This window comes from Neodiprion virginianus, chromosome 5 (genome assembly GCF_021901495.1).
Source record: "Neodiprion virginianus isolate iyNeoVirg1 chromosome 5, iyNeoVirg1.1, whole genome shotgun sequence".
NCBI classification, from domain to species: Eukaryota; Metazoa; Arthropoda; class Insecta; order Hymenoptera; family Diprionidae; genus Neodiprion; species Neodiprion virginianus.
In genome coordinates, this window is record NC_060881.1 from 17,500,317 (window position 1) to 17,623,685 (window position 123,369).

Here is a 123,369-nt window from a genome sequence, read left to right on the forward strand (position 1 = left end):
GACTTGCGACAGTTTCATGTTTTACTGTTTCTTGCCTTCTCACGCCGTTTCATGGAATGTTTAAGGTGTGAATATATAAAGTGTTCTTCCTCTTCGAGCACAACTGTAAGAATGTCTGTAAGTGTGTTTACATTTTGGAATCTTACGCTTCTGATGCGAAGCTCGTAAGACAGTCAATGACCGTCTAATATTGAAATGCGGATATGCATTATCAATATTAATATTAATCACGAGGCATTTTTCATTGTTGAAACATATAATTTTGAAAAACTGGTAAATTCGAAAAATTAACGACGGAGCCAGGAATCGAACCTGGTATCTAGCGATGCTTTACCGGAGCCTTACTCCACTAGACCACCTAGCCGCCCTCGTTTAAGGTGGTTCTCCACCCAAGTATCGTATCGGATGGGTGCCAAGCTAGGGCCCTTACGTCATATTGCGGATAATTGAAAGATCCTTGCGAAAACTAAGTGTACATGAATTCGTAGGATTGACATGAATAATATTGCCAGAAAAACTCTGAATTAAACGAAATCTGAAAATAATGTTAAAATGTCTTGTATTTGAGGAGTCGTTACGTTACCGTGGAAATTTTAGTCGAGTGAATTTAATGGAATTATTGAAAAAATATCCAATACGATGAGACAAAATGTGAGATATTCTCACGGAAGGATGAAAGGAAAGTTAACGAAACAAAAAGTGAAAGAAAAACAACACAAAATACTTGCAGCTTCAACCAAAGTCACCTAAGAAAAAAAGTTAATTTTTCACTTTTGCAAATAAACACAGAGTATTCATTCATATGACGTGCTCTCAATATTACGTTAGCATGAAATATACGGTTAATAAAAAACAATTAAATAATTTTTTCATCGATTGCAAAATAAAATAATATATATTTCAGAACTTAATATATTACCGTTTTTGTAAGTCTTCCCTATATTTAAACTGATATTAATTATAATGGTGTAGTTGTATCCGTCAAATTTCGTTGCCAAGTATATACGTACCGACGAGTAAATCCATTCTTCGAACTTTTTAGTTATTTCATCGTTAAATATTTCGTTGAAACTTCCGACAAGCAAGGTATTTTTCGATACCTATAGAATCCTGATATTGTTAACCATGCAAAAACCCGTTTTTGGTTGCGAGTCATAAGTGGTTTGATGTGAAAATTACTCGATTGTAATTTTCACAATGTCTAGTCTACCATAACCTTCGCGATAAAAAGTGTATTTTCATCGATTTTCTGGATCGTTTGATTCTCTTATTTGCCCGATAAAGGACCTTGAAACTCCGTATACATAAATCACGGTACTTTTTAAGTATATTAGTAAAGATCCAAAAACTTTTCTCCAGTTCGTTACGCTCGAAATTTCGATCCGGCTGTAATATTTGAACATGTTATTGTGTAGACTGCAGGATGAGCCCAATTTTCGCTGACGCTAAAATAAGCCGACAGGGTTTTATCTACCTTAAAAAAATACGGCCTACAAAAAACGTTTTCTTCGCTTTCAATATTGTTTTTCTAAGAAAGCCGAGAGGCGTATAATTTCAGATCGACGTGTTTATTAAGTATTGAAAAACCACAGTGTTCGGGCAAGATAGCGCAAACTATACCGAACATGTTACGAAAACACACAAATTCTTTGTAGTATGGTTTGACTCATACACTGAAATATTGATAAATAGTTAATAAGATAACCGTATGGGTGTTCTCACTAATTCCATGTTTGATGACGTTGAATAAAATGAAATGATTAATGGATTACAAACATGTAATGAATCAAACCCAATTTTAGACGGATTCAATAGGGATTTTATAGGAAAAACGTACAAAAAAATCGTCTTTTGTTTTCAAAAAATGATTTTCTTTTACCGGGCTTTTGCCAATCTTGGTACACTGAGGTATGAGAATCCTTTAATTTTCAGACCTTCGTTACCGTTCACTAGAAACACGTTGATCACGTTTGCCAGGATTTCGAATTAAATTTTCGACTTTGAATATTCAGTACTTCTTGTCATCGAGAAACAAATATGATCTAATGTATTTTGTGTGCAGAAAAGTTTGAACTTTCCGAATATGAAATTTATTCTTCGGTAACTCCTCAGAAACTATGCGAGAAAACTAAACTTTTTTCACGTTTTCAACCCTGTATATGCAAAGGACCAGAAAATTGATTTTTTTCTTTTGATATAAGACAAAAATGGGACCATTATCAAATCGGTATAAATGTTCCAGTAATCTTGAATTTGCTGAATATTTGTTGAAAAACAATTGTTATTATGTATTTGCCTGAAAACCTAGAAATTTTGTAGTGTGTTTCAAAATTATTGGATTTGAATAAAAATGAGAAACATCTATTTTTGTCACAAAAAATGTTTGATTGACAGATCGCAAGAATTTTCTCAATAATGGATTTCATTTTCGGTAAGATTGCATCTTTTTACCATAAAAACACGTCAGGTCATATCTTTTTCGACGACAAGAGGGCCAAAAATTCGAAACCAAAGGTTGCGGTTGAAAACGCGATAAAAACGATCAACGTATAGGTAAACTTTCGTAAACGGTAAGGCTTACGATCAAGGGCCTGAAAATTGGGGGAATTTTCGAGTTGGAATTCCATCGTGAGTAAAGTAAGCGCCCCGATTCTGATGTGGATTCCGATTGGAAGAAAGCACTGTGTACATACATTTAGACTCAGATAAATATTCAGTATAAAGTAGCAGATTATGTAATAAGGGAATAAAGTAATCACCCGAGGGAATAATCGACTTTTATTCCTGTTTTACATACAAGACTTTATTTCCGACTCAACTCTGGCCGCAATATATATTTGAAAATTGGGACGTTTAAATTGAGCTCATGTTTCCCGCAAATGCGTTTTAGGGAAAAATATGCCACTTTGTCCCGCTTTTGAGGTGAAAAAATTAAACTTTACGACTGAGTCGGGAATAAAATACTTTTCTCACAGCTGCGTGAAATTATTCATAATTGTAAATATTAGATTGGATTAGGGAACGAAAGATTTTTTCTTCACAAAGGACTGAAATCCGAGCACTAGGAACTAATCAGAAAAAGTCGGATCATTTGACCAATAATCATGAAAACAACGATTTTTGACGTCGTTTGGATTAATATTCGTAACAGAAACATACCGAATCCAGTCAATCCAGACAGGTAAAAATAAATTTGTTCCGTGAAATGGAGTATCGACGGTTAAAATTTCGTCTGAATCGTATACAAGCTAGGTACTAACGCCTACGGCTGACAAATACCTTTGCAATGATAATGACGTGAGAAACGAATCAATTTCGTGCTATGATATAGATTTCTTGCGAACATACCCAAGTGCTTATACGGCGTACCTATAGTTAGGGTTATACAGTTGAACGGTTACAAAAGCTGCACGTTACAACGTAACGTGGTAATAATTATTGCAAAATGGTAGAAATTCTGATACCAAATGTCAGACCGTCCTCGTCACGTGGGAGCAGAATCCAAGCTGGCGTCCCGCGTGTACGTAAAGGTTGCCAGAGTGATTTATGGAATTATGAAACCATCCGCAGGCACATTCACATATGTGCCCTAAGATCTCATTGTTTAGCGCGGTCGAGTGCCAATACAATATGTTGGTACTACCCAGTCCTGCAATCTACCTTCACTCATGCGTGTGTGCATGAGCGATATGAATATCCGCACATCGACGTGTGGATACTCCTAAGTGCCCACATGCCAGGACACCGATGACTGCGCTCACGTTCCCACACGTCGGATGAAAATTGCTGCAGATTCGCTCACTCGGCTGTTACATTAGTGTCGGGATCAGACCGACGCTCGGATCTCCATTGCGAGACGTTTGGTGAATGAAGAGAAAGAATGATGTGGCAAAACTCTCGCATCCCATAAGTAGAAAGTTTAAATACCTACAAACTTTCACCTATACTTTATGGAAGGAAGTGAGGTCTTTCCGACTGCAACTTTTTTGGTACAGTGTACAGATGTTCGCCTTGTTCACCTTATTCGAGTATCCATTTGAACCGCAAGTATCGATACATCCTCATGAAACGGGTGGAAGAGACAAGATCTCTCATAACTCGGTCGCTCCCTTCACATTTTGCCTACACTTTTTTGACAAACCTTTATTATTCCTGCGTCATTTGATGATGTGGCGAGTCACAGAGTAGGCATTTGTTGCTACACCTAGACTACACCAGTCAAGAGTCTTATGAAGTACTGCGAGTTAAATGCACCTCCAAGTTCAAACACGGACGGTCTGTGAAAGTAACAGTGGAAATTATAATTGAGAATTAGTTTCGCAGAATTGAAACAAAAAATGGTACCCTAATGATACAATTGATGGGGAAAACTGAAAATATACCAATTCCAATCTTCAAATTAAACGTATAAAATAATCATGCCACACACACGCTGGTGAATATCCCATTTGATATCCATTATACTCTAATTTTCAGAAACGAATGAAACCAAATGCGACGATCCTGTTCCTGTTCGGTAAATTCACTTTTCAAGAAAATACTTGCAGTGAAAAAAGAGCACTGGACTTGTTCAATTCATCCGTGGCTTGAGTATTCAGGGTACAAGGCATTTAAAAAAAATGGTAACATGTACATCACTGCGTTGACATACTGCGTCAGCGTAATCTAACCGAAATCATTTCTTTCCGCATAAACATATTTAACTTATGTTGATTTCCTCGCGTTGCCACAGTCCATAAATATGTTCCCCCATGTACGAGGTATAAAGTACAGCACCAGGCGCGTTAATGCGCAATGGGGTTAATAAATTTCAACTGCCCGTGCGGTGATTTACAATGAACTGCATTACCAAGTCAAAGCAACGGATCTACGATCCACCTACCGCTGCGAATACCGTCAATTCAAAGATTATTACTCATTCTCGTCAACTTTTCACTTCACCCTTTCCACTTTGTAATTCTCATCGCACAGCTTGAAAATCTGCCCGAGTTCATATATTATTTAATCGCGGATGAAACTTGAGCCGCTTCTTGAGTTATAATCCAAGTTGCACACGAGTGCAGATCGCATCGAATCACTCTCGAGTTTCCAACACACGTACAATCTCTATGTATATATACGAGTACTCGAGCCGATATCCGATCAATGCGATCGGAATGAAGAACGAGGCGCATGCGATCTCAGCTGATCTTAGTTGCGCAGAATTGCGGAGGGGCAACTCTTTGCGGCAATTGAATCGATATGTACGGTCGAGGAGGGATTCCCAGGATAGAATTGAATCCCGAAGGACCGCCGTCAGTCACCCCTTGACAAATAGCCGGCTCGCGGTTTCCCATGAAGCCGCCATTTCTCCCTGCTCCCTGCACATCTATACCTACGCATAAAATGCGCGCCTACTGCGCACCAATTTCCTATGCGCATAATTGCACAAGTCGCCAGGATATCTCCCACAGTGCGTGTATAGGTATGTGTACTACAAGACGACTTGTAACGACCGCCTACCGGCGCACATCCGCTGATACGTCCGTCACGCTATTCGTCGTCCTTTACCGCTGCTTCTGTACACTGCCTCGCATTAATGTCGTCCAAAAAATCGCCCCCCACCATTGGCCAGGTGCTCCGCCTAGTCCCCCCCCCCCCCCCCCCTCATGCTTCTTTCCGTTCCTCGGAAGCCTTCCGACACCTTGATACATACTTCATTACCGGCGGCCATTACGGCACAGACCTGTCGACATAGCTAACGATTCTACAAGATTCATTGAAGATACCTTAATAAGGGATTCTGAAGGTCCTTATTGAACTGAAAATTGTGAGGGAGTAGGTGAATTTTTGCATTATTCTACTGAATTCGATACAGAGTTAGTGTCAGGTGGTCCGTTATCGACCAGTCCTGAAAGGATTAAGTGGAAGTCAAACAAGAAAAAGATTGCTTTTATTTTATTACAAACGAAACGAATAATACCGCCATTTTACGATACTTTCAAAGTTTTCAAAGAGTTGTGATTCATTTTGTCTCAACTACAAGGTAGAAACCGAGCATTCAGAAATCGCGGATCCGATGTTTTGGATCGGAAAGTGGACTGAAATTTAAAACTCAATACATCTTGATGAAACTATTACCTACTTACCACAGGTTTTTTTGATCAATTGATTCAGAATTTGGCTTCGAAATAGTCCGTCTTGACGATACAAATGATTCGTAGGCTCGGAATAAGAAACGTTCGGGTTGAATGAGTCGAGCATTTGACGACGTAAGAAATATCTCTTCAACCGGAAAGAATGCAGGGCGGTGTACATGCACGTGAGTATACAAACATTGCGCATACGTGTTCTCACGTTTTGTACTACTTACGCCGGTAGAAGAAAAGCATCCGGAATGAGACGGTTTTTGTTTGATTAACAAGTTTTTAACAGCGCTGCCAAACTGGAAGTTATCAGAAAACCTTCGAATCAAATCTATTACAATTCCACGTGAAAGCAGTCAATGCCACTACGGTAAATTATACTTTAAATACATTTGTGATTATTCCTGGCCGTAAGGCAAGCGAACGGAAAAATGACGGTAAGAATTTCGGCACCGTATTACACTGATGAAGAGAGTAGGAAAAAAAGTTCACCAAATTCAACTACCCGCGAGATATCGCCTCGGATCATCATGCGTCATATACTTGTTGAACGACAAGATAAACCAGCAATAAAAAAAAATTTCCGACAGCCGCTCATGTGACATACCATGTAGGGTAACAAGTAGCTTCGTACGAGTTATGAAACTGTTTGAATCGATGGACAGAAGCTCCTCGCATCGCCGGCATGACATTCCGCTTATACTATCAGATACGATGGTGACTATGGAATACGAAGATAGCGACGATCAATTACTGCAAACGGAAAAGAGTTATGAGGCTTATTTAGGGGGACTGAATAACGATAACCGTTCGGCAATGCCAACTTCCGTTGAATGTTGTAACTTGAGTTACAACACATTCAGTCCCCAAGGGAGTTGATGTATTGAATTCGAATTTCCCCAGTGACTTTACTGATAGCTGGTTCAAGGAACGTAATTTGAAAATTCACTCACACAAATTCCGGCCAGAGTATCTGATGACTTTTTTTGAAAATGCAGTGGCCTGTACTGCAGAAGTTGGTTATCCATTTCTACAGCCGATTTGACGGAGCGTTTAAGGCGAAGGTTTCTGGGCCGGCAGGACTAGTCCAGTGAACCATGAAGAGAATGGAATAAAAAAATCGCACCTTGTTAAAACGTCTGACCGCAGTCACATCGTGTGCATACCTACAACCTACTTGAGGTGCACTCGTAAATCGCCGGTCTAAATCTAAATTGCGTACAGTTCTATAGTAATCGATCACCAGTGTCCCCGACGCCCACTCGTGTTCTCATGCAGGCGAAGGTGTGCGTGTGCCGACATATTAAGTGGCTGAAAACTCTGAGGTTATACTTCAAGCCCATTAACTATTGGAGAGAAACTGCATGAGAAGAAACGAGATCACGGATAAGTGAATGAAAGAAATCGGTAAGTATCGGTACACCGGAATCTTTATACAATGGCCCAAATACCCCGCGTTCCGAATGAACGGCATTCCGTTCCGTCACCAGCGGCCCTCACGGTATCAGTGGGACGAGATTTTTTCACATCTTATGAAAATCGAACAGGTATTATTAGTATTAGTCCACGTTCGATAACGTATCTGATATCTAATATCTGATGTAGTTTATGCTCCAGCTGCGCTAGAACGAATTCCGCACATATATCTTCAACTGGAGCAAGTCCAACTTGTCTTGAGCACGCGTCTAACGCCACTCACACGTAAGATCATTGTTCTTGATATTGCTGATATACATCGTGCGAGCAACGCGTGTACACATTGGTCTAACCTGTGTTCACTTATTGCGTCGAATAGCCGTCCACTCTTACTGTACAGGATGTTTCTTAGAAAACGCCCAACTTTTAATAACCAAGTCGTTGACTTGTGTTAACATCCGTGCAGTATACTTGATTCAAGTGCAGCTTACCAAGATTGTGGCAAGGACAACGCATAAACTAAATACGCTTAAATTCCTCTGGAGTATAGTTTTATGGACTGATTTGGAATGTTCCCGATTTTGCATTCCTCAAAATAAATAGGTAGTAGGTAAAGATGTTGTTCTTTCTTCTCACTAAACAAACGTGGAAGGTAATGAAAACGTAGAAAGTACGGTAAGCGTTGAAATAATGTCATCTACCCACTGCAGGAAATTGCACCAATGTGAATACGATGCAATTAAGTAACATTTCATGCGATTACGTGTATTACGCTGTATCCAGTTCACTGCTTGATCGTTGATCATTATCTAACACGAGCCATGATTTCAACACAGTACGCTTCTCGCAAATGCATTCGTAATTGTGCAAAGCAGTTTCACTTACTTAACCGTATCAAGCCGTTACTCGATAAGCATTTTCCAGTTGAAATGAGCGTACGATTGCTGATAAGTATTTGTTTTATTCTATGTTCAATCGAGCCGGTAGATTAATTTCCTGTTTTTTAAACACTTACATAATTTTTAAAATAACGGATTGCATCGGTACCGTGCAACGGATCTTACAAAACCAAGAATTCTGAGTCTTCGGTTCGACACTTTGACTCAACTTACAGGACCTAAGGACTGATTTTAATACACCCGAGTTCACTTATGGAAACACAATGCAGGTAAAATAGTAAAACTGAATGCAAACAAACCATACATCAAGTTGTCTATCCTACCACTTATTTGTTCTTATTTGCTGGTATTTTGATAGAGTTGTTACTTCGTCAAGAGTAGAAGCATCAAAGCACTAGAAAATGTAAATTTAATTTGAGGGAGCGTCTTGAAACTGTAACAATACAACCATACACTCCCCAATTACGCTGTGCAATAACCTGTTTTCGGTTCACAGCATCCAGACAGTCTTCCTTAAGAGATCAACCAAGTCCAGACAACGTTGAGAGGTTATATGAAAAGTTAGATCGAAACTTTTCACGTGACAATTGCTTTACATCCGTAAGGAGCGGCTAAAAGCATCATCGGAAACACTCGAATCGTATGATACAGACAGAATTCAAACCGTCCCACACGGAAGAAAATCTGAATACCAGAGTGCAACGTTATGATAGTAAAAATTTCTACCACAGTTTTTGTTAATTTCACTCGAGATAAGATAATGTAATCGACATCGATTCTTCATTTTACCAGCCTACGTTGTTGCGGCAGCATGAACACCGTTGTAAACCTTTAGTGAAATAATTTAAGCGATACATTTAGCGTTTACATATCTAGTGACCCAGTTTTACTGATTTGACCATGCAATCTAGTGAGATGTAAAATTTACAAGTTTCGGCCATTGAGAAGATTTTCGAATACTTGTTAATTTGACACATCACTTTGGGTCCACTTGACAAACTTGGTCGTTACAACCGGTTCGGACACAGGATTCATTGAATATGTACTTTGATTGCACGCGAGAAAATTAATGGATTCGGAAAGTCCGGATTGAACTCGAATTTGGGTACAGGTCAAAAGGGGTATAGTGTATTTTCGAAGGTCCTATTGCGGATCCAATCCATTCACCTACTGTTCCAGATGTTCCATCAGCATCGAATCCTGATAAGAATACGACTTGACAAACTTGATTTACCAATTCGAACTAGTCGAACAAACAAGGAACTCCAATAGTCCTCTTTATCCTGCCGGAGACTTCGATAAGATTCACAAGGATTGTCGTAACCGGCATAGTAATTTTTGCCTTGTCGCAGGTCTGATCAACGACTTGAAGCAGTCCACGGTGGTCTCACCCTCTGCGCTACCAACCGGTACCAAGATTGGCTGGGCACAATAACGAACAGCCAGCTGCTGTGCTGCGAGGTTCATTGGGGAACGCCCTGTACGCTTCATTGACGGTTGACATAGTGGTGAAATTGAATTGGCGGTATGCGGATTAGCATGGATCACGCGTGAATGGTCAGGCACATATCGGCCAGATTACCTTGCAAGGCTGTGTAGTTGTGGAAGCTTGGCAGCTTACTCGAGCCGCGGAATTAAGTCCGAACGCACTGTAAGCTGCTCGGCTCGTACCCGCAAAGCTGCGCCAGGTATTTCCATAAGTATTCAACGCCTCGTCGGATTGCTCCGTGTGTATTGCATCACCCGGAGCACTTTCTACCGCTGGCAAATCGTAAGAAGTTCCATTCCGCAACCGCCAATCATCGCCGAGTGACAAAGCGTATCCATTTAACGCTGGATCACGACTTGAGAGTATCAACTTGCGACGTGGAAAAGGATTCCGGAATCCAGTATCATCGATAGTTTATGGGTGCTGAGGATCTGCTACCGGACCTTTTCGTTTTCTAATTTACACCTTCACCCCCAATGACGACTCAATCAGTTACGTATCGCAATCTACAATTGAGAATGAATGGATGTCGTTGATTGAATTGGAGGTTGGGAAAAGAGGAAAATCCGTTTCAAACGGCTCCAGCATCGCTGTTTGCGCTAATTATAGTGAACACGAAAGAAACGTCATTTCTACTTTATGCAATAAAAATTAATCTGAGCAAATTCGAATGACACAAGCTTAAGATATGACAATTTCGAGAAAAATCTCTTTAATTGGAACGTTACAAATATTGCTCAAATTCATTTCTATCGCATAGAAGGGATGTTGTTTCATTCTTTTTTAACATCATCGTCACTAATGAAACTGTTCGGCGTTTTTCCTTTTTTCAATCTTTCGAATCGAATTTCAAACAATTGGTTGCATTTTTTTTATTTAGTACGCCTCCGATACAATAAGAAATCAAAAGGTAGATGTTTTCCTAGATTAATGGAGATTCATCGTTTTATTTCAGATAAAAAATGAAAAATAATACATTGAAGAAAATTTTTAGAAGTGTTTGAACGTGCGTGTTTTGAAATTGGAACCTATATTTATATCTCACACCTTACGTCAGATATTTTCTACGATACCGTATACGAAAAAAATAAATTCTGTATTTCACATCAGTATAGACACTATTGTATCAGCTATTAACTATTCTTCCTGAAGATGATTTCTACAGAATTATTACAATTTTTCCCTATAGCTGCACAAAATATCAATGTACCCTTAAAATGTCTCGTATATCCCGTTCTGTGTTCAAAAATTAGCAACCTTATTGTCCACAAAAATGACTCGGACAGGGCCGTACTCAAATGATTGTAACATCCTTGTTGGCTAATACGATGAATAAATTTGTTCAAAAATGCAATCAATTTACCTAGGGTCACCAAAGAAAAAAAAATGGTAAAACAAATTGTCCGAAATCTACAATTTAAAATGAACAAGACGAAAATGAAGATAAAACGCATAAAAATTTTCGTCATTAGATCTATTCGATTATTTCAGAAACAAAATTCCAATCAACAATATTGTTGTAAGTAAGAGTGAAACAATAATATTTTAATTAAAAAAAAATCTGATCGAAGAACAGTTGATAACACATTCCCAATGTTTAAGCGTTGGTATTATCGAGGATTCAGCATCGATTTCAACGCGATCGATCTTCACCTTACGCCTGCATCATGAGCTCGTGAAATAAGGAGCCGTTGATGGCGCGTTCGTTTGATTTACGAGGTTCAAATCACACCGATTTGCCGAGATTGCTAGCTGGCTCGTCGAATCACCTTTGATTGAACTCGTATCTCCCGATTTACGAGCTTCACGTGCGTCACGTACACGTACAAGAGAGCCTGCAGATAAGCGCACTTCGTTGTTTTATTATTCGCGCTGATTTTCAAGCAGCGATTTATTTATTTACAGGAAAGACGGATGTACAAACAAGAAACTTGACCCTGCAGAACCTTAAGGGTTGACTTCCATGCAACTTTCGTTAAATATGAAAGAACAAAAAAAGTCAGCTAGTTGAGGTAACGAATGAAACAACTTGGAAAAATCCTATTATGAAATCTTTGTAATAATTTTCAATCCATGCCTTACTCGCATGTGTCGAAAAACAATTCAATCTGCTACGATCAAAGCTTAATGTGCATGAAACCTTTCGAAGTAAATTAAAAACACTATTTGTAACTTTAAACTGCTCGATTATATTAATCTCTAATATTAAGCTCGTATTTGGATGAAATTCTAATTTTGGGGTTCTCGATAAATGGTAAAAATTTCAGATATATTCGTTTAAAGATGTGAAAGTTTTGAATTTCTCCTTACGTATAATGGACACTTTTATTCTCCTGATAATTTCTTTTTATGCCCGTATACTCAACAATTCGTAACTCAAAAACTTATACTACTTTTATTTTGTTATTATTATATACGACCAAAAGTTCTTCAAATAGGTATGTGAATGAATCAATTTTATAAAAAACAGTATTTCGTGAGTATTGCAGGAAAAATGCTTAGATACTCAATACTTGGAAAAAAATGTCGCTGTTCCTGCGGATGAATGCTGCTCGGAATGTGGAATTGATTTAAAAGAAATAATTATACAAATATTCATCAGCTCAATTTGAACGTTAACTTTTGGCGACAACTTTATTGATACTCGAGTAGTTGCAATTATCGCATAAAAATATGTTGTGTAAATTTTACATCTGTGATAAATATATGGACAGCACTTTTTTCGACTCAAATCTACATGAATTGATCATATTTTAACTCTTACTTTTGGTTTTGTAACTCTTATCATCGGATTTATCAATCTTGCCACAATTGCTGTAGATCTAACTCCTAAAAATTCTAAAATCTACAATGTTTTTCTTTTCGTGCGTTTGCTTACAAAAATTAACAACTCGATGCAGTGCATTTGTTCAAAAGGCAAATAATAAATTTTCTTCTCGTGAACATTCACTGCTACAAATGATATCGTCATTCCTAAGTAATGGAGAAAAGTAATCCCGTTAATATGACACGCATAAAATCATTTTAATTTCAGTGAATTCATTTCAATTAGTGCATTAGTTCGAATTGTTTCATTTTAAATTGAGCAGCTAAGGTCTGCGACAGATATAATTACTGATAATTTGTAGATACAAGGAAATTCAGAGTGAAAAACTTGTGAATAAAGTTTATAACTACATTATCTATAGTCGTAAAATAATATCCAAATGACATGACTGAACGCTCAAATAAGTTTACAAATAACGCCCAAGAACATCTAATTGACACGAAAATTTAGCCTCCGTTGTGCACTCTGATTTCTTTTTGAGATCAGAATTTCTTGACACTTCGCTGTTTTTCATTTATTATAAAATTTCACGATCCAATGTAGTATTTTTGTCGAAATAATAAAACATTCATCAGAATTCGAGACAAACGATTTGAGAAAAGCACCAGACATCGAGTTTCGCTTCAATTCGGACGCGATCGATTAATTTCACTTTGCCTCATGTTCGCCATATTGAACCGCCATTATGAAAATCAAGTTTCGGACTCGCAAGTTCAAATCTGAGGACGAAAATAAGCCCCGGAGATCAAATTTCGTAAGAAACCTTGATAGAATTCCAGAAAAATCTCTTGCGCAACAAATTTACGCCTAATTTTTCGTGAAAGCGATGTTTGTTTTTTGGAACCGCTAAAACACGAAGGAACAGATCAAACATTTATTTTCAAATTTTCGGCATTTCCCGTCATCGAAAAAATGGCGCAATATATTTTTCGTGTGAAAAAGTCTTATATTTCCTAAAATGAAATAGACTTTGAGGTAGATCCTCAGAAACTTTGAAAAAAAAAAAATTTCTCGACATTACGAGTTCTGTGCCTGCAAGAGACGGAAAAATGAATTATTTCAATTCTTTCGTGTGGAATTTTTAAAGCGGCATGAAAATAGGATCAGAACTAAATCGGTATAAATATTCCAGGGTTATAGAATATAGAGAAAAAAATCGAGATCCTGGAAATACTTATAGCGATTTAATGATAATCTCAGTTTCATCCGACTCCGAAATTTCAGGATATTCTTTGAGATATCTGATTATAGACATGAGAAAATGAAGAACAATATATTTCTTGATCCTTTAGATGCACGGGACTTGATAGGTAGAAAAAATGTTACATTTGTCAGATCCTGAGAATCTATCTTAAAATGAGTTTCACATTCGCAAGGATTGACTGTTTCCACAAAAAATACATTGGGTTGTATGTTTTCAACAAAGGCGTAGGTTCAGTTCGAAAACATGATAAATAATTGATCAAAGTGTTTCTCGTGAACGGTGAGGCTTAGTGGCCTGAAAATTAGAGAATTTCCACCGTGGTACCCTCGGAAAAGTTTGTTTGGGTTTATAGAAAGATTCTCTCAAAAAACTTGCATTGTACGTGACGGCTAAGATGGCGCACGTTGGATTTTTTCACTTTTTTCACATTTTTTCAATTTAGGGTTCCGTCTCAATATGTACTGGAACATGCGCGGATTTATGTTCCACGTAGCGAACAGCGGTAAGAGAAATAAGATCATATTTATAGGTAATATCGCGCGCGTTCCAGAACATATTGAAACGGGACCCCGGCATAAATTGAAAAATATATGAAAAAAAAATGAAAAATCGAATGAGCGCCATCTTAGACGTTGCGTAGAAAGCTCATTTTATAAGACAACCTTTCGTCAAGGGGACCCGTAAGTGAAATTCTATCCCTACGATACAAATATGCAACAAAGTCGCTGATATTTTTTTTTTTTTTTTTTATTTTGGACATGGTTTTGGATAGGAAATGACGTCCCTGGTCGAAAAATAATTCCGGCGAGATCTTCGCTCTTTTCAAAATTAATGCATTTGATCGAAGGAGAAAGTTGCAAAATCAATGCGTGAAGTTGTTCGAAATAATCAACAGGACATGGTGTGAAAAATCGACGAATCTTGCTCCGCAATTTCATTTTTTATGACTTCTACCGTCATGAAATATAGATCTAAAAGTAGCGGAAGCAGCGGGAGTGATACGGGAAAGTAAAAAAAAACAAAAAAACAAAAAATTCATAGCGACGGAGCTTGTATATATTCATATAAACTTCATTCTTCTTCGTTCAAAAATATCCATTTCGAAAATGGCAAAAATTTTACCGGAATTATTTTTCGACATGGGACGTCATTTCTTGTCCAAAGGCATAAACAAAAAAGCAAAAAAAAAAAAAAAATCAGCACCGTTTTAGCATATTACGTGCATGTATCGTAGGGCTAGAATTTCACTTCCGAATCCCCTTAAATCCAAAACAAACTTTCGAGAGGGACCCGACGGTGGAAATTGGCAAATTATTTTTTTCCAATTCCCGAGTGCAGTGTACGCACAACGCATCGAGGCATAATCCGTACAACCGAGAATGCCAAAGGGTGAAAATGATCGAGGCGCGGCAAGCGATCCCGGTTCACGACACGCTTGCAGTCCTTTGCGCCGATCACCGAGCTTTCACCGCGTGCATAGAGACACGTTTCCTTGGCCACTGTCAGTCAGTTTGTTAGCCGCATACTGTTAGCCGAGAGGTTATGCAGGCAGGCAGGCAAACGCAGTCACTCGCTTAGAATGCATACCGCAACGGTGGAAGTGATGCGTTTTTACGCCGTGCTGCCAGCTTCAGTTGCGAACTGTCCCGCGTTGCGTTGCGGCCAGGGAGTATAAGCGGATAGGCAGACAGGCACTCGACACGCCGCGGATAGTATTTGCACTCTTGCATGCTCCTGCAGTGCGGATAACTCCACGAGTCTACTTTAAGCCTCCGGTTGTAGCGTTCCGTCGCCGCGGCGGCAGCTCGCCTTATTCGGAATATATATGAGAATTCCGCGAATTCTACAGAACCAGAGATCCCGCTCCGTCATTTTTGCCGGGCGAAAGAGCGGACGACGCCAAATATCGAGCGTTGACATCTGGTGGCAGGAAAATGCACCACACTGACCGAAGCGGATTCGTCTGTTGGAAAATGTCCCCGTTACGTCAGAGTCTGGTTGTCCGTGCCATTTTGTTACCGCATATCAAAACCAAAGTTTTTTATTTTAACGGAGGCAAATCATAATTCTTGGGGTTTCAAATTACTCGTGTCGCGTAGATTCACGAAACGCAATCAATGATGAACCTGTTCTACCATCCACAAGCGAAAAAACCACGGTCAACGGTCAGCTGTCAGCCTTGTGTTGCATTGGTTTGATTTTTTTCCACCATATGACACATTGCAAAGTGAGAATCCCGATAAAGGTCATTTCTCAACGTATATTTCACTCGGGAATATTCAATCAACGTACGTAAACAGCAATTGAATTACGTGCAAAAAGTTTTCCATCTCTTTTTTATCGCATATTTTGGGTCAAACGATCAGCTGTTGACGCATCGTGACGCCATATTGTACAGTAACGCCTCCATTTTGAATCCCAGTGTCGCCACGTCCACGATTCGAAATCTACACAGAAATATTAGCTACGCGTTATTACAAATTGTTACGGAATCAATGCAATGTATAGGCGGAAATGTTTCTGGTTGTGGGATACTCCTCGCAGTACTTGAGAGGATGCGCTATAGTCGTGTGAGCCGAGCGAGTGAAATTTCACTTATTTTTACTATTACCCTTCACATTTACGCATTACCAACCTAAAAATGAGCTGGAGATAATCCCATTATCTATACAACGCCGAAAAAAATACCCATTTAGTTTCTTGTTTCATACGAGAACATAAACGACAGGAAATGTGTGAGTGCAATAAGTGCAAGTGAAAACTAAATAAAACTAAATAAGTAGAGTAAACCGAACAAACGGATTTTGCGTTGCAATTACTAAAAAAGGATCGACAATAACGCGAAACGGTTACGTGTACATCGTTTTTCGTAATTCCAACAATATTCGAACAGTTTCTATCAACGATACCTGTTTTACTGAATTTTTCTAGTTACTGTAACAAATGAAATTTTTCTCAGTGTGGAGGAAAGACGGTAATTAATTCAGTAAAACAGGTATCGTTAAAAAAACTGTTTGAATATCGTTGGAATTACGAGAAAGGAGGTACTCGTAACCATTTTGCGCTATCGTCGATCCATTTTTGGTACCTGATTGCAACGCAAAATCAGTTTGTTCGGTTTGCTCTACTTTTTTAGTTAAATGAGGCTTCAACATCAATTTATTGTTGCACAAGCGTTAAATTTTCGCAACAGTTGCAAGAAAATATAGCAACAGTGATCGTAATAAGAAAGAATAACAACGGATACTAGAATCTCCAGTAAAAGCTAGAAAACTAATTTTCATTTTGTACCTAGAACTATATTTTTCGATTGTGGTAAAAATTAAAATAGTTATCGACTGAGCGGTAACCAAAAATAAAAATTTCTCTCAGTGTATAATACGCGTTGCAGATCCTGCAGTTAGCAAGCCGTCGGTACAAGTGTTCAAGGTATAAAGAACAAAAAATCAGAGAAAAAAATCATTCTCTCATTCATTGAATTGGCCTTGCAGGACACGAGATTCTTGTACGCCACTGTGGAAGACAAGAATCGGTAAATCGAGGGCAGGTGATCGCCTTCTCCGTAGTACATAAATATATTGTCAAGACGATCACTGATCAGGAGATATCGATACCAAACATTTCACAATAGATTGGCGAATCGGATCGTTAAAGCGTAGAAAAACTTCTAATTTTCGCTCCCATGCAGCACCACTGGATCGGAAAATTCTAATCATTGAAATCATCGAGGAAACAGCGATATTCATAACGAACTGTGACAGTTTGTGAATTTTCGGCGAGAAAGAATCATTTTAAAGTTTCGATTTTCAGTGCAAATAAAGCGACTGTACAAAAATGAGCAAATCGATGATTATATACCGAAATCGGGTTCATTATCAGCGTATGATGCTTCATGTTATGCAGTATTATATAAACTATACAAGATTACTGTCTCCAAATTTGGGGTAAAAGTACGTCGAGCCGTTTTTAAATCACGCAACAAAATCACGCTTGAAATCTTGATGTTAAATCTCAATTTTTTACGTAATGTGTCTACATATTTTACATGCCTGCAAGTAATAATAAAACTAGTCGCAATTCGTTCACTCTATTCGTTTTTTACCGCTGTAAAACTGTCGTGTTCAAACTTAAGAATTCTAATCAAACATATAATAGACAGTTTGCAACACTTCATTTTCAATAGCTTATGTACAATCATTTGTCTTGTAATAAGAAAAATGTGGATCAGTACGAACGATGTGTACCTATGTCAAGGATCAGGTAAAAATGTGTGAAAATTAAAGAGGACATAATATCTTTGTTCAACGTTGCATGATTTTTTCACTTTTTTACGGAAGTTATGTTATGTTTCGCAAAAAGAGAAACAAGGATACAAATTAATCGTCGCCGTTTCCATTCCTTGAGTTCACTCTTGTTCCATAATCTGATCTCAATAGAATTTACTTTGCACAACGGTTTCGCTGACACGATTTCAAAATTTCACAGCATTAGGACTTCAGGAGAAAATTCAAAGGAGAAAAGTTTCGACACGTTGAAAAAAAATGCATCGTTCTTTATTTTCACTTGGATCATGCTGTCAGGTATTAATCTCTCACTTACGAAGTATTATACTTTACAAGAGACTTTCCTCATCAAATGATCCATACGATGTTACAAACACAGATCACCCTGTACTATACATATAATATATATGGTATACATACTTGTGGTATCTTTTAAGAGGTTACTTGCTAGTCTGGATCAAATAAAATCCCAGAAGAGTTCATATTACAACGAATGATTGTATTTAATATTAATTGACGAATAACAGTATTTTACATTTCTCCACATTACGCGTATCATTACGCGAAATGAAGCCGTTTGGCGTGGGCCATAGAAAGTTGGTTATTTAGAGAGGACGTCTCAGACACAGATGTGTCTAACTTGTCCATCGGACCTTGGCCTAACTATATTGCATTTAGGTTACAACATACTACAAACGAATATCGTATAACTGTGTGAATTTGGCATTTAATTTAAAAGCATGAAGGTGTGATGGAATAGCTGACATCGCATGTAACGATTATACAAGCCAGCTGAGACGAGGGCCTGGGACTCACCTTATGCATCCGTTGTCCTTGTGCTTCCCGATTAAGAAAGTGGAGACTCCGTCTTGCATCTGCGTTGCCCAGGGCGGCTTCACCCAGATCAGGTGCTTCAGGTGACCCGCATACGCCGCCGGAAGCATCCAATTCTCTATACTGATTTCACTGCGACGTAAGCAAAAACAAAATCTTTCAGTTCATTTACGCAGACGTCAATGACGATCGAAACATACGTCGGGGATTTTGAAATCTGGCTGGGAATTTGGATCCCCATGAATTTTACTCGATGTGTACAAGGAAAAAGGGTCAGAAATCAGGGGTTTGTTAATTTTTCGACTTTTTCAAATCCCACATTGTAGATACTTTGAACAGTTTCGTGTGGTAAAAAAGCCAAAAATTTTTAATCATCAGTACGCCTCGGGAAGGCTTTTTAAGAGCTTCGATTCTTTCAATGTTTCCTTCAATTTTCCGAACCTATAATTAACCGCACACGATCGGCTAGTAAAAAGAATTTCCACGATGTGCTGCGAAAATACAGACAAAAAGAAAAAAAATAATCAAAAGTCGTTGTCTTTTGTAGCTTTTCCCTGTATATAAGACGATGAAATATTACGAAAAATTTAAATCACCTACAATTAACTTTAGACGGAATAAAAAATCTACTACCTGAGAAAATTTGAATAAAATTCCAGGAATAATTGTAAAAGAGTACGAATATCAAAGAGAGATTATGATGATAGAAAACTTGCTACAACAAAATACAAATGACAGAATTCACTGACCGTAAAAATGAGAATGAAATTTCGTGAACTCTTTTAGAATTATACTAATTCGTGCGAAAATCTACTATAAAATAGAAATAATTTTAGTCCCACGTGAATAATTGTAAAGAAACTGACAAGTTCTGTAAACGAACGTTCGACAAATCCACAACTCGAAGACGATATAATTGTTTTTCATAGAATTTTGCAGAAAAATATCAATTCCTAAGATTTTGGCGAATTTAGAGATTCCGTCGCATATTATTAAACTCGTTTTGCGTCACTAGTTGAGTAGTGTAAGAAGTAACGACCGTTGGTAGTTTTATTTCTAACTAAGGAAATCTATGATATTTTACAAGAAACGACATCCGTTTCAACGATTGATGTATGAAAAACTATTAATTGTAAAGTGCAAGCCATTCTACAAGTGTTCTCAAAAACCGCGAGAAATTAAATTCAAAATTCTGTTCAAAAACCACGATAGTATCTTAAATTCGTTTTTTATTAATTCTAGGAATTTTTTTATAAAACCATGTATGATTTTTTCCCACCGGAGAAATTCAATTTCAATCATTACAATCATTTCTCGGGAGGAGGATAAAAAAGTGTCACATTATACGATTATTGAATCGCTAGAGAAATCACATTTTTTGAACTTATTGCAATTTTTCGTTATTTCTGACTGTGGCCATCGTCTAACGATGTTCTGCGACATTTGTGGAACAGAAAAGCAATTCAAGTAAGTCGAATGAATGTATCGACCAAGTATTTTGGATATCCTTGTCCAGAATATACGTATTTGCATTCTAAGTCTGAGTCATCGCATGATATAGAAAATATTAAAATGACTTTAACGGTACAGTAAAAGTCTTTAATCGGCGCAATATATGGTCTTATGGTATAACTGTAACTGGTTTTCGGCACAAGTCTGAAAGTTAATAGCCGGAATAAAAAGCCAACGAAGACCATCAAATACGTCCGTAAAGATAAACATAACGATCTAAAAATCAATAAGAGATTGAATTTTGAAACTGTATATGATCCTATTAATTTCAGATTTACTTTTTATATTAACCGGACCACAGCATAAATTTATAACCTAAATTCCTGGTCTAAATTCCAAGCCAGATTTCACCATACCGGAAATATTAAGGAATATAATTTTTACTGGATAAAAAACTTTCACTTGATTTTTCGTAAGATTTTTTATTTTTCAAGACGTTGTTTCTAGGTACCGAAATCATAATTCTACGAAATTAAAGCGTGAATTTGAAAGAACCTCGAGTTCAGACACAATCTATGATCCATCACCACAAATATCCAGATTTTCTAGATTTTATGGACCCGCCTTCTTCGCAAGTTTGATCAGAATGTAAGGCCTACAACTCTTTATTTCTGCAATTCGACACGGCTATAAATCATACGCACGTTGTTCGGCAATCCAAGAACTCAGGTGAATGACTTCAAACTAAATGTGGGTTGTATTTGAATGAAGAGAAATTCAGTTTACGATCAGAATGAATCACGAGGAATTCTACAATCTGAAGTTGTTTTTTTGTTCATAGCCTAAACTCCACACCGTGGTGATTCATTCCGAGATTTTTTTATACATATTGCTTTCGTCAAATCGCGAATGCCTGAATGCGAAATCAACTTCAGTCACCTCTGACTTCTTGCGGCATCTATGACACATTCACGATGCCATATATTTATGATTTTTATAAGCAGATCTATAAACTTATGAATTTATTATAGAAATTGCATTTCTCTGAAAAATCAGTTACGCCGGTATGAAATTTTTTCCTCCTCCGAAGAGGAAGCAATGAAATCACTCAGCAGTGAGAATAAATCATGATTCCAACGTGTTGGAATAATGATCTGACCGATCCGCAATGAAATATAGTACATAAACTTTAACTTATTCCTCACTCACGACTCACAGACAGAAGATTCTTCTAGCGATGGTTCGCAAAAGTTTCTAGACCTTGCAAGCAAATGGTGCACCTAATGTATGTACACCTTATACGTCAGACTTTATACGTTTTATAGCACAATATAATCGAGCGCGAAACGATTTGTGCACGCGAACGGCTTAGAAGAAACAAATGTACCATTATTATGAGAAAAGAAAAATCATTGAAGATTAACAACGCCACCATTATACATAAATATATAAGTTACGTGTATAAATGCACATATATTTATATACATATACATGCACATATATTTCTTAGCAACTTATTTTCTGAACTTTCACAATTGCGCCAATTACCCTAATCGTTATAATGTCGGTATACCTGCGTGATGAGAACGTTTTTGCGTAATTGGCATTTGGCACGAATGTTATACCTGCGTACTTCGCTCGTCGGTATAAGATAAAGTATGCAGTGCACATAAATCAGCTTGGTTCTTACAATTAGTAGAATCGGCGAAACCAATACCGTGCACGAGGTGAGTAAATGTACAACGGAAAAACATTTCGTCCAAAGACTATCACTAGTCGCAAAAATTTAAGAAAAAAAACGCATTGTAAATATCGAATGAAAACAATCATCGTGCAGATCAGACAAACTCGCGGAATCGTAGAACGTATAGGTATTATAAATTCGTTTTTGTACTTTTATCCTTTTTCAATCAAGGGATAATGTTAAGCTCGTATTACCTGCGACCACAAAAATCAATCACTCTACTTATCGGCTGCGTGTTTTAGCTCGTGGAGCAAAGGAAATGCCCGACTGATGCATAGATGATATAGGTAATTGGATACTCACTCGAAAAGTTCGTTCTTATCCCAGACAACGTCCGCCTGCATATCTTTCGGTATTAGCATGTCGGGGTGAGAATCGAGGTGGATAAAGGTGTTTCCTTCGAACGGAAGATGCTTAGAACCTAAGCAACGATAAACGAACGGCAAAATCTGGAGGAAAAATGAACAAGAACGAAAAAAAAACACCATGTTTTCCACGAAGAATTTAACACTTTCGGAAATACGTGTGAGAATCCGGATAAACGCGACGGTTTTTTATCATTCCGGCTTTTTTGTAACTTCGTTGATACAAATGTGGCCGAGCTGCTATACCGGCAATTGGTAACCACGCACGTAAATGTAAGTCGACATAGTAATTATCTACGGCGTCCGAGTCGTCAGTACATGAGGTTTCAGTGAATCAGATAAATCAGAAACGAAAAAATACAAAATCAATTCTCATTTTCATATCTGGTCATGATTGACGCGCGAAAAAATTTGCAGCACATGCGTTCGTTCATTGCCTACTAATATTATTTACCACTGATAAGATATCGACGGACAGAAGTCTAAATTCACAAGTCTACATATAAGACCGAAAATATGAATGTTACTCTTTGCTATGATCAAATTGATGCGAAAATAACAATGTACTTTGAAGTAATCTATAATTTATTGACGTTTAACTAGTGTAAACAATTCTTCTTCCATGATTCTAGCCAATACACCCCCATACCCATCTTAAACCATGGTATTTCTAAAAAAAATCGTCAAATACGAGAACGAAAATCTATTTAACGCTTTAGCTCCAACGTATTCTAAAAAATGAAATCATAATTTCCATTACTGACGATTCGAAAATCCCGCCGCACCGTCCAAATGAGATCGACAGCTTTAAACATCTCGCAACTATTTCTCGAATTATAAGTGAGAAAATGATGCGGCATTGGGTCATGGAGCACAACTTTTCATAAAAGGCCTACAAAATTTTGAATGCCGAAAAATTAGCTCCGTCGCATCACATTAAAATTTTATCAGTGACGTCATAAGTCATTTGAAACTTTGTTAAATTTTAATGGAATCTGGCTCTCTTTGGTGTTTCACTTCAGAAGGAATTTAGAAATTTCGATCCTTACTGTACCGCAAAACATTGAAAATTATTGACAATACATGGACGGTATGCAAGTACTTCGATACCGACTAAAGCGCATTTCCGGAGCGCTCAAAGTGGGGAGGGGGGCTCGGTCGATAAAGAAGGGCGGCAACGTAGGTACATTGCCGACTGACTCTAGTGGACCGCGAATCCGTTGTGACGCTAGGTTAATTAATAACGCGACAAATTATCGAAGCAACAATCATGCGCGTGAAGCAGGTCTCATCTAATCTTATCCCGGTGAATTCCGCGTGGAAATAGGACGATGCCTCGATATTTATCCGGGAAAAAATGGAACACTGTTGCGAGATATTGTTGCCGCATGAGTTGATGCTTGGCGGGTGGGTAGGAGCCTGTGAAAAAACGGTCGCTGGTGTACGCGTGATGTGAGGCAAATGTAAACAGTCGGTGTGTCAGACGCGACACGGTCGTTCGTCCGGCCGAAATGGTAACTCACCTCGTCGTGATTTTCGACGATGTAAACGGGAGTTTCGGCGAAGTATTTACGCGACATGGCGAATTTTTCCGTGATTTCTAGGGTATATACGCGGTTGTAAACCGGAAGCGATTGACGCCGATAAATGACGGGACAAAACGAACGAGGGGACACTGTGTTGCGTATAAAATGCGATGCACACGCGACTGCCGCGGAAATACGCGAAACTCACTTGCGACGCGCATACACGTGGTATAACCCTCGGTAATCGACTGATGAAGGTAAGCCTGCTACGCGGGTTCCTCAAATCGCGATTATTCGCACGGACAAAGACGAAACCCCGGCGCTATTATGCGCGGATCCCGAGGGACTGGTTACTGCCCGCACTGTTCGGCAGTACTTCGGTTTTGTGCTTTCTTCTTATTTTCATTCAAATCTTATTCGCCGGAGGACCGTTGAAATTTAAACCACGGTCAAAGCTGATCCGAACGGCCCCTCGCATCTCCTGCTGCGCACCGGCTTATTGCATTATTATTTTCTCGCATTCGGGTCGCCGAGTTACTGATATCGTCAATTTCAGTATAACCAAATTTGTAATTTCTATTTGTAAATTATTCATACACGGATCACACGGAAATTATAGTTCTGTGTGCATGTATAAAATATTCGGATCCCTTATTCTGCAATTCTTCACTTGTGTCGTGGTGAATCGGTCATGACGTAAGTGATAGAGTTCAATATTGTCAGGATTAGTTAGTATTTTTTCGGCTGAGTCAACACAACTTTGACCACGGTCTTACGTACAGGTTGGCAACTACACACGTTCGTAGTTCACTAGTCGCCACTAGGTTCGTCGCGATCTTCATACCTTTGACCGCGCATGTGAGACCGTGGTTCAGACAAGGAGAGCACTAGTTGCCAAACGAGGTTATGTATATCATGGCATTACTGGTATTAGAATTGCAGCAATATCAGTGAATTGCAGCGACAGCTAGTGGTTTCGCTAGAACCGAAACTTGCCCTTGCTAAATGACGCACATAATCGTGTGTTCCCAGCATAGGAGTTTCCAGACCTGTATAATGTAAATCCGTGACCTCGACATTAATTTTCAGCTGTTTCGAAGCCAAAACGTCGATGACCGTTACTTTTGGTATATCAAGATAATCTCGTAAACGCGAATGATCTGGTTTGGTCATCTCTTGAAAATATTGCATAATCGAGTGACCGTAATTTCTACGCCGAACTAATGCAGTTTGTTGAAAATTTTAGGAACTATTCGAAAATCGTAGAAAATCGTTGAAGAGCGTACAACATTGTGGAAAGTCGTCGAAAATTATCGTATTTTACGTAGAAAATTATAAATTTCTACGAAAAATTATTAAAAAAACTATAATCTTTTGTAAAAAATAATTACAATTTCCGATACAGGCAAAATAGCCTTTTTTTCGTAGCAATCGTAGTATTTCGTAAAAAAAACGATCAGTTCCACCATAAATCAAGATATTCTACAATTGTTTGTAAAGATAATTACAATTTCGGACCCAGACAATATAAATTTTTTTTTCTCGAAGTATTCTAAGAATCTCGATGAAAAGTATAACTTATTATTAACTCCGTGAATTTCCATAGAACACAACTTTCTACATAAAATTATGATGATACGCAATTTTAGAATTCGATTTAGATCGATAAGATTGCGAATATGCACGAGAAGATACGAAACACTATTTTTGAACCACCGCTAGATGGTTCTCTCATTTCTTACATGGAAAACTTATTGCAAACAAATTAAGTACTTACTAGAATTTGGATGTACATTCGAAGACTGATCGTCTCATGTTTTGAGTCTGACCTACACGGATTTGAAGTAACTGTAGTATATTTGTGAATTTCCCTTGTTTCAATAGGTGAGTCTTATAAAAAAACTAACATTTGTTGTTTCTCTAAACCAAGAATTCTACGATATTCTACAATAAATTGTATCCATTACAAATTTGATACAAGAAAAACGATCGCGTAAACCTGAGCCATTCTACAATCACTTATCTGTAAAAAATTACAATATTTCACGAAAGAGTATAATAATACATAATCTACAAAAACTTTTACGTCAAAACTACGAAAATGTTCAGATTTCTCTACTTTGTCGTAAGATCAAACTCTTAGGCATAGAAATTATTTCCACCCGGGTAGTTATACCACCAGGAATTTTTTCTCCGTATGAATGTTTGATTGCGACAAATTTCGGCAATCAACTTTATTCTAAGAACGATTTTTTCTATCATTCCATGGAATACAGAGATAAATGCGTTCATAATTCTTTTCATTACACACACATCTGGCTTTTGATGATGGCGATAATCAATCCTGGTTGTTTCACGCGTAGTATGAACGTAGAAATATTATCTCACCCAGAAGCATTGAGTTCTATCATTTTTAAGACCGTTTCGCTTAAAACAAGCGTTAAAATTTCAAAATAAGGGTGGATTGGATCCGGTGCAAAGTTTGGGCTGGGACGTCTGAATACGTCTGAATACGTCTGAATACCAAGTTCACAAAAGAAAAAAAGAAAAACGGTAATATTATTTGCGAAAATTATGCAGTGAACATGATTGGATTAACATCTCTACTGTATAACAGAAATCAATCTGAGCAATTTTAAATAATACAAGATAAAATACGAACAATTTGAAACAAGTTTCATGATTAGTACGTTCAATATGATCAAACTTTGATGTTTATGATTCATTTGCTAAATTTTTGAGTTCATTCTTCTCAATTTTTTACGAATATCTGCTTTATCGTGCTTACATAGATCTATTTTCATCCACCCTGGAGATAAGCGTTTGGTGGAAATCTTCGTGATGAGTGAAATAAGCTCAAAAACACCAGAATTTAATCATTTTGAACTATCTAGTTATGTGAAACCTTTACGTGAATTGTTGATACGTTAACTTATAATTCAAATGTGTTTATATTTATTTCTGTTGCATAGGTCATAGGAGACATGTTAGATTCACGTTCAGCATCATTGACGAAAATAACACTGATAGAGATTTTTGAAACGAATTTTCCTAACTTATGTTTCAGATAGTCTGGTAGATTCATCCTGCTAGTTCAAGTGCGTGATTAAATGTTGCAAAGCTTGGAGTTATCAGAATGAAAGCTGCCATTTATTTTAGATTGTAGAATAGCTTAAGTTTTCTAATTTTCTCGAGCCGAAATTGCAGATTTTGCGACACTCTTCCTACCGTCTCAGATTAAAATTCTGAATGAAATGATATTGACTCAATTGCTACGAATTATATTTAATGTATTAATTTGTTAGTCATTACACTTCACTGATGGTTACATTTTTAATTTGAAACTGAATCACGCATTAAACGGATGGATACGGCCAAAATCTGGCCAGCCCTGTAACATTTGAAACAGTGTAACAGTTTGGGTTTAAAATTTCAGTTTTTTTTCTGTAAAATTTGACTAAATTTCCCGAATTTTCCATGATGTTTCGGGTAAAAGGAAAATTTCAGAATATTTCAGGTTTTGCAAAGGTTTTAGATTTGAAAGTGGCAAACCTGTCGAATGGAAATTATATTTAAAAAAAAAAATTCGTCTTTTTTTGTCCCTCTTGGCGTTGTTTTCGGTTTTCGGCGAAACTATGAATGTTAGAAGGATGAACACTCTTGAAATTTTTTTGACGTTTCATGATTTTTTTTATTTTATTTGACGTATTACCATCAGAAACTAAAATTCAGTCGCTTGTAGCTTGCGCAATTATCGTTGGTAGCTGAAAAGCCGAAAAACGAACTAATTACGTGCAAACGCTCTACTTGATGCATATGTACATTGCAGACATTTTTTTTTTGCGTCAAACTTCCCCACAGAATGGATTCAGGTGCGCAGAATTTCGATCTGCTACAGATTCGTCAATTTTTGCGGTCTGGTGACATTTTTCAGACTGAACCAGAAGCTTTTGATTTTCTACATTTCACAAAAACATAAGAAAATATAAAATTGCTATTTTTCGTAGGAAATTGTTATCTTTGGAAAGCTTTTTTTGATGAAACGACGAAATAGTACGGAAAACTGCGACATCCGCAATTGCCTACACGATGAAAAATCAATTTACCCATAAAATTGAATCAAGACTTCATAATTTTTCGTAAAAAATTACGAACTGGTGCAAAAAACGAGGGTCGTCGATAATTTTTTATATCAAAAATTTAAAAACACTTCACTGGCTGTAAAGATCGAAATATAATTCCGCGAAATCTTGTAGAATTCTAGGAATTTCTAGAAATGATTGTCCATAAGATTGTAAATATCTAGTAAAAATTATGAAGTACCATCCTTGATTCACCGCTAGATGTCACATCTCTCTTGCAATGAAACTTTACCGAAAACAAGTCAAGTATCTAGTAGATAGTTGGTCAACATCAAAAGACTGTTCTAATCTTTTTGGTATGATCCTAGTGGATTTGAAGAATCTGTTGCATATTTAGAAAAAATTATTTTTACGAAACTAATCATGAGTTTTCGAATCGAAATTGAAAAAGAAATTAATCAATATTATAATTTCGACCAATTTTATATTGGAAGAAATTGAAAATTGCTCAAGTAATACAGAGCCGGTGATCCACATAATTCTCACCATAATCAGGAGCTGAAGGAAAAATTGTAACCGCATAATACAACGAGTACGTATAATAAATATTCACATTTATTTCTTACTGAAAAACACTTACAAGCAAAATGGAATCATGTATTTTCGTACAATATATCACACACAGACACGCGTAGATCCGAACCTTGAAACTAAGAATATTTTACATTATTTAAACACTCTAGAGACCGATATTCGTTAACTGATCAATCGGCAACGACAGTGATTCAATGGTCGACGTAATACTTCATCATTCCTTTGAGGTATTCTTCCATCTGTAATCGATTCGTTTGATGCCTGAGTTCCTCGAACCACTTGTCAAGCTCTTCCATTTCATTTGTTGGTTCACATTCGTCCCGGTCAGACAAAAAACTACTCTCGTCGATATAACTGGACGAATATTTTGCATGTTCACGATCATTTTGCGAGTTATTTTCATTGACAATCGAACATTGCTGTTTGAAACTTAGCGGTTGATCGTTGTACACGAAGTTGTTTGTTTGAATGGGTACGAATTTCGATTTCTGGCGCACTGAAAGATTCGGAGATGATTTTTTTTCCAAATTGAAGCTATCGTTGTTTACTCTCGCTTCTGGCCAGTCATTCAACTCCACTGACTCCGACGTATCGGATGACGAATCTGTAACGTCACCGTCTGATTCTTGACAATCATTTTCCTCGAGCTTTACGAAGGATTCTGTCGCTTTTTCAGCTTCGCTCACAGTCGATTCTTCCTCCGCATCATCCAGAAATTTAAAAAACGCCATATAATCAATGTTCCTCAAATTCGTTCCCCGCAGCCTGTCGAAATTTTCCCGGGATTCAAAGACGGATAAAAATTCGTCGTAACTGGTAATCGAGTCTGAATTCCGTTTTTCAGCAACTTTGGCTAACGCAGTTTCACGTATCTCGGAAAAACGCGGATCGTCAATCAGGCCAAGTATTCTCTCAAACCTTCGGGCACACAGTTCAATTGGATCGACATGTATCAGGTATTTGACACATTCCTCCATGCAGCTGCGCTTTTCGTCGCTGAATCGCGACGAGAATTTCTCTTCATCAAATGCGGATTCGAGGGTTTTTAATTTCGAGGACAGTTTGTCGGATTCTCTCGCTTTAGGAAAAGATATACCCGAAATCCTCGAAGATTCTAGCTGCCAATAAGATTCGATCAAAGCGCAGAATTCGTCTTCGTTCATCGCATGAACATCGTCGAGTTGCGCAACTTCGAATTCCATTTGACGATATGCTTTGAGGCATTCCAAATACTCTCTGCTTATCAGGAACCACAAATTTTCCCTCAACCTGGAATAAATTTCGGTTGATGATTCTTCAACCTGATAACTTATTTCACATTGGTCATCTTGCAAGTCCGTCGAGTCGGAATCGGAATCGGAATCGTTTGAATCGTACTGTGATTTCTCGAAAATCGAATCGGTCAGATTGTTTAACGATTTGCTCATAGAATCGTAGTCTCGATAAAACGATTTGAGCCGTTCCTTTGAGAATCTCAAAAATTTTTTACGCTCCGAAACTCTGCCCGTGACTCTTTCTTCCAGAATCTCATTGCTGTTTTGTTTTTCAATTTTTTGCTGCTCGACGAAAGATACCAGCTGCGAATAAGACATTTTGCCGCGAACAAGACGTTTCAATTCCAACTCGTATCTGTCCTTTTCACTCATGAAAGCTGTCGCAATTCTGATTTTTTTCAGCGCTACAGTCTCGTGCTGAGAATTCGATCGCAAGCATTTCACAGCCTCGCGATATCTCTCAATATCCATTTTGGAAAAGACGAGCATCGGCAGCGGCGCCTCGATGTTCGTTGGATAGGGAAAGTAGGTATCAAGTTTTGACCTGATGACGGGATGTTTCCTCCTGAACTCGTCGACTTCCCGGAATATCTCGATTCTCACTGGTGGACAGTCGTCTAGGTCACTTTGAATATCCGGATACATGCACAGAAGCGTCTTTTTCTGCATCTCTAGGAACGTCAACTTGGCCGAATGGCGATTTTCATACAACAATCGATGCCAAGTGTGGCTCACACGATATGCCGGAACCTCTGTCAAAGACTTCAGGCAACCAATCTCGATATTGATCTGTCCCTTCCATTGCATCAGCTCGTTTCGCGTCAGCTTTGCGTTGCTGGAATTTGAAGTGTTGTCAAAATTCAGTTTCTTCAAGTCGCTAACAATATCCTTCAGCTTTGGAACACTGTCATCATTTAGATCTCGTGCCGACAATTCTTCTAAACTTGTTTCCAGCGACTTGATCATATTTTCCGCGTCAAATGTCTTTAGACTTTTAGGTTCGCTGTCAAATTCGCTTTGCTTTTTCTGCTCAGCTTTGCTGATTGTAGAACATGCTCTGCGTGGCCCTGTTGCCGTGTATTTTGCAATTGCTTCTTGTGCCGCACTGCAGTCGTCGTCGTTATCGGACAAATTTGACAGATTCAATTCAAACTTCGTATTTTTATTCAACTCTAGCAACGTCGAACGTTTTTTGTTATCCGATTTCACCGTGAATTTATGCACTCTGTCATTTAAAACTCGCTCACGCTGATCTTTTGTACATTTTATCGATTTCGAAGGGATCTGTTTAGTGGAAAATACATCATCCTCGTCGCTAAATAAAGATTCCAATTTAATCTTACTCTCTACGCACTTTGGTTCAAAATTGTATGATTCTGTGTCAATGCGACTACACGACGAGACGCGAACATTCTTCGTCTCGTACTGACAGTTTTCCATTTCAGAATTCGTTTTCCTCGCAATTTTAGTGCCTTCAGAAATTTTTGCGCTGACATTTTCAGGAGTTGGGCTCATATTTATATCAAATTCAATCTCCGTTTGCTGACTAAACCTAGAATTGCATTTCGACGTCTCTTCAATCGTGACAAAAGGAGCTCCATTTGGAGAACAAAGAACATTTTCAGCGGGTATTTCGCCATCCTCGCAATCGTTATCAGTTTTTGCCGACATTTTTTCGAATCTCGAGTCGTTTTCCATCCAAATGTCTTCTGGATAATTTTGGGGTAGTTTGAGGACTTGGAATCCTGCTCCGCCAACAGAGCCGATCAGTTCCCTGAAGTTGTCGAGTTCGTTGTTGGCGATGATCGTTATCGCAATACCGTGGGATCCGTACCTTCCGGCCCTGCCAATTCTGTGCAAGTAAGTTGCTCCGTCTAGCGGAACATCCAAATTGACAATAAGGTTGACGTTCTCGGCATCTATGCCTCGTGCTGTGAGATCGGTCGTCACCATTATCCTACACTTAAAGTCCTTAAGCTTTTTGAACCCTTCGATACGTTTGCGCATCTCTTGGTTGCCGACTATGTATATAGCAGAGAAACCCATCGTGTTGAGTTTGTTGCAGACTGACTGAGCTCTGAAAATATTAGTTTGATATATGAAAATTAGAGCAAATGTTACGATTTTTCATTTCAAATCGCATTAATATAATTAAACACCTCGAAGATTTGTACGATTTCAATCCACAATGGCTTATTATTCTCAAATTTGGTGAACAGATTCTTTTTTGTGAATAGGAACTCAATCTTGCTTTTTCTTTAATCTACATCGATATCTGCATAGTAATTGTGAAAAATTGAATATACTGATGCCAATGATAAAAAAAAGTTTCTTAGTGGGATTGTGTAGTATAGTTTTCTCAACAAAATAATCTGGCATATGTTTTGGAATCGAACTACAGTAGACGCTCGATAATCCAGCCAATGTCTAATCCAGTGCTTTCTGTAATCCGACATGTGAATTATGTATATGTAGTATTGTTCATAGTGTTCAGTAAAAAATCCGTAACAAATTCAAGGAAATTTTCAGAAAAACACACGAATGGAGATGGCATGTGGCTCTGTACATAATCGGTGCGACGTACAAGATATACATTATTTTTGCTACAACCTGTTGTTAGTAGGGAATAATGAAAAACGCGATTCGAGGTGGGATCCACGTTTTAAAAACAATTACTCAGTGAACACAAATAAATGTATCATTCGCAGTAAAATTTAAATATAGAATATTTCCAGGACTTTTTAATGACAAGCAAAATTCAAGGACATTTCCATGACCACTGAACACCATGAATATCGATTTCATCTCATCATTTTCACAATTTGTCAGATTACAAGGTACAGTCTTTCAAAAAGTTCCGAACTATACAAGGGGTCAGTGGCAGCATTCGATAGTCCGAAAAATTTGATAATCCGACAACGCCTTGCAAAACTTTGTCTACTTTAACCGCAAGTTGACTGTATTTTGTCAGATTTCAATCAATGTTACAGTCAGTCAAAATGAAAATTGGATTTCTTCATATTCTACAAAAATGAGAATTTCATGAATATTCAATATTCAGATATATTGTAATAAAATGAAACGGAAAAGCATTGATTCTCAACCCACTAACTTCCTTAGTCCGAAGAATATTGAAGATTTTAGTCAGAGTACAGAGATGTAAATACTATAGAGTTTGAAATACATCGACAATTTGTTTAAAGATTTGATATATCAAGTTCTTACTGAATTGTTAAATAACTGCTTTTGCATTCCTCCCAATTAAACCATTTCAAGCTAAAAACTTTCACTTACAACTACCTCATACGTTAATAAATACAATAAACAGTAAGTGTAAAAAAATTTTACCTAGATTGATAGTTCGAGAAAACGATGCTTTGCTTGAATGGTATTTTGGAAAATATTCTGGCAAGTTCGTTCACCTTTATTTGAACCTAAAGTCAGAAAAAATTAACACTGTTCCAGTTGCATCAATCCATAGATCTGTGAAATTAAGTTTCATACATACCTGTCTCATAGCGTTCGGGTGCTGTTGAACTACCGCTACGAATTGTCGCAGACCAATCAACACAGGACCGTCACTGTTTGGAGATGTAAGAATGGGAGAACGCATGTATCTTCCTAGAAAGGACTCGAGATCTCCAGGATAAGTGGCACTAGACGATATGACTTGCTTGTTGACCGGTAGTTTCGAAAATATGTAACTGAAAATTTCAAAAATCTGTGTACACATCTTTCGATAATTCTCTACATTCCTTCTTAAAAACGTAGAATCCCTGTTAAGACACGAGTCTAAAGCGGAATGTCTCAAGTATTTGTCATTGTAAAAAACATAGCCTCGAAAGAAAATTGTCTTGGACTTGGAAACATGTTTCATATCTCAGACAACCGTTTTCTAGCATTTTCCATCATTTTTGTAAGAAGATATTGTGTCCTGAATCCTATGGAAAATGTTAAATTCAGAATTGCCCAAGATTGTCATTGACATAATATATAAATGTAACATTATAATTCTAGTTACTTTATATCTTTTTGGAAGCTAACTTCCATCAGCTTGTCTGCTTCGTCAAGGACGAATAACCTGATACTGTTCACGTTGAGAATTCCCTTGTCAATCAAATGTTTCACTCTCCCTGGAGCGCCGACCGCCACATGACAATTGTTGGCCTTCTTACGATCGTCTTCAATCGATATTCCACCGATAAAACTTTCGACCTTTAATCCTGGAACGGAATTAATATTTACTACATGGTGTACGTGTAACTAAACTCACGTACCACATTCTTTGGTCCTGAAACAAATAAGAAATATTCACCCTCGAACTCCGAGCCAATGGACGTTATTACTCCAGCCACTTGCAGAGCTATTTCTCTGGTAGGTGCAAGAATCAGGACTTGCACACCTTTTACAGACATGTCGAGCATTTCCAAGGCAATTATGCCGAACACAGCCGTCTTACCAGTTCCGGATTTTGCTCGTACAATTAAATCTGTAGAGAGTATAAGAAAAAAGTATTAAAGTAGAATTCCTAATGTTTAAAATTTTTACAAGTTCGGATTGCCTGTATCTGCATTATTGTATTATGTGGTTGCCCGGTTTAAAGTTAAAGGTTGAAGCAATGAGAAAAATGGTCTATTTTGAAACTTTGAACAAGGTTGAAGCAAGTGACGTCAATGACAAGAAATATTAAAATTAAAAATCATCATTATTATTACAGTACACTCAATTTCAGATAATCCCAAAGTTACGGAAATAACGATTCTCATTAAATATAACAGGATATGTAGCATGTTGCCGTGTAGGGACTTTTTGGCTCGTGTAAGTTTTGTACTTGAGTTCGGCTTCAACTGCACTTTACAGTAATCAAAAAATTCTTATTTTATGCACACTTGACGAGAACATAACTAGACAAGTTGATCTACTGTGGCTGAAATTTGTACTGTTGATGTAACTAAGCGATAATAATAAATTACTATTTCACAATTCACTGTTTAATTTATATGACCTGTAGTTATAAAATGGGACTCTATTGCTTTAGTTGTGCCATAATTTATGATTTTATAACAATTCTTGAGTTTTTTGAAAATAATTTCACTGCGTTAATATTATGAACTTAAATCACATCTTTGTTCAACATATCATGATTCAATTATGGGATTGCAGTTGGTAACGTTAGTAAAGACATATTAATAGAGAAAATAAGAATACACAATTTTACAATGACTTTGAAAGTGTCAAGTTTGTACAATGTGAGTTACGTTTTGCTTCAGTGCGGTCGACTGAATTTTGAATCATTCCAAAATAGAGATAAAGATTTTTCCCAAGCATCATCGCATTAACATTCTGAATCTTAAACTCACATTGAATCGTCATCTCGATTCTCATAGATTAATTGAAACAACTATTGTTAATTGTCATTCGTAATAGAATGATATAAAAACTTACAGACCGGGAATTCAGATTGCGGTACAATCGATGTGAATGGGACGGTTGTCGTTTGATATTTATGAATGACAATGTTTGCAACACACCGCACAAATAATACGTGGAAAAGGGATGAAATTCATGGTGTTAAAAACATAATGCTTATTCTAATACTGACTATACTTTTTCAAGCAATAACTAATCTCTGATTATTACCAAATCCACAACGACCAAGCGGAATAGCTTTAAGTTGGATCGGTGACGGTTTCTGAAAACCGGCGTTTGTAAGCCCGTCCAAGACGCGTTGACTAACACCCATCTGGAAAAATGTGACATCTTCTTGAATTTCTATGTCGGTTGTACGGGGTTTTGAACCTATTTCGTGCGCCGTTTGACGGGACATTTTAGGTTATCGCGACTTACAACGCGTGTTTGACGTTTGAATGTCGTTTCGAATGATATTTGTCAGTACTGTCGGCACTGCTATCTAGAGATACTTGAGCAAACTACACATGTTCCCACCATTTTGACATAGTTCTGTAGGTGATACAGGAAATATACCTGTCGGTCAAGAAGACTCCTATGTGAACCCGCCCATACGAATTTCCGTTTACGTGAAGTTGAACACAGAAAACTCTAAAATCTTTATCGTTCTATGGCCCGTATTCATAGTCAGTTCTTAAATTTAAGCACGGTCTTCAGACCCTGAAGTCCTATCTCAAGTCATGGTAAACGAGGACTTAAGACCGTGCTTAAATTTAAGAACTGACTATGAATACGGGCCTATCCATCGCTAGAGACAACTGTCAAGCATCATATATATATATATATATATATCAGAGCATATACCACTGGAGGGAGCTACCCATCCGATTGACCTCGCCGACCTCGCCTAAATGCAGCCGAAGTGATAAGAGAGGAAAATATATGGGGCAGTCCATACTATTTTTACTTGAGTCGACCCTTGACCTCTCGCATTTGGCCCGTGATTTTTACATAAATGTTCTGAGTTTGAAAGACACTCTTTTTTTTAGTTTTTTCAACAAGGATTTAATTAGCTACAATCTTTCAAAACCATGTTTTTGATTGACACATCTTGAAAATCTGAATTATTTTTAAAAAAGGTTTTTTACGTGGGCTGAAAACAAATTAAAAACAAATAATTTCAGATCATAATCATTCTAAATTTTTATGATTTCGAAAGAACACTTCTCAAAAGTTGTCTTCGTTAACCTTGACAGGCTATGAAGGTAAAATTCCCTCCCAAAAAATCTTGTACTTTTCCAGCAGACCGTAAGAATTGAACCCCTTCAACGGTTATTTTTATTTGTTTAGTTCAACTTGATTACTTTTATAATACAACCATATTATGCGGAATTGTTTGAACTTAGATTTGAAAAAAAAAAATCTTGCCAGCTTTATTAGAAGCTGTAATATTTGAAATTAATTTCCGCCGGGTATTTTTTACACTCATTGCTACGAGAGATATACAGTTTGATGTTTGCCTGTCAGGGGTTAAATAAATAAGAAAGCACACTTTTAAATTTATTCTTTTGTTTTTTCATTATAATTATTCTATTATCAGTTCATAATTATTAAGTGTTATAAATATTAATCAATCGTTATGCATTTAACAAAGATTATTAAACTACGGACCGCTAGTCCTGAAAGTTAGGTCTCACCAGTTAGAGGGCCTGGAACGCAGGATCCAGGAGGTAGAGGACTTGGTGCTGGAATTTTGCAGAGCGCGATTTTCGTACACCCTCTCTACTACGCGCTTATTTTCGGACTGAGGAATTCTGCTAACTGATTTTCGTCCTCAAAGATTATCGATCAATGACGTCAGAAGAGAAAAAATTTTCGGTAACGTCGAAATTCAATTTCTGGACATCCGGACATCCGAAATTCGGATTTCAAACTTTAATACTATGTATGATGATGTACGAGGAGGATATGATGATTTGTAGTTAACAATTAGAATGAGTTATATACAACTGATTTCAAATTTCACGACTTCGCAAACATTCGTAACACCGTTGGTAATATCGGCTCAACTATGGCTGCATCAATTAATAACATACGTAACAACACAACAAATCATATATTACCGGCTTCCGAATTTCTTCACTGAAAAGATCAGTTAGTTAGTTAGACAAGCACAACCAACCAACTGTAAACGTGATTATCGTGCGGTAAATAAGTTTTTGCAACGAAATGACGAAAAGTTATTGTCTAGATAAAGAGTTTTTCACTTATTTTTTTACTTTGTTCCATGTTGAACATGTGTATAGATTTGTAGAGAGAGTTCACTTGTAATTCCTACAGCTTAAAATTTGAATTATTGTTGCCCAATTTTTTGTTCCCTCCGAGTGTTCAGACCAAACCTATCCTTTCCTTCCCATGTCCGCGCGCGCTTTTCAGCCCATCTGATACCCGGAATCTCTACCGATTGGGTGGATCGTCGTTAATCGTGAAAGATGGCGCTGATCGTTGCATGGATAGCTGTATAAATGACCGGGAATTGACGCTCGTAGAGTTCAGTTTGATCGAATCTACGGTAACGATAACATCGCCGCGGATCATCTTAGGTATCCTCATTTTTCTTAATCTCACGGCAACTCTCCACATGCGAGACAATACCATTGATCGTACACTGATACCTCATACACTCTTGACACGACTTTATTATTATATAATAAGGGGTTTTTATGCCTCAGCGGCTTTTCCCCTGCGAGTCAATAAACTGCAATAATTTTTCTTGGCTCAATCGAGTGTTTTGATTACTTTATTTCGTTCCATATCTCATCCTTCAATCCTCATTTTTTTTTTAATATAGAATCACGGAAGCCTTCCATGTTGTAAAGTTTTCCGACTCTCAAGCTTACCAATTAACCGCATCCATGTGTTTTTCGGATTCTTCTTCATTATCATCTAAATCAATTTTTTCCATATTTTCAAATATTTTGACGTGATAACGTCACGTCTTATAAATTCATACGCATGCACACAACACACACGTACAAACATACGCACACATTCAACTCTCAGACCAGAGGTAATGAACTATACAGTGAGACTACGAAGCACCGCACAAAGAGGAGACCCCGAGTATAGGATACGCTGTGTAATGTATTCCATCTCATTCTTTAGCACGTTCAATTCATATGTTTGTCTCTTTCTATAACGCCTCAAGTTTTCGTGTTACACTTGATTTTACTCCTCATATAATTTCCGTACCGGGCCCAATAACTCAAATCGTTTCTTAAGGAGTAAACTTCAAAAAATAGATCAGAAATCCGTGGAGAATTGATGTCAATGATTTTTCGTAAGCGCGGTCACTATTTTAACAAATAATACAGTCATTAAAAACTCATCAATAAGATTATAATTTCAGAATTCGCACTCACAATACAATTTTAAATAAATTTACAAGAGCATTTACTTTCCAAATTTAGTAAATTGTTAGATATTCAGTAAATTTGCAGTGTAATTGTCTGAAATTGAAAGTTTGATTACTTATTCGAGACTTGACATGGCAATTCTTTGGGTATTGCTGAAATCTGATACTATTAAGTATTTTGTATAAATTTTAAAGACGCACAATTTGAGTAGATTCACAAGTTGACTCAAGGCATGGAGTAAAGTCCAGATTGTCTATTGTAAGATAAAGTAGCGCGCATTTCACTAAATCGTTAAAGTGGAAATTACTACATCATTTTCAGAGCAACTGTATGTTACGCTTCCACACCTAACAGAAACGAACATACCTATTTACATGATGGTAGGATGTAGAATTGATGTTTGAAAGTCATACGTGTCAGGTATACAAAACACGTGTTAATCTACTAGTAATATACTTTTTTGCAACCACTACTCTGGACGTTGATCAGTAGAGTTGACAACGCAATAATCATGGTCGAAATTAAACGGCAGAAGGCTGCAAGTCGATACAACTTCTACATATACGATTATTCAACGCTTTTTCGTCAGTGAGATAAACTGATGTTGGAATTTATTTTCATGCGTCATCAAGTTGTTCATTTTTAAACGTATAATAAACAAACGAAATTCTCAGAACGTGGTCTAAACGTTTATCGCTGCCGTATAATACTTATCAGTACATACAACGTAGATTTCTAGACGTTTATAACTTTCTTCTTATAAATACTCGAATTAAACCACCCTTACGTATATATGACGTATCATATAACATCGTGTGTTTATTGGGAAGGTGTGAATTCGGTGAAAAAACGAAACTCGATCGGGTTGATTAGATGTATGTCTTTTTATTTGGTGTGTTCAATTTATTTGGCTGGTACATGATGCGGTGATGGCTTGCACTGAAGCCTCGCGCGTGTACAAAAACATCGGTCAAATCTTCAGTCAAATACAACTAGATTAAATCCGGCACTTTGTAAGCGCCTGTGATAGCAGTATAATAATGGTGTATTATACCTAAATAGACGAACAATTTTCTATACGCATGCGTCTGCTAGACCGATCAAAGACCGTTACACCAGTGTAATTTACACCCAACAATAACAACGGTTTATTAAAATCACAAGATTCGTTTTTCGTCTGCACTGACTTGTCGTTTGTGCGGCGACGAATATTTCATCATAGCACGTAACAATAATAAAAGCGAAAAAAAGAACAACAACAAGTCGATAATGTAACAGCATCCGGTGCCCTGAGGAATACTGCATTTTAGTTATGTACAACGTACATCGTTTTGTAATACCTCCTTACATAGTTCGATAGTATATACCAGGCTCTTTGTAATTCTCAATTCGTTACAACATATAAATATGAATACTGACCATGCGATGCACTTTGTATTGTTATAATACATAAAATTGCTATCTCCGTACTATTTTCAGTATTTAATCTCTCATTTTTTGGTATACGTTGAATATATTAATTAAAAGGAACTACGATAAAGTTGATATAATTAATAATAATAACAGTAATAATTATTAATAACGATACAGTAATTTAACGTAGTAGTCGTATGATTAAAATAATAATTACAATAATAACATAATATTAATATAGCTGCGTGTTAATTGCTATAAATATGTATTACACATATACATATATATGTATATATAATATAACGAGACGAAGGGTGGTAATTAGTACGGGGGTAAAAAGCTCTGAACTTTCTTTTACAGAATGCAGCGACCTGAGGGACTGATGGAACAAATCTAGGGGTTTCCGCTGTTCGCTGTTGTGAAAATTGATCTCTCTTTTTCCTTCTATTCCATGTTGTTATTGCTGTTGTACATGTCCGCGTGAAACAATAGTTATTATTTATGATTTGTTACTTTTCTTTGCTTTAAATATCTTTTTTATTTCATTCTTAACGAAAGGATCGAGTTATTAGAGCTCCTTTTCAATCTTAATGAGCTCGGCGATTCCGTCGTGCATCTCCTTCACGGCTTCGTACTCGGTCAAGCCCATGCGTCGCTTGTTGGAAATGTCGTAGATTCCACCCTCGGCCTCGGTGTGTTCACCACGAGTACCACGGACCTAAAAAATGTCGGTAAGAAGATAATTTCTCAGTCTAAGGAAAGCGGAAGCTATTCTCATTCAACGATTATAGATAGACAAAGGAGAGGTATGGTTACAAAATTTAAAAAAAAAATCCCCATGACCAAACGTACAGTCCAGTATAATGTAACGAAAGTTTGAAAGTATGAATGAAATTCGCCGAGTTGAATATAGTTGGAACAATACTTTCTTGAAAGAAACATTTTTTTCCAAAAACCACAAATTTCAGCTTCAACAGCATAATTATTGCTGACTTCGAAGATATCTCAGTATTAAATCTCTACTATGAAAAAATCGCATCGTTTGAACGATTTTCATGAACTAGGGTTTATCATAATGGTAGATGAATTCTGAACAGATGAACGAATGAAGTCGAAACACTATAGGTAAAATAATTTCAAGTGGCGATTAGTAAACCAATAACTTGATATAAAAAAAAAAAACTCCGCCGTTATCCAAAATCTGATTTTGTAGATTTGCAGAGAATTTCAGAAGCAAGTCATTATCCCCGCGGTATTCTAAGGTTAGGTTCGACGGTCATGGGTTATGTTATGTTTATTGAGATTGAGTTTGTTTCGCACTCTGCCGACTGTGGCGTTGTAGGTTTCTCTGTATTGCCAAGGTCCCTAGATTATACAGGTCGAGACACTCTTGGACAAAAAAATTAGTTAGAATGCGCCAAAAGTTTGGTATGACAATGGAAGCTTTCCATTTAGAGCACAATATGACACGGTGTAAACATTTCTGGCCTATTCCTTTGCCCGGATTGGTCGCTTACAATAGAAATTTGTACACTGTGTCACACTGTGCTATAAATGGAAAGCACCCGGTGTGGTTCTGATTCCTGACCTGTCACAATGATTAACCTCAAAATATATACGTGCTTCTATTTATTTCGTGAACGTCAGGACACTAAGGGCGCAACACGTTAATGCTTAACCTCAAAAAATTGAGCAAGATTGGTCAAAACTGGTTAATGCGGTAATGTAAGTTTGATATTTTTTGGGCGAACGCGCATAGAACATTTTTACCCACGTTATAGTGAGAAAAACTGGAACACGCGCGTCTTGACCTGTATAATCTAGGGACCTTGTGTGTTGCCAACATAATTGTCTAGTGACAAAAAATTAGCCGTCTCAGATTCATTGTCCCTAAGTGTACATATTGACAATGAGTGACCTTGGCAATAATTGTCTAGTGAATTCTTGCAAGTTCAGCTTACCTGCAGGTTGAACTTGCTGGCAACTTCCTCCAGCTTAGCTTTGTTGGCGGCCAGCTTTGGCACCTTGATGTGTACAGAAGCGCGAACAGTGGTGCCGAGGTTCGTGGGGCAGAAGGTCAGGAAGCCAAGACGGTCGTGGTGGGAGAAGGGGATGCGCTTCTCGATGTCATTCACAGCCTTTACGAGACGACGGTAAACCTGGAGAAAACGAAGGATGTATTAGGTGTTACTAAACGTCCAGTTATCGTCATTCAAATTGGACCAAATTCTATTTTGCAACTTTTTCCCCTCCTTTCGGAAATTGTTGTGTCGTTTGTAGGAAACTTGTAAATCATTTATACGATGGAGGAATCATCATGCCCTCTTTTCAAGTCGTTCCTTGATCGTTTTCCATATTGATCACCATCGAAATTTTGTGAAATGTTAGGGAATTTCAAAGAGTTGGATAGTAATTTTTCAGAAAATGTGGCTACATTTATGTTCAATACATACGATTTGATAAATGAGAGAATATTTTGAAACGTTTGTGAAGGTTCTGTGTAAATCCTATAAGTTTAGTGAAATTGAAAAAATTGAGTGACAACGATTTTCGACTTAAGTTCTGCAGTAAACGATGGAAAATAAAACTGAGTGCTTTTTGAACACACTGTCGAAGAATTGTCTGATCGATTTTCATTATTTCTACTAGAAACTTTCGCGATTCCCCCGTAAAGTGGTAAAAAGAGATTGTATTATTATTAGAATTATTATTATTAATCATGGAACTACGGTTTTTTGAAAATTAGGCTTACAGAAATTTTCATTGCAAATAACTGGCTGTTTGCTTTGATTCGAACAATCGTTTCTTAAATTGAATGGAAAAATATAGTTTCCTTGATAGACCATCGATAGTCAAATTTTATCACCTTGATATTGGGATGATATTGATTTTGATTGAAAACAGCAATATTAAACTTTAGAGAAAAACCGAAAACAATCGGCTCTGAAAGATTTTTCATCTCTGATTAAATCAATTTGAAATGCAAAATCGATATCTGAGCTATTCTTTACAACTCGAGTAACTGTTTATCATAAATGTTCAGAAGAATCATTGTAGGTTGCGTATTTATAAACTTCATGAATTCTCTATGTTTCATCAGCTAGTAACGAGGTTAACGGAAGAAAAGTATTAAATTTGGACAGATCTTAAGCTGACATCCGATCGTTAATTTTCAAATTTCTATCTTCCTGTGTAAAACTCACCTCTCCTAGGTCACCTCCCTGCTGCATGGAAATGATGCGAAGATGGTCCTCTTCGTTGCACCAAACAAGGAAAGTCTTGGCGTCGTTGTGGTAAATTCCACGACCAGTCGGCCAGAATCGGCAAGCGTTTGCGGCCTGGAGGAAGCGGTCGCCTTCCTTGAAGAGGAAGTGGTCGTCGATCAGCTTCTGCTGAACGTCCTTGGCCATTCCGGTCAGAGGGTAGAAGGTACCCTTCAACTCGCCTTCGAGACCAGACAGGGTGCTGGAAACCTTGTCTTCCATTTCCTTGTACTGGGCTTCGGTTAGGCAAGGGTTGAAGGGGTAGCCCTCGAGGGAACGTCCGCACCTCACGCGAGTGGAGACGATGAATTCACCCTGAAATTAGATTTGACGTTAAATATTATAACAATCAGACTATAATACTGTATATAGAGAATTGTTTTTGAAATCCGATTAGATTTTTTAATCGAATTTTTAAATCACTTTAGCGTTCTTTCTTAAAATCATTCGTCTTACCTATCGGAAAGAGTATTCACGAGTTTTTCAAAATTTCTATCTCAACGTTATTTCTAGACACAAAGTTTTGACACAGTTGACGCTCAAATTTTTTAAATTAATGTAACCCGCAAACGAAACGAGGTTTTGTAAGTTCAAGCATGTTTCTCTATGTCCTGAGTCGTAGACGTATGAAATTTATACTACAAGAATTACATTTTGTTCGAATCGTTCACTTTTTTAATGTTGAGGCAAAAAAATGTTCGGATCATGCTCGTCCAAACCGCTATCTTAGTATGAATCAGTGAAATTTCATTGGTAAAAGTTAACGGTCACAATTTTTTATCCAGTAATGCACGTGTTAACGAATACGAGTGACCATTCGCTGATAACAGTGAGATTCCACGGATTAATATTCAAATAGTACACTTGAATTTAATTATCCGTTACAGAGCAGAAAGAAAGTCGCGAATGACTCACAGCCGGGTCAAGGTTTCCAAGGGTGTCAACATCCCCGAAGTTCTTTGGTGGATGTTTGTCGGTCTTCTTGAATCCGGTGTGGTAGTCCTCGATGATGGGGTCGAAGAGGTCAGCGAAGACGGTGTACGCTTCGGCGTCAGGGGCGTAGATACCAACGCCGGAGTCATGGTTCTCCAATCCGGACTGGATCACGTCGAGCAAAGTCGAGCCGAAGGAAGTCTTCTTAGTCTTGAGCTGGTCGAAAATTTCCTTGGTCAGATATTTCTTCAGCAGCGACTTGCTGTCCGACGCCACCAATTTGGCATAGCCTGTCTCAAGCTTGTCCAGCACTGCCTGGTCGACCATCGTGTTTTTCTTACTGCAAGACAACGAAATGCGATTCAATGAATAAACAAACTCTTTTCTCTCAATTAAAAAGAAAAAAAATGTCACATTGGTTGTAACTCTCTTGCGGTGAAAAGTGAAATTTAAAACGGCAAGAAGAGGATAATAAAAAAAAAAAAACACACAGAGCTCGAAAAAGTACAACCACACACTTGCACACAAGACGCGATTGGGATGATGATAATACAGCGATTATAATATTTTTCAATAATATACTAGATACAAATATTATCGATACTGTTGCAATAATATAAACGTATGAATCGTGAGAATCTCTCGAGACATTACCCTGGTTCTGATCGCTCCGTGAAAAAATTCATCCCTTCGCGAATTTCTACGGCGGTCATGTCGCACGCGCGATTGTAATCTAACTTTTGGTTTAAATGTACTAGTTTACGTAATATAATATTCCTTTCAATAACTGCACGAGCTTCTTTCGACGAATGACGCTATTTCTTTTCAATCGCGTGCGGCGTCAGGCAAGAAACAGAAGAGCGTCAAAAAAAAAAAGGAGCGTGCAGAAACAAATGCAATAACAATTGCCAGAGCGACTCGGGTTTCCATGTAAAGGAAAGTATTGGAAAGCCACTCGCTGTGACTTTTTTATGCTGCCTAATTTCGGCCCCCCAGCCTCTTACGGCTACTCACGGTTTGTCGCATCCTGAGTTTCTGACGAATATTTTCGCGAGGATGTTCATCGGGGCCAGTTTCGTCACAGCACCGCAGAAACTACGTCCAGCGTTCATCCTGGCGGAGTATTGCCACGACTATAGCGATATTACAGGCAATTTAAGTCGTTTGGACGTTTTATGAACAAGAGATTTCCAGTTTTTACGTTTTATCCCGACTGAAGTTGTCGATTCAATTCCATCGTTTATTTACCGGCACGTTCACTTATTCATTTTCTTCATGTCTGATCGGTATATACGTAAAACTGGGTTTCAATTGGATGAATTTAAGCTCGGCTCCTTCATGTTTAATTCGAAACTGACTAAAGCATTATTACAAAATTCTCATTGGTTGAAAAAACTTTTTAACAACACAATTATTATTATAGTCGTTTTACGTCTAGCTAAAACTTTTCGTTTAGGTTATAATGTCAGTCATATAAGAACTTTGTGATTGAATAAACGTAGCAGTACGTCGGCAAAATATACCCTAAATTTCATGAATGCAGGCTGTTTCCTTCAAATGCATCGAAAATTGCATTAACGAAAAAGTATTTAGATTACATGTATCTTGAGTTGCATAACTGCAGGCGTATTTTGTTGAAGAATATCTTAAATTGCATAAATGCAGGCGTATTTTGTTGACGTTTATCTTGAATTGCATAAATGCAGGCGTATTTTGGTAATGTGTACCTTGAATTGCATAAATGCAGACGTATTTTGCTGATGTGTACGTTGAATTGCATAAATGCGGGAGGTTTGAATTGATCACGGTACGTTTTGGCGTAAACGTGATAAATTTGTGGTTTAATTAACGTTTAATAACGTTTACGTCATATTTAGAGTAAAGGTCGTTCTGCGCTTGCAGCGCCAATGAACCAAATTGATAGATCCTTTACTGGCAATGGAATTTTTTCATACCAGCTATTCAAGTTTTATCCATGTTCGGATTGAAATCAGATGACTATCATCCTCTTATCGCTCATTACGTAAGCAGTGCCTTTAAATTTGATGGATTAGAACCTCTCAGCGTTATCGAGCCGAAAGTATATGAGCTGAAAGATGCCCGGCGATAACGAGATGTGACTTTTATAACTTGTAACTTATTATCAACAAGACGAATCACGAGGGTATTTCGAGGCGGTTTGTATTTGATCAAGATCTAAGCTGCTCGCGATCTTCTAGCATCGCCATAAAGTCCAATGGTTCACAAACATCCGGAAAGATCGTCTTAATTGATGAAACGACTCGAATTTATCCACCGAGAATTTTTGCAGCCGTAGCTTGTATCCACGAAAACACAGAACTTTGAAAATCTGTAACTATTACTTGCGCGATGGGAAATGCTTTTGTCATACAACTTGAGTATCGCAGAAAAACACTGCTCAGGCGAAATACATTTTACACATTCAAAGTCAAGTAATAAAGTGTTGATAGGATGAGGTTATTCAATTAGTTTAACCAATTGGTTTATCAACTTTGTTCTTCTTTATCAACGCATATTTGAACCAGTGTACTTCTGTTATGTACGTAGTGAGATTGCGTCTTACAATGATAAGTCCTGTTACCGGAAAATTTTAATCACTGTTGGCATTTCTTATAAACGAATGAAGTAAATAATTGATAAAAACTGGCACTTGTATGCAGTGACGAATTGAATCAATCCGAAAAATTTTTGTTTGTGTTCAACAAACTTGCGTATTGTCATCACGCAATCAAACTCACTACATATTATCGTGAGAACGAATAACTTATATGAAGAAGAACAGTTAGCCGATGGAATATAAAGAATGACACCGTGATTTAATCATATATTCTTGATTCTAACAAAGCAGATATCACAGGTCGATCTCTTCGGTTTGATTTCTTTTGTAATACGTTGTAGTAGGCTAAACACTAAGCGGTACGTATTTCTTTGTATCTGCCATGAAACGCTTTAAGAGAGTGAAACCACCCTTCAAATTAAGGCATATCAAGGGGCGATTTGGAGTCCCAGATACCTTCCTTGTAAGCAAGAGAAAGCTTGTCGAACAAATTGTTTTGTCTATTTCATTAAACTTTTTTTCTTATCGTCTACGTGAACGAATCAACTTGAAATTTTAATGCACAGTTTCAAAAAAACTTTCCTCTTCGCATGTCTTTCATCCGATAAATTTCTCGCTCCGGTGGAATGTTCAAATAAGACTCGGTATAAAAATTGTTCTGAATTCACTGTATTCAAAATGCTACTCGTGAATTTCTCGACAGATTTCAAATTCCTATTCAGCTCCATAATCAGCTTCGGAAAAATAACCGTACAATATAATTAACGCACGCTTTTAATCAATCGAATTTCAAATGGATACCATTTTCTTTACTTCTTTGATCGAATGTCGTGACAATAGCGTCGATGAGACGGATAATTACAAAAAAAAAAAAAAAACAAAAATGGACTCCGAAGCTGGAAGATTTGTTCAACGATACAGATGTATGAAAATAAAAATAAAAATTGTAGAATATATACTTTTTGTCGTATACGTACGCGTCGCCACTAGTGGAATCCTTCGATGTACATCCACCCATTGTAACTATTGCAATGATAAACAACGAACAATTTTCACTGAGATTAATAAATTATTATTTTTTCCCCCTTTATTTTCTCCTTCTCTACGATCGTCACTCGATGCGGGGTAAATATCCGACGTGACCAGGTACAAAGTACATACAGGTACCTATATGTATACGAATTATGTATACGTACATAAACAATCAACACTATACCGACACAGAAATTTCCACTAAAATATCGTCGAGTAAAATTTGAACACCGATGATCAATAAGCGAGTAGAAAAAAAATTGGCCAAAAAATATCGCACCGTATTTCAGCTGTGCCGAAAGTAGTACGAGACCAAATTCTAATCTTCGACAGCTCCGCGCCGCAGGGTGTTTTTACAATCGAATTTTATCGTACTGTATAAAAGTGCAAAAAAATTATCCGTCGTCGATTAAAAAATCTCAAGTGTCACTCTCGCGGCACACAACACGCGATTAAGTTTGTGGTGACAACACGACACTTCGCTTCGCAGATCGGGAAGCCGGCCTCCTCGGAGGGGAGAATCGAGCCCTTCGGGTTCTCCTCCTCTCGTCCTCTCCTCCTCTTCGCTGATGCTGCCGCTGCTGCAGTTTTGCGCCCCTTAGACGAGCGCCTGTTTTGGGTGTGGTGAGAAAAATCTGTAAGGCCGACTCACTCGAGAAAATCACTCAATTTGAGACCCCCTTTTCTGCACCCTCGACGAACCCCCGGCTAATTAACGTGTGTATACGTAAACTTTTACGTCTACACTGCACTTGTTTGTTTCGCTTTGATTTTTTTTTTTTTTTTTTCTTCGAAATTTTTGTCACCAGATTATCGTGTTTTTTTCTTTCTCTCTCTTTTTTCTTTAGAAAATAGCTGGGTGGACTGAGAAAAATTTCACTTGTTACAGTTTATTGTACTCGGGAAAATTCTGTTGAGACGAGTATCGTTACAATAAATTTTTTCACATCGTATCGGTAACAAGAAAAATTGGCACAAGTAATTATTCACCGATTTGTAGTTGTCGGTACTATGTTTTTTGGTCGTTATAATGTTACAATCTGTTTGCCTGGATTGCTTTTTTTTTTCAATAAAATAAAACCAATCGTACCAACATCAGATTATCGTAAGAGTTTGAAGAGAATACAGTACGAGCGATAGTTATCAAAAGTAATAGTTACACGTTCTAAACTTTCCGTATACAGCTAAAATAATCCATTCTCACTTTGAACCCGGAATTGTATTTTTAGATTACGAAAAAACAAAAATGGACACAGTTTAAAAGCGCGTGTTCGAGACGAAGACTGAAAAGGATGAGATTTGGGAATTTATATCTCGACAACCAGGTATTCAGTTCGATCGTAGGATTGTTTTTTTCAAATTCTATGATTATGCCTATTGTTTTTGACAACAACATCGAAAATTGTGCAAGGTAAAATGTTTTGCGGTGCTCACCACACCTCAGGAACGTTTCAACCGATTCACATAAAATCTGAACTGACTTGAACTTGATTTGGACAAAACTCGAATCCCAACTCAAAACACCAGCCATTTGATGCGAAGAAAATTCGGATCACGGGATGAACAAACCAAGAATCCTGTCTCCAAAATTTCAAGTAAATCCGTCCCATCCGTTTCTGAGATATTGCGAGCAGCGCAAAACATCTCACCGATCGAAATAGTGGCGTTAGATTATCAACAAAAATACTTTCAATCAATACATCGCAATCAAAAAACATGCTCAAAAAAACTCGATCAACATACTTTCGAATGAACCGAACGTTGAACAATCCATCGCCCAGTTAAAAAATTCCCAAAATTCGCCCAATTTTTCAGTCGAATACTATCGCATGTATACTCGTATGCAACAAAATCTCCGAAAGAATCGCAGTACAGTAACCTGTACAATTTGACATTTTTCTCGTTGCGTGGATGGTAAAATCGTTTTTAGAATGAAATATTTCCGATCGCATGCAGACCGCGCGTTTGTTACATCTACGTATGTACGTGTGTATATATGTATTAAATGTATAAAGTTCTTCGATGCGAAATGAAGGTGTGGATAGGTGTACGTATGTATATATATATAACTACACATACGCGTATATATATTATATATATATATATATATATATATATATATATATATATATATATATATATATATATATATATTCGTATATTTATATGCACCGGGATATATTTTGATGTTAACACTACAGTATCTACGCTATCACTAACTAAGCGGCGGAGAAGACTTTCCTCCTGCCTGACGGCGGCGGCGAAAGCTCGGAAGCTCGGTACTCGGGATTTTGCGTGAAGGGGCGAGCTTTCGCCGACACCCCTGTAGTCCCAGGCATATCGCCCCCCCCTCTGCACCCCCTCTGCACCCCCGCCCATCCTTCGTCGGTCATGGGAAACTGAGGGCACGCCGGCGTTACACCCTGGAGCCAGGGGATCGGTCGATATTCGTAATAACACGCGGCCATCGTGCGGCGGCGTCGCGACGCGGACGACGCACTTCTACGCAGGTCGTTGGATACTCGCAGTCGTGTCTGCATGTGTTCCTATTTCTGTACTTGGTAGTGTTTGTGAATCTCTACCGGTCCGACCAACCACGCCTAGAGTCGATCTTGTTGGTAACAGATTACGCGGTTTTAAGAATACCGCGTTATTAACAATAAGCTTCGCCGAATTATACGGTGCAAGATTAATTTACAACGAATTAGTCGTTATTGTCTTGGATAATCTTGATCGGACTGGTCTGAGTATCGACCTTCTTGTTATTGACGAATGGAAAATAGAAGATTCTTTTTGCGTTTCGTTGTGCAAATAAATTGGAAACCACTTCAGCGATAAGACCCAAGATATTGTGACTTCTTGAATGATCGTCAGAAAAGCTGCGTCGGTTCCGACCAATGTTGACTCAACTTTTTATTTTCGGTGTGTTTGTAATAAATTTGTTTATTATTTTTTGAGTAAAAAGAGGGGAAAAGATAGAAAATTAATAAACACGCGTTGACCAGTATCGAAAAAACAGCAAATCGATATTAGAGTCTCAAGAATTATCGGAAGTTTCTTCTCTGGTGTAAAATACAATTCGAAATTCACTGTATCGCAATCGAAGGAGCCATATCCTTCACCATAAATGAATACACCTCGTATTTTAAAAGGTTCCCAAGTTTTTTCGAAATTTTCAATCAGCTCGTCAAAGTGAACTGATTTTCTTGACTAAAAAATATCAGCTCAAAGATATCTTTCGGCGTGCATGAATTGAATTATTTTTATACAAGCAAATGTAATTAACGGGCGATGAACGTTCTCAAGAGGATTGTCGTCTTTTTGAGTTTGATTTTTGAAGAGGTTGGTTGGCCAAAAACCGGAACTATTCGTTGATTTTTGTAGGACATAATCGTACGTTGTGTATTCATAAAGTTATCGAAATAATTTCAAGTCAAAGTAGAGAAATCGAATATGTCGTAGTTATAAAAAAAAAACCTTACAATTAGATATCGATACTTCGTTCAAATACGTTTTCAAAATCGTTGAAAAAATAATCCAGGGATTTGTCGATATCTACTCAACGTTGCACCATATCTTTCACCAGATTATTTTCCACAAATAGTAGCTGAAACAGACTTGTCGCTCAGCAGCAAATTCAATAGTAAAAATAATTACGAACGATGCAAAATGATAAAAGAGACATTTCCGTCGAATCTGTTGAAAATACTCTCTCAAATACAATGCGCAATTGCAGAGTAAAATCCGACGAATCTAATAGATTTTCAACCTTTTGGACAACCAGTATCCTTGAATTGATTCGTTGTTTGAACCTGGAAAAATTTCCGAAGCATCAAAGACCGGATGACATGATCAAAGTGTCACGTGACTTGAAACGCAACGCTTGTACAAGGCATGACAGGAATGACGCGGCTCGCGCGTAAGTTTCTTATTGCGTCTACAAGTTGCCGATAAGAAACGAGGTGCTTATAATCATCGGGCAACTCAATACCTTTATCACTCGAGTGATAGCGCGTCAATTGTCCGCGTGCATGTATGTATGTCACACTTGTTTGCTGATCCGATTAATCCGCTGATAGACGGCGTGAGGCCCACTTGAAATTTAAAACCTCGGGCAATAAATCCCCTTCGACAAATTCAAGTGTCCCGTTACGTCACCTGCACTCCAGAAGCGCAGCGATTTGACATTTGTCCCTGTTAAAAAAAAGGCGTTCGAAAGGCTAATAAAGAGTAAAATCTCACCGCACTTTTTATTCACAAAAATTCTCAACGTAGAAAAATTTTATTTCTTACAGTAACGTTAAAAAAAAAAACTGTTTTAATATTGGTGGAATTACGAAAAACGAGCTACGCGTAATCATTTTGCGCTATCGTCGATCCTATTTTGGTAATTGCAACGCAAAATCAGTTCGTGAGGTTTACTCTACTTTTTTAGTTAAACAAGGCTTTAACGTCATTTTATTCTTGCACAAGCATGAAATTTTCGCAACGTTTACAAGAAAATGTAGCAACAGTGACCGTAATGAGAAAGAATAGTAACGGATACTAGACTTTCCGGTAACAGCTAGAAAACTAATTTTCATTTTTTACCCAGAACTGTACATATTTTTCGATCGTGGTAAAAAATGAAAATAGTTAAGGACTGAGCGGTAGCCGGAACTAAAAATTTTTCTCGGTGTAACCATATGTTTGTGAAAATTTAAATGTTTTGGAAAAAATTATCCGCTAAAGTAAACGAGAGGACTTTTCGGAAGAATTGAATTTCGCGCGTTTTTGAAGTTTCGAAAGAAAACGATTATTCGTAGAGCAAGTATCAAGAAACAATAATTTGGTGGGGAGTTTGCAATTTTCTATCACAGCACGGTTGTCGAGGATGAAATGATTATCTGAATACTGGAAATTAGATAAATAAAATTTTACATCAAAACACCAAGATGTAGCACATAAGAAGTCACAGTGCTAATTCGAAGCGATATTATTTGAAATCGGTCACAGTTTTGACGATCCGAAGTTATAAAAAGAGTTCGAGTCTGTCAGAAAAGTTGTTTCAAAGCCTCCAGCGTTTTATGATAACGCAATTTTTATTATTCCTTCACTTCCTAGAAGAAAGCTTCTCCCTGTTTGTAAGCGACTCTGACTATTAATATCGTTTCATGCTGCAGTAAAGTAATAGACATTAGCTGATATTAGAAAATACAAATCCTGGAAATTCTGAATTTACAATTGCCTCGATTTTAGACGATTTACGTATCGAAGACGTTGAATTTTTGCTTTCCGATGAAAATTTTGTTTGCAAAACTTTGACATCATCAATCTCACGACACTTTGCAGAGAATTTGGTTCTTACTTCATCAAAGGTTACCAATTAACTACAAGACTTGGTGAATATTAATTTTGTTCGAACCACGTGAAATTTAAAGTTGATACGGTGACAAATATTCGAACGGTCTCGAAATAAAATTAAATTCAAATGACAATGGAAAACAAATGTTGCATATTTTCGGACGAGGGATTTAAATTCGTAGGAATGTATTCGTTTCTGCGATGCCTGGAAAAAATCTTTTTTACAAAAGTGTTCAACGTTCCGAATTGTCAAATTTCAGACTGACATCGAATGATTGAAATAGAGAAATATCCTAGTTTGACGCAACGCTCAGTTGAATCTTATCAATTCGAAACTCTGACCCGTAGCCAGTTGGTTTATTTGTCATTCGAAACCAGCGGTGAGGCGGAAATTTTTTTAGACAATATTTATAATACAAATGAGATGGAATCCATCATGAATGAATCATGAATCATCCAATTTCTTTTGAATGGAGGCAGTGAATTATTCGATGTCGAATAAACAACTCTATTTGTTGAGTTCAAACAGAATGCCAATGACTGTTCAATTTTATGAGAGTTACTCATTGATAATATTATGTTACACAATACACATGTACAGCAGTTACGTATGTATAACTGATGACAAACGATCCAGAACAGTCTACAAACACTCGAGTCTAAGGCTGTCGATTATCGTGCGAAAAATCGAGCGAAGATGTATATACATAGTTAACGGTCGTCACGTATGCTGTATAATTGAACGGACATGTCCTGTAATAAAAACGACTTATATGACATGGCGCAGAACGATTGATAACAAAATATATCTCAAACTCTTATCGATATATGCACGTCAGAATTCCATTTTTCGTTTTCATAGAGGGAATGCCGAATGTATGATATTGACTGAATCGAATCACGATTTTTTTTTTTTTACAGCTTGACGTTAGATTTTACGACACAAAGAAATTTCTTCAGCGTAGAACTTCAACTTAGGTCTAACAACTTTCTCATGGTACCATACGTGACTCTTTCTCATTTGAATATAATCGTGTGGGTAATTAAATCGTATTCAAAAATGATACTAGCTTTTTTACGACCCAGCAACCGGGATAGGGAACTTGTTTAAAGCTTTTTCAAAAATGGCTGACTGAAACTGGCCTTCCGAAGTTTTTCATAGTAAATTTATTATCGTTTATATTAAAATAAAGCCAGGACTAAACGATTATTTTGAAAAAGTTTGGAATAATAATTGGAATGAATGTCTTCTTCGACATATTATTCAAACGGAAAATTGCCACGTGAAATAAAGCACCTCGTAGTCGTGAGGGATATTAATCCTATTGGTCAGAAAGCCCGTGAAAAAGTATTTTTACATATATTACGTATATCAGGTCGAATTGTGTATCGAAAGCTTTGAAAGCTATTAATACTACTCTTCGGTTAATTCCTCGCCATTCGGTATTTCCCTGACGCAGTTACGACAGAAGCTGGGATCGTTTGTTTGATTTTCTTTTCTTTTTTTTTCCCCCGTCTGCCATTCGCCGTAGAATTGTGTAATTCTTATCGCGTAATCTAATCGGTTTTATTAGCGACGGCTTCGCTCTGCAGTTCAATTCTTACAAAGAGGCACGATATTACACAGGTACTATTTGTACGTTGACTCATCACTCTTAGCGTGCCGCACCTATGAGCTACCTACTCTACTTGCTATTATTATTTACACATCGCATACACGGACGGCATGCGGGTTGACAGTTTTCAGGCGCACCGCCGTTTCCACCAGCGTTCCGCACACGCAATTCGGACAAGATTTTCTCAGAGTTTTTCTCATCCCGCGGGAATTTTACCGCAGTATGACTTTTCTACTTTCCCACAGGAATACTCGAGTAAAATTATGAACAAGGTCCGGTGACCGATGTGAAGAAATTATATCACATTTGAAATATCAGGTTAAGGTGATATTCAGTAGCGTATAACGAATCTCCGGATTCGTAGGCGTGATAAAAATATACGTACCTATCGTGCAAATTGAGTCAAGCGCATAGAAAAGCTTCTCGCAACTCATTACCAACGCAGAGGCTAATCTATTATTGTCAGAGCGTTGAGCTACAAAGTCTCGGATGTTGTGCAATGAAATACCAATCAACGGTGACAGCTTGTTAAAAAGTATACTTTAACTCGCTGAGACCTCCGAACCTCGCTTGAAAAAAGGAAAAAAGAAACCACGTGGCGTTTTACGGGATTCGCGTCGTACAAAGCAAGAGTTTTCTGTGAAACGTGCCAGTCTAGTCTCAAAGCCGGCAGATAGGCAACCAAAACTACATTTTAAATGTGCCGGAATACCAATCGTAACACCGATAGTCTGAAAGATAGAATTTAAGTAGATGTTTAGAACTACAAAGTGTGCTTCAGCTAATCAACAGCTACATTTTTAAGACATCGGGGTGCAAACTACATTTTAAATGTGCCGGAATACCAATCGTAACACCGATAATCTGAAAGATAGAATTTAATTAGGTGTTTAGAACCACAAAGTGTGCTTCAGCTACTCAAAAGCTACATTTCGAAGACATCGGGGTACAAATTATTTCGGCTTCGATTTCTTGATAGCGATATTTTGAGTATGTAGGAATATGAAACGTAGTTTCGTTTCATAGAAATACAGAGCGTAGCTTACATTCGTTGATAACAGCTACATTTTGAATCTGTGGCAAAAAAAAAAACAAAAGTAAATGAAAATGTAGCTTCGATCACGCATTAGCTAAATTTTGAATATATGTATAGGAAGGAATACAGAATGTGGCATTATCTTAAATCTGTAAAATTGCAAAATGTAGCTTCGGTTGCCTTCAATCGCTATATTTCGTTTGTGCCTAAGTAAAAAATGTAGCTTCGATCACTTGATACGTCCATTTCGAATGCACAAGAATACAAAATGTGACATCAATCTCAAGCTGAATTTCGAACCCGTGAATAAAAAAATTGTAGCTTCATTGGTCCAGTAGCTGTACTTTGAATACGCCGTTAATATAAAATGTAGGTTTCACTGTCTCAGACAGCTAAATTTCGGTTATGTAGCTTCGGTTGCCTATCTCCTGGCGTTGAGTGGTTACTTTCACCGAAAACTCTCGATACTACGCGTTTATATCCTCGTTACACTTAAAACACGAAGCACGGAAGTAGTCAAAAAAATGTAATGTGGCGTAACGTTTGGACGGTTAATCTAAAGTACGAAAAAGGACTTGCCGCGTTGTACGCCGCGAGTTGTGCGGGGGATTTTAAATTAAGCCGGTTCGGAGGCGGCTACGAATTGAGAGAATAAAGTGCGAAGCAGGAAGTGACGACGCACCGGAGATGACAAGCCACGGACCAGTGATGAGAATTACCGCAGACGACTGGCATACGTAATATTCAGCTGCGGTGCTGCATTAGCCGTTACTGCAGGAAATTCCCGGAATATATGCGAATCTGCAATCCGTTCCGTTCCGCTCTTCTCTTCAATTCTCCGCCCAATCTCGACGCTTTTACGCGAGTTTCTCGTCTTTTCATCTTCTTTGTTCGTCTGGTGAATATTTTCATTAAAATTCTAGCTGAAATATTCTTGAAAGTAATTCGTCATTCATCGATCATCAGTATCCATTGGAAATTGTGTCACATAAGCCATGAATTATTTCATTACGTTTCAACTCTATTTTCGTACTTATACTTTTTATCAGAAAATTTGTAAAAGATTTTTCAGTAATATCCGATTATCGTATGAAGGAATATAATTAATTTGTAACGTATCGAAAAATCTTCATTTCTTCCTTCCTGGGACAATTCCATGTCCTCAATTCGTGCCCGACAAAACGCGGGTCCCGAAGCTTATTGACCCAGCCAAGGTAACCGGGTCAAGTCGTGTGGACGCCAAGAAACAAGGCGAAAACACATTGTGAAATGTTTCGCAGCCGATTGATCGTATTCTTATCAGTGAAAAGTGACATGCAGGCCTCTCGGGGATGTTGGTAATTCAATTTTTTCTGCCCCTTAGTTTGAAAGCAACGAGCATTTTCTCCCTGCGTTTGAATAATTTGATTTTTAAAAATAACCAAAATCTATCGTCTATAGAGCTCAATACTTGCTGATTATTCAGAGATCCGCGGTAAAAATAAAATCAATCAATTAGCTGAATGTTCGTGCAGAAACGTGAGGATATTATTTCCGTCTGTAGAGTTACATCTTTTATTCAATGTCCTACATCTGGCGGCAAAAATCTTGGCGCTCAAATAATTTAAAAAAAAAAAACAATGAAACTTGTCACAGCGAATTAAAAATAATCTCGCATACGTGTAAAATGTTTTGGAAATTTCTGAAAATAATTTCGTATGTACAAATTCTATTTCAAATAAAGCGCAAAGACACGTTAGGTCAATCGAAATCATTTTAGTAAAGCTCTTAGGCGCTAAGATTTTGTTATAATTGTATGACAGAATTCGAAAATTTCGAGAAAATATATATAATATATATATTATATATATATATATATATATATACATTTTCACGGTGTAGAATTGGACGCTATTTTGTTCAACTTACTATAATTTCGAATTTTTCCCGTGTGCGTGAAAATTCTAGGTACAACTGAATAGAATCAAAGTTTGTTGAACCAACGTTGAAAGAGTATTTTCGCAAAAACATTTCATCATACCACAGAAGCCTCCTGAATATTGTATTTGGCAGTAGACTGGCTTTGCACAAGAAAGATGAAGATACGCGCCCCGGGATTTCCAATAATAGTGAAATTACCAGCTTTGAACGAACCCGTGACGAGGCTTGCGATCCGCAAAATTATGTTAAATTAAAAAAAAAGTCAGCTACGCAGCGTTCATAAATCAAGATTCCGACGCTGCGCGCCAAATTATTGTCTCCTACCTCGCCTCGAATATTCCTCTCGTCCATGAAAAAGTTCGATAATTAATAACAACGGTCGACAGGTTATATGAGAAGTTTCGTTGACGTCTCGAGTCACGCTTCGTCTTTGCGCAATAAAATATGGAACAATTGTGTTATACAACATCTGGAAAGGGTCCAGCTTCAAAGTGTTGAAAAGATTCACGTCGAGCCGAGGCGAAGCTAATTTCGCTCGCCAGGTCCGCGATTCTTTAGGCAGGGGTGATTTTGCCGAGACGGTAAACATCCCCAGAAAATTCAACATTAGGTATATTTATAGGCCACCATGCACTCGCTGATACACGCGAATTACGCTGCCAGATGTGAGCCGAGTCCGAAGCTTTATAATAGAACAAAGTGCCGCCACTGCAATCAGGCAGAGCAGTTTTAAATATTGTTGAGATTACAGAAAAATGTAGCACGAGTAAATATTTATTGCCATTATTGCTGTCGATATTAAAACTTCTGGTATTTGTGACATTGAATCTGTTCTTTCTTTTTCAGTTTACGTCAAATTTTTTAGTCCTATAAGCCCTTCTCATGTATTTATTGTTTTCATTTTGTTATAGTATCTAGAAAAATTCAGTGAAACAGGTATCGTTAAAAAAAAAACTGTTTCAATATTGTTGGAATTACGAAAAACGAGGTACGCGTAACCATTTTGCACTATTGCCGATCATTTTTTGGTAATTGCAACGCAAAATCAGTTCCTGAGGTTTACTCTACTTTTTTAATTGAACAAGGCTTTAACGTCAATTTATTCTTGCGCAAGCATTGAATTTTCGCAACAGTTGCAAGAAAATATAGCAATAATGATCGTAATGAGTAAGAATAATAACGGATACTAGACTTTCCGGTAACGGCTAGAAAACTAATTTTGATTTTCTACCTAGAACTATATTTTTCGATTGTGGTAAAAAATGAAAATAGTTAAGGAATGAGGGGTAAACGGAACTAAAAATTTCTCTCGGTGTACATAAAATTTACAAAAAGTTGCTAAAGTTTCAAAAGAATATAGTAAAATTAACCATAACCATAAAGAATACTGTAACGCAAACTAGATTTTCAGTTATGACAAAATATGAAAACAGTAGTAGACTGTATATGTAAGTATAGCCAGAAATTATTCCCGATTTAAAGATACACGTTGAGAATGATATAAGTTGATAAGAAGAATTGCATGACGTGTATTCAGCCGAAAAATTTTTGAGGGACTGATTCTGATTGAAAAAACGGAAAAAAAAAAATTACACGCATCGTGTAAACATTCAATTGACTGTGAAATGATTTGTCAAGAGAATTGCGATGTTGAATTTTTTTAAAACTGTAAAAAATTACATGTAACAAAAATGTCGGTCTGAATTAACATATACCGAACAAAATTTCTAGTTGTAACCAGAAAACATAGCATTGATGTATAACTATAGTCACACTAAATGGTTGTTTGTATTATATTCTTAAATCAATTCTGTAAAGTCTGAAGATGGTTATTCGCAAGATTTTGAGAAGTATTTAAATAACATTACGCTAAACGTCATAAAGAGAACATTTATACTCTTAAATATTTCTGTCTTATTTCTTCCTACACCGTGTTGGAAGTTTTATTCGGATACGGAACAGCGAATTCATCATACGTTCACTATTTATTCTATTTATTCTATTTACAAATACAATAAATTCACTACGCAATTTAGTAAATTCAGAGAACTTTTTTGTATTTTTTTTTTTTTTTTTTATACATTTCAGTACAATTGAACATTTTTTTTACGTCGCTACACCAAATTTGTAAATTTGCAGCCTGATCTCGTAATTTGACAACTATTTTTTACAATAAATTTGTGGTAAGTTCATAATCATTTTCAACACTGTATGCTCGTATCTTTCATCGACTGATATCAATTTAGATAGTTTCAATTTTCTCGTAATTCAATATACCTTAGTAAGAAAAAAAAGAAAAATTACCTTTTACCGACATTGATATTATCACTAATAATATGTAAAGATAAACAACGCGTCGATCAAGCACTGTGGTGAAAATTCTCAGAACTGCGCCGTGACGATTGTGATAACAAATCGAAATCATACCCAATATTCGAGATTGTAAAAATTACACCTGTCTGATATACGCAAGAAATTACCTCGAGTATTTTGACCTGGTCACTTAAGGGGGTATTCTAGTGTAGAAATTTGAAAAAATCGATTTTTTTTTTTTATATTTTCAAAGCTTAACCTTTTAAGAATGTGTCCTTGAAAGGACAAGTCAAAATTTCAATTATTTTCAGAGATATAGCTATTTTAGTGACACGTCTTCAATACTGGCTCGGCTGGAACGAATTTTACTCGAAACTTTAAACGCGTTTTTCTCAAAACTACATTTTTCAAAACGGTTGACATGATTTCTCAAGTTCTATTGAACCGATTTACTTGAAATTTGGTGAGAATCTTCTCAATACATGTCTCTATCGCACGAACCATTATTATAACGAAATAATAATTTTTACTATTTTTAAAAAATTCAGAAACGTCCAAAAAAGTAAAAAAAAACGTATTATTTTTTCGGACAGCCGTAATTTGGCAAAAAAAAATTTTTTTTCGACTTTTTTTTAGTTAGTACGATAGCTGCATTTATGTAGATTAATAATCTTTTTTTTTTTTTTTTTCTGATTTTGAAAATGCTTGCAATCGTGGCAACATTGGCGCGCCATTTTTTTTGTACCCCCCACTTCAACAACTCATAGCACTTTCAATTTTGTATTTTTTGACTTGTTTTTTTTTTTTTGTAATCGTGAAATGATAACAAACGCCTGATAAAAAAATGGATAGTAAAAATATTTTTTGTTTTTTGTTTATAGCACTTCAAAAAACACCTCAAATTCATGCCTCTACACTAGAATACCCCCTTAAGTATGGAATACGAGTGTAAATAAATTTGTAAATTAGAATGCAGCTTCGAACCGTCACGACCGAGTTGTACAGAATTTTCGGGTTCCCTCAAGATAAACCAGCTTTGCCTCTGACGAGTCAAGGTTAATCAAACCTCTAATCTACCCCGATTATAATTTCAGCGATAATGCGAGCTCTCCAGTCACGATTTTGCCGCCTATCGCCAGCTGCCTAATAATCTCACGTGATAACACATTAGCACTTTACCATGTCATAATAGAAATGATCGCACGGACTTCGGTCTTCTTTTCCGAGCATTTCTTACTGTTCTTTTCTTTTTTTTTTTATTATGGTAAGGACTTGTTCGACTGAAAAAAGTGTACCGAACTGAACGAACAGGTTTGAACTTTCCGCATAGCCAGAAAATATAGTATTGACAACCATAGTTACACTGAATAGTTAGTAATTGTATCACTTTTTCTTGTAGATTAAAAAACATTCCAGCATCAAGGCCTTTCAGTCACAAAAATTTTCATTTATTAGCCTTATCACAGTTAATTTACAGCTTAAAATGATCTTTTTTACTTCGTATACCCCCAGAAAACCTTAGAGTAACAAGTTTCGCCCAGAATCATCGAATTTTTATAGTTTTTGTCGATTTTACATCCGCCATATTCGATCGGCCATCTTGGATGTAGAAATTATCTGATTATGACAGCAGTTCGTCATCAGCGCCTCAAAGACCTCTGAGTAACAAAATACAGGCCGAAATATTGAGCTGAAAGATCTGTGATTGAAAAATTTGACACAACGATAACTATTTAACTACAAAAATTCTAATATAAAAACAAATGAATGTTGAGGGAAGTTGAAGAGTAGGTGGTCAGATTAACTTTCAGGATATATCCGGCAAAGGTTGCAGGAAAAAAGATAGATCACTGGAATCAGAGCTGTAGAAAAAGTGACGCAACAATATTACTCGGTGTCTTTATCATTCAAAGACAATCGTGGTCATTGAACGTTTGCTGTCAGGAAAAACCGGCCGTCAAAATAGTTGTCTTTTTCTTACAATGCCGGTGAATCCAAAAAAGTTTGACGTTTCGCGACGGAAGTCAAAATTGTTGACATAATGTTGCGCCGATCGTGCAAAGCTGTATTTCGTAACATCTAAGGTACATAGTTCAATACACACGTGTGAAAAGTTGAACTGAAATTTGCCGATGGAAAAAGGTGAAAATTCAGTTTTGTTATTCCGAGTTTGTTCGTTCGTGTAATCACTTTTATTCCGGTCATATTTAATTCGAAAATTTTCAGCTGATTTTTAGAATAAAACGCCCTTGACCAACTGAACTAATTTCAGCGATATCCGGGAATCCAGATTGCTTCCTTGAATCGATCCTGTTTCAGAGACACTCGGGCGCTTGCGCCGCGCGCCGAGAGACGAGCTATAACGTTCACCCTTGAATTCTGGTCCACCAGACGACCTACCGCACTGTGCCGAGACGATCTATTGAAACTTGAAAATCAACCGCGCATGCGCCGGATAATTCAATCTCATTGGTCGGCGAAATCTTCCCGCAGCGATATTCTTGTCTGCGCTGCAGGCGGGCCAACGTACGCAAAAAGTGTACGTTTGAATTTTCAAAGAGCATAAGCATTAAATTCCGACCGTTCTTTGAAAAATCAACTTTCCGACCCAATAACAAATGCTTCCCAAACCTTCCGAGTCACTACCTCAATTATTTGAGATTCTAACCTCGAAAATTCGTATCAATCACATCGCCGGCAGAAACAGTTTGACAGTTGAAACTCGGGATGGCAGTCTGCAGGAACAGCCGATAAAACTAGCGCATGCGCAGTTGATTTTCAAGTTTCGAGAGATTATCCCGGTATATTTCTCGTCATGCTGCGGGAAGCTCTTTGAAGCCAGACCTTCGTAGTCCAGTGAAAACAGGTCTGAGTTAAAAAATATTCGGGGTATCGTTGCATTTTTGTGTATACGGGTGTTCGACCCTCAGGAACTCAAATCTGAAGTCATTTTTGACATGCATATCTGACGTTTTGAGGAAACAGCAAAATTTGTCGTTTTTTGCGCTTTTCTCAAAAACTGCTGTACATGATATTTACAGAATTTCGTCTTGAATAAAAAATGCTAATTTTTTTTTATACAAATGTATTAATCTATGCACTATTCGACGAAAATAACTTAAAGCTTGAGTACCAAAGGAAAAAAAAACGTCACATTCAGGTACAGTAATAAAATATTAGTTACAAGTAGTTTTCTCGCAACGTGACAGAAAATGTTGAGCCAAAACTCTACGTATCGAATAAAATATTATTCCGTACATGGGACGAATATTTCAACATGTAATTGCAGCTGATGTAGATCTGATCTAACGTTTTCGATTTTACGATCGTTTTCAACAGTATTTGGTGAAACCTAATTCATTTCATATCCCTGTCAATTCAACATCTTCCACAATCAGTGTTCATAAAATCAGAAACTAAACTTCTAACCAGATATAATTCACGGCATTTTATAAACCCGAGAGAATATCTTATACGACACACGTGTGTAGAAATGTTTAGTCACATCGCGTCGCTCTACATACATATACGTAATTTATCAACGGAACGCGCACGTTAATCGCAAATTAGTTTCAACTATTGCTCGCCATTTTTTCACCGACGCAATAATTGGACATTGAAATTCGTAGATGATCGTCGAAGAGCGCGGGGAGTTGGTCGGGCGTAGCTAACAACTAATTTCCGCTCCGAGTTATCAAACGCATTATAATGTATGCGCGCGCCAGCTGAAACGAATCTCCGGTCGACAACCCAATGCAAGTATGAATTTGCGTCGGCGATCTCTTTGCTTAGACGAACGCGCAACGAATTCGCAAATAATATCGCGCGATTTGAAGGGAGAATTTCGTCGAAACGTGGGTGAAAAATATTTTTCATATCACTGAGAGAAATTTTTAATTCCGGTTACCGCTCAGTCCTTAACTATTTTCATTTTTTACCACAATCGAAAAATATAGTTCTAGGTACAAAATGAAAATTAGTTTTATAGCCGTTTCCGGAAAGTCTGGTATCCGTTACTATTCATTCTCATTACGACCACTGTTGCTATATTTTCTTGTAACTGTTGCGAAAATTCAATGCTTGTGCAACAATAAATTGACGTTAAAGCCTAGTTTAACTAAAAAAGTAGAGTAAACCTCACAAACTGATTTTGCGTTGCAATTACCAAAAAAGGTAATATTTTTAAACTAGTAATAAACGACGTAGTCGGATAATCATTCCTATAAGATTCAAATGATGCTGACATGTGGGCTGAGAAAAAAAATTTAATATTCTTCAATGAAAGTGCAGTTATTAAGGGGATGCTGTAGTCAGTCTTACCGACCGAGTAGCAAGAAACGGCGCAAAAATCGTGTTGTACATGCAATTCCGACCAAAAATATATCGATTCATTTTGGTTTCACGAAAAAATGAAGAAATGGCATGAGAAATAAGAAATCGAGATCACGGTTTCGTACTTTTCATATCACATGTAAAAGTCGTGGTCAGTCATCTTTTTTGGTCATTTCAAAAACGAGAAAATCGTTTTTATCAAAACTTCGCCGAAATCCCCCCTCAACCACTTGGCGTGGTATCGACTTCTTTCATTCTTTAAGGGATGAAAATTGGACTGGCCGGAATCCCTGAAGCCGTTCAAAACCGTGTAATTCGCGAAAGCTTAAACGAACCTCGCGAGCTTCCTCAAACACGTCATTACTGTAAGGATGTTACGAGTTTTTTTCATTGTCACACGAACAAGTTCTGATCGTCAGTCTCTTGCAGTTTATAACGAATTTCTCAAAAAGCGTAATCTTCAAAATCCCATTTCCGTGCGAGGTTATTATTTTGACTCAGCAATGATAAATATGATAAAAAAAAAAAAGGAAACGGATGTTCTACTCTGATAGATTCTATCGTGGGAGAATTCATAATTTAACCTATATTGGAAAAAATATATCATTCCATCTCAGAAATAAATATCATGAAAACATTGAAATCACGTTATGAAAAAATCGGAATTACGAAACGAGCCCAAGGCAGAATATTCAAAAGTTGTTGAAAAAAATCTCGAATGATATTTAAAATATTATATCCTATATGCTTGAACTCGAGGAAATAAATCGACTTATAAATTGGGGCGCCGAAGTATGCAGAAGTTGAAAAAAAAAAAAAAGAAGGAATCGAATCACTAATGCTTGTCAATATATTATTGTAGTCTTTTATTTTTCTTGGAAGCTTCGGAAAAAAATCTGTGCCCAGCAGCTGTGTTAAAATAACTAGCGGAGACGGAGATTCGCCCCACGTTACGTAACCGAGCTGCACCCACCGACTCATACGTAACTTTTCATACATGTATAATATATTATATAAATGTATATTATATAAAAATATATCTGTGGTGGAATATCGAAGTTAGTCTATAAGCTCGAGAACAACGAAGAATGTGCTTAAATAGAGCAAAATTACTTCGCCAATGGTCGCTTCAAAACCCTGTGATCAAATTTTCCGTGATTTTCGACTTTTCAGTTGAGCCTTGAAGGCTTTGCGAAAATTCTTCGAGATTTTATTTGCTCGTTTATTTATATCGTCTTATTTTTTTTTTTTTTTCGGTTATGTAGCAACTTTTTGAGTTACCGTACCGGATATGCAGTTCTGACGATGTCGTTGCCTCGACCAAGGCTTATCTATCGGCTGAATCTAATCGCAAGCAATAAATGCTTGATATCGTTTTACCGTCGCGACGGCTCGACGAATTAAGTAACGTGTGCCAATATAAATCGTTTCGTTGTAACAGCTCGGATAGACTTGACGAATGGTGTTTGTTTATACGTCGTTGTTCATCCGGTTCGATTAATATTCAAAAAGAAAGAAAAATGACGTGTTTGAATTTCAGTTTTAGATCGCGTGATAAATTATTGTTTTTATATCGATCGTTGTATCGACTCGACGTTGTTGAAACGCAAAAAGGAGTTTGTAACATGATGGTTCGTCTTATTTCAAGTGAAAACGCACTTTGCAATTGAAGAATCTTCGTTCAGGATTCTATTCCTTCATACAAGGGAATATATTCTTTTCCGACATCAAATTACTCGTTAAAAATTTTCCACACCGTTGGCAAATAAAAGGAATTCATGGAAAATGAGTTCAAATCAGCCAAGCTAGCTGAGAGAACTGTATACTCAATTGCTGACCATTTATATGTCATTTTTGGAATAATCTGGGAGAATTTGCAGATACATCGTGAATATTTAAGGTTTTCACAGCGAGTTGCTTCCTTTTCTTTCTATCCGTCACCTTTTGACAATTGCAAATTTCCAATAATTATTCTGAAAATTTTATGTCGATCGAATTTCAAAGCTTAACCAGATTCCGAAATTCGCAAGCAATCCTGAAATTCGACGCGAGCTAAAGCAAGGATAAAAGCTTGATTTCCGTTGGAAAATTTTCGAAACCAGATAATCGAAGCAGAGTATAAAAAAGTACGAAGAATAACTTTTGTAACACCTGCAACGATTTAAGCTAGAATATTGAAATACACAATTCGCTGATAGTGTAGGCGCAAAAGTAGTAACTTGCGTTATAGTCAGACGTGCTGCAGGGTTAGTCGATCGAAAGCATTCCGCGTCTCAAGCCGTCAACTACCAGAGTTGAAATATTAAAGGAGTTCCGCTAATCGATTTCAGCGAGTTTAGTGGCACGTGCGAGCTTTCGCAGCCCCTGAAAATTGTCCAGAAGCGAAGTAAAAGCGCTCGAAATTGATAAAAATTATTGCCCACCGAGCCGCCCGGAATGAGAACGAAACGTAAATAAAGACCGTGAATTCCGATAATCGAAAGCACGATTGGGATCTTTTGGATGGGATGAAGATTAAGTCGAGGCGGTTGGACTTACCTAGCGGCAAGCAATTCAAGGTATTACGAGATACCGCACGGCACTAATACCCTCGAGGTTGGCTGAAGATACGTCAGATACGTTAGCCAGAAGCTGAGTGGAGTCGCGTCGTGTTCGCCAAAGGTAGTCCGCGTTCTACCCCCACCTTGGTCCTGAACCAGTTACGCGACGATTCGCACCGCGTATCGCCCTATCAGAATCGCTTGTCGTAGGGCTGGCGAAACGACGCAGCTGCAGCCGCCGAGTCGAGGAGGGGATTTCAGGGGCGGCGAAAAAATTCGGGGGTGAAACGAGTCCTGCGGTGCCCCCGGACCTAAGCTTCCCTACGTATTCCCCGGAAATGGTCCTGCGGGGTGTGAGAAGAACGGGCGAAACGTCACGACGAACGTGCATCGTAAACGGGTCGATGTGAATTTTTTCTATTTTGCAATGAACAAATTTTCATTCCGCGCATCGGATCATCTTCGAAAATCTTCACTTGTTGCCTGCAAAGTTTGCTTTTGTCTCCAAGTTTTTCGTTGATGCAGATTTGAAATGGGAACCGGTTGTGAGGCATCCGTTGCATGTGAAATTAGGCCGCGTTCTCACGAGCTTCAATTTTTAACAGCTTTTGTATCGAGATTCCGAAGCTTTCCAATGTTTGGAGAAATTTTTCGCCGGAATTATCTGAAGGCAATGTGAAAGCGGGTATTTTCGTAGGACCGGGAATAATGTAAATAATGGACAGTGACGAATTTATACAGTTACTCGATACTCGCGACAAACAAGCCTGGAACAGTCTTAAAACGGTTGTTCATGGTTTTTTTCGGAAATAACAGTGCTGAGAATTGTAAAGTATCGATTGAAACTATGCTTGAAAGCTTTAAAATCATGGGCTGCAGAATTTTTGAAGAACAAGGAGAAGGTTTTTAGCACGATGCGATGGACTTTGATCGACGTTATCAGGGGCGGTATAAAAAGAGCATGATGGAAGATTTCGTTTATGGTTTGATACAAGAATGTCCGTACAAACATAGAAGTACGAAAAATACTAATTTTTGAATTTTCTTCATCAATTCTTTGGACGTTTGCAGTTTATTATTAATTATTATTTCTGAATGAAAGTGATTTAAACGAGAAACTGAAGTTCGTTTAATTGTTATTAACAATAAATGTTTCAGAATGTAGGTAATTTTTCCTAAAATCTGAATTCTAGTTTCTAAAAGAGCAAACTGTACTTAATAAAACATTTTTTTTTTTTTTATTTGTTACGTGGTAGAAATCAAAATTCAGCATCTAGAACACAGACTCTATATTTTTCTCCCACGATAACGATCCGATAAAAATTTGCACGTGATAATCGATCTGTTGAGACTAAAAAAAGTTGTCAATTTGTTTCTCACAAACCATAAGACCTGCGGTTCAGAAACTTTTCAGATCCCAAAATCTTTTAAACTTTTTTGAAACTGAAAATTTTTCCCCTAAATTTCACCCCCAAGCTCGCAGTTTTTTTTTTTTTTTTATCCAATTCTTTACGGCTAATGACAATTCAATATCGTTCTAGGACTGGTCAATTAATTGAGGCTTTTTAAATTCCCAAAATGTTGTCTTAATTTGAATGATTTTTTTTTCAAACTGGATACATCGTCTGGGTAAATTTTACGTGTTAATCGAATTATGAAGCAAATGAGGGAAAACAAGCAAATATATTTACTATTGAAAGGTCAATTTTCCAGTCACTGCAAAAAATGTTTATCGTCTAAAGAAGCAACGAAGGAAATCTAACAATAATCCTTGCAAACATCGTTTTTGTACTGTTCTTCGAAATATAAGAATGCAGACTACTTTGTATCTGCAGCAATCGTGGTGAAATTACATCACTGATTGTGAGTTATACATTTCAGTCCATTTACTGTAAAACCTTTACTGAAAAACGTTGCTGGTTCAACAGTTATCACTGTTGTTACCAGAGTTTACGTAAAATCCACAGTTCATTTTTTTTTCGTTGGTGTAGCTCAAGTGAACATATTGGCAAAACCATTCGAACCAGATCAGGTTCCGAAGGGTTTAAAGAACATTCAATTTTCTCGTTACAGCGATGAAGACGAAGAAGCGGTGGCAAATTTTGAATTTCATCTGCCATGTCGGATTCGTTTTCAATGTTTCATGATCGATCGAAAACTTGTTAGAAGTTTAGTTAGTGAGTTGCCTAAAAATATACGCTGTCGAGTTGCTGCGGCCGCGAAATACTTAAAAAATGAATCTTCACTTTGATACTTTTTGTAATTGTTGCAATAGGCCCAAGACTGGATATTCCCGTTCGTTCATCGTTTGTCTCAATAATTTCAAGGAGATAACTAAGCTGTTCCAAGGAGCAATTGCAAAATAGACTTCGGCGGTTTTCACTACTTACATATATTTCAGTTTCATTCTTTCTTGTGGTTGCAAAATAACGACTGTCGCGGAAAAACGATCTCATGGAGGATAAACGATCCTCTGTAATTGTCATCGGAATTCCGACTAATGCAAATGCACAGCGTGACCGTTAAAACCAGATCAGGCTGGTAGAACAAGTTCCGAGATGAAACTTTTTTATACGAACTAAGATCCGCAAGGGTAAGAGTGTTATTATTATTCGAGCAAAACTAGTTCTTAGTCAGTTATGAATGAGGGCTAACCCGAAAGTTCTGGCACTTCTGATTTTCTCGTGCAGATGCAAATATTGAGAAATTCATATTTTATATCAGAGCTCTAATAAAAGGGCGAGTTTTTTTTTTTTACAATTTTCGACTCATCGATGCCAGTTTTTCTGACGTTCTTCACTGCCCTAGATTAATTTTCCATGCAAAAACTTATTTACTCTTCGTCAGGAAGACCATTTTCTTCAAAAGATCGTTTAATTTTCAAAATTTCGCCCGCAAATTAGAATAGCTCGTTGTCGGATTGAAAAAAAAAAATAATTTCTCAACACTTGAACGTCAGGGAGAATATTTGCACAGAAATCAAAAAAAAAAAAAAAAATCAAAGAGCAAACGAACCGTGTTGATATAAAAAATATGCAATGAGCATATCGTGAAGATGTTATGAATAAAGATGAGTCACAGTTATACTTATGGTGTGAGTTCCGTGTATTTAATACTTCAATTGGTAATAATATGGCACGGTGGATTCGCGTTGCATACATAAATTCCAGTATTTGTTGTTAAACGGAAAAATGAAGCCATACACCGCATCCTATTTGCAATTGTGGAACGGGAATTTCTTCGCGTATCTCTAACTCGTCTTGCAACAAGGAATCGGGATGTCGTTTATTCATTACATCACTTGATCTTCTCAAGAAAATAACGTACAAATGAAATTACAGTGGAACATAAAATTATACGACCAACTGTCGAGAATCGTAAAAAAAAAAAAAAAATATACCACGATAATTTTGTTAAATAAATTTATCAAAACTGTTGTACGATGTGGCAAAAAAATAGTTTCGGAGAGAAAACAAGCCAGGATTTTTGGTGAATAGATTTCATCAAACACGTAATTGTCTCGGGATGCAGAAACAAATTATGCATGTATTTGTTGAATTTGTGCAAGAATTAGTTTACTAAATTTCCCCCAAGTTTTTTTTACAGATATTTTACCAAAATTTGACGATAAGATTCGTTTTCACGATGTGTGCAGCTCTTGCCATTTCTTTCTTCAAGACATCAACAAAGTGATGCAGTTACTGAATTTATAGTTTTCTTATTCTTAAATAAGTGAAAAAGTATCTTTACGGGACTAATTCAATTGCTCCTTAATCAAATACAACAATTATTGTGAATAATATTTTTCAGTTCCCCCGAAGAAAAAAGGGCCAAAGGTGGATCTGTTCTAAGTACCTTTGAAATTTATACCACCTAGATCGTATTGCAATTGGTCTCATTTCATTGCATCCATGCCAAGCTGTGCTCGGACAGCTTTGAAATTTGAGACAGTAATGTTAGACCACCAGGTTGACTGTTGTGGAAACACAGGCTAACTTGCCATATACTCGAAGCTTCGTCTCATGGCTATATATTAGATACTTCAATGCCGCTTCGCCTTTACACCGGTCAAAACGTAATTTCAAAATTTTCATTAGATTTTTACTTTTTATAACAACAAATAACATGTTCTGATATCGACCGGCTGACGATTTAAGCCCAGTTGATGGCAGCATTTTTCCACCCGAGTAAACTGATGTTGCACATTGGTAGAAATTTCGTGTGAATTGGTTCGCTGTTTCCTGAGTTTATCGGTAACAAAAAAAAAAAAAAGAATCAAAAAGGGGGCCGATTTATTTATGATAGGTGGAGCTTGAAGAGCAGAATAAAATTTTCACTTGAAAATGTAAGAGTGACTTTGATTTGAATAACCAGTTCGAAGGGACGATATTGCCTAATGGTAATTCAAAGGTATCTTAAGGGGGTATTCTAGTGTAGAGACATGAATTTGAGGTGTTTTTTGAAGTGCTATAAACAAAAAACAAAAAATATTTTTACCATCCATTTTTTTATCAGGTGTTTATTATTATTTCACGATTACAAAAAAAAAAACAAGTCAAAAAATACAAAATTGAAAGTGCTATGAGTTGTTGAAGTGGGGGGTACAAAAAAAATGGCGCGCCAATGTTGTCACGATTGCAAGCATTTTCAAAATCAGAAAAAAAAAAAAAAAAAGATTATTAATCTACATAAATGCAGCTATCGTACTAACTAAAAAAAAGTCGAAAAAAAATTTTTTTTTGCCAAATTACGGCTGTCCGAAAAAATAATACGTTTTTTTTGACTTTTTTGGACGTTTCTGAATTTTTTAAAAATAGTAAAAATTATTATTTCGTTATAATAATAGTTCGTGCGATAGAGACATGTATTGAGAAGATTCTCACCAAATTTCAAGTAAATCGGTTCAATAGAACTTGAGAAATCATGTCAACCGTTTTGAAAAATGTAGTTTTGAGAAAAACGCGTTTAAAGTTTCGAGTAAAATTCGTTCCAGCCGAGCCAGTATTGAAGACGTGTCACTAAAATGGCTATATCTCTGAAAATAATTGAAATTTTGACTTGTCCTTTTAAGGACACATTCTTGAAAGGTTAAGCTTTGAAAATATAAAAAAAAAAAAAAAAATCGATTTTTTCAAATTTCTACACTAGAATACCCCCTTAAGAGTAGAAGAAAACTGGGTGAAGTTTTATTTGAGGAAATAACTGATACCGTAGCTGTAACTACTTTCCGTACAATGTTTTGGAGCGAATAGGTATTATTTAAGGCTTGTGGAAGATGTCACGTATATTTGTCTCGATGCTCTGCTAATCAATATCAACAAATTGGATCTAAAGAGCTCTGGTTGGTAGTGACGGGTGGTTCCGACAGGCACGCAAGTTTTTCCTTCCTTTCCCTGCTCGGATACGAATGTCGTATAGTGAGCCCAGCAAAATCCAGATTGAATGTCAGTCACGCGATGAGATAACTCGACAGGCTTATGGTGGATAATATATGCATTAATTTGTGAGCTACCACGCTGTCTGTGATAAAGAACCAAAAGCAAGAGACAAATCGGTCATCAAATGAGCTTGGAAAACTCGCGGCCATGGTGAGAATAATTTTTACTGCAGGGGGAATCTTTTCTTTTTTTTTTTCTTGTGAAACTGTCTGCAATTAGTCGCAACAAAATAAAAATTCAAATTTCTAAAAACTACGTCGTCGCGATACTTGAAACAACAATTTTTACTGAAAATAAAACTTTGTTGATTTTTGTAAAATAGCAAGACCTTAGGCGAAAAATTATGATAATCGATAGTTTTTTGGGAGCAAAAATGTAAAAATCTACTAGTCTTAAGGAGGGAAAAAAATTTCACGAACTCTGGGGGAACTCTACAAATTCGTACAAAAAATCTACAATTTAATTAGAAAGAATGATAGTTTCACGGGGGTAGTTGAAGAAAATCGTGATTTCTAAAAAGTGTTGAGGAAATCAATAAACTCGAAAATGGAAAAATTTTTTTCCATAGAATTTCGTAGAAAATGAATGTCTAAGAATAATTCACTATAGGATTAGGAATATTTGCGAGAGAGTATGAAATACTGTTCTTAAACCACCGCCAGATGTCGCGTGTCGTCCACAAGAGAAATTCACCGAAAGTAAGTCAAGTACTTGGCGAATGGTATGTCAGCGTTAGAAGGTTATCCTCATGTCTCGAGTATGATTTCGATGGATTTGTAGAATCTCTCATATGTTTTTGATCCTGTCTGGTTACAGTGAGTGAACAGTCTTAGGAAAAACAAATTTGAGCTTGTTTCTTTGAATCCAGAATTTTACAAAAATTGACATCTGTTTCAACGATTATTGTTACAAAAAGGAAAAATTTTATTCGAAGACTACGATCGTGTTTAAAACTGATTTGATATTTTTTTAGAAAATCTTAGAAATTTTTTACTCCGAATTCATCATAATTTCGTACAGTTGTCGCTAGCGATTCGTCAGTAGGATGTTTCAAAACTCTGGTAACGAATAGCCAGTGATCTGAAAGAATAATCACAGTTCGCAACAATCTCTCTATCTCCTCAGATATCCTTGAGATCTACTATGCGAATTGAATTATGTAATTTTTTGTTGATCTGTCAAGGTTTAAAAAATCGATCCATATATTCGTAAGATTTTCGATCATTTTTGAGAAATTCGTAGTTCTGTAATACAACCGTGAAAAATGTGGTGTAGGGGTGGATGCAAAAATATGCGAAAACGAAAAGGTCACAATATCGAATTTTCAAAGGCACCAAAATTTGTTTCACAAAATTAAAAAATGTACAAAGTCGAAGTAAAGAAAACTCAAAATATCGAAAGTTGAATCATATTCTCATTAATCCTAACGATTCTGGATTTCAGTTTTTCACACTTTGAAATTAGTACACTGAGAGAAATTTTTAGTTCCGATTACCGCTCAGTTTTTAACTATTTTCATTTTTTACCACAATCGAAAACTACAGTTCTAGGTACAAAATGAAAATTAGTTTTGTAGTTATATCCAGAAATTCTAGTATCTGTTACTATTCTTTCTCATTATTATCACTATTGCCATATTTTCTTGTAACCGTTGCGAAAATTTAATGCTTGTGCAACAATAAATTGACGATAAGACCTTATTTAACTAAAAAAGTAGAGTAAACCTCAGAAACTGATCTTGCGTTGCAATTACTAAAAAAGAATCGACAACAGCGCAAAATGGTTACGCGTGCCTCGTTTTTCGTAATTCCAACAATAATCAATCAGTTTTCTCAACGATACCTGTTTTACTGAATTTTTCTAGTTACTACAACAAATGAAATTTTTCTCAGTGTACATTCTGACATTTCCGTACTCGAACCTCCTACATTTTATCCTTCCACAAATCGGATTTTTACGTTTTTTTTCAATTCGATATTTTGGCTCTTCCATTGTCTGACCCTCCCACATTTTTACCCCCACCCAAAAATTCCCGATCATTCGTCGCGATGCAAATTGTAGCAGGAAGCGACAACTTCTCGTTCCTCCTTCCGGACCATGACTCCAGACGTAGCAAATACGCGTAATGCAGAATCGGTAGGTATCGTATTCGCGGGGGTTTGCCTGGGCATCAGCTGTAGGACAGCCGGGTTGCTGTAGGTCGCGTTTCACTGGCTTGTGGCTGGATTCTGCGCTCAAGAATAAAGGTCACCCGAAGGTGCCTGATCAATACTTCGTCCACGTTCGTTGTCTAGGGATTTTCAGCTCCGAAACGTAACTTCTATTTACCACAACGTTGGCACCTAGCCAACATATTATCCTACCTAAATGTTACCTAATCAACGTAGGTCTTCCGTTTTTTTTTCTTTTCTTTCAAACTGACAACGTAAGCAACGTCACGTGTTTGAATACCGGGATGCTTAGTTGGAAAGCAATTTTTCTTCTTCTTTTCGTTCCTACCTAAAAAACCTGATGTACCAACTTAGCAAATTGAAAAATCATCATCAATTTTAACAGCTTGCTCTCGGAATTTGAAGTTTTCATATTTGAATAACGTTGGAATGATAACATTTTTTTATTCGAGTCTCGTCGTTTAGTCGCGTTCAGTGATACAAAACTCATCACGCGGGCATTGTGTAGAAAATTGAATGACCTTGAAAAGTATCATTACAGTTTTTGTCGTAAAGTCAATGATTTAACCACCAAAAACGTTCAGCGATGAATTTGTGCAAGAAGTCGACTCCTGGGACTCGTAACTTTCGAACCATCCGAACTGCAGAGTTTGCTCGATGGACAGTTTTGTACGGAATTTTAATTCTTTACAAAAAGTATACGTGATCAAGTCAGTGCCATAAAATACGGCTGAGCGGTGAAAATTGAAAAAACAAAAACGTCTTATTTAAATGCGAAGAGTGAACTTATTTCAGAATTAAACTTACGAGATATCCTTCGACGAGGATTACTTCCTTGGAATGTACAAGTTTTTGAGGTGTAAGCGATGAAAACAAAGTCTGTTGAAATTTTCCAAACGAAAAACACCCTCAACGGATATGCACATTCATAATCTCTGAATTTCTCAAAACTTTGCGATCACCTTCCCAAGTTTACTCGACAAATGAATCAAAACGGACCTCGTGAGGAAGTAACGAAAGAACTAATCAATCCTAGCCTTTTTTACCTCTTTCAAACTTTCAATAGCTTACTAAATCTCTTGATATCTGGTCAACGCTGTTCTGCAATATACTTATGACTCACATCCCTTGTATCGATCAAAATATCAATCTCGTGATACAGGATTAGAAAATGTAAGCTTGAAAATTAAATCTCTGCAACATTTCCAATCCTTCAGACTTGTACGCGTTACGCACTTATTAAAATACAAATCTTATATGTCCATTGCGAAAAAATGTAATTATTGTTTTACAATCACTGTGCGGTCATTCGCGAAAAAAAAAGATATTTTAAAGAGAGTCAGCAGCCTGTTTTTCTCCACGAATTCCGCGGTCTTCCTCATTACGACACCGATCTATACCGGTGGCTAACCATCCGTCACTCAAACTCGAGTCTTGACAGCTTCCAAGTTCAATTTATTTTCAAAAGCATGACATAATTTGGCGCGCAACAAAAAATGGGTAAAAAAATAAGCCTCTGACAGACACGAGCTTTGGCAAAAGAATTTCTCCAAGTAGGTTGTCGGACGAAGCGAAGTTCGACGTTAATTCTAAGCTAATCGCTTGCAACGCCCGTTACTCGTATCGAGGGAAATAATTCACCTCCTCCGACAACGAAATCTCACACATTCGATATTTATATGTACTAGAAATAAGCTGCTGGCGCGATTTGAGCACGCCTCCATTTTTAAATGTTATTTATTCCCGAACATTTTTAAATAATATATTTGATTCTATTCAACGTGCTCCGCTACTTCTTACATAACGGATTTAATTTTGTCTACACAAAATATGCTTTGGTTTTTCTTTTTTTTTTTTTTTCTTTTTAGAAGTAATATCGTTTGCAGTGGAAACAGATGGATTGTTATGAGTTTTACGTTGATCGCTTCTTGCGTGTTTGGTTTTCAATACTTTCCTGTACTAAATGTTACATTTTCAACTTGTATTTAATGCCGGTAAATAGGGGATAGTTATTACGTAAGCGGCCACGAGAGTGAAAAGTTATCGTTTTACTAAAATCGAAGGAATAAATTGTTTAATGTGAAACGATATTTGTTTTAAGCCGGTGGTTCAATCCGAAGCCAAAACGTACTCAAAGTAATCGAGGTCTTGTACAATTCCAGAATATGCAAAAAATCTTCTTTCTTTGTTACAAAAAAATGTACCGAAAAAAGCCAGGCATTTACACAGAGAAGAATAAAAAAATACATTATTTTCAATGAAATATGAATTTTTAATAAACTGTAGAGGAAACCAGGCGACTTATTATTTTTGTGGCTTTTGAGCACCGGGTACAAGTTGTTTTGATCTATCTCAAATTCATCAATTTTTTCCCATAAAGGAGAAAAAAAAAACTCAAAAATTTTCGAGACACGACGAACCAATCCAAAAATGTTGCAAATTTTTTTAGATAATTCTGCATCCATTAATTCTACCTGTATCGAATGAATCATTGATTATCGATCAATATGTATGACAAAAACAAAATTTATATTCCAGAGCAAATGGCCTTTGTCTAACAATAAATCATCATTTTTTTCAAATCTTAAAAAAATTTGTTATTTCCAAAAAATACATTGCATACTTCGATTAAACACATATCAAATAATCCTTTCATATCTGAATATTAAAAAAAAAATGGTTTTTTTTTCCAACATTTTTGGGGGGTTCATTGTTCCCCTGTCATCCCTGTATAGAGATGCCTAAAACTGTTGATTTTTGAGAAATTTTATTGAATTCAAACAAACTCTTCCCTGGTGTAAGTTAGTGTACCGAAAAATTTTGAAAAAAAAATCACTATTTTGGTAGAGCATCTCAAATTGAATATCTCAGCCAAATATGAGATCTAAAAACACTTAAATCGATAATCAAAGGTGCCTATTTGATTTTTTCCAAAAATGGGAAAATTTTGGAATTTTTTTTAGCTCTTAAACGGCTTGACTTATAAACTGTCTAAATACAGATTCTTATAGGAAATTCTACGGTCTATAAAAAAGTACTCATACAAAATTTTCCCAACTCTAAACAATTGTGAGATATTCGCCTATAAATATTAAGTCTCGAATATCCTTAATCGGTTAGCGTAAGGAAAATTCTATCCGTTCGTCGTTACTTTTTTCATAAAGCGTAAAATTTCCTGTAACAATAACAACGAATTAAAATAAAACAATCCGAAAATAACGATAAAAAAGAATTCAAAAATTTTCCGACTTTTTTGTGTGATTTTTGAATAAAAAATGAAAGGAAAAAAAATAGACACCTCAAAATATCAATATTAAGAGCTCATATTTGGCTGAGGTATTTTATTTGAGATAATCGGTCGAAATTTTGATCCAAATTTGAGAAGAATTTGATTTTTTTTTTTATTTTTGAAACACCCCAGTGTAGGTTAATATAATTGATAAACTCAGTCTTCAATGCCAAGGTCCTGCCGCTGGGTGGTTCTTGACGTGTGACTTATTTTCAAGATCAGAGCGAAGCGGACTAATGACACAGGTGCTAAGCCTGGTGGTACGATAAATAGTTTCTTTCGCGAAGCGGCTCCTGTGAATAAAATCGAACAGGTTATGGGCCCAGGTCCAAATGTTTGAGTGTTTTTTTAGCTTCTCGAAAGTCTGGAGGGTGTGTAAAACGAGAAGTCTGATGTCTTACGGAGGATTGTGGAACGGTTATGTTAAAGAGGGAACTGCGCTCATGCCATAAGGGGGAACATCCGGTCGCAGAATGGCGGTGAAAAAAGTGTGGGTCTCAAAAATATTCGTCTCGGCGATCGTTCGATTAATTGAACATTTTTGTTCATATCCGCACTGAGAAAAATTTCGTTTGTTTCAGTAACTAGAAAAATTCAGTAATCCAGGTATCGTTTAAAAAAACTGTTCGAATATCGTTGGAATTGCGAAAAACGAGATACGCGTAACCATTTTGCGCTATTGTCGATCCTTTTTTGGTAATTGCAACGCAAAATCAGTTTCTGAGGTTTACTCTACTTTTTTAGTTAAACAAGGCTTTAACGTCAATTTATTCTTGCACAAGCATTAAATTTTCGCAACAGTTGCAAGAAAATATAGCAACAGCGATCCTGATGAGAAAGAATAGTAACGGATACTAGACTTTCCGGTAACAGCTAGAAAACTAATTTTCATTTTGTACCTAGAACTATATTTTTCGATTATGGTAAAAAATGAAAATAGTTAAGGACAGAGCGATAGCCGGAACTAAAAATTTCTCTCACAGTCAGTGTGTGTGTGTTTTTTCTTTTTTTTTCAAATAATTACGCGATAGTCAAACATCGAGATTCTATCAAATTTATATATTCGGAAGTTGGGACGATTTTTTTTAAATATTCGAGAATAATAAATACCAAAGTTGTAAACGAAGGGATTATTCGTAGATATTCGTTTCCACTCGCATTAAAATGGTTGAATCTAGTTAATTTCTCAGGTTTTACTCCACGATGACTGTTTTGCCACAATTTTTGTTAGGAAAACTATTCATCTATTCACTTTATCGAAACAAAATTTTTTTTTAAAAGTTGCAATGCCGGTTCTCTCATCAAATTCAATAGCCGTGCAACTGTCTTGAAAAATTTAATATTTACGGACAATGATGTGATGAAACAATGCGTCAAATTAGAAAGATCGAATCACTTTGATTTTCGATTGCTTAAACAACGATTTGAAATGAAAAGTCGATATCTACGCTCGATTGTTTTTAATTTAAGAATTTTTTTTTTTGCGGGGGATTTTCAAGAAAACTCTTATAGATTGCGTATCAATGAATTTGGTAGATCCTCAATGTGTGACCATCTCGTAGAAAATGAACAGAAAGTATCGATTCTCGTGAAAATAGATTTTTGTGTCAAGGTCCGGGTTTTTTTTTTCATTTAAATTCGGACAATCTAGACTTCCAGGACTAAAGCTGTAATAACAACGTTTTGTGAACACAAATTTTCACAAAAAATTTAGTAAATTTGTCTCAATAAACCTGCCTTTTCAAAAAAGAAATTATCATTCGAATTGTACAAAATGTTACATTGAGATGAGAGTTCCCGAAATATATTCGTTGATATTTTTACTCATCTGCTCGAGTTCTTCCTCATTAACAGAGGCTAATGTGCCTGCATGGAAGAAGGAAGATGAATCGGCGCTTGTGAGATTCGTTGTATTGGTGTATCAAGAAATGAGGTTACAGACCGCATTCAAAATTATTGAGTATTATCGAACGAAGCTGAGGACACAGAGAAAAAAAAAACAAATTTCAATCGAAAGGTTAAGTAGAGAATTCTAGTCGGAAAAATAAACTCATCTATTATAACCAGTTACATTTTTTTCGAATACCTTATAGTTCAATCCGAAGCGTAAAATATATTGTTTCAACGTCAGAAGAATCAAAGTTTTGTTTGATTGCACGAGAAGAAAAAAATGACATTTTTGACATCTTTGGTTGATTTAGAGAAATATTTTTTTTGCAGCTAACATTATTTAAAATTGAATGAGAACTTGTTCGACTTTAAGGATATGCAAAGATTGGTTAAATTTGCAGTAATCTTGTTTCATTTGAATAAACTTTTCTTTGAGTATAGGCGGTGCTCTATCTATAGCAAAGCGTATCAAATGAAAAACATCACTACATAATCAATGGCGTAACGCGTCAGCTGTCAGATCTTTTGTTGGTCGTTTCAATTTGCGGATTTCATGCAAGCTTTCAATTAAATGCCTGGTCAGAGCGTATTTGTTTATCCGAAAATTTCATCTCCCGAACATCGAGACTCCGAGCGAATCTATTCTCGGAGGATAATTTTACTCTTTTTAAATTCACAATCCGCGGTACAACGGCGTGAAAATAAAAATTGTCTATTCGATTTCGAAAAACCACAACGATCTTGAGATCTTCGAGGTCATTACACAAAGAAATTAACATTCCAATTGAAATAACACATCCCTTAAACCGTCGAATTTTCATCTTATAAGAATTTTTAATTACCACAAATCGTTTTCAGGACATCACTCTTCAACATTTGAAACTAATTTTTGACCCGTTTGAAATTCAACTATCGGACTACAGATATATATCAAATATTCAAGAAACGCCGGATGCAGTGAAAACTGTGCTTTTTTTACTTACAAAAGTTACGAAGATATTAAGGATAATTGTTTTCAATCGTTCGATATTTTTCAATCATAAATCAAAAAAATTTGCAAAAATTTAATTTCACATCTCACAATATGCTCAAAGATTGCACCATGTTACAAACATTTTTCATCGATACTATGTGTGTTAGAAATATTTGAATATTGGCATCGAAGAAATACAATATGTATTTTTCGTTTAGAATTTCAATCGCTCGGTGGCATGGGCTAAAATTATCCGAGTGCTTTCAAACCTTAGAAACATTTTTTTGCACACCTTGAGTGTATTTTCAGGATGAGATTGGAAACAAATTCGTCAAAGTCGAAATAACGGCCACCTTGCCATTTAGTGTTATTACACTTTTCGGTGCCTAAGCTTCTGGCAACTGTAAGAAACGAGATTGTTCTAACAATAAGTGACTAACTTCTACGGTCACGTAACGAACATACGCATATTTCCTGACGTTCGCAAAAATCGTGCCAATATTTTGCGAATGTGGCTGTCACAAATACTTCGTATTATGCATATAAAAATGGTGAAAATAACACCAAATAAGACAAAAAAAACATCAGTTTGACAATGAACTTATATTATAAAAGCTTGTCTTCGAGTTTGAATCACACTACGACTCGTAAACAATTTGTTTCTGTTACCGATTTGTCGTTAAATATTCAAACAAACAATCGGCCTGGTTCGGATCAGTTCGGCAATTTCCGTCTAAGATTACCGTGAATCGATTGTCAACTTTTTGTGACGGAGAAATGGCGCGCGATTTAAAAATGTATACTCATTACACGACCAGTGCGCACGTGTGAGCAAAAAAATTACTTGCAATTGAAATTCGGAGAGTACCGAGTTGTGAATTTATTCCCCATTACGCGTGCGTAAATCGGGATTTTCGCATCGACTGTACAGGGCTGTGCATGGTTTTAGAAAAAAGAAATCACACGCCGAGGTATGCGCCTCGTGTCGTGGCGTATTTTCGTCTCATGCTGCAGAGTGCAAAATTATCCAGCATCCAACGAGCGTCGCGGCGTCTTCTGGCTAGCGAATTATATTTTTGGCGCATCTCTGACCCTCAGCTCGGTGTTTAACAGATGCAGGCAAGTGCAAGACCGCGTCTTTTACTTCGTTACTGCTGCACCTACGCATCGTGCAGACGATAAATCTTCCACTTTTTTATGCGCTTAGTTATTGCAGTCAAATGCAATCTCACTCACGGACCACGCTGAGAAAAATTTCATTTGTTACAGTAACTAGAAAAATTCAGTAAAACAGGTATCGTTAAAAAAAACTGTTTTAATATTGTTGGAATTACGAAGAAACCTGAAAATTCAACTCACGATCCTCTTGAAGATTTTTTCAGTTCATTGACAGATGAACAGTTATTTTTGTTACAAATCAATACTTGCAATTAGTACGAGACATTTAGTGCAAATTAGGTACTATTTTATACAATTTTATACTGAGAAAAAATTGATTTGTTACAGTTACTAGAAAATTATGGTAAAAAGTTTCGTTACGTGAACGGTTTAAGCATTTTCGAATTACTAGAAAATATATTTTACAAGTAACTATTCACTGTAATTACAGTATTCAGTATTAAATTCTCAGATTCTCCAGTTACTGCGACGTTAAATCTGTTTTTCCAGCTAAACAATATCTTAACGTCAATTTATTGTCACGTTAGAATCAAATTATGGTAACCATAGTAAGAAAATATGGTAAGAGTGGTCGAAATGAAAAGAACTAGCGACACATAATTGATATTCTGGTTAGGATAAGATAAATAAACTCATTTTCATTTTGTACCTAGAAATATATTTTTTGGTTATTAACAATAATAAAAATAGTCAGTTAAGGACATTTCTCGATGGAGCTGTTGCCACTATAGAATCTCGTATTTTTCTACGACTGTTCATTTATTCAATGAAATATTTGAGCTGATCACGAGCGAAACACGACGCTAATCTTATTTTGTAATCGTTGTACAGATACTAATTTTCTACTCACATCTGTCACTAAATATAATCAGGAGAATTACCTGTCAGAATAGTTGATGTATGAAACTATATTTCTTGTTAAACGTAGCGATCTTGAAATAACCAATAAGTGCAGCTTGAGTAATAAATGTAGTATAAATTTCTCGACACAATCAGTGAACCTTTGAAAAACAACGTTTAAGAAAAATTCTGGATACGCAGCTGATTGAAACGCGTTTTTTTTTCCAACGTAAATATCCAAGAAAAAGAAAAAATCATTGCAAAGAGTAAGTTAGGTGCTTGCAGTGAAATTGCATAACATTTTTTCCAGTCGTTTTCCTGCATTCGTAAATTCACCACACATCGCCATTCTCTTTGGCAAATGGCAACAGTTTATGTTTTTAAGGATATGCTGGATTCGATTCTTACCGACCGAAACTATTGTTAAGAAATGTGCTACTAAACCGATTGATACGTTCAAATTACTAGCATGCAATCAATATGCATCGTTATCAGAAATAAGATGTTTTTTTGGATTATAAAATAAAGCTATACATGTAACTTGTTTTCACTATTGTCATATATTTATCATAAAATGCCAAACACAGTCACCTAAAAATCGTTTTTTTTTTTTTTTTTTCATTAAAATTTAAATATCAAAATTTGCCACCTATGATAATCGTGTATTGTGAAGTGATCGGAATCCATAATTACTTTCAGTTCCCGCACCGCCCGAAAGGGGGATCAGTGCACGAATCAATCCGTCGGTAAAACAGTCCGCGGTGAACGAAATGTTAGATAGTGGCTTTCGTATGATTAGCAATTGCTGACAACTTACTGTCGTATACAATGAAGATGTTTTTATACAACTGTCTTCGGAATTCCATGCAAAGCTTGACGTTAACAAATTCATATTTCGGTGAATTTTCCATGCTAGCCCAGACCTATCATTCGAAAATCATCGATGTCAAAGGGATAATCGATATGATAATAGTGTTCTGAAAAAATTCCAAAACAACATTGCGTTCGGAGAAAATTGTAAATCGGTATGGTATCGATTTTGTGATCGAAGAAAAACTACATCGACTGCACACCATGTAGAACGATTTGAATTTTCTCAAACACAACGATCAACCTTTTGAAGATAATTTTTTTTCAATGATGAGTTTGATTTATTTGTTATGTATTGTCAAAAAACCTTGTGATATTTTTGAGTACGGTCAGAAATGTGTCGATTTCGATAATACTCAGTGCTTGATTCATTCGTTATAATATAAGAAGACCGTGTTTCGTTAATTCATCTGTTGTTTGCCTCCGAGTCTAAATGTTAATACAAATTACGATTAATATTTTTTAATATCACGGTACGTTTTATCAATATTGCCGGCTGTTTTACTCTTGGAACAGTAGTTGAGATGGCAATTGAAAAATTTCGCCGTTAAGGATGCTTGCCGTTTTTAATCCAATATTGCCATCAATGTCAGTGCAATGTCGCGATGTTTAATATTTCACAACAGGGACATCAATTTGTAGAAAATATGTTTTTTTTTTTGAATAATTTGAAAAAACTCATGAAAATTATCCACGACTTGACCCTCATCCAAACGGATTGTATATCTTTGAAGAAGACGTGTTAAGATCTGAATAGTAAATTGTTTGTTTTACTTTTCAACAACTTTGCTTCTTGATAATTAGAAACGGAAGGCTATCCTCGACTAAAGCTTCTAGAACACGTTTCGTGACTCAAAGCACTCTGAAATAGAAGCGGACGGGATTGGAACGTCATTGAGATGGACCAACGCGTCGCTGATTCGTGGCGCGGCGTTTCGAATGCGTTATTAATTGCACTCCGGAAGACGGCAGGTGCATCAGCAAGGCCAAAGAGCATGCGTGGCGTTGACGATGCCTGTTGGATGAAACAGAAGCGGTTTCGTAGAGAGCGAGTCTGAAGAAACAGGGATCCGATGGATAGAATCCCGAATTCGTATCGAAATTGGGGAAATATTGTCATTTGCCTGGTACATCGATTTCCGCGTTCATCGACGGAAAGAGATTTTTAACGTTGTAATACATTGAACGCGATTTCCAAGCACTGATGCGAGCAATTATCCTGGTGCTTCCATCCTTGGTGGAATACTTCGGTGATCTTTAAAAGTTTCGTATCTTTGAATCCGTGAGGATTTCTAAAATTTTGACTATTCGTCCAGAACCATGAAATTAAAATTCGAATCAAATTTGAGCTTGATGAGTCGAGCGATTTGATAATTGCGAATATTTTTCTTAAGATTTATGTGAAACGTTCCTTGCGTGTGTCGTAACTTTAATCGCAGAAGGATACAATTTTCTTTCGACACTTTTGACAACGTGGATTACAAATTGTTGCGAGGATTTTTTGGTTGCACACTGAGAGAAATTTTTAGTTTCGAATACCGCTCAGACCTTAACTTTTTTCATTTTTTAACACAATCGAAAAATATAGTTCTAGGTAAAAAATGAAAATTAGTTTTTTAGCTGTTACCGGAAAGTCTGGTATCCGTTACTATTCTTTCTCATTACGATCGCTGTTACTAGATTTTCTTGCAACTGTTGCAAAAATTTAATGATTGTGCAAGAATAAATTGACGTTATGGCCTTTTTTAACTAAAAAAGTAGAGTAAACCTCAGAAACTGATTTTGCGTTGCAATTACCAAAAAAGGATCGACAATAGCGCAAAATGGTTTCGCGTACGGGCTATTCCGCGTCAAGCGGATCAGTCATCTCTCAGATATTTTTTCAATTTGGCATGTGGATTGTGTAGGGGGAGTTAGATTTTTGTGCGAAAGCGCGAATCTCATAATGCAAAATTCAATTTTTTATTAACAATAACAAATTAGACTCCCATTTTTTTCAAAAATTCATAACTTTGGCAAAAAATTAGATACAATATATTTTTTTTCTCAAATTACGCGAAAAGCTCCATAGAATTTAAAAAAAAATACGAAATGTTAAAAAAAAGTTGTTATCAATTGTTTATTTAACAATTAATTTTTCAAAGATTTTTAAAACAGTGACTGACACGATCAAAAAATTTTTTTTTAATTCTGACATGTTCCTTGAACTGTACTACAATCTGTGAATTAATTCCAGAGGGGTGTTTTTCTTCGTTTTCGAGTAAAAAATCATTAAAGGTGTCGATGCGCATGAAATTGCGGCCCGCCGAGTCTCTACGTAATGGCGGGCGGCCGGTTGCCGTCCACCGCTACCCGCGGTGGCGTCGCAGCGTTATTTTAGAGTCATTTTCACGATGTAGGACATGATTGGAGAATCTGAAAAAAATACTGTACCTTCACAAGGCCTGCTCAAAGCGATAAGTGAAGTTTCAAGAATGTGTTTTTCACCGTTTTTTTATTACAGAGATTCAAAATAATGGTTACACACCATGAGAGTGCACATAAATGATAATAATTACATAACTTGCTACTTATTTCAAAATAAAAACACATTCTTGAAACTTCGCTTATCGCTTTGAGCAGGCCTTGTGAAGGTACAGTATTTTTTTCAGATTCTTCAATCATGTCCTACATCGTGAAAATGATTCTAAAATAACGCTGCGACGCCACCGCGAGTAGCGGTGGACGGCAACCGGCCGCCCGCCATTACGTAGAGACTCGGCGCGCCGCAATTTCATGCGCATCGACACCTTTAATGATTTTTAACTCAAAAACGAAGAAAAACACCCCTCTGGAATTAATTCACAGGTTGTAGTACAGTTTAAGGAACATGTCAGAATTTTAAAAAAAATTTTTGACCGTGTCAGTCACTGTTTTAAAAATCTTTGAAAAATTCATTGTTAAATAAACAATTGATAACAACTTTTTTTTAACATTTCATTTTTTTTTTAAATTCTATGGAGCTTTCTGCGTAATTTGAAAAAAAAAAATATATTGTATCTAATTTTTTGCCAAAGTTATGAATTTTTGAAAAAAATGGGAGTCTAATTTGTTATTGTCAATAAACAATTGAATTTTGCATTATGAGATCCGCGCTTTGGCACAAAAATCTAACTCCCCCTACACAATCCACATGCCAAATTAAAAAAATATCTGAGAGATGACTGATCCGGTTGACGCGGAATAGCCCGTACCTCGTTTTTGGTAATTCCATCAATATTGAAACAGTTCTTTCAAATTTTTCTAGTTACTGTAACAAATGAAATTTTTCTCAGTGCAGTTTTCCAAGGTATGTAGTTCGTTATGTGGACTAATTGAATTTTCTTCTCCTTTTTTTTCACGTTTGACCCAAATTCACCCAAATTCTTGTTCTCCGGAAAGAACCAAGTTAAAAAAAGAAAAAATCGGCAACTAAAAAATCTCCAGCAATGTTTTTCTCCACTGCAGATACTGAACACTTATAACAAAAAAAAATCTACACTATGAAGCGGAAATGAATCCGAGAGAATTCTTGTATCCCAAGCTGAGATATATCTATTTTTGAAAAAATGTTCAACAGTTCAAACGTTCGTAATACTTAAAATCTGATATTTTTTATCCAATTCTAATCTTGTCGAGCTCATTTTGTTCATCATAGAAATATTCAGAGATCGCATGAAAAAAATTTCACGATTAATGGTATCTAAAGGGATACGAATGGATTTTTGTAAATACGATACAACAGATATTCGTCAACAATGACATAACTATACTATAATGTGCGATTTCTTGGATACATATTCAGAACAACTTTTGGAGAATTGGTCAGCGAGAAAAATAGACCCGAGAGGATTGGAATCGAATCAAAAACACCAGAGTTTAAGCATTTTGAACGTTCTAATTATAAAACCTTTTTCTCAAATTGTCAACGTCTTAACTTGTGTTATTCCAATTAGCTTAGAATCACTTCTGTTGCACAGTAGGGATGGTATTCTATTCATGTTCACTATAATTAGCCAATCAATAACATTGAGAGAGACTTTTGAACGGTTTTTCTTTTTTTTTTATCTTTGCTGAATTTTTTTTTCAGACTGATTTCCGTCTAATTTTCTTAACAAAGAAGATATTGCTGAGCTCGATTACGGAGAACTGCATTTCGAATAATTTTATTTCCGTGATTAAATTCGACAATTTCTAGTGACATTTGTCGTTTGATTGATTACTCGTTCATTTTCAATGAAATTACTAATTTGGCCGAATTGAACCGACGTACGGCATTTCCACTAGCTTGATAACATCTTGATAACGAATCGAGAGGACACGTCGATAAAACTCCAAGCTTTTTTGATTGACATGAAATTTTTATTATCAATCAAGTTTCGCGAAGCAAATGCGATCCTGCCTGTTCGGATTTACTGTATTAATAGATATGTTTCCAAACGTTATTTCAGATAACGTCGAAAAATGTTATACCTCAAAAATCTCTCCTATGCGACGATTTTCCTCAAATAAAAATTTGAAACAATTCCACAGTTTCTCTTGAAGCAATCAAATGGTCCCATTTACTAGCGATTGTAATCCATATTTGAAAGGCAGAAAAGTTTCCCTTTTCAAATGCTAGAATAAAATTATTTTTGAGCCATACGTTTTCAAGGTATTACAAAAAAAATACTTGCCTTTGTAACAATTTGAAAGAAGTAGAAGACGATGAAGCATTTAAACTTGACCGATGCTACAACAACTTTTAAGATACTTTTTTCATACCCTATCCACTGTCTACAAAGTCTAGGAACAATGTAGAAATAAACAATCTCATAGAACTCTAACCGTAAAAATGAGAAATTATTACACGTGGGTCAAATACGAGAATTATATATCTCAAATACGCAGTCTTGTAAATTTCAAACTGATTTTGCGATAACTTCAAAGGAATCAGGAAGAATGACTGTCACAAATTGAATTCAAACTAAAGGTACAGATGTGGTCTCAAATTGAATAAACAGTAATGAATAGTATGTGTCAAGATATTCTTGGACCAAACCCTTCTTATTAGGGATTTTCATGTAAAACCTTCGTGTGTAAAATAAAATCATGAAAGTTACTTATCGCGCAGCAAAAATGGCTTTTACCGTAAAATTTCAGAAATTACATTGGTACGGGGAAAAATTGCTAATTAAATATCGCAATTACCGATTCATCTTTACGTAGATTCACGTTTAAGCATTATAACAAACAAAAATTTGAAAATTACTCACGTGAGGTTTCATTCGGGTTTTCCCACCTCGAATTATTCTCGCTAAGGTCTTATTCTGAAATTTCATCACTTGTATTACAGTGAAACTGTGTTACAAGTCATAGAGCTTGATGTTTTTGGGATAGGGAGTACCTGTACATGCTTACGGCATTTTTTTGTCCGATATAACATAACCTTAAAATTCATTCGCAAGACAAAAATTTAAGACTCGATTACCATTATTTTTAATATGACAAAGTAATTTTCTAAACATGAAAGAATTTTTTTCAGTAAATCTTTCGAAATATTAGTTGCATATAGTCGCCATTTTATTGAAAATTCTCGCGCTATGAACATTTTATCACGCCAGATTCTCCGATCACTTTATCTTATGGACGATTTTTCATCATTCAACCACTAGGTGAGATTATAACAACGCAGTTTATCACACAGTTCTTTATTTTCTCGCTTAGCTTTTCGAAGGTTGCGAGGTTATGTCACACGTAAAATGGCAGTAAAAATATTACCCAACCCACAAATATTGAGCTCCATTATCGGTTCACTGCGGCACAAGTAGGAAAAATTTCAGAATAAGAGCTGTGCGGTAATAATTTCAGACAAAAAAAAAAAAAAAACAATCGGTAGCTAATTCGTGACACTATTTGATCGAGGTTTATATTCCATTGATAGTCCTATTAATTTCTGATATCAGGGTTTGGTAAATTCTTTTGATCGGTACTCGAAGTTTTAAGGGAAGTTTTGACGTGTTCCCTTTTCTCTCGAAGTCGTCACGAGCATCAATTCGATTCTTCGGTGACACTTCTGAAATCAACAACATTTTTCCGTCTTTAAAGGCAGCAAAATATTTCGCTTCACAAACCTTCATCGGTCCGCCGGTTTCGGTCTGGATCTGTTGGAAAATTTCTTTGTCGTGCGAAAAGCTGCGTTTTCGATTTGTAACACACTTCACACGTGACATCACTGAGCACACCGTTTAAAACCAAAATCACTTGAATTCAAAGAACCAAAACGAACATTAAATTTCACAAGTTATCCTCCAGATTTCTGTATAAATTGTGGTTCAAATAGAGTTTCATCGGTGCATGTATACAAACAGCCGACATCCTCGTTCACTTGGAATAACGAGAATCGATCGAACATCTAAGGATATCACTTCCATGACATCATCGAACATAACCTCGCAACCGTTTTTTCTCTTAATTTTCGTCAAGTGGCGGTCATCAGACGTACCAACTCCTGAAGACTGGACCAGACTCCAGAGCCCGAAACGTCCATCTCCAAGAGCTTCCATCTCTTGATCACCCCAAGCAACGAACCTATTCCACCCGGCCCCAAAGAGCGGCCGGCCAAGTAGAAGGAGGGACTTTTCCCCACCCCCATAACAACTCTTAATACACTATAGTTATAACCACTTGAGGTCATCTTAACTGCGACGAATTCAGAAGTTATTTCTTGGTTCACAATGTCGCTCAAACACATCGTTTCATTTTATATTCTTTATCTTTCCGTTCCAATCATCGATCTTGGATCAACGTTCGGTTGTACCCAAGAACGAACAGTGAAGACTTTCATCGTTGCTTTTCAATCGACGCAACATCGTCGAACGATCGATTTTAGATCAGAATTATGCACTATGACGTTCGGTTTTACTCAAGAACGAATCGAGACACTCGTCGTTGTTCTTCGATTAGCACAACATTGCTGTACGATCGATTATAAATCAGGATGATACACTACGATGTTTAGTCGTGGTGAAGAACCAACGAAGACTTTCATAGTTGCCTTTTAATTCGCACAATATTGCTGTCAACATTGCCACGAGTACTTCATCGATACTCGTTGAGTCGAGTTCATCAGTTTCCCTGTTTTCTTTAAATCTGGAAGACTCAGTTCCCTCGATGAACGATTGGTGGTTTGCTATTTGCGAACTTTTGCGAATTCCTCCCGGCTACTCGCTTCGGTATCACGATCGTTTCTCATCGATGAGCGATTCGCTGCTTCCGGAACCTTCGACTCCTCGTCGCGCTTCTTTTTCGACCAGTGTTGCCTTCGGAGTAACTATTTTTAGGATTTCATCGGAAAGGATTCGATTACAGCGACGCAAAGATTTTCAATCCCATCCGGCAACGAATTAAGAAGCTTACTAAAGAGTCTTCGAACTTTTCTCCATAACCTACATGAAGCTTTTTATTCAAGTTGGACCACTTGAATATTTTTAAAATTTTTGCCAGTTCTGCATTCGAGGCTTTTTTTCATTCATTCACATTTTTAGAATGTGGCTAAGCTCATTTATCAAATATAATCCCACCATCTGTTGGATAAACAAACACATTTTTCAGTCCACACGCGTTTCTTATTTTTTTGTAATTTCGAGAAGCTAAAAAAAAAAAAGGAAACTCGAATACTTGGATCTGGGCCCAAAACGTGTTTCATTTAATCAACGGGAGGTAGGCGCACCTACAAAAAACTCATCTATTATACTTCACGCGCGCCACATTTGTCTCGCATTTATTATTTCAATTTTATTTTTAAGATTCTTCTTTTCAAAGTTTGCCTTTGCTCGTCGTGTCTGCAAGTGTTAATTTAAATTTGCTAATCTGCTTTTCATAGATAGAAAATAAGAACCGTGGTGTGACTTTTGTCGCCTCTCACATTTTTAATTCGACCAAGTAGTTACTTATTTTCCAAATTAAAACATATTTTTTAAACACTTCAATTTACCGATTATATATTTGGCATCGATAAAGCTTTGTTTACTTAGTCCACGGTTCGTTTATATCCAAATAAATTTCCAATCGAAACGCACAAACGAATTTCCGAACAAACCACAGACTGCGATCAAAGATTGAAAATATTTTCTTTCAAGTCAGGTTCGACTTCTTCAAGACTTTATACTTCTAATTTGTTTATTTATATAGGTGATTCCACTTTGATCAGAAATTTTCTTCGTTACAAATCTTCACAATTAATCGAGTGTAACAATACGGTTTAAAATTACTGTGTCAACAGCTCTTTGTCACCCGTAATAATTACTTATTTGCACGCTGCATGAATTGACTACTAGATATTCTATAATACTAGACTTTCCGGTAACAGCTAGAAAACTAATTTTCATTTTCCACCTAGAACTATATTTTTCGACTGTGGTAAAAAATGAAAATAGTCGCTCGGAAAGTACATTTGTCTAGAAAAAAAGTCAACCAGATAGTTGTGTAAGAAATGTGCGTGCGTGGTATGAATAGAATCTAGTACATCGTTTGAAAATGAAGAAACGAAATTGTCTTGGAAAGAAAACCGGGGGATTTGAATAATATAGATTCGCGCGCGTTGAGTGTATTTCTAGTCGCGTTAAATTAGCGTAGCGAAATTGGGGAGAACTGAAGAAATATTCTCTTAAGAATATTTCACGGATGAAAAACAAAGAGCAGGTGGCTATTTCAGAGCCGAAAATCAATCAGCTGTTTTCAGGCAGCCATCTTTAATCCCCTCCTCAGACTCTCACTTAATAGAATTTATTACAATATTACGACATTCCACCGATAAATGATATCAATTATTACCCTTTAATTATACGTCGTAAATATGATAAGTATTTAAAGGTTTTTTGTCTGGAAACGGAGGGAAGTAAAGCTTTCTTGTTTTTTTTTTTTTAAGGAATAAGACGACTGTAAACGTCATAAAATTCCACAATTTATTTAATTATTGTTTTTTTTTTTTTATGGAAGAAAACAAAAACATCACCTCACCTAAGTATGTATTAATAGCTACAGAAATGCGTTGGGGATTTTCGATAAGTTAATTCAAACATTATTTATCAAGAAATAAGTGGTCGAAATTTTTTTGGTCGAAAATTGAACATTTTCATTTAAATGCTCGCCAATTACACCAAGACCAATATTTTTAAAATTCCCCTACGTGTTTCCGTAGCTATTAACATATAGATCAAGTGGTTTTAGAATTCAACATGACTCGCGAGAATGGCTCCAGTGTCGCCGTTTTTTAATATTTGTTGATAATTATTTTTTGTATCATATTTAAATATGGGCTTGATAATTTCCGTAAATATCTTATTACCTTTACGACCATTGATAAGAAAAAAAAACTTGTCTAAAAAGGGCTTTTCTTTTATTTTTACAGTCGTGTTACCCCTCAAAACAATATCTTGCACAAGTTCCTTTTACGTCCAGCTTTGCATCGATTCAACTCATTTACTTGACGTCGGCTGCATGCGATTAATTTTTTATCAATCATCGATTTTTTCGTTCAAGGTTCAAACAAATGGGTTTACTATTTTAAGCGGCAGTTCTTCCGGCAGTCTTCCGTGAATCCGTCAACTTGTTTTGATAAATTTTGGTACGATCATTCTAATGCCATGAATCATTATCCAGTAATTGAAAAACTCATTTTATACACCGAAAGAAATTTTTAGTTACGATCACCGCTCAGTCCTTGACTATTTTCATTTTTTGCGACAATCGAAAAATATAGCTCTAGGTACAAAATGTAAAATTAGTTTTCTAGCTGTTACCGGAAACTCTAGTATCCTTTATTATCCGATAATTTGATTACGCGAAAAAATAGTTATTGGAAATTTCCATCGGTTGGAAATATATATTTTCGATAAATCGTTATCCGAATATCCCTTGCTAGAGACTAATTTCAATTCGTCTGATTTATTGAATAATCATGGGTATTTTTGTTGGCAATCGAAATCCGTAGATACTATGATTAAGTTGTTAAACAAATTACGCAAAATAATTATCGATTATAAATCATAATAAATTGATCCTTTTTTAGACGACATATTAACGTTGTTCAAAATTTATTTTATACAATCTGCAGATATCTGTTTGCAAATGAAATTGACTTTTCGTACTACAATTTAGGTAGTTATTTTGAATACTTTTTTATTTTATCTATATACAATCTAAAAAAGTAGCGAGGTAATTGTTCACCTGGACTAATTCAAAATATGGTGAAAAGATTAAGGAATTTCATAAAAATATCCAAAACGTTCGAATACTCATTCTTGCAAGTATAAAAATTGTCAAAAAGCCGTATATAATTCAAAAATAAAAAAAAAAAAAAAAATGTGTTTCCGTAAGAATTTTTTGAATAATCGTAACTAGAATTTTACGAGGGATGAATAAAAAAAGATGTTGAAGCTGCTGTAATTGCTACTTGTGACACCGAAAAAAAATTCCATCGTGTCAAAAACGGCATGAGGTCAAGATCTGGCCGATTTGGCATGGAATGCTCCATGTATTGCTCGTAGAACCTGATCCGGTATTCAACCAACCTTAATAATAAGGCAATTACTCGTATCGATTTCCGATGAAATTCCAAGCCAAGTCACGATTCTGCGTTGGAAAAAATTAGTGAGATTTATTCACAGGGACCAAAATATATCGGAGGATTGTAGGAAGTGGATTTGGGATTTGAGGTTTTAACTTTACATACATATCGAGGTTCCGATTCTCCTTCAAATTAAATGACATTTTTTGAAGAGTCAGAAAATATTTTAATAATCGAATGTATTACAATGAATTGTTAATTAAAATAATATAGGAATGATAGTTACAGGCAATTGATCTTTGTGCATTTTGGAAAACATTTTACTTATAGAAGGAAGTTTTTCGACTGAAAAATCTATACTTTCAATTAATTTTGTTACGAGATAAACGTACATTGAGCATTTATGGAATTATTATATTCATGATGTACGGAGATTTCGAAAACCTGCAAAAAAATCGAAATATTTACTGGAAAAATAAACAGATGTCAAATCACTTCAATATCCCTGTAGATCTATTAGAATCGTTTTATTTCACTCTGCAATGGCTCTTTTCGGTGAGAATACTATTTTCTAAAAATTTACTAAAACAGATTACTCTTTCTTTTTTTATTCAGCAGTCAATTCGAAATTTCCATTTTATAATCGTAATCAATATCGGTGTCGTGTCATGAAATTCGATGTTCAATGATGCCAGTATGACGGAAAAAACACAGTTTTATTCAACTTTTTTAAAGTAGTCCTATAAATGAAGTGAACCATCGCAAATCGACATCGAACGAATTTTCCAGATTTTTAACAATTATACAACGATTTAAAATAAATTATCGATATCTAAGCTTTTTTTTACAGTTCCATTATACTTTATATTTTCTTGTTTCTCAGAGTTTTTCGTAGCTTGAGAATACAATAATTTTTCAAATATTGAATGTACAATGTATACAAATAAATCTCGTGTTAAGATTAATGAAAAGTATCGATTTTCTGGATACCAGCCTTCGCGATTTCAATTATCACACACTCAAAGACATGGTAATACAATTTCATATATATACTAGATTCGTGCGCAACTTGAAGAGAACCCTCCACTGGATTAAAGTAAGTCTGTATTTTTGGAAAATTGTGTGTTACTTGGGGCTCGTTTGTCACAAATTACATTTTTCAACAGGATAGGATTTATAGCTCAAATCTCCCGTCACAATTCAAGTTAGAAAAATCTATCGGCCATTCCATTACATCTCGATCAAGATTCTACGCCGATGTCTCAGATTGGCTTTATAATTTTTTGCATGAAAGTTCGTGACAAAAAACGCAGCCGTAATTTTTTTCACAATTTTACCCACCCAGCGTATCTGAGGTGTGATTTAAAAACTGCAAAAAAAACCCGCATTTTCTAAATTCTGAAAAAATTCAGATAAACTTTTATAAAACATAATTTTATGTTCGTTCTTATGTCAAAAGTACAACCCAATAAGAATACATACATTTTTTTTTCTATTTTTCTTATTTATCATAGTTACGAAATCTCCATCTTCTAATAGGTGTCAAAAATCTTTTTGTATTTTGTAAGAAATTTCTGAATTTTTTCAGATTTTAAATAGCGAGGTTTTTTTTCAAGTTTTTTTTTCTTATATACATCAAAAAGTTTTTCATTGTAGTATATGAAAATCCTCGCAAAAGTATCAATAAGCGTATTTAATGAATGAGGTTCGATTTCTTCATTTTCTGGATATCGGCGTTTGAAGAAACATCGAATTTTTCAAATTTGAGTTCTGTAGCTGATTTTGTTTATGGTAAAACGTTACTTCTCTATTCATCGTACCTGCAATCATTTTACACCTTGTGACGATTTTTTTTTCTTTTTTTTTTTTGCACCAACAAAGTAGGTAAAAAAGAAATCTGTAACATGTAGAAAATTAGGTTACGAACAAATTGTTAGTCATTTTTTTACCAAATAGCACGTAAAGTTGATGATTAGAAAGATTTTCTCCAATTTTGATCGATCGATCGATATTCAATTTGCATTTTCATGTGTATAAAGTTTTTAACAATCTAGCGTTGCTGGTGAAAATTCCTTTTCTTGCCTCGTCTTTATGGCACGAGAGCAAATTATTGTTTCCATGAAATTCAACTCCATGAACCTCAGACGGTGCATTGAAAATTTGCTTTTATCATTTTTGAATCAAAAATTTTTTTCACCGAACTGTACGTACGTTCGTCATTATCGCAACAAACATTCTAGAATGGAAAAAAAATTTGTGTTTTCTACTGCATAAACACCTGTTTCATAATTATGAAAGATGACGACTTCCTGATTTTTTAAATGGATTTAATCAATGAAATTGTTTTTATACTTTCGTATGCCTTCGATTTTTTTCTTGCTTGGAAATGTTGAAAAAATGCCTTTAAAAAATCTACCTAGCAATCACTTAAATGGCATCTTAATGATTCGTCTCGATTCGAAACTCGCTGTTACTTTACGAAAGCTCGTTATTGAATCACCAGAAAAAAACGTCACTCAGTGGCATTAGATTTGTCTGAATATTCATTCATTGATTGACGCAAGAAAAGGCATCGAATATGATTGTTATCTGCAGTACATACCGCGTTCAACAATTTCAAAAGGTCGTAAATAGGAAAAGTAATCGTTCTGCAAACCAGGAAAAATTTATCCGGGCATGTTTTTTACATTTCTGTCCCTAAGCGTAAAAATTCTGTATGGAAATTAACATGCGTTTTAAAACACTGTGTTTATTTGATAGCAATTCTACCTATATTAACAGAACATAACTAATATTGGAAGAAAATGAGATCGTAAGCACCGTCAGATTGAAGAAATTGTATAACCTTTTTGGTAATTGATCGAAATTTGTGCGATTGGACTTTTCAACTTGCGTTCAATTTCTTGTTTTCAAACAAGAGTTAATAAATGAATTTTGTTGACAGAGAAAAATTTTCAGTCTTGGTTACCAGTCCTTACATGTTTTCGTTTTTCATCGCAAATTTCTACACCGGGATAATCTCTTGAAAGTTGAAAATCAACTGCGCATGCGCTAAACAATTCAATCTCATTGGTCGGCAAAATCTTCCCGCAGCGATATTCTTGTTTGCGATGCAGGCGGGCCAACGTACAAAAAATGTGTACGTTTGAATTTTGAAAGAGCATAAGCATTAAATTCCGACCGTTCTTTGAAGAATCAACTTTAAGACCCAATAAAAAATGCTCCCCAAACCTTTCCGAGTCACCACCTCAATTATTTAAGATTCTAACCTCGAAAATTCGTATCAACTGCCTACATCGCCCCCGGAAACAGTTTGACAACGAGACTCGGGATGGCCAGCCTGCAGGGACAGCCGATAAAACTCGCGCATGCGCAGTTGATTTTCAAGCTTGAAGAGATTGTCCCGATATAACGCACACATCATCGTATCTTGGTGACAATTTAACGAAACCAAAATTTACGACGTATTTTGAGACATTTGATGGATAAAAAGTTAGAAAAAGATGAAAAATCGTTGCTCAAAATCTCAAACTATATTATTTACGCCAGTTATGGTAAACACAAATCGGACAACTTTCTTACTCCGTAATGTAAAAAGAAAAAAAAAAAAATTAATGTAGGGAAATTCGAATCATAAAAGCTAAAATGAATAGTTTGAGAGTAACTTTTGCAACTAGAAATTTAATGATGATTGATCTCTGAGTGCTTTCGATCTCATATCCCTTAAATTAGAAATGTCTTTTATCTTAGAATTCTAGTAACTTTTTATTCCGGTCAATTGATTCTTGTACTCGGAAACTCGCGTGAATTTTTCCATACCTTCGCACGTGCGATTTTGTCATTTTTTTTTATACCAAAATTCGCCTGGGCTAAATTACACGACAGTCACAAGTGTGAAGTTTCAATTACTTAAAGTTTTCGCCGCCGATTTACATACTCGGAACTCGAAATATACATTCAATTTAATCTCACATCTTACATCATTTTTATCACAATTGATCCTCGTTTATACAAGTTATAGACGCAAAGTTGCAACGTACTTAAAACTTGTATAAAAAAAAAAATTTCGCACCCGAGGAAAGCCGAATCGAATGATGAATTCGGTGCAAAAGAGGATACTGTAAATTTTTGGTGAACGTTCAAACGATCACACAAAACTTCACCTTCCAGAATTGAATGTTAAATTCAGTGAAAAAAAAAAAAAACCCTAGTTTCGAATTGATTTTTATAATTTACAAATTATGACTTTTTCAGCGCGCAGTTTCAAATTTTTTTTTTTGTTTCTCAAAAGTCGTCTCCAAGTAGGACAGAAATTGGTACAAAAATGCAACCATACGAAAACAGTCGAGGTGCGGAGTAAGCGAAAAAAAAAACATCGTCGAAATTTTTTAGGAATTATATTCATCGTATTATCCGATCAATCAACCGATTAATCACATACTTAATAATATTATTCTCAATTTTTTTTTTTTTATCAAATTTGTCTAGCCTATAATATTAATTAATTCTGATCATTCGTCCCTTGATTTATCCTTATCTATATACACCTATGTGTACGTATGTATTTATATGTATATATGTATAGTTTTTCTTTCCGCTGGAATTTGATTCCGCGAGCGTAATCCGTTAAATCGGGCGACAGTTCAAGTCTGTTGTGAATATGGCCGCGAAGTATTGGGAGAATAGTTTTCCTATGTATTGTTCCTGTTTCACAGGCCAAACGCCTTCAAGGAATGCTATATGACCGCCCCGTGACGTCACGACGATGGCAACGTTCTTCGATTTGTTCGCTTCTGCGATGGGAATGGCTGGAAAAAAAAAAATTTCAAATTGCTAAAAAAATCGTGTGTAAACCATCTTTTTATTATTTACGGATGATTCTCTTTGCAAGGGAAATGAGTTGGCCGAGAATCGAAATTATTTTCAAATATTTTGTATAATCCGATTAATAAAAAGTATCCATTTTTTTGGGTATCAATTACCTCTCGAATGATACGACATGTTTGTTACAGACCCCAAAAAAGTCTACAACTTGCTATGAAAAACGTTCTCAATCATATGTTCATGTTTTTCGATTCATGTTTCATTCGTTGTCTGTAGAAAATTTCATATTGAATGTTTTAATTGCAATAAAATCAATAGAAATATTCGATTCTAAACTAAAATGCGAATATATTATATACGTTAAAAAAAAGACAGATTCTTTTTATGTTTCAGGTACCGTTGAGCGTCTTTCTGATTTTCGAACAAATGCTTTGATCGTATATTCAATAAAAAAAAGATCAATGTTTTTCTTACCAAGCCGTAAATTTTATGATTTCGTACTTCCTGAAATAATCTAATCGCTTGATTTTATTCAAGTTATTGTTAGTAATGAGAACTCGATTCTGAACTAGGTTTTGCATATTTTGTATAAAAATTAAACGAGTGATAGGTCAACGTTATATTTTGAACACGTTCTGGAGTCTGAAGAAAAACTCTGTTGACATAGATACAAATTTTGAACAATTCCATCGAATGGTCAAATTCAGCTTTTACGGTATATTTAACAAAAATTTCTTCAACAGTAATTACGAAAAATCAACTTTGTTGCTCAGTTGAACGTAATGCAGCATTCCGCGTCAAATTAGCAGTCCGCGTTCCTCACTCTTTTCGATTTTTATCATTTTTCAGTATAATGTTCTTAACGACCCAAGATGGTGTAGAGATTTTTTTTCAAATTTTTTAGCCACCGGTGAAATTTAAAAAAAAATCGCAGAAACAATTCCGAAAACGCCATTTTTAAAAATCTCAACAAATTGATGCGATTTCTATGATTTAAAATGTGATTTTTGAGCACCACAGGATCATGGGATCTCAATATTTACCAAATTTTTCGCAAGTTTTTAGTTTTTAGACGTTGGAATAAGAGTATTTTTCCATCCTTCGATTTAAACAAACCACGGAATTATGAAAATAATAAGCTTCTGGAATTTATTACTACGTCATGGTGAAACTGAGAACTTGCAAAAAAAAAAAAAGATACTAAACATTGAGATCCCATTATCGTGCAGTGCTCAAAAATCACATTTCAAATCATAGAATTTTTTCAAATTTTGAAAGACGACGTTTTGGCACGCGGTGTTGCAACTTTTTCATAAATTTCACCAGTTGCTAAATAAAATCTGAAAAAAAAACGCCGTGACGCTTCTAGATCGGTAAGAACATACTAAAAACTGATGAAAATAAAAGGGAACGACGCGCTGCTTATTTCACGTGAAATACCCCAATGGAAATATTTCGAAACTCGTTGAAATTCACTCATCGCACAAGTTATATCTGAAACGGTATATAACGTTACATAATCGAGAAGTGTGCGCGAGGAATAAATAAACGATAGATTGAACGAATCAAACAGCCAATCAAACAATCAACCGAATCAATCGACGATTGTGAACTGGTACGTCTATGCAATGTAAAGATCAGATACATAACGTAGGATTACGAAGTGGAGTTTTCTAGAATGCATAGAGTGACGCAACCTGGAACAGAATTATTGAGCTGATTGATAAATTACCTTCAAGAGGCTGGAATGGATCATCGGCCGCACTCAGACAGAGTATGGGAACCTCTATGCAATGTAGTTTGTCATGGAGCGTCGCGTTCGCGTAATACTCCTCGACATTCTTGTAACCGAAATGTTTAATCGTGAAGTTCTGGTCGAAATCCCTGACGGTCTTGCAGCTCTGAATGAAAATAAGATTTTAAGAAGGAATTATTCTCACGGTCTCAACGCACTTTACGTATCGAAAGAACCAATTTTTAGTGCAATTGTTATTAGCAGCAACAATTCGGCGCGCGTCGTTATTTTACGAAAGGAGGGGGGGGTCGAAGTTTTTTCAAAATTGAAAAGTTCCGAAAGCGCCTGATTCCGAATTGCCTGTTTCGTGACGAAACTTGAAGCAGAGAGTTCAAACTTTTAACAAACAACAAAGTTTCGAATTATGGGAAACCCGATGGCTCAAAATTCCAAAATGGAAGATTTCGAAAATTCAAGTTACGATAGAATGAAATTCCAAATGTTAAAATATCAGAATGACCAGCATAAGGAATGTGGAAATATCGAAAATCCAAAACAAAGAAAGCTCAAAGTGGTGAAATTTCACCAGTCCAGAAATTCACAGAACTGAAAATCTTCGATGTTTCGGATTTTTAAATTTTCTCACTTTCGGAATTTTAAGCGTTGGGTTTCGAACCATTCGAAGCTTTGATGTTTCGACAAAGTTTGATTTCTTTATTCGTAAGTTTTGCCACCAAAAATTCAAAATTCGGGCCTTTTGGAACTGTTAAAATTCGCAATTTCATCTCCGCCTCTTAAGAAAGAATTAAAAACGTCACATGCGCAAACTTCCACCGATTTTGGCCTAGCTATTTAGCATAAGATCTTCCATCTAGCCGTAATTTGGATATGTTTTATTAGTGTACCCTAACATATGAATATCCTTTAATTTTCAAAGCTCCAAACTTGACCGTTTGTAAAAAATATGTTGATCAATCTTATCTTACGTTTTCTAATTGAACCTTTATATTCGGACGTTTGTGTTAATTTATTTTAAGTTGGATGCTTGGAAACTGCCGAGAAACACGTTTTCCAAAATTTTTAGGTCCTAGATGAGTGAAAGATTATAAATAGAATTCTATTTTTTCGCTGGCAAAAATTAGACATTTTAAAGCGTATCCTCAAATTTTCAGAGTTCAATGAAAATGAGAGCATAACTAAATCAGTATAAATATTCCAAGGAATTGAGAATATATATCCAGAAAATTCTAGATCCCTGAAATATTCATACCGATCGAATTATGATTCAATTTTCATTCCACTCTTTAAATTACGGATTATACCCAAAATATCTTGTAAAATTAAAATTAAAACAATTCATTTTTCGGTCATTCGCAAAATGTGGGATTAAATGCGTGGAAAAAACGTATTTTTCTGGCAATTCTTTACCTCATCGTTTTCATGTTCGGAAAAATATCAGACAGAGAAAGTGCGAAAAATTCAAAGACAAAGGTTCAATTGTAAAACAATTAAGGCTAAAGGCTTAAAAATTGAATGATGCTCGGTTTACGCTATAAGACGTCTAAATTCCAGCCAGATGAAAATTTTGACTCCGTATCGTATTCTTATCATGATTGCCGACTTAATTTCTTAGATTCTCCTCAATATCGTTATATTTCAAATACAAGAAAGGTAAAAATTCGTTCTGGTTTCTTCAAGTTTTGCGAAAGTCAAGGAATTTTTTCAAAATAGGATGTAGTTTCAATGTTGTAAATAAATCTTCATCCTTGTCGTAGGGTACAATTACTTCAAACAGACAATTTTGTAGTCATTGGTTCCGTAAAAAATAGTAAACCTGCTCTTCCAAGACTGTTGATAAAACGTGTTTTAATACTTTCAAGATTCCTCACCTTCAGCATGTTATCAGCGCCCCAGTTGAACGGTTTTTCGGTTGCGTTGGACTGGAGTTCCGCCTTCTTCAAGTTACGGCAAAGATTTTCGGCAAGGTGTTTATTCAGCATTAAATTGAGGAACGGCTTTTCAATGCTTTTGGTGCTCTCGAATACGTTCCAAGGTACGGAAATGCACATGGCTGCCTTAAGCTTCGAGGCTGCAGCAGCTCCTTCACGAGCGAGATAATTCCCCAGGATAAGCCTGTAATTAACAATAAGCGTTAGACGAAAAAAGGCGAATTTTGTTTTTCTAATACCTTCATCAATTATCATACCAATGTTATCGAACAACGTTTACTGACAACTGCGACGACGCTAAATGTAATATTACAAAAACACTACCAATGATCAATATTTGTCGAAAAAATGTGTGTCGGGTGTTAAGTAGAAAACTAAACCGTGTCGGACGCAAGCGGAGTCTGCATGTTGAACGATTCAAAAGTTATGCCCTGTTTGTATAAATTCACCTTCGAGCCCTTTTAGCAGTGAAACTATTGACTTTACAACAAAAAGTCAAACGACACTTTTGTAGAATATTCATGTATCTACGAAACACTTTCAGGATCAAATTTTTATCTTCAAATGCGGACAAGTGGTGAGAATTTAAAAAAATAAATGACACTTTCCATTTGTTATTTGGAAAAAAAAAAAAATCGCCAAAGAAAATTTCTTTAATCCGAAGAGGTTTTTTTTTTTTTTTTTTTTTTTGTACATTGTAACGCGGCATTTTTGATGCCCGTTACAAACGACTCCCCGAACCTCAAGCCGGACCAAAAATAGAGATTTTGGGGTATCGATTAGCGAATTAGTTGAAAGAGAGCGCCGAAAATGGAATTACGCATCCGAAATTCCGAAAGGGATAAATATATAGCGATTAGCGAATAGGATATTTCAGGCTTTTTGTTTCTTTTGTTTCTTTTCTTTATCAAATTTCAACGGCATCAAGCAGAATGTCGGTGAAGATTTCGAGGATATTGCGGAGTGGCGGAATTGTAGCGACGATTTTTATGGAAGGATTTCGAGGCTGCGAAGTGGGAGCCAACCGTGACGATTTATATTTGAAATAGGAGAAGAGACAGAGAGGGAGAGAGAAAGAGAGACGAGTTTGGGTCGAAGGAGTTAGTAGATCTACGTAGTTCGAAAATATAAGACATGTGACAATAGTGAGTTGAAACGTAAATCCTGATGAGTTAGAAATTTTAACTGAATATAGGACCCAGAATACAAAGACTTCGATCACAATCATTTCTTTTCATTTTTAACATCGTCACCGTCTTCTGTAAATTTCTAGATGTCCGACTGAAAAACCTCTCTCGTCTAAATTTTATTTTACGGACAATTTTCTCCTCACTCGTCGTTTTACCTTTTTATTTATACATCTGTGTGTTATTTGTTATTCGTTTTTTTTTTTTTTTTTTTCTTCAAATTATCAGGCTAAGTTTGTTAGACCTGCGACGAGTAGTGTGTCCCTTTTATGCTGTAACCATGGAATAACGGATTTAAGAACGGGTGGAGAAATAAAAGAAAAAAATAGGAGTTCGAAAAATTATATAAAAGACTCAATTTCTCTTGGTGTCGTGATTTTATGCGTTTGTATCTTTTTCTGATTTTATTCCGTAGATTGTAGAAGAAACTAAAATCGTTACGGAGTGGAATGTTGCAACGATGTCGCCGAAAGGGAATTTTTAGGACGTATTTTTGCTCGAAATTAGTATAGCTTCGGTGTTGTAGCGATTATCGCTTTTTGGATTACGATTAGACGTAGGTTTGAGATTTTCCTGAATTTTTTTAACAAAGTTTAGTTCTAATTATCAAGCTAAGAAGTTTGATAAAATTAAGAAATAGCTAATTAACTTACGATAAGTTTCTGTGTTTTCTTTTTGGATCGCGAAGAGCGAATTTTGAATTATTTTATTTGTTCTTTTGTGCATCGCTGCTTCACGGAATATACTATTTTAGTGTCGTTGTCGAGTGTCTCTCTCTCTCTTCCGAAAATCACCCATCTCTTCTCTGAACTACCGGGTATATTAGCCGAGAATTAGCGAATGTAAAGATTTCAACAAAATCTTGCCACGTCTTTTGTACATATTTATAAGTTGAAATAAAAGGGAACGTGGCCATTTTTCATGCTCATCATTCCGTTGTGAGATCTTGTGAGTTTTAGATTTTTCCTTCGAGCCGTTTCCGCGATCATCGCGTGAGTTTGTCAGACAGACCAACGAAGCGAAATACGGACGGACATTTTTCTGAAAACTTGTTGAAAAAGAGAGGATTCGTTGAAATTATGAAAAGTAATTTTTCAACCGAAAGCAATACTTTTCTCACATCGTCAAAGGTGAGGAGAGGTAAAAAAATTTTCGCAATTTAGGGACGGTGACAGTGATCGAGAAATCTAGCCTGAGTAAAGGAATATTCAACATTTCTGTGAAAATTACCCTCCCATGGAGATTCCTGTTGCTCCCAAAGGAACGCTGGGGTGAAGTTTCATCACGTGATCAACAACCTCAGACAAGTCATCGCAGTGGGCCGCGCTGTACAACCGTGGCGTCTGAAAATACAATATACCGATGTGAAAATACGAAATTGGCACATTCCTTAAGGGGCACACCTAGTGTGACAGCCTGAAAAAAGGCGATTTTTGGGAATTTAAAAAAAAAAAAACTAGTGTATCAATTATTCTTAAATTTTAAGGGTATGTTTATACATATTTTAAGAATACACGGTAAAATTTTTGAAGAAAAAAATTAAATGTTTTCCGAGTTACACGCGATCTCCGACGGCGCTGAAAAAAAAAGATCCTTCACTGCTGCGGTGATTCCGGCCTTCTCCGTGGACGAAATCTAAAAAAAAAAATTCTTGTTAAACTGGAAGATATTGTCCGTACAATGACTCACCAGTTTTTTGATCTGATCAAAAATCGAATTTTGGCAAGCCAAAAACGACCAAGATTTTGGGTAAAATTCAACTTTTTTTTTTTTAAACGCCGCCATTTTGTCAACTTTTGATTATTTTTTTCGACCGTAGGTTATTATACGGACAATATCTTCTAGTTAACCAAGAATTTTTTTTTTTTTTTTTTAGGTTTCATGCACGGAGAAGGCCGGAATCACTGCAGCAGTGGAGGACCTTTTTTTTTTAGCGCCGTCGGAGATCGCGTGTAACTCTAGAAATATTTAATTTTTTTCTTCAAAAATTTTACTGTGTATTCTTAAAGTATGTATGAAGATACCCTTAATATTTTAAAATAATTGATACAGTGGTTTTTTTTTTTTTTTTTAATTCCCAAAAATGGCCTTTTTTTTAGCCTGTCACACTAGGTGTGCCCCTTAAGGTCACGTAGTACTCCTACCCTTACCGACCGAGCAAACTCACTATGTTTTTCCTATATTGAATACACAAACGAAGGTAGAGGGTTCAAATTTTGACGGTGCATCGCTTTTTCCCAGGAAAATTCAGAAAAATTACTCATAATCCGAAAACCGTCGAACAAAACAATGTGCGGTTGTTTGACACGTGTCATTATTCCCACACTTCCCGCATTCCAGGGGTTAAAAAGTGTACAGCTGAGATACTTTCCACCATTCCGGAAAGAATGAAGACTGTTTTTAAGCAATATTGAGGTCGCTAGACGAGATATAGGAATTACAATAATTTTGTAAATAAAAGATCAGGTGGACACACGGCCGAGCGTTCCGAAATTATTGTAATTTTTAGTTCTTGTCTGGCGACCTCAAAATTGCACGAAAACAGTCTAACGATGGCTCATTTAACTTCTAATTCTTTCCGGAATTGCGAAAAGTATCACAGCTATGCATTTTTTGGCCCCTGAAATACGGGAAATGGCGGGAATAATGACACGTGTCAAGAAACCACACATATTTTTGACGATTTTCGGGTTTGAGTAACTTTTCCGAATTCTCGCGAAATTCGAAATTTGAATCCTTTCTGTTCGTTTGTTTATTTAACATAGGAAGAACAAGGGTGAGTTTGCTCGGTCGGTAAGGGCAGGAGTACTTCATGACCTTCAGTAGAGATAGCCATAACACAAGCGAACAAGAGTGAAGAGTAGAAGAAAATAAAATATGCGGAAAGGTATCGTAGGTTGCCTGTATTGTGACACTTCAGATTTTCTGTAATATATTGAAGTGGGCTCGTTTTTTTCCACAAAGTTCTATCTAAGTATTGTGTTTCTCGACTTTTTACACCGGTAAAGATGGTATTTGGTATAGATGGTATTGGGAAAAAAATTTTACGTAGGATGATTGCAATACCGAGCGATAATTTATTCCTGACACTTCGATTGTACGATTGAAAAGTCTTTTCACGACACAAGACTACAGTAAAAATAAAAAAAGCCTGAAATAACTTGGATGTTTACTTTTTGATTGCTGTTTTAGTATTCCCAATGGCAAGAATTCAATTAATAACAAAGGAATCGCATTTTCAACTGAAGTTGAGATTGGAAAAAAAATTGTTCATCAATCCTAAAATACTTTTCTTACAAATCTACGGAGTTTTTCGTGCGGTGAAACGTCGAAAATTGTATCAAAAAAATCCGAAATTCCTTACTGTTTCGAATCACAAGACAATGAGAAATTCTCGCAAAGAAGTATCGGTTCTAAAATTCATTTAATAAAATGAAAAAAGTAGATACCATCGGCGAAAAAATGTAAAAATATCTTATTCCAAGTTACGGAATAAGCGGGAATTGAAAAAATGAAACCTAAATAGGGTATTTCGATTCTAGCTCGAATAGCATGTTCAAAGAATATGTCTAGGATTAGAAATCTGTATTGAAAATCTGACGGACTTTGGTATGATAAATTAACGCAAGTCAGCGTTGAACAATGAAACGCATGTAATGCAGAATTATGCAGTTAGATGGAATAATTAACTAACCTTTAGCTGAACCCCTCCTAGACCACGATTGTTGAATATCACGCACCGGATACCAACTTTTTTCGCAGCACTAACCAGACATTTTATGTAGTCAGCTTGACTGGCGCCTGTAAGTCCGGGTAGAATGATGACGATCGGAGAATGCGGCGAGCAGTTCGCTTCCGCCCAATCCAAAGCAACTTCGCCCCCATCTTGGAGCTCCAGAATCTCTCTGCATCAGAGTCAAGAATAAATATTAGACTTGTTTCAAATGTGGAAAACTTCTTATTCTTCCGGATCCTCGGCTCAATTTCAAAATGAACTTCGCGGCATGTAACTTTTTCGGAATAAAATTATACCTCGTAAAAAAATTTACGTGTTCCAGTTTCTTCGTGAAATTTTTAGTTCCGGTTGCCGCTCAGTCCTTAAATATTTTCATTTTTCATCGCAATCGAAAAATATACTTCTAGGTAGAAAATGAAAATTAGTTTTCTAGCTGTTACCGGAAAGTCTAGTATCCGTTACTATTCTTTCTCATTACGATCGCTGTTATTAGATTTTCTTCCAACTGTTGCGAAAATTTAATGCTTGTGCAACAATAAATTGACCTTAAAGCCTTGTTTAGCTAAAAAAGTAGAGTTAACCGAACAAACTGATTTTGCGTTGCAATTACCAAAAAAGGATCGACGATAGCGCAAAATGATCACGCGTACCTCGTTTTTCGTAATTCCAACAAAATTGAAACAGTTTTTTTAACGATACCTGTTTTACTAAATTTTTCTAGTTACTACAGCAAATGAAATTTTCTCAGTGTGAGTACATTGAAAGCTTCTTTTCACAATGAAACAGTCAGGGTCTGGATATTAACGAAATCAAGACTTTGTGCACCTTTTGTTCGAAGTAGTGGACTAAAGCTGACGTTTTAATCACCTCGTTTCAGAAAAAATAAAGAAATTACACTCTAATACTACAGAGTCTGATAAATATAGGCTTTCAATTACTGTTTCAATAATTTTCTTCCATACGGGATGTAAAATATGTTCTTGAATTTCCCCATTTTTTATTTCATCACTTTTTTTCGAATAGTCGGAATTGGATATTCAAAATAATCCTACCCTTTTTTCAATGAAAATACATTACACAGCTTATGTTTTTTACAAATCATGCCGTACAAATAAACTGGAGTCAAATTTTAATCCAATTCTTCGATTAACCAAAACAAAAAAGGAACTTAGGTATTCGAGTGTATCGAAAAACCACGTTTTTCGAATTTCAACACGGACTGGTGTGAAAAACTTCGATCCTGACAAAAAAATAAAGCGGTTTCAAGAAGATCGTTTTTGGTTAATCTTTTCAACTTGAGCAAATGGTTCTAAATTTGGGAATTTCCTTAATACAGCCAAATTTGCCCGAATAAAATAAGGAAAACAAGAAAAGTGAGAGTGATTTTTTTCTCTAGATTAATCGATTCCAGTGAATTCAATTGAACGGATCAACCATGGATCTTTGTATCAAAAATATCCCTGTGACGTCTGTCCAAAAATTTGTATTCCAGCGATTAACGGTTTTTTCAGATCCACGTAACTTCAAATCGAGATTATACTTGTGGCGAAAGTTGTTATAAAAAAGTCTTGCCGTTTTCTATGCGGTTTCCGTATCCGACAAGCCTTTTCAAAAAAAATTCTTCCGTCGTTAAAGTGGATTTTTGAGCAAAAACTTTCGTAAATTATTCGTAACATAGAATTCCCGAATCGATTTCACTGAAATACACACACAGCATGCCTTTCCCAATCCCAAAGATGGGTTTGAATGTTACAACAATCATTACGCGTGCAAAAATGAAGCTTCTCAGCTTCTTAAAACGTATTTTGGTGTGAAAACTACCGCAACATTACGATGAGTATTATGAAATACAATACGATGTAAAATTGGAGGCCATCTATGAACTTCTGAGCTATTAAATTATTTCTCGGCAGCTGGAAAAAAAATTCTAATGGATTTTGGAGTCGTAGAAATGGTATGACAGGTAAAATGGGCATGAATAATAAACGGAAAAACTTTGACGATGAAAAACTTGCACTCATTGTCAGATAAGACTTGCGTATACGGTGGCTAAAATATCAATAACTACTTGTAGGAACGAGTCGGGTTAGTCAATAGCTGTAGCAGTTTCAACGGTTGATGTTACAAACATCTTACATTTTTCCCCATAATTTCGTTATTGTGATTGGTTCCCTTTACAGTTGACTCAGATGTGTGGAGAAGAGCGTTTTAAGTTCCTCGAAGCAGCTTTTTCACATTATTTAACGAGTAAAATCATCCAAATGAGCAGAAAAAACTGAATCGAAGCTTTTGAAAACTAGGAAAAATTTACGTACCCATCAATTTATTTACAAAACACAAAAAAACACGTTTAATCTTGTATTTATAGGTTATCCAACAAACCATTCTTGGGCAAGTTTATTAAGGCTATTTTATTATTGAGTTTATTAATACTGTTACACATATCTCGATCTAGATAAAATTTCCGAAGGTATGAAGTCATACACGACGTTTATTTCTCAAGTTATTCGTGACACATATTTCAAAACGTTCGATTTAAGATTCGATAACGTTTATGCTTCTCATCGCATAAAACAAATTTCTGCACATTCATTCAGGCCCAGTTCGACGAGGGATTTATTGTTAGGATCAAACACTGTTCGGGGGTTATTAAAAAGTAGTAAAAGTCGTACTGGAGGAAAATTAAAACGAATTGTCCGAGGCACGAAACTCACCCATAAAATTTCAGTTTCAGCTGTTGGTCAGTGAATCGATTTTGGGGGTCATTCTAGCAATCTTCCCATGATTTTTCGGACAAATGCTCGATAGGTATTTTCTGCCATCTGCGGACTCAAACAACGATTTTTGAATGCCCGTTCATTTCATTGCTTGGGGACGAAAATCGACACTTTTTTAACACCATCCTAATTTGTCTATGACTAATGTACTGTAATCAAGAAGCCTGGATTACAGGCACGGTTGAAAACTGATTTGTTTAGCCTTGACACAAGCCAAAATGCAAGTGCCTGTGATAATCACGTCCTGCGATATCATCGTTTGGTGTTTTTGCGCCTAACGTGAACTATCATCATTGCACTGAGAGAAATTTTTAGTTCCGGTTGTCGCTCAGTTCTTAACTATTTTCATTTTTTACCACAATCGAAAAATATAGTTCTATGTACAAAATGAAAATTAGTTTTGTAATTGTTACCCGAAAGTCTAGTATCCGTTACTATTCTTTCTCATTACCATCACTGTTGCTATATTTTCTTGTAACTTTTGCGAAAATGAAATGCTTGTGCAACAATAAATTGACGTTGAAGCGTTATTTAACTAAAAAAGTAGAGTAAACCTCACAAACTGATTTTGCGATTAGGTACCAAAAAAAGATCGACAATAGCGCAAATGGTTACGTGTACCTCGTTTTTCGTAATTCCAACAAAATTCAAACAGTTTTTTTAATGATACATGTTTCACTGAATTTTTCTAGTTACTGTAACAAATGAAATTTTTTTCAGTGTGTACAAATTGATACCATAAGGGTGAAACCGTTGTCGTGATTGTTGCAATTGCATCACTTCGAGCACAAGTGTGAAAAACATGAAATATCGGTCGGTCGATCGGTCAATTTTTTGCGGGAAAAAAGTGTCACAGTTGATGTGTAATCACTTGATAATACAGAGTAGAGTTATTGTACTAGCTGCAGCCACCTGCTATCGCGATCGCTATATCAGGCCCAAGATTATCCAAATCATATTTCGCATTTTCTTAGATCTTATCAGGACGTGAAATTTCAAGGCTTCAAGAAGCGCCTTATCTTGAAACACGTGTTCACGGGGAATTCCATGACCGTATGTATAACAAGTATTGTTCATTACGTAATGCCGACTCACAATCAGTCCTTTTACATTCGCTTGATGAGCTTGCGAGGTGTAAACAAAGTTTGTTATGTATACGTCTTTCGAATGGGGGGAAAATTCACAGGATTGTTTTTTTTTTTTTTTTTTTTTTTCTCAGATATCCGAGCAGCTGAGAGGAAAATAATTTGGTCGCGTGTTTTACTTTTTCACTCGAAACAAAATTAAATCAGATACAAAAGGTTGAGTAAAGGTGCTGAATGTGTGTCACGTTACCAATTTCCGATATAATAATATAAAACATAGTTTTGTCTAATATCAAAAACAGTAAAACTCAATTACATACAAGTTTTGGTGTCAATTTTTTTTTTTTTTTGAGGAAATGCGTTTTTGGAAGGCATGATTTTTTTCTGTAAATCTTCATTATTGTGGCCATGTATTTTTTTTTTTTGGTCTGACAAGGTCTCGACTTGAGTTTATGCAATACAAAAAAGACGAAAAAAAATACGCAACACCTCTATTTTGTTCAGTGGTCTTTTTTTTTTCTTTTTATTGTAATACTTCCTGCAAAATAATCTCCTAATATTTGCCTGATTTTTTTTACGATGTAACAAAACTCACTATTCACTGATTTTTAGCATATTTTTTTTCCATCCTCGAAATCGATCCGAAATTTGAGAATCAAGAATTTTTGAGGTCGTTGAACAGGATTATAAACTTCCAATATGGGAGTCAAGAATCAATGAAATGATGCTTTTTTGAATGAAACTTGGTGCCCGAGAATTTTTAGAACGCCGATTACGTGTCTGAAAAGGAAATGCGAGAATTCGTTAACCAACCCAAAGAGTCGGGCCATCTGAATTTCTGAATTTCAGATTGATGATGAACCTTTTGGCGGATTGATATTCGAGACTAGAGTTAAGTTTTCCGACACGAGTATTTATCGTAGTATGTATTTTTGTCTTGAACAATGAAATCTTCTGCGTTCGACTAAATAAAGAAACTGTCGTCAAAGTAACGTTTGGAATGTAATTAATAAAACAAAAAATATTGCTCAGCTTCTACAGTCAGTTTTCATTATTTTCAAAAAAAAAAAAAACAAACAAACTTGGATTACAAAAATTTGTCTCTCGGAAAACTCTACGATATCATTAAATTTCGACTGACACTCAACAATCGGAGTAAAAATAAATAATAAAATAAATTTGTTCAAGCCCCTTCATTCAGTATGAGGCATGAATCTGTTCGAAGGAGATAATCGATGTTTTGTTTGATTTCACGAAATGCAAAGAATTAGTATTTTTCGGATAACGAAAAGTATGTTTTATGGAATTTAGCCGATTTGAAAAAAAATATTTTTCAACAGAAAAAAAAGTGGATTCATTACCTGAAACAAAAAATGTACTGGGAAGAATATAGATGTAATTATCATATTACTGAAACGAAAACCTGATTCGTTTCAAATGAAGAACGATGGACAAGATAGTTTTCTAAATAAAGTAGGTAATAATTTGCTCGAAAGTTAAATAGCTAGCAATGCAATAATTTTATCGATTTTATAAAACTTTATTGAATTCAAACAAACTTTTCCTTCAAACGAGCAATTGACGTGGAACTGCCATATGCAGAATATTTGTTCGTTCCTACGGATAACAATTGCGATAGCATGTCTAGGCTGAAAGTGCATGAATAGTTGATAAACCGCGACGAATATATCGAAGTTTAGGTCATTTTATACTGACTGTTAAGAGGCCACGTGTAAAAAAGTCGATAAAGTTATTTTCGCAAATGTCACACATTCTTCATCTACAAAAAACGAATATCTCGGCGATTTTTTTTTTTTTTTTTTTTGTTTCAGAAGAATCATTCAATTTCAGGTCAAACTGGTTTCGTTTCTTCTCACATAGAAATAATAATTCAAATTAAGGGCTTAGATTGTATTGATTTTTTTTGTAAATTCACATCGTTATAAAATGGTAAAAAATTGAAATATTACTGAAACAAATTTCAATTTAATGCGGTTGTTATCTATTGATCACGATCAATATCAGCGCAATATATAACATCGGTGATGTTAAATATTATTTTACCGATGCAAGTATGATAAATAAGGTGTTTTGCGAGATTGCATTCTTATGAATAAATTGCGTCATCGGAACAAATGAAATAAAAAATCGATAATAAGGCAATTCTAGGTCACGTAATACTTTTATATTTTTTTCTTAAATTATCGTATAGCTTATCAAATTTGAAATTGATAAATACCCAATTCCCAACAAACTCGTAATGAAATTAACAAAAAGTATTTATGCTTCACTCGTCATCTTCCTAAATTTTCCAACTCAAAAGGTAGTATTTATTGCATACGACACGTATCTTGGGTAAAATTACATTTTTGAATTGAAATATCTGCAATTGATGCAACAAATCAAGAAACATTACGATGGTCTAAAATTCGACTTTGAAGTTTGACCGCAATTTTTTTTTTTTTTTTTTTTTAACAAATCATGGGAATCTGAAACACAAGTAGAAAGTCATTTTGCTTTCCAACATAATTAAGTCACCTTCCGCATAATACTTGAACAATGTATTTATTACAAGAAGTATTCAATCGTAACAATTTCAGGCGACTGATCTTTACGGAAACATATTTTTCCTACAAGTGACAAAAATGTTGAACTTTAACTGGGTAAATCATTTTTTTTTTATAATACATATATCGTAGCAAGCCAAAAAAGTATACTTTGAAAAAAATATCTTACCCCCTCTCCGTTACGTTCTCCTCTATTTCAACGCTCCGAAATTTTTTATTCTCAAAGTCCCGAATAAGTTATACATTTTTTCAACAGAATGTAGCAAAGAGGATTTTTGTCTGAAACTCCAATACGTTATCTTCGAAACCACGTTTCAAATTTGACAATAAGTTGACCGCAAAGAAAATATAAATTTACAAAATAAAAAAAAAATTATGTTTTCGCTATTTCCAACACTATTCGGTATTTAAATGAATTTTTCACAGATTAAGCTTCGGTGAAACTGACTTTGCATTGCAATTAGGTACCAAAAAAGGATCGACAATAGTGCAAAATGGTCACGAGTACCTCGTTTTTCGTAATTCCAACAATATTCAAACAGTTTTATTTTTAACGATACCTGTTTTACTAAATTTTTCTAGTCACTGTAACAAATGAAATTTTTCTCAGTGTAAGAACCGAAAAGATTCACCTATTTAAGAGTCCCATTATTGCTCTGGGAACGATTTTACGAACAAAGAAACGCGTAGGGTGAATATTCATGAATATGTCGTTCGAAGGTTAAAAATATAAGTGTGTCTTTACAGGGTTAAACCAACAATAAACGCATTTCATGGAAACACAGCGGCTGTATGCGTGTTTAACCCTTGAGCGGTAACGTTATTTTTTTTACCCCCCCCCCCCCCCCCCCCCCCCCCCACCGATAACGGGGGTTAAAAAAACGCCCGAATCTTGAGAATTCCATCTCTCGGGTAGATCGTATCGTTGAGGGTCCTACAGAGTCTAATTTTCTTCGTTTTTTAATAAATAATCACGTGGGCCAAAAAACATTTTGGGTGAGCGGTGAAAAATCAGTAAGCTAAGCGAAACTCGAAAACGTAAGCTGTTCTCTTGCGGCGGAAAATTTGCATTCGCGTTGGGTGTTTTTTGAGCCCACGTTACCGTTCCAGGATTAACTTCTGCAGCTAATTAACTATCGAGCTCACCGACGATACATCACCTTCGGGAGATATCTTGAGCGTAGAACGCTTGCCATCACTGTCTGCGCCCGAGACTCGAAGCACCATAAAGTCGGCCAAAACTTGTTCGTAACTATGGGAATGTTTTTCTCCAGAAAGTCCCGGAACGGTCCTGGTGCGCAGACAAGTAGCGGTTTCTAAAAAATTTCAAAGAAAGAAAGAGAAATGATTTATTGGTATTTCGAGCTTACCGACTTCTAATACCTACTTCGGCAATGACTTGGCTAAATCCAAACAGCCTCGACCATTATCTACGTGTCTATTCGTAATTAAGATATCTAGTAATGTATCGCAATCCGGTTCTTAAAAATGAATAACCCGAAGATAAGAGACAACGTCGACACGCTCACGCCGTGAGCAGAAAATTTATCTTATCACGTATCACGCACCGCACGCGAATACCTGACACATTATTGGACTTTTGTCGGATAACGTAAACTCCGTACTAATTTGTGGGCGTAATCACACCGCTGTTAAAACTTGACATCAAGTGCTGTTTACACGGCAGTTTTTTTTTTTTTTTTTGTAAGTTGGGGTGAGAGAAAAACCTCGCTTTGATATTTGTATTTGACAAATTGTAAATGAAATAAATATTTTTTACGTTAATAAATGTTTTCTATCCGCGTATTGCACAGGTATTATCGGATGGATGTTAAGACGAACCGCAATTGCCAAAAAATTTCATATTACGAACCGTCGCGGCGTTATTCGCGGTTACCGGAGAAACTTTTTGGTTTTTTTTTTTCACAGCATCGTTCTTCAATCGACGAAGAAACCTCGTGTGATTGTAATAAATAGAGTAATGCTTTTCAGCCCTCAGCGATTTGTTATTTTCGAATTGGTTAGGGTGTGAATAAAAAAAAAAAAACTGAACGATTCTTTTGGGAGAAGGTAGAATTCGGTTGTACGAAATAATAAAATTAGCGATTGTTGTGAGAAATTTTCATCATTCTCTTTCGAAATATAAATGCAACGATTACAACGAGCAATCGAATGTCTAAAATTTAGAGGAAGGGGTGTTTGGTTGATATTTTTAATTAGACTTTAATAACTTGATAAGTTCTAGTTACACGTTTCAAATCTGTGTATCACCACATTTGTGTTTCAACATGTTTTTTACTTAGTTTTACCATGAGCGTCTCATATCTTGTCATTCATAGTTCCAAACAATAAAACAAAAGATACTAATATTTTGGAAACTCATCCTTCAAAGTTATACCCGAATTGTAAAAACCGTGACTTTTGTTTGAATTTTAATTACGTTAACGTTACCAACGTCGTTATTTATTTTCTTAGCAAAAAACGCATAGAAATCGCCAAAAATCGACCCTTCAATTTTCAATAATTATTCTGATTATTTTACAAGGACGATCTGTAGTTGGAAAAATTGTTAATCCCCTTCATGGAGATTCTTGGATTAATTTTGAGATGCACGAATAAGAGTTCGAAATTCTTTCCATTATCCTACAATAGATATTGTACAATTCAACCGAAGTCAAGTAAATTAATATATTTGGAATAAATGTATATTTTCATTTCTACTTGTTAGTTAAACCAACGTTAGTTCAATAATATTAATTCATTTCATTGTGCGTTTAGGCAACAAAACTTTTTTGCTGTTACAGTCAAAATAGTATTTCGTACTGCTTTCATTTTACTTATTTCCCCAAATTTTATGTTGTACACAGGTTAATATTTTTTTCTCCTTCTTCATAATTTTCGGTCGGACTTCGTTATTCCACAATTCTGCAGAAACACAAGTTTCGCTATACGTGTACACTTAGCATTGATTTTTTGGCACTCGGTTTACACGCGATAGAAATTTTCCGATGGCGCGCATCTGCCAAGAGGAGACAGTGAAATTTATTGGCCCAAGCGACCGATGGCGCATTAGCAAGATAACAGGTCTGCAGCGAAATCTTCTTCTTCTTCTTCAAAAAAAAAAAATATTATAAATACGAAAATTTTAATGTGCCAAATTTATATCTGCTTTCCATTTTATTTGGTCACATTTATATTACACGATATGATATTATTTTTTTTTCATTTGTTCAATATACAGAATTTCTTGTGTTTTATTTCTGCATTCGCGCAATTTTAATCTATTTAAATAGCGTATGTACGTACAAAATCAGTTCGAACTGATAGAAAGATAATTTGAAGGTGAAATTAGAAAGGAGAAATTAGAAATAGAAGAAGTTCGCCGTGAAACTCCCATCGATGATATGATAAGATGGAAAACTATAAAATAACCATAACTACACTATTAGATAGATTTTCTGACGATCAGTAGTGTCTGATTACGGTTTGAAAGCGAAACTATAGTCTTATCAAAAAAAAACATTAAACAAAAAGTATACGTGATGCATATTTTTTATTACTCTATCTCGATTGAAAAGCATGAAATCTATTATAATTACATATAATAATATGAACGAGGAAAAAAAAGTTGTTTGTTTTCAGACCAGTGTAATTTAGTTATATTTAATTTGCACGATTAATGAGTTTGATATGTAAATGAACATGAATTTAACGGACCTAACATTACACAATTAATCCCAAAAGTTTTGATTAACAAGAGGTTAGCGTTGAAATCACGATTCCGCGGTACTTATTTATGTCGTATTATAACTGCGTTTATAAGAACCGAAAAATCTAAGGAGTAAGCCAGCGGTGATTAATCTAACTTCATTTCGACAATTATTAGTTTACTTCTTCTTGTGTTAAATGTGATACAAATAATACGAGCTACGATTCAATCTTCGTCTTAATATCTCATTTCGAATGACCTTTTATAGAAACAAATTAACGTATCGCTTTGTACGAAAAGTTATGCTGCAAGAAGAGTTCACGGTCGGCAATAGATTCTAATTGACAATGCGATACGACCAATTAGAGGAAACCTGCTACTGATGATTCCTGATTCTGTGGTGTATTTCAGGCTTGCAGGACCCGGTGTGGGGACGCCTACGTCTATGAATTCCGAATTGGAGAGGTAGAAAATTATTCATTAAATGAGGTTCCAAGTAGTTATAATAGACCACAAGTGGGTCGGACTTGCGCGGTGGCATGAATGCACGATGAACAGCGTCGCGAAAATTCCTGCACATGTCGCAGCACGTTATATTCTGCACGACGAACTTCTGGTAGGCACGTATGGGCAATTCCTTGCAAACTTCCATATTTGAATTTGTTCAAAATTTGTTCTCTAATTGTTCCAACTCTGAAACAGAACCCTGAATTTTTTCCCCAGAATCGCGTTAAAAATACTTTCGAATACAATTTTCCGTCCGGATTGGGGAATTTTTCTTTATATTTATCTGCCATTTTGAAAAATATTTTGGCTGACAAAAACTAATGTTTTTTATTGTGTCAAAAATTGCAAAAATAAATCCTAAGCATTCTGCATTCTATGAAAAAATCGTCAAAATCATGTGAAAAGTAATTTTTTTCCAATATTTTCGCAAGCGTTCGAAGAAAAATATTGTAAAAATTTAAAATAAATTCATTGTAATTGTATTCTTCATTTCAGTTAGTTTGCATCGAATCTAACTGTGAAGTATATGATAATTTATTTTACTATTTTTTCAAACACTGCTAATTTTCATCGAATAAAATTCAGCTAAGCTTATCCCTCCTAAAATTTTGGAAAAATTCCAAAAATGATTTTCACCTTTTATTCGTAACTTGAACGTGCATTCTGCAGATTGTGGAATGTTTTAGAATGTTTACCGTATTTTCAGAATATTAAGCATATATTTTCAACAATCTATTGTTTTCTAAGTGCTCAAGATGATGGAAAAAAACATTGTTAACACTAGAATATTTCGAGAATTTAAAGACATTCGAAACTTTGAGTGAGGTACGAATATGTGCAACTCAAGAATGATAGAATAGATAAGTTTAAGGAAAATCGGGATTTTAGAGTTGGTGCCGTTGTTACAGTGTAAACAAAATTTCAAGAAAATTGAAACTGGTCGATTTATCAGGGAATGCGCCATGTAAATTCCGCATAGAGTACAGTAGCGTATGACTATTCAGCCCACATCTTTACGCCAAATTAATCATGCTGCATGTCGTGGTCTTGAAGACAGAGTTCACGCCAGTGTTACGGTTCGCTGTATCACGCATGTAACATATAATTATATCAGCTGAATGAGCGCGTGGAAACAACAGAGTATCATTATACTCACTTTGACTACTTCGCATAGATAGTAAGTGCAGAATCCTATCCCAAGCAGGGCTCCGTAGTAAATTTTGGGCACGTCTAGCATAGCGTCTAACAATTCCACCATGGTGACAGAGTCTTGCTTCCGGGTGTAACGGCGCAACTGATCTCGTGCCTCGGTAATCGCTGGCTGACCAGGCTCCCAAATGGTGCCGCGATCACTGCCGCGGAACGCACGAGTTCGGCTCGAACACTGGATTCCAAGGCGCCGAGTGACAGGCTTAAGTGGTGAATTGCGTCAGTGGTCGGCCAAAGGTACTTGCTTGCGTGGTGCACGCACGTGCGTCGCGCTGCCGCGGCCGCGGCGAGAATTACGTCGATTGCGCATCGCGAATACCGACTGCGCGGTACGTGACGCGCAGAATCGCGACGTCGCGTCATTGATGGATGGAGTTTAGCGCGATTTTCGAAATTGCCGCGGAGTTGCGGAGAGTCGCCGGTACGATGAGCGTTCACTAAAGATGTCAGGGCGGGGCATTTGAGGTGTTACAAAGCAATAGTACTCAAACTATTGATTATATTCAAAGAAGTTTCAGATGAAAGTTGCATTGTTCGAGAAGGCCGTTATACTGGACCATCTTGTTTCTTTTTCGGTGGAGCCGTTGAAGCTACGTCAAGGTCAAGGCCACTTTTTTGAATGGAACAATGTGTTTTTTTTTTACGAAATTATTACCGACTTTGAGGCAAATTCAGTGATCTACGACACAAGGTTATTCTAGGCACGCGAAGTATGAAAACAGTCGAAAAATCGAATCAAATAAAAATAATTATTTTCAAAGGACATGAATATATCAAATCTTTCATAGGCGACAGTGGCATCTCTAAGACAATCAATTTATTTTTTAACAGTTTTTTACGAAGTCACCCTTGAGCTGCAAATTTTTGGAAAAATTTGGAATACCTCATTTTTAGCTGTAATCGTTTCAAGAATGTTCGTAGTAAATAATAAATTCTTGTAAAGCGTTGTATAACGTAAATGCATGAAAACGTTCGATAAAAGTTGAATAATTTTATCGATTGGAAAAAAAATAAAAAAATAGACTGACCATAGAATATATAACTCAGAATTTATTGTTGAAGCATAGCAGCTTACGAAAGGCTCGATACGGATATGCAATTTCAAATTCATATGTATATTGTACAACGCCATCGTAACTTGACGATCCCATTATTCATACGATTAAGAGTGAAGCTCAAGAAAGTAGTACAGTCATTACAACTTGACTCGTGAATACTCGCCTAACGAAAACTGTTCTTAAATTGAACCGTTTGTTTTTAAACTTTATAAACAACATGCCATCCAGGTCGCGTAAAACACGAATCAATGAAACGTATTTTCTTTTGATTTTTTCAACTGATCCCTATATCTTATATATTGAAAAATTATAGAAGTATTCCGTGAAGATTTCATTATTCTCCTTTCTACATGAACCTAATCTAACAATAAGACTCATTCGCTATATCGCGCCAATATAATTGACAATCAAAGGTTGCGTCATGAAGAATAAAACCGACTTTTTAACCATCAGAAATTTACATGTATGTTCTTCAGGAAATTTGAAGATGGCTGATTTTAGCATAATTACTAAAAAGGCAAGGTAATAATTACAATTATACTTCGTACTTTACAGTCAAGTGAAAATATGTAGTTCTGTTAGTGCCGGTGAAAATATTATCTCATATTTCTCCCCTGTCGTGATGAGTCATGACATTTGACAATTTTAATTCGAAGCGTTTTAGAGCCGCCCGTCACAAGGGCACAAAACTGAAGGAAACCTTCGGAAAACGCGTTCCTAGCGGGGTACTCCAACCGAACTCCATACAAAATAGGCAATAACTATTAGTAACTGATTCTTACTTTGTAAATTCTGGATATCGCGCTCCGGCGCAAGCTAAAAAGGTATACGGACGACGAAGATCGCTACCACCGAGGGATCAACAGCTACCGATAACTACCGTTCCCAGCTCTCGATGACTTCGTTTACCGACGGTCTGATAAGACTACACTAGCTACCTTGGTGTGCTTCTGAAACACCTGGGCTAGCATCCATCCGAACCTCTCGTATCACCTCGACTGCCGGCGTACAGGGATGTAAAGTCCTCCCGACAGCAGGGGCCAACTTCTCAAGAAGAAACCAGCTGCCTGCTTTCTTGGATACCGTAAGGATGGCATACAGGCCAGACTGTAGCCTGCCATTTTCTGACTTAGCGGTCAGGTGCCGGACCGACCCTAAAAGTACTACGTTCAGTTTGATAAAGCCCTCGTTCTGAGGATCGACGCAGCCTTCCTATCAATAAAGACCATAATCATGTAAGTCATGGTTGACGACTTAGAGTTGCATTAAGGGATCGTCTCAGTGTGAAATTTTCAAAAAATTGTTTTTTTTTGTTTTGCATTATCGTATAGTATACACTGTTCTAAACATTCTCTCAAATTTTTAAATCGAAATTCAAATTATTACGGTCGCTACAGCGTTTCTTGTAGAAAGGGAACGGGTTTTCTACCTGCGCGAGTACTAAGGTGCTTAGGTTCTATAACCTTGCAGAATAAAATGTCCAGGCATTTCAGTTCGTTTTTGACATCCACCACAGATAGACGTACGAGAGAAACCCCCAAGAAAAAAATCAAGACCTGGCATCGCGGATTGATCGTAAGTAAACGATTTATATAAACTTTTCCAACTTCAATCTTTAAACGCGTTTTTCTCAGAATGGTGTTTTTCAAAACGGTTTCCACTCTCAAAGGAAGAGTTTTAAAGATATCTAGTTCCAATTTCGGGAGAACATTTTAAACGTCATTCTTTATCGCGCTATGGAAGCTTTTTCTTTTTTTTTTAAAACTTCCTATTTTTTTTACGAAAAACTGTCGAAAAAAAGGGTCACATTCGACACTTTTTGTTCAAACCGCCGCCATTTTGTCAAATTTGAAAAGAAAAAAAAACCCCTCCATAGCGCGATAGCGACTTTCCTACAGATCAATAATCTTTTTGAAATTTTTTTTTCAGATCAAAATTGCGGCCGTCATCGTGGAAACCGTGCAGCACCTTTTTTTTCACGTGAAATTACAACAATTTATACAACAATGATGCACTCAATAAATAAACTTAAAAAAAATCATTTTGTATTCTTCATAAACGTATTTATTCATGAAAAAAAAACCGGACCGATTAGTTTATTTGAACATTAAAAAAAAAAAAATCACGAAAATCAGTGATTTTTCGGAGGGTCACACTGAGACGATCCCTTAAGCCGCCATGTAACTGCATGGTCTCCTTGATATATCGGGGGCAGCCGGCCACTACCTATAAGGAGAAACCGGTGGAAGTGAACATAGAGTTACAGTCAGTCTCGCGTTCAACTCGGTAACTTTGACCGGGAGACATCCTTCGTACATGCCTCTGTCAAAGGAATCCCCAATGATAGGCAACCTGGACGGTAAGGTGAAACAGCTGAAAAGTTGTACGAGTTGGTATCAACGACGTAATCACGGGCAAGATATTACATACGTGTCATCTATCGGCAATCTTCGAAAACGTGTGACGTAATCATAACCGATATTCACCACAAGAGGGATGACACAATTATGGTGGGGAACGAACGACCAATCATCTAGAAGTAGGATCACGT

At 36.2% G+C, this 123,369-nt stretch overlaps 4 protein-coding genes and 2 long non-coding RNA genes across 6 annotated transcripts in view; 2 read left to right on the forward strand and 4 right to left on the reverse strand.

Moving 5' to 3' along the window:
- LOC124304329 (uncharacterized) overlaps positions 1-9,148 on the forward strand; it is a 46,755-nt gene extending 37,607 nt beyond the window's left edge. Inside the window, exon 4 of the long non-coding RNA XR_006908150.1 lies at positions 8,937-9,148. This is a non-coding gene — a long non-coding RNA (uncharacterized LOC124304329). The remainder of the gene's footprint in view (positions 1-8,936) is intronic.
- Positions 1-24,499, reverse strand: part of LOC124304325 (UPF0489 protein C5orf22 homolog) — an 808,682-nt gene extending 784,183 nt beyond the window's left edge. The window contains exons 1-3 of the mRNA XM_046762367.1: positions 24,162-24,499; positions 22,577-22,722; positions 19,060-19,209 (exon numbers count right to left, since the gene is read on the reverse strand). Coding sequence (XP_046618323.1) covers positions 19,060-19,209; positions 22,577-22,722; positions 24,162-24,218 — 353 coding nt within the window. The 5' untranslated portion in view covers positions 24,219-24,499. The remainder of the gene's footprint in view (positions 1-19,059; positions 19,210-22,576; positions 22,723-24,161) is intronic.
- Positions 24,500-28,994: 4,495 nt separating this feature from the next.
- Positions 28,995-35,975, reverse strand: LOC124304326 (uncharacterized). Its single transcript, XM_046762368.1, has 6 exons — positions 35,755-35,975; positions 34,430-34,603; positions 34,136-34,337; positions 33,623-33,818; positions 33,463-33,548; positions 28,995-32,191 (listed from the first exon to the last, which is right to left on the reverse strand). The coding sequence occupies exons 1-6, from the start codon at positions 35,939-35,941 to the stop codon at positions 29,032-29,034; spliced, it is 4,005 nt and encodes a 1,334-aa protein (XP_046618324.1). The 5' UTR covers positions 35,942-35,975; the 3' UTR covers positions 28,995-29,031.
- A 3,829-nt stretch (positions 35,976-39,804) lies between these two features.
- On the reverse strand, positions 39,805-67,409 carry LOC124304431 (arginine kinase). Its single transcript, XM_046762676.1, has 5 exons — positions 67,257-67,409; positions 44,531-44,888; positions 43,556-43,930; positions 42,314-42,511; positions 39,805-41,070 (listed from the first exon to the last, which is right to left on the reverse strand). The coding sequence occupies exons 2-5, from the start codon at positions 44,873-44,875 to the stop codon at positions 40,921-40,923; spliced, it is 1,068 nt and encodes a 355-aa protein (XP_046618632.1). The 5' UTR covers positions 44,876-44,888; positions 67,257-67,409; the 3' UTR covers positions 39,805-40,920.
- Positions 67,410-70,491: 3,082 nt separating this feature from the next.
- LOC124304529 (uncharacterized) lies at positions 70,492-96,351 on the forward strand. The gene is made up of 4 exons (XR_006908214.1): positions 70,492-70,502; positions 74,265-74,271; positions 76,203-76,205; positions 96,092-96,351. It is a non-coding gene; the product is annotated as an uncharacterized LOC124304529 (long non-coding RNA).
- On the reverse strand, positions 96,305-119,977 carry LOC124304528 (phospholipase ABHD3). The gene is made up of 7 exons (XM_046762899.1): positions 119,708-119,977; positions 115,482-115,651; positions 107,865-108,075; positions 105,401-105,513; positions 102,924-103,167; positions 101,032-101,200; positions 96,305-99,283 (listed from the first exon to the last, which is right to left on the reverse strand). Exons 1-7 carry the CDS (start codon positions 119,807-119,809, stop codon positions 99,102-99,104), a joined length of 1,191 nt encoding a protein of 396 aa, XP_046618855.1. The 5' UTR covers positions 119,810-119,977; the 3' UTR covers positions 96,305-99,101.
- Positions 119,978-123,369: the final 3,392 nt, after the last annotated feature.

Coding starts and splice junctions, on each gene's coding strand:
- LOC124304528 (XM_046762899.1), bottom strand. CDS start 119,809: ATGGTGGAATTGTTAGACGCTATGCTAGACGTGCCCAAAATTTACTAC. Junction 115,652..119,707: donor ATCTATGCGAAGTAGTCAAA/GTGAGTATAATG, acceptor GAAATTTTTTAG/AAACCGCTACTTGTCTGCGC. Junction 99,284..101,031: donor TCCATTCCAGCCTCTTGAAG/GTAATTTATCAA, acceptor TTTTTTTTCCAG/CCATTCCCATCGCAGAAGCG.
- LOC124304431 (XM_046762676.1), bottom strand. CDS start 44,875: ATGGTCGACCAGGCAGTGCTGGACAAGCTTGAGACAGGCTATGCCAAA. Junction 42,512..43,555: donor AGGGAGGTGACCTAGGAGAG/GTGAGTTTTACA, acceptor CGTTTTCTCCAG/GTTTACCGTCGTCTCGTAAA. Junction 41,071..42,313: donor CCAGCAAGTTCAACCTGCAG/GTAAGCTGAACT, acceptor GACATTTTTTAG/GTCCGTGGTACTCGTGGTGA.
- LOC124304326 (XM_046762368.1), bottom strand. CDS start 35,941: ATGTCCCGTCAAACGGCGCACGAAATAGGTTCAAAACCCCGTACAACC. Junction 34,604..35,754: donor GCTTGGTCGTTGTGGATTTG/GTAATAATCAGA, acceptor TACTCTCTACAG/ATTTAATTGTACGAGCAAAA. Junction 33,549..33,622: donor ACCCGAACGCTATGAGACAG/GTATGTATGAAA, acceptor TTCTGACTTTAG/GTTCAAATAAAGGTGAACGA.